This window comes from Chelon labrosus, assembly GCF_963514085.1.
Source record: "Chelon labrosus genome assembly, chromosome: 14".
NCBI classification, from domain to species: Eukaryota; Metazoa; Chordata; class Actinopteri; order Mugiliformes; family Mugilidae; genus Chelon; species Chelon labrosus.
Genome location: NC_140347.1, coordinates 12,909,334 through 13,033,665, shown reverse-complemented (window position 1 = coordinate 13,033,665; position 124,332 = coordinate 12,909,334). Strand labels below are relative to the sequence as shown.

Genomic DNA, 124,332 nt, shown 5'->3' with positions numbered 1-124,332 from the left:
CCCGGGTTCTTAGCATTGATTATTGCTATCTTAGATAACAGGACAGGAGACCTCTCTCTCTATCTCTCTCTCTCTCTCTGCTTCACACACAGACACACATTCCTTTGTGCCTAATTTTTCTTGTAATTAACAAGATACGTCCAGGTCCTTGTCCAGTCTAATAGCAGTAAAATGATGGCAGCCTTTCGTTGACAGTATTGACTTTCCTCCTGACTCCTTCAAAGGAAGGAAGGAAGGAAGAGTAGTAGCGGTCTCGACTCACTGACTCAGTGACACTGGACTGAGTACAAAGCGCTATCCAACCCTCCCGTCTTTTCAGCCTCCAGATGACAGGTTCAAGTAAACGTGATTTTGGCTGTGCCCCAACTGCGGCTTATTTCTAAGAATCTGTCGTCCCAGAGCTCCTACGACGCCGCAATGGCAACATGAACAGCGCCCTTTCTTTTAACAGCGGCCTCCATCTGCTCCAGTGTGTGCTTATGTATTTGTGTATGCGTGTCTGGATGGTCAGCTTATCGCCTTCCCTGATTATTAGGATTGATACCAGCTGTGCTGCCCCGAGTGGAGGCGAGCTGATGTGTGACATTCACCCCCCCCCCCCCCCCCCCCCCCCCCAGGCACAAACAAGCCCGCGTACGCACATACGCAAGACACACACACTGCAATTTCAGACATTTGTGGCTTGTTAAGGACACGTAACCTTATGACCTTGACAAACATAATAGAAAAATACACATGTAGCTGTTTGCCAGGGGGGCACAAATCTCTTCTCTTCTCTTCTCTTCTCTTCTCTTCTCTTCTCTTCTCAAGCGTTTTGATTAGGAGCGCTGAGGACGTGATGAAGGCTTTATGGGCTTTTTCTATTTCTCCACCCCCCAACTCCTCATCTCTTTTATCCTCCCATCAATATTTATAAGCCCCTCTGTAACCATAAGGGTTGGTAGTGGGTGGAAGGTTTGTGTGTGTGTGTGTGTGTGTGTGTGTGTGTGGGTTGTCTGAGGAAGAGAGGAGGGACATCTGCAGATGTGTCCCGAAGCTTTGTTGGCTTTCGCATGAAACAGATCTACACGTGTGTTTGCAGGGGGAGAGCGTTTGACATTGAAAACATCCTCCCATTTGGGCAGACGGAGACAATCAGGTGTTCCCTCAAGGACATTGGCTCATTAACTTCGATCCCTTCGGGACAGCTGTGTGTGTGTGTGCAGTTGGTATGCGTGTTATGTTTTTGTTAGCTCAGTTTTGTGAATGTGACTAAGAACTTGTGTGAGCATCCTCCCCTTGTTCCTTTTAATCACAGCTATGTATACTGAACGTACTCGTATGAGGACACAGCGGTTGAGCGCCGCAGGGAGGCTCGGGGTCGCGGGTGTTAAACTCAGGTGTGCTATGATTCGCTTGATTAACTGCAGCTGTCAGTGAAGGTGGAAGGTCCCGTCCCTCCAGTCCTTCTACATGACAGGCAGAAGCACTGACTCTCTGAGACCTGACGTCCGCTGCATCCCCTTGGGTTTTTTTTACTTTCTCCAGACAGCACAGGGACTCTGTTGCTCTAGGGGTCAAAGAGGGCTTCCTGTGATGCCGAGTGGTGATGCAGACGGATCTCTCTGGGATGTGTGAGAGTGTGACAAGGTCCCGTCCCTGTCGGGTCACCTGTAAGATTTTAAGGGGCTAAAATCCACTAGAGGTATTCTTTGTGGAACTACTCTTATTATCACTTCATATGTGCATTGTTTGAGCAGTGAGATGAGACTGTAAGTCATTTTTAGAAGAAATTAAAATGTGAATGTGCGCAGATCAGCCACAACATTAAAACCACTGTAAATAACACTGACCATCTTGCGACAATTCAGTGTTCTACTGGGAAACTTTTGGACTTGACATTAGTGTGGATGTTACTTGGACATGTAGCACCCACCTAGACCAGACCAGACACCCCCACCCCATAGCAATGACACTCCTTGATGGCAGCAGCCATCCCCAGCAGGATGCAGCCTGACACACACACACACACACACACAAAAACACTTTAGGAACAACTCAAAAAAACATGAAGAACAGCACAAGGTGTTGACCTGGCCTACAAATTCACTAGATCCCTGATCAAGTATCTGTGGGATGATCCACAGAGGCCCCTCCCCTCAACCCATAGGACCCAAAGGGCCCCCACTAACAACATTCTGTTCCCAGACCCCACAGGACACCCTCAGAAGGACCATGTCCACAACAGTTTTGGAGGCACAAGGGAGACCTACACAATATTTTTAATGTTGTTATATTGTATTATAATGCAATTAATCTAAAATGTCATAAAATGAGAGGGCTCTAGTGTAAGATCAGAGTAATACGATGCATGTGTGTTGAATGTGTAATGACTTATGTAGATGCATAATCTTTATGCAAACATCTGCGTAATACATGCAAATGTGCATGTGTGGGTGGGCGTTTGCGCGTCACTCTGTAGTTGGCTGTCCGACACGACCATTCAGACTGAGTTGCCTAAAGCAGTTATGTCGCCTGGTTTTGCACACACTGGCAAGCGATTGAGGGTTTTTAATGCCGTAGATGTTTCTGGCTCATCCTGACTGTGACCTTCGACCCGGGATTATAGCACTGGATTAGCCCTTTGTCCGTGTTCATGACAGCTCAGTTTGTATGTTTCCCGGGCCTGTTGTGTTGAATGATTACAAACATACAGTATAATGGAGGAGCTGCAGAGGCAGGGTGTTGTTGCGCTGATGTAGCTGGTTCACATACAGCTGTGAATGGATGCACCCTTTAGAACGAGGGCTTTTCGAGCTGTAGAATATATTCAAACGTGCAAAACATTCATCTTATTTTGTAAATTTAAGGGATTCATTTATAATTTTTCAAGTCTTTCTGGTAGTAATAGTATATAGGTGCTAAAATGGACGCTGAAATAGTTTTTGCTTTCAGTATACATTAAAATATTCTTTCCCCTTTTAATGGAAGTCAATAGGGACCATATCCAAAGCTTTCCATCTGTGCAGACTTTCAGTGCATTAACATGCTCATCTGGTCGTCTTACATCCCGAGAGGGGAAGTAGTTTTTTCCAAGGTTGGCATGGTCATGTACATTTAAGAATTTTGAGACAACACGGATTCAACAGACGAGAGGTTTTTTGATTCCTGTATTTGCATGACTACGAAGGAAACGGATCAGCATATGACATACGCATGTCAGTCGTAAATATTTTTGTATTTGCTCAAAAGCATGGTGTTAGACGCTCGTGAGGGATGGACATGCAGGTTGCAAGTGACAAAACTCTAACATGTGAGGAGTTTGTAATTAGGGTTGCTCATGTCGGACACGTTTCTGCATATATGACACAACCTGTTCCAAACTGGGAAGGCGTTTATGTGAATTTTCAGATTTTTCCGACTACACATGAATGCACAATTTGGAACTGTTTCAGGAAGAGATCTCTGGCAAGTATAAACAGGACACATGATTGCAACAACCTGAGCACAATGACAAAATATAACCCCGTTCACTTGACTTTAAATTGGATTTTCCTTTTTGCTTGCGACTATTAAACTTCTGTCTCTTTTCTTTCTGTCCTGCTCTCTCTCTTGACATTTTGGCTTTTGACAAACAAACAAACGAAAAAAACAAAACAAAGTCAAGCAAACAAACAAAAAACACCAACAGTGCTGCCAGGGTGGAAAACCTTATCAAAGAGCACAAACACAGCAGTCCGACTCTACATACAACGCGCACAAACACACACACACGACGCAGCCAGATGAATGGCCTGGCGGCAACACAATGGCACTAAATTAAATCACTGATGTCAGTGTGGCCCCATAAGCCCTCCCCTCCCACAACACGCACACACACACACACGCAAGGATGGACTAATAAGGGCCTCTTTGTTTGCTCCGCGTAATGTATTCTGGATCAGGTGATATCAGTCAGGGTTGGAAGGTGTGTATGGTCAATTTCAGTTCATTATGCTAATCATTATGGCAACAATTGTTCTCAAGCCACGCTGGTATGATTACTGAATTCATAATTTGTTCCCTGCTCCTCTTCATATCTTTTTGTGCCTTTTGCATCAGCTCTGACCAAACATGGAAACGCAAACGCTCACAATATCAGCACTGGCTGTTTTACGATATGCCGTTGCAACGGTCGCGACGGACGCCGAAGTTCCCCTTTTTCGGACGTCCTCCAGTTCAAAACATCATCGACATCAGGTGTTGCTAGCGAGAGCACAAACACAGCTATTACTTCCGCCGCTGCACCCCTGTCCCTGCCGCCCGGCGGGCACCTGTCGAAGGCGAGCGTGTTAGCAAACGGCCCCAAACAGGTGGCTACGTCAGTGCCAGTCAAGCATGAGCGGCCTCGGTTGAGCTTGTCAAGGCTGATACGTTCGTGTGTGACCTTACAAACACACACGCAGCTGTCCCGCCGTTCTGGGGAGACGTAACTGTTGCTAATGTTGTCTGGGTGCTAGATCTTTGAGGGCAGCTGCTCCTGATAGACCGCGGGAAGGAATGAGTATGATAATCACGACCGCTGAGGTGATTGTATTTATTTTGGGAGACATGCACTGTAGATTTCTTTACTCTTTAAGGGGCCTCACGACAAGAGCCTGGCGTTTTGGCAAGTGGGGCTTTAAGACGAGGTCTGCATTGGGAGAGAAAGGGTGTGAAGGAGTCTGGAGCAGCTCACACTGAACAGGGAGTAACCAGCCTATCTGAAGGCAGATAGATTAGCATGCAGACATTTAAGATGATAATCACATGCATGGCGGTTTACTATCACTGAATCCATGTGTTTGTTTTGAATAGTGGAAGGAATCCTGCTTACAGATGTGGAGGCAGCCGAATCAGCCGAAGGGCATCTGCAAGGTGAATCGATCATTTTTAATTTACACGATTAATGTCTCAATAATCGAGGAGATTTTCCTGTAGCACCTCGGTAAAAGGAAGTACCCCCCCCTCCTCCTCCCATTATATGGATCCTTGTAGCATTCTCCATATTAAGAGGGATGGTGCAAGTAACAGGTTAAGGGTTGGACTTCACCATAAGCTGGAAACAATCATTGCCATGGTTACTGATAGACCCCGTTGCTTGCTCAGCTGTTGCTTCTTCCCTGCACAGAAGTATTCTTAAATAACAAGTCAACACGTACAGTGCGCATGCAAAACAAGAGATTCTTGGACATGTAAGTCAAAATTATTTTACCTTTGACCAAAAAAAAAACAAAAAAAAAAAAAACACCATGAAATATAGAGTAGAAAGAAAATGCAGGCCTATTCATACGGCCTGCATTTTATCCCACTGTCCGTCACATGAAGATTTTATGATTTACTTCCGCATCCATCGAATGCTGTTGTTTAGTGTGGCCTTTATTTAATATGGCGAAGCATCCAGAGCGCACGGGGGAGAGGACGGACGGGGCGAGGGTGCAGTGGAAAGAAGTGAGTGGGAGAGTGGGAGCGATCGAGCCCCGGTTTGTTTGCTCGTCTGTCTCCACGCAGACACTCAGAACGCCGCAGCATCCCAACATCACCAGCATCACCAGGTGCAGTGGAGCAAAACCTACTATGTGTGCGTGAGAGAGAGAGAAAGAAAGAAAGAGAGAGAGGGAGCGAGAGAGGAGGGAGGAAGGGAGGGGGCGTTGTCGCTGGGGGCAGATGAAACGAGAAGAGAGAGAGGGAGAGAGAGGACTGGCAAGGTGGCGGGATTTGCGTTGAAGCCTCTGTTCTGTCAGACATGCGCAAGAGCGTCAGCAGCAGCAGCAGCACCACCACCACCATCACCACCGCCGCCGCCGCGCTGCGTTTCCGCCTTGGCTGAGCGGCGCACACAGCCGAGAGGGGAGGGGAGGGAAGCCGAGAGAGGAAGAGCGGAGCCAGCCGAGACGCAGTGGGGAAACAACACGGACTCCGAGCAAAATTGCACCGACGCGCCAACATCCCCCGGCCGCCCGACTCCGCGAATTTCCACCACGTCAAGAAGCGACCTGCGCGGCGCGCGCCACAGCTTTCCGGCCATGGAGACTGCGCTAGAAAAATAAGCACTAAAAAAATGTGAGATTCACAAGGGGGAATCAGAAGAGAGGGAGAGAGAGAGAGAAACAGAGAGAGAGCGTGTGTGTGTGTGTGTGTGAGAAAGAGAGAGAGAGAGAGAGAGAGAGAGGGAAAAGGGAAAAGAAAGTGGCTATCCCCGTTTATCTTTTGCGGGTGCTTTCAATTCTGTGTTCTGCAGTCTGAAAATGAAGAAGTTCAACATCAGGAAGGTGCTGGACGGTTTGAAAGAGGCATCCTCCTCCACACCGTCTGTCCAAGTGGGGCCACAGGAGAACCATCTGATCCAGGAGACCCTCCAGTCCGAGCATTTTCAGCTCTGCAAGGTGGGCGAGACTGATGATTTCATGGCACAGATTTGTGTTCTGTACAGTAAGCCCCTCTGGTGTCATTGTTATTATTATTATTATTATTATTATTGTTATTATCAAAGGCAGGGTGGGCTGCACTTGTCCCATTTCAGGACAGAGGAGGTGGATGTGAGATCTGTGCTATTGTTCAATTATAGGCAGAACATTTTAAACCATAATCTTCTTCTGATCGTTTAAAAAGCAAGCAAACATTAATATTTGAAAGAATGCATTTTAAAGAGAGACTCAGTACCAAGTCATGGTAACATAACATCCTACAATGCGCATACTGAATGGCACCTGCGCTCTGGCGACAGGACAGTGAGCATGAATAAGTTCCTGCTCGGCTGCATCTTTTTTTTTTTTTTTTTTTGCGGTGTAATAATATTCTCGACAAATATTTAAAATCATCTAGTTACATTTGGGGTAATACTACACTCCAGAAAATACCGGAGTTTAGTGTGTATTTTTTTGCTGTATGTGCGCATGGCATGAAATGTCATATCGAGGGGCTGGGCTGAACTGATCCCTTCTTGCATAATCTGCTGGGTTTGGATTAGCAGAACGGTGGTTTGTGGCTGATGTGTGTGTGTGTGTGTGTGCAGCCTGTGTGAGTGTGTGTCTTCCTCCTTTTTTTTTTTTTTTTTTCTTTGCAGTGTCTTTCCATTCTCTTCTTCCCCCACACCTTATTTTCTCTCTCTCTCTCACACACACTCCTGTGCTCTGTCTCCCTCAACGCACACACACCACTTTATCCCCAGATCATTGGTCCAGTGGGGACTGATGGCGCCTGAAGTGAATGGGAGCCTGTTTTGGAAAAAAAAAAAAAAGCAGCCCTGCCCTCCTCTGCCTGAATTGGCCACAGGAATGGATGGGGATAATTAAACACTCATGCAATTTACATGCTGTGTGTGCTACATTTTAACCTGCCGTTCCCAGTTGTGCGCTAATGGTTCGGTGGGGCCTTTTTTTTATGGACCCCGCTGTGTGCTCTGCTATTGATTTCCACACATGTTTGACCTATTAGGCTTGTTTGTGGACTCATTTTCTGGTTTTAATGTGTTTTTAACTGTATAATTGTTCCTAGATCTGTCAGGTAATTCAGGTTTAATTGCTTAAGCTTATGCAGTTGTTTTTTTCAATGCAGCATGGCGTTGAAAACACATTTTTTTTTACAGCTGATGATGGTGTCTCCGTTTGCTGCAAGAAGTCATATGAAAGTGAATTTTATAAAGCGACAGTAACCAGACCACAACACGAGCTGCAAATCTAGGGCAGACGAACATTTGTAAGTAATAAGTTCGTGCCAGAAGGAATAACTATTAACCTAGAATCAAGTCAACACACCTGAATGCTTCAGGGACACTGTGGTTTAGCGGCTGAAAATACCCACTCAGAGACTGCAGGTTTCATAGCCACAGCAGCCCAAATCTGTCTGTCAACAGCCAGACATCTGATTGAGGTGTCTTTGACGAAGACGTCAGCCTCCCTCCTGCACCTCTACTGTCTGTCTGGGCTGGAGCTTGTTGTAACGTCGCTCTGCAAGGAAGGCAGGTGTCTCTGCTGCACTGAGTGCATCTTATGTAACGTGCTTTAGCCTTCTGCCACTAAGCAAACAAATCCAACAGCCCACCACCAGCTGACTGATGCCATAAAACGACACTCACACAGATACGCAGAGAGTGGAACACCTTATGATGTCTTCGATTGGAAGGCCGAGGAGCGAAATCAAAACAAAATGCTCCTTATTGAAGTCTTTTTTTATTTATTTTTTTTAACAGACTTTAGTGTAATCACGACTTCACGTGGGAGGTAGTGAGAGAAGGAAAACGACATAAAAAAGAGGGGAATAAGGGAGAAGAAATCTCAAAATAGGTCCATGATTTTTAAAAGGATTCTAAATAGCAAGGCCAAATATCAGCCCATCCTGAAGAACAGGGTGCCCATGCACGGAAAGAAAGAACATTTGTTCCTGTCCTTCATTTTCCTCTTGTCGATGCAATTTCAGTGTTTTATGCTTCTGTTTTATAACACGTTCCACATCCATCTGGGCCATTTGTTTAGCAAAATCAGGTGTGTGACATCCTCTGACAAAACAACACCCCTGCTGTGAAATGCAAATTGATTTCTCTTTAACACATTCTCTCTCTTTTTTTTTTTTTTTTTTTTTTTTTTTTGGTCTTTCTGTTTGTCAAACCAGACTGTCCGCCATGGCTTCCCCTATCAGCCGTCGTCCATGGCTTTCGACCCTGTGCAGAAGATACTGGCCGTTGGGACCCAGAGTGGAGCTCTCAGATTGTATCCTTTCAGTTGCCGTTGAGCTGTTGTCGGTTGCCGTGGCTTGTGGCAGCTCCTTCGGGAAGCTGCGTTCATGGGAGGCAGCAGCAGGTAAGTGAACAGATGTCTGAGCTGCCATCGTGAGATAGTTTTGGTGTATTTTTAGCGTGCGCTGAGTTTTTGATAGCGCGGCGTTACGCTCCCCTGGAGCTCTGTGCGAGCTTCGGCACCAAGAATAAAAGCTTTGATTTGTCTTTGGCTTAAATTACAAGTTCCAGGTGTTACCACGCAGCGCGACACGCTTAAACCCTAGACCAACAATTAGATTAACTTGAGCTGCTTTTGCATTCCTGCACACTCGCTCCCATGTCTTAAATGACAAGACACATGTTGATGTTAAGTGCCGCAGTTCAGCTTGTGTCGGCTTTCCTTGCAACGCGAGGACATTTACACAAACGGGGCCAACAGCTTGCGCTGAAATGGCACCGCAGGGAGCCGTATAGCTTCAGAGAACGCCCTCGAGCTCGCCTGCGTGAGGCTGCTTTTACAGGTCCTCCATGTGTTCTCCTGCCTGTCCGACAACCTTTGCCAGCTCATTACGGTGTGATGAAGAGCTGTCCGCCCGGCTGTCCCTCATTCCCAGCTGCTGGCAGCCGGGGCTGTGACTCAGTCTCGTTCACCTGCGCTGGGAAGGGAAGGGAAGGATAAAAACAGAAGGTCTAACGGGCAGATGATGATGTGCATGAGATGTCTACGGAAACGTGTTTGTTGTGCTTACAGCGGACTCGACAATGCACCACATTTTCCAGAGGAGATTGAATGTTCCTAAAGATTTATGGAGCCAACATAAACCACAACCCGAGATTCTGCAGTGGTACACATGCATTAGCAGATACGAGATGAAATCCCTCCTCTGGTAGAAGTACTGCGTTGAGGCTTTTGCAGGAACTGGTAAATAAGCTTAATGGGGCTTATGTCTTGCTTGCTGGTACATTACGCCTATGAGCTGCAAACAGGGTGAGCTCAGAATATGGAAAAAAAGAAAGCTGTAACCCAGAGGTGTATTACCAATCAGCTAAGAGATCAAAAATGCATTCTCCCTCGGACTGTCAAGAGTTAGCTTCCTGCAGGCTGGTCACTTTGAAATTGCACGGGCAGAGGAATGTCTCTTATGTTGGAGAGATCACATCAGATAGTCTTATCAGAGGCAGGGGAAGGTGAATTGGGAGTCATCTATCTGTTCTTTGTTGCTGGATCCCCTCCCCTGTTATTCTGCTGTTTAGTCAGCCCCGTCTCTTTATCCGATGACAGCGATACCAGCGTGGCACAGATTGAGAGGGCATAATGGAGGTTTCATGATTCATCATTTTTGCATCGCTGTGCCGCTGCATATGGGGTTTGAATATATTTTAAAGATTCATATTCTGCAGGTTGCAGGTTTTCGGAAAGAGGCGTTCGGGGACTGCCGCGCTGACACACATCTGTGTCCCGGAGTTCATTATTATTGCAGTTAGTGGCTTCTGGAGGATATCGATGTCCACCCATGTTCGTGTGTGTGTGTGTGTGTGTGTGTTTGTTTGGGCTGCCAGGATGTTTGGCTGCACCCTTTTTCCATGGAGGATTACAGGAAGTGGCAGATCAAGGGCCTCGGCCTGGCAGTGTGGCAGACGACTGAGAATTACTGCAGATACCGGAGGTGTGTGTGTGTGTGTGTGAATATCTGCGCGAGTGTGTAGATGTGTGTGTGTGTGTGTGTAGCCTCTGAGGAGATGCCTCATCCCTCCAGCCACGAAGCCAAAAAGCCAATCACTTCTGTGATCCCACCCAAAACTGTCCCATGTTTGATGCCTGCCACCGACTCTGCCTCTGCCGTCCCTGTCCAGCTGGGACAATGACAGCGTCCCTTTGGTGTTGAGGGGGAATAGAGAAAGAGTCTGGCAGGAGAGCCTGTGGAGAGGACAGGCCAAGAGAGAGAATAGATAGGAAAGAGAGTAAGAGAGGCAAGGCTATCCCTTTTTCAACATCTAATGGCCAAGAATAGAATCCTTATTGATCTGTGTGTGGTAATGCACTGAGACAGATATGCCCAAGTGCGCGCGCACACACTCGCACTCAATTGTTTTCCTGCAGAATATCTCGGCAGCAAAAAGAAGTCGTGGACGTTTAAAAAAACAGGTTTTGCTTTGCGAGCAGTCGCCTCGCATTAGCGGTGCTTTGGACTGGCTGTGTAATTTCACAAATAAGCAGGAATACTGTGTTTTGAAATGCTGAATTAGTGATGAGACGGTGTTTCTAATAAAACGCATGAAGAAGTCAAAGGAACCTTCCAGTTTTCTTGTTCTAAGTGTCCTTTTATGTCTTGAACAGACAGAACAAAAAGGAGAAATACTCTCGGCCTTGACTTTAACTAGAGTATTATCCAGAAATAATCACCTGGAGGACTGAGAACCTTCACAGACACAGAGTATTAGTTCATAATAAAACAACAATACATTATGACCACCTGTCTAATATTGTGTAGGTCTCCCTTGTGTCTCCAAAACAGTTGTGACTCATCAGAGAATGGACATGGGCCTTCTGAGGGTGTCCTGTGGTGTCTGGCAACAGAATGTTGTTAGTGGGGGGTCTTTGAGGGGAGGGGCCTCTGTGGATCATCCCACAGATACTTGATCAGTTTGGGATCTAGTGAATTTGGAGGCCAGGTCAACACCTTGTGCTCTTCTTCTTGTTTTTTTGAGTTGTTCCTAAAGCGTTTTTGTGTCTGTGTCAGGCTGCATCCTATTGGGGATGGCTGCTGCCATCAAGGAGTGTCATTACTATGGGGTGGGGGTGCCTGGTCTGGTCTAGGTGGGTGCTACATGTCTATGTAACATCCACACGAATGAATGCCAGGTCCAAATGTTTCCTACTTACCATCAGTTACCTGTAGGGTGGGAAGTCAAACCATAGCACCGTTGCAACTGTGAAAATCTCTTGTTTACTTTAGGCTGGCTATTTCTTATTTCATAGCAGGATCATTGCTAATTCTGTACCACAGTTTAAGATCTTGGCCCACCACATTGGTCACCAGGTTGAATGGGCACCGCATAAACTACATTGTTCCGTATCTTGTGCCCTTTGCTGCAAAAACTGTTTAGGGACCACACTTAACCTTGACCCAAGTCCGTGGTCATCACTGCGGGACAGAAAACACGGGACGTGTTGGAGATTCATCACCCTAAATTTAGGGTGCGTTATCTCGGTGTTATGCAGCTATGTGTGTGTAACAATGTGGCAGCTCGCCCCTCTGGAGAGATGACTCTTTACTGGTGGTGGCCAGGAGAAATGGCAGCGCTATAACTCAGAGACTCCCCGTGAGCCAGCGAGACGCAGATCAATAGATCAAATTGTCAGTCCGCGCTCTGCCAGATTAACTCATCGACAGATGCGGGACATCATAGGTCTCAAATGGTGGCACACGCGCACTCACAGAGTTATTATTTTCGGATGCAGGCGGCAGAGGTGGCGCACATTTGTGCATTCACGCACAAAATTGCATACAGGAATTTGAATGGGTGTGCACGCAAAGGGTAAACATTCGCACATGCAAGCAGACGCCGGTGCGCACATGTTTGCGCACGACTTGCAGGAGCCCTGTGCAGCTTCAGGTTGCACAGGGCTCAGCTCAGATTGACTTTGACATATCTTCATCATTAATCTTCCTTCCGATTCACTCAGTTCACTGTGCTACCCTTCAAGCTTTGTCTGCAGTCACAGGAAAGCCTCCCTGAGCCATTAGTCCTCTGAGTGGACCACTGAACGGGAACAGTTTTAAGTGAAACAGAACAGAAACGGTTGCTCAGCAGTAGATGCTGGAATTTCATCGGTATAGTACGCAAAGAAGAAAGTGTTCAGCTGTCGCCCGCGCTCTCCAGAGAGCTTCAACATGTGTGTGCGTGCGTTTCACTTTCTTCCTCCGGAAAAAACTTTGATTGGATTTCAAAACGTGCAAGGATTTCTTGAAGGGTTTTAATGCGGCGTAAGTTCTTGTTTCACAGAGTGGTTCACACCGAGGCCTTAACAGTACACTGACTCAAGATACCATGCTGTTTACATCCAATTTCTTGTCATTATTTCTGTGATTATGTTAATAGGTGAGTGATAACCAGTGTTTGGAATAACGCCGTTTAAAGTAACGGCGTTAGGTAACGCCGTCATTTTTTCAGTAACGGGGTAATCTAACTAATTACTTTTCTCGTCGTTACAACGCCGTTAACGTTACTGGACGTTAAATGCGGTGCGTTACTATACATCGATTGAATAAACTGTGTAATCCGAACGCACCCCTGGCTCACCGCTAGTGAGGAGGTGGGTTAATAACGAGGTAAGCGATTATGATTGGCTAAGGCAGAGTCATGTTTCATGGTAGCCAATCAGAGCCAGTGGTTTTACACACATGACAGCACACGCGCCACACACACACACAACAGCTCAACAGAGATTCGATGAAGCAGCAGAGATGGCGAGTCAGGAGCAATCCGATGAAAAGTTGGCATTTTCAAGGTGGAGATATAAGCACTACTTCAATAAATAAAAAAATTCATTGTGGTCAAAGGGAGGAACGTGCATGTAATGTGTACATTATGTCCAGGAGCAAAGACTTTCTCGACATCCGCTGTAAGCAACTCTAATTTAATGAAGCATCTCACAACGACACACGCATCTACAAAGCTAGTGGCCAAAAACACCGATACCTCCACCACAGACGATAGCTCGCCGTCTAAACCCTACCGAAATATAAATATTATAAAAATAAATTTAATATAAATATAATTATAAAATATATATATAAATATCAAAAGTTATGTACAAACACCTGTCTGTTCTACTCATTTCAACTGACTTGTGAAAACTGCTCAAAAAAATCCAAATTCTTTGACATATAGCAACTTTTTTTTTTTAACAGTAACGCAAATAGTTACTTTCCCTGGTAATGAGTTACTTTTATTATAGAGTAATTCAGTTACTAACTCAGTTACTTTTTGGAACAAGTAGTGAGTAACTATAACTAATTACTTTTTTAAAGTAACGTTCCCAACACTGGTGATAACTGACACTCTGGCTTCGTCCCTTTGCTCAGCTGCCGTATCTTCAGAGACAGCGGGATAGTTAAAGCTTCTTTCCAGGTCACAGATCATTTGTTCATTCATTTATTCTCCTTTTTTGTTGCAAGTTTCTTAATTTTATTTATTTATTTTTCTTGCTCTCCCCTCATTTGAATTCTCAGTCGCGAGCTAACTCTTCTAGATGACTGTCCATAGTGTTGACCAGACCATACCATACCAGGATTGTCTGTCTGTGTTCAGTTATGTAATGTGCCAGAGCACGGCGCAGCAAAGACGAGTCTGACTGAGACGGCATCAGTCTCACTGAAGGAGTTAAGTCACTGTGTTGTGTTGAGGGAGTAAGCCGGGTGACTTAAGCACATGGGTGATCAACACGTACATCCGTCTTCCTTATAGCAACATACTTCTCTCTGGTGTAAAGGTCCACAGAGATTGATTAGTGTGTCACTCCTGTGTCAGTGGTTAGCGGGTTAGCTCGCGGTAGCATGTAGGGGATGAGAGATTGTAAAAGAGGGATTAGAATCTCATCCCGGTTGACCTCATTTTACTTTTCAGGATTGGGGAAGAGAAACAAGAGAGAATAGAGAGTTTAATGGTGTGTGTGTGTGTGAAGAGCTGCTGTTTGGGTTGGAGGAGCCGACTTGTATCTGCCAGATGGTATCTTAAAACAAATGTTTAAAAGTAAAGTGCGGCGAGCGAGCTTCCAAGACACGGCTTTATTGTCACGTCACCGCGCACCAACTTTACACCATTACTGGAACAAAGGTTTGTGTTTGTGTGCCGTAGCGAAGCGCTCTTAATCAAAGAGTGTACCAGGTTTCATCTTTCATGCTCTCCAAAAGCACTCAGCGACCTCCGTTCTATCGGTTCTTAGAAATGGAAAAACAAATTTTGCTGCATCAGTGGCACAACAATGCAGCCGCTGCTCCTCGCCCTCCAATACCCTGACAGTGGGTTCTGCTTAAGTCCTTTAGCCTTGACAAGCGCCAAATGGGATCTGGGTTTAGGGTGATTAAAGTTGTGCTGTCATGTTGCTTCTCCTCAATAATTTAGAGTACATTTAACTCCGGCTTTTACTCCTCCCGCTCCCTGTCCCTTATCTCTGTCGGCTCCTGCCTTTCAAGGAGTGACAGTTGTGTTTGTGTGTGCGTGTGTGTCTGCATGTCCATGTGAGACGGACGACTTCGAAGGTTAGTTATGTGACCATGTAACTAATGGAAAAGTGCACAGACACAAAAAGTCATCCATGCACAGACACATAGCCTTCCTCGATCTAGTGACTCATCACAATCCGGGAAGCCATGTGATATTTCCGCTCACTTGAAAGCAAAGTTTTTGGAGCGCAGGAAATCTTGAAGTTAATACCAAGGGCTACTATTAGAGGAATCCTAAATAAATGTGTTTTCTTTTGACCTACTATTCTTTTATTTCTTTAAAACCGATTTAACATTTATTGATACTTGATGCATTCAGTGGGAGCATTATTTTCCTTCGTTCTCCTCAGTCTCCACAATGAAAAAATGGAAACCAAGCTGTAAGAAGGGCATTAGCATGGACGTGCATGTGTCACTGATACAGAGTAGCACTGCCTGAGAGGTCACCAACCTGTGAACTAATTATTCCCAACAGACGGGAGGCGACGCTTGAGTGGCTCATCGTAAATACGCGGTATCATGTGGGCTGGAGAGGATAAATGGGTCCTTATTTGTACACCGAGAGGGCGTATCCGCTGCACTCGACGATCATTGGCTCTATTCTGGCTGCGCGTGGACGGGTGAAGCTGCGGTATTTGATCAGGCTAATGAGAGTCGCTTGTCATAACCCCTGGAAGTAGGAAAGCATTAGTTGAAACTAAGTATGAAATGAATAATTGATTTGGTCTGAGACCGCAATGACGTGGTCAAATAAGGTCAGAAGGCAAAGGAACACAAGCAGTCAGGGAGTTACCTTACTCTTAGGCAGGCCAAATATACATGAATGATCCTTCCTCTATTAAAATATAGTCAAGGAACACCATTATTATTACTGTTAGCATCTGCTCATACAATCATCTTTTATAATACTTCAACTACATTCATGAGTTCCTCCTCCCCCAGCTTTCCATATCCCAAAAACTTCCTGTTTACATTTTAATATTCCCATGATAATGCAGAAACCCCTAAAGCATCATCCTTTGCCTGATAGGAAAGCCAGGTTGTGTTGTGACAGGATAAAATCCCAGTATGACTTTATTACAATCCTAAACACGATAATAAAAATCCCTTTCCCTGCCCACACTTAATACACCAGACTTACTTATTAAAATCTCTTTAGCTTTACTGGTGTTACATATGTCCTCGTCAATTAGTGGTGTTTCAGTAGCCTAAGCCGAGTGTTGGCCGTTTGTGTTAGTGCATTAGTGCATGCTTTACCGCAGTCCTCTGAGGACGTAGGTTTCTACATATTTTCTCTCCAAGCACTAAGTTTACATTCTGAGGACTTACACACGGGAGTTTTGTCTTTGGTTTGCGACCTCTGCTACGTCTAGTCTTGCTATTAGAGCCATTCCTATTTAGGCCTACACCTATAGCTTCTGATGAGACAGTGCTCAAGTTTGTTGTGGTCCAAACCAGTTGGAAGAAACACACATGATTTGTGCGTGGTTGCATGCATGTTGCGTGGTTCAGTCCGTGGTTCAGTCGGCTGTTGTCTGTTGTCTAATATTAATGGTGAGAAATGGTGAGGAGAACAGGGTTTTGCTGTGGCAGTGTGGAGGGGGGTGACTCCAGGACGCTGGAAGTCACTGTTAAGGCTTCTCGAGGTGTCGTGGGCCTAACTTAACCGAAACATCGGTGAAGGGAGGTGCCCACTTGAAAACCCCAATGACATGCTGCATACTGCTGTTGTTTAGGCCAGGTTCCTGATGTCTTCATGTTGCTTGGTAGCTATGGTTAGCTGCTGAGCGGGCAATACAAGCCAGCAGCGTTAGGTTAGCTCATATTTCACAAGGTTCAAATTATCCTCTGCTGCTCTGTGGGCCTACAAGCCAGCAGCATTTACTTAGTTTATTTAGGCTGTAGGTTAAGCTAGCCAGCAGCATTTGGTTAGCTTATATTTCACAAGGTTTGAGTTAGTGTCAGCTGCTGAGCGGGCCATACAAGCCAGCAACATTTACTTAGTTCATTTAGATTGTAGGTTAAGCTTCATATCACATGACTATAGGTTTGTTAGGGTTTCTCAGTTGAACAGGGCCTCTAAATGTGTTTTGCCTTGGATTTTGGCACAAGGGATTGTAACATCTAATCCTGTGCATTAATGAATGATAACATTTTGTTTGCCTCCCATTGGGTTAGGTTTGGGGACAAAGAAGTAATCTTACTCATAAAGAGAAAGGTTACTCTGCCAGGCACAGGTTGTATCTTCTGTGCCCAACCCTAACCCTAGCCCTAACCCTAGGGTTAGGCATACGTTTCAAATGTGTCACATCAGAGTAGCCCGACAATTATATGGAAATTCAACTGATGTTGCATTGACCCAAGACCGAAGCGATATATTTACTGAGCACACTACGTTCCTCGCAATGGCAAAAGCTACGAATATATAAGCCACTGACATGATCTGATCTGCATTTCAGCCACGTTGTCTGGGCAATCCTATCAAACCAAACCGACTTGACGTAACCGTTGTAGACAGCGACCGTCGGGGACACACAGGCCTGTCGGTGTGTTGTGATTTATGACGAGGTTTATTTCACGCAACTGCATTTATTTAGTATTCCTGGGGCCCACTTGGGAGGACTGCGTTCCTACTGTATTGATTTGCGCTCATATTAGTGCTGGTCAATATGCTTCTCTAATGTACCGCGCCTCTCGTGACCAAAGCGTTTGACCGCTGTCGGGTCCGCATACCACAGAGGTCCCTCATCGTCTGGAGTCAAGGATAGCCCGTGCATCCTGATGGATTCATTTTGGTGCACAGCTTCGTATTCATGGAGTAAGGTAACACAATCCCTCCTGTTGATTTTAATTTGTAAATCCGAGGCTTTTATTATCACTGACACTTCCCAAGGGTTAAATACTATCAAAACTAAATAATTCATGTTGCCCTTTCTCTATAAATAACGTAGCGTTGGCTCGGTTGAAGTACAAGTTGTTGTTTGCAACTCGCCCCGGAGCAGATTATGGTATGTGCTGATAGCTTTAGCCTGTCCACTCATATAAATATCACTACATCATGCACACTGTAAATCACACATGAAGTCATTTAACGAATCATACATGAAGTCGACAGAGGGAGCGGCGCATGAGATCAATTTTAAATGCATTTTTGAGGTTGAATGAGGATGTAACGTCTTTCAGATACCTTCAGTATACGAGAAATGCTTTACGCTCACGCACAAGTCTACAATGGAAGACTTGTATATGTCTTGCTGTCGAGGGAAAGAAAGGCAAGATTCGGTTTTGTGTGCATCTGTTGTGTTTGTTTATTCTCAAGGTGACCCGATGGGATCGCGAGGCTTCTCCTTGACTGAGATGAAAACACCGCGAGCTAAAGATAAGCTAAAAAAAATGAAAGAATGTCTGCTCGAGTGCTTGTTTTAATATAACAGCAGTGTCTGTGTTTTTTTGTTTTTTTTTTCCTCGTCGAGGTGTTGAAGTGTGGCGGGGTTGAGTCAAACGTATGCTGTCAGGTTGCCGTAGTCCCTGTGGTGCTTGTAAGGGGACCGGCTTACCGAATGCTGTGAAGCACAAAGATTTTGTCGTCTTGCTTTTCTCCTTTGCCTTTCAGTCGACCTCCGTCTCCGCAGGGGGAAATAATTTGGAAGTATTTCTCCCTCTTTTACTTCATATTATTTCTTTTTACCACATTGTGCATTTTAAAATTTCCTGTAATTCATACGATTGTGTAGTCCCTCTTTCTTTTTCTTTTTTTAACGTGATTTACAGATCTCTCTTTTGTGCTCCTGGTCCCTGTGCTCATTCTCTGCAATGTCATTATTTTTGTTTAACTACTGGAGATAATATACCGCTCTGTCTCAGGTCTCAGGGGCCTCTGTGCCCCCCCCCTAAATGTTTCATATATTTTCATCTGATTTGCCTTTTAAACATTCTCATGCAGAGGCTTATGCAGCGAGAGGTTGCGTGTGTTCTTTTAATGTTCGCCGCACGCAATTTGTTTCCCGTCAACCCCACCGTGACAAATTAGGTGTAATTAATTAGCAATTATTTCTCTCTTACCCATCATGCAATGCACAGGTGGCATTAATGTGAAACATTAGAGAACTCCTTTTATTATTAACGCACATATATTTATGCAGTGAGGTTTGCCAGTATTTAATGAGATCACATATTGAAGTTACTATTAGCGTGTGCCTGCGGCTGTTACAGCGATGTCACCAAAGGTGGAAGGTTTGAGGACGCTTAAGCACCACCGATTATGCTTAATACTGTGTCGTCCAGGTGTGCACTTGTTTTTTCTGCTCTACGTCCATGGTGTAACAGATTTGTTAAGAGGCAGAAGTGGTTGTGATTTGATGGTGTGCAGGTGACAAAGCGTGAGCTCCTAATGGCCATGGATTGTGTAAATGGTCGGCTGTGACCTTACTAGAATCTAGATGCTCTGTCTCTGTCTGCAAGGTCCTCTCGACATGAATAGACACACGCACACACGCGCATGCACGCACGCACAATGTGCACAATCACACACACAGAGTAGGAAAGACAGAGCGGTTCCCAAGGTACCAGACCTTGAGGAATTACCTGTTACCGCGGATGTGAGTGCTGAGATGTGGGTGTGTGTGTGCGATGGAGGCTCTCGTCGACGGAGACTGAGCCGTATGTAATTGCAGCTGCATACATGGAGTAGGTGTGTGTCCTGAGTGGTGTCCGCATTTGTGTGTAGTTAACCTCAGCAAGGCCGAGACGTCCAGCCAGACATGCATCCTCGTGATCCATCTGTTACGGCATTGTTGTCTGCGTTTATTGTCTTCAATGCTCACGTCCCGGGCATAGTATTTAACAATTGGAGTAAGTCTATTCTATTTCATGCTTTGTACCTTTTTTGCTAAAGGCTAATTTCTACATACTCAACTAAACCAACTCCAGCTGGAAAATATTAGCGTGTCTGTCAGCTGCAGCTAACAAGCCTAGACGGCCATGTGGGTTTGGTTGCTCATGGGCAAATTATGGAATACGTACTACAACTGGATAATTCATCTAATACTTTGTAAGTGTAGTGAATCCTCTGAAGCTGAGACAAGGACCGCCCTATCTGGAGTACATGCACAATAAACCTTAGCTAGTGTTTGCACGCGCCCAACAAAGAACTTATGACATTTACCTTAAGATAATATTTGGCACAGTCGCTTGGTCTGCTCACAGCTATGTTCTCCCAACACAAATATTTCTCACCAAGGTGGAAAGACTGCTGAAATGGTGTTTTAAGAGAACACCGTACACCCCAATGACTTTACAGAGGAGCGCCACTTTCTACTAGTTGCCCATCTGGCAATGTGTCCAAAGTTTGTGTACACCGAATCTTGGTGTGCTGCCTCTGGTAACAATGTTAGTCTTGTATAGAGTGACAAAGAAGACCTGATTTCTGGTAGCTGGAGATAGCAAATTGTCAGCAATTTGACAATAATCTAAACTTTAAAAATATGGTACTGCATTAGAGCATTCAACTGACATACTTTCCAATACCTGAGCCCACATTTTAGGCAGTATCTGAGACATGTCCAGCACCTGTACTGGTACCAGACCAGCTCTACAAATGGTCACTTTTATCACACATGGAGGGAGGTTGCCACTACATTCATGAGACATATTTCTTGCAGAAATACATATCTAACATATCATATTAACCATGGCCGTGCACATAAGCTGTAGTTCTCTACTCGTTCTTTCCCAGCCTTCACACTGCTAACCTCAGAGCTATGATGCTCATGCTGTTGTTGCTGACAACAACTCAAACACCTCAGCCCCTCGCAAGCATCTGCGTGCAAGTCCTGAGTCAAGCTTTCCCTTTGGTCTTGTCGTTCACCATGACCTGCTGAGTTGAGATCAGTGCTTTCTCGTGGGGAGTGATGAGGACAGCCTAGATACCATCTTTCATCTATTCCATGTGAGTTGGCTGAACTTAGGTTGAACGTAGGTTTGTCTCCCTTGACTGCCATCCCAATCATGGACCTGCAGAGTTTATGTACTCCCTCCTCTTGCTGACAGCGGAATGGCAAGCAAATGTTTGAAATTTTCCTCAGCTCCAGCGCGAGAGGGCTCTAAATATCCGCTCAGCGAGTTAAGCCTTACCGCTGCCAGCCTAAATAGATGGCATTTTGTAATGGACCTTGCTTGAGCAAAGCCAATGTCCTAAACGTTAGCCGAACGAGGCGGAAGTTCTGCCCCCGACTCGTCTCCGTCTTTGTCTGTCAATAAGAGCCGTGCAAACCTTGACGTCTTGCCTTCCTCTGCTGGTAGCTGCGATGATATTTATCCCCCTGTCGCTCCTCTGTACGCTGCCCTTTAGTATGCCCTCATGCTGCGTGCCTGCAGGGAAGACGCACACATGTGTCGCATGGCTTGATGACTCAGGCCTTAATGCCCTGCCACATGGCTGTCATGCACACAGCTCTCCCGACTCCTTAGTTTCTCAGCCTGTTACTGTGTGAGATGCAGGCCTATATTTTTAAGTGCATATACGTCTGTTAATGTCCTGCATGTGTGTGAATCGTGGCTGGCCATGGGGCTTTTCTGTCCAATTGAAGCACACTGTGGATTATGATGTAAAATAGTGGAATGGCGGGGGAGGGGCAAGGAGGTTTAGACAGACATTTCAGGACTAGAGGCGACGTGTGAAGAGGAGGGAGGATGGCAGGGGGGTGTAAGGAGGGGATTGCACAGTTGGGTTTGTCCAGATACAAAGCGCTATGAATCATTTAGTCTGTTTGCTCGAGCATCGTCCATATTGGCAGTTAGTAGATTCTATAAGAGGGATATGCGCTGTATATATATATATTTTTTTCCAGCAGTGGAGACTTACTAGGATACCAACAACATGGTGCAAAGCAGTAAAGATACAAACACCTAAAAGCTGCAGATGTGTCCTTGGATTGTCATTCATTGCAGCACTGCCAGGCCTCAATCCCTGCAGCCAAAGGAGACAGGATGACGAGCAACAGGAAGAGTGAAGGGATGAAATCACTGCAGACTGACGAAGTTGCATCTAAGTTTAGAAAAATGAAGAGGAGGAAGAGAAATTAGAGGGAAATAAAGTGCACTGTAGGAGTGTCTGCATATGGAGTGGAGCCATAGTGGTCGCAGCCATTCTGCTCCGTGACTCAGAGCCCTGGTGTTGCGTGGGTGGGAGGGGTTCGTGGAGATTGGAGGGGCAACAATTGGCTTACTGACCCAGCTGTAATCAGCCCAAGCAGAAGACACCACATGTTGGTTGTTTGTCTGCTGAAAGAGCTGTGGATTCCTCCGTCTCCTCTAAACACAGCGTCCTTTCCTTTACGCGTCTTTGATTCATAACAAGGACAGCCTGCGAAGGAAAGGACACCCTTGTGGATCACATCTTTCATTCCGGTGATGAAGCGGCTAATTTGTTTGATAAGCCAGAAGCCCTTGCCATGCAGGCAAAAAGCGGGAATGAATGATGAACAGGCATTGCGAGAGGTCTCCGCTAGCCATGTCACCAGGCCCCCATTAAGCCTCGATTGGGGTCTATTGGCCTGATTTCTCATCCTGTCTGGTGCTTGGCAACGCTTTTGCTTTCGCATTAGAAGCGGGCGTCGATGATTGCTGATAACACGATGAGGGAGCACAGCGTTGAGCGCATTAAAGGTTGCTGGCATTGCCACGGACCTGACAGTATTAGCATCCAGAGAGATAGCGCACGCTTTAAACAATTGCACTGACAGTTAAATAGTATTAGAAGGACTGGTTTAGACGTCCTCTATGCTTTCCAGAAAGAAAGGGTAGGCAGTTCTCAGCGCCGATCAGCAGCTGGCCCTGCTGCTCATTTTTAGAAACTGTTGCTGCAGTGCCATGCATTTTTAATGGCTAAGGCCATTGTAGCAGGCTGTGTTTTAGAGGGTGTGTGCGTTTACTGTGTGTGTGTGTGTGGTTTGTCCTTTGTAAATGGTCATGTGTACATTCGTTACGTATGTATGAGGTTGCTTCACTGCTCTTGCTGTATGGGTAGAAGAGCCAGTTGTGTGAAATGTGCGTGTGTGTAACCCTCTGTCAGCATATGTGTACACTTGTGTTTGTACACCGTTTTGTTTGCTAACAGGGATTTGGACGCAAATGTGATGCGACAGCTTTGGGCTTCAGACACACTCCCTGAATCATTTTGAATGAGACCTGTGGCGCTCGGATTCCCCGAGGTCTTTCTATTAGTGCCTCCATGGCTCCAATTGCATCTCTGCAAAATTAATTTGGGGCTTGGTAAAGTTCAAAAAGATTGGGAATTGTCTGGAATAGAAGAAAAAACCAAAGCACATTCAGCCAAAAAATATATTTAATCATCAGACTCCTTAATAATATACTGTACATACAGCTGAATAAGATGTCATTCTTCACAGTACAAGTGACATAAGACTTCAGCCTTGATCTAGTTGACTCAGTTCTCTCTCCATACAGGTAACGAAGGCTTTAAAGACATCAAACGAGATGTTCCATCATGTTTATTTTATAGATTCTGCAGGAAAACACATTGATTGCAGCTTTAGAAAATCCAGGTTACTGCAAGCTTAAGTATGATCTTTTAATGCTAATCCAATTTAGCTCTTTGAGCGCAGAGGGCAAACAGATTAGCTAAACTTGAAAGTAATAATCTTAGATACCTGCGCGCTGGTGTGTATGACAAGAGTTATCGTGAATGGATGGCTGGATCGACTGGAATGCAAAACCAGATGGGTAGCAGAAGTCTTGTGCATGAGCAGAAAAAAATCATTAGCAGAGTGAATAAAACCTCTTAATGACTGCACCGCAAGTCATGAGCGCTCGGCAGGATGTAGGCGTACGAGTTTCCTTATCGAGAGAAAAACACAATCTCAGAGGATTCGCCTCAACATGCAGGCCCCTGGTAGAGCTCAAACGGAGAGGCAAGGTTAGAGGTTCGCAAAACAACAGAGTTGCTGAATTCATTTACATGGATTAATGAAAGCAAAATGAACCTCTGTTATATTGATGGAAAACGGGAAGAAACAAAGTGTGAGGGGAAAAAAAAAAGGCCATGACCCAACGCTTACCCCAACATCTATCAAACGTGAAGGTGTTACTGCTAGGGCTGCTGCACGTATGGCTGCTAATGAAACTCACACACACACTGGCATTTATTGATGATTTCAATGGCAAAGACAGCTCAATATAATATAACTGAAAACTGTAAATGCATTTAACATTGTGACTCCACCTTCCTGCTCACTCTTGTTACAGAGATATGAGAATAAAATTGCTTTGATAGAAATCTCTACCTCCCTAGTGGGGAAGAGGGGGATTCAGGGATAGATAATGTCAGGAAAGAAATGACAAGACCGATATGTGCTTTGAATAAATCCGTACACACATCCATCTATTGTCCCGGTATCAAAGAACAGCCTCAGTGAGGTGCCGACACATGGAGGTCACACTCTGGGTGCGTTGACTGTCTGGGTGTAAAGCTTGCATGTCAGAGCTGAATATCAGCACGAATGCATGTCACAGTCGGGCCACCTTAGTAGGCGGAAGGAATAAGAGAGAGGAGGACATAAGAAAAGAAACCGATCAGACGGAGGGGCGGCAGAGATAAAAATGAGAGCGATGGTACGAGCAAGAGATGCAGAGAGGCGACAGAGGGGATTAGCAGCAGAGCGAGGAAGACAGGCTTTCAGTCCTGTGCTCTTCCACACACTATAGACACTTTTCCACAGCAGTGAAAACGAATGCATCTTGGCCCGTGTGCCCTCCGCACACATGTCTACAAATACACGCATTCAAAACAGGGGCAATCCTCTTGACTTATGTAACTGGCTTTGTTGCTCTACGCGCTCACTTTTGACCCCTCCCCCCTCAAAGCCTCTACTGTATATAGAGTGTTATGATTATATGTCTTCCCCATCCTCTCACTTCTTAGTCAACGTGTCTGTTATAATTGCCTAGCGCTAGGGGAAGAAGGTAACACACAGAGACGTACTGAAGTGCGCATTTTAAGCATTGTACTGGAAGAAAATATCCCTATTTGGTGGCTTCGAAGTATTTAATCCATTCGAATGCATCCCCTGAGTTAATCCACAGCTGCTCTGTTTATCTGCTTGCAGGTATTAAAAGGACTCATACACTTATAGTCATCCACCCATCAATGCATTCTCTTATTGCTGTAATAGTTCAAAATTTCAATTCCAACTCTCGCTCTTTGCCGCATGTCACACTCTCTCCCTCATGCCATTGCACTGATCTCTCTATAATATAATATATATCAACAAAAGCCATTTTTTATTTTATTTTTTTAAAAATGACAAAATAGCCACCAACCTATAATAGCACAGGACCAAAGAATAAAAGTGGTAATACCTGAGAGACACTGTGATTAATCAATAATCCAAATATAGACACGAAAGGAAAGCAGATGGTTACCAACATGGGTTTGGACCATTGTCCCCCAGTTGAAGGACACCTTCCCTACTGATTGTACCACCCTGCTGCTGCAGAGGGAAAATGCTTAACAAAGTATGACGCCGCGGCTCTTTTGTTTCTGTGCATGCATGCTAGGTCGCTCTCAGTCTCCTGTTAAGTGCAGGGAATACTTGGCCTTCTGTCTCGCATTAATCAAAGAGCAAAGGACAGCACTCGGATTAATATTTTATATGCTGCATGACACTTGGCAGGGTGCCCTTCTCCGCCGTGCGGTTGGCAAACTGACAAGCGTACAATGTACCAACAGTGTCTAATTAGTCCTAAAGCAGACACAACAGAATTCATGCCAGCAGGGAGTGCTGTATAGATAACTCAACACAACGACTCTCTGGAATCCATAAGATTCCAGAGAGTCGTCGTGCCAAGGTTGAGGTGTCTTTTCATCCTTAATTTCCCTATTAACATTCAATTTTTACTTTTTTTATTTTTTTTAATGAAAGGCCCGACATCAAAGAAATACTGGCCACGAAAGCAGACTTTCACTTTTATCTGGACCAAAACGTTGCACTTGAACACAACACAAAGACACTAGCCAACAACGAGCTGGCACGCACGTACTGTTACCTGAAAGAAAAACAAATAACTCTTTACACCAGCAGGTGGCAGTATTTTGTTTGCGTCAATCAAAAGGGAAAACAGGAGGAGCTACTATTAGCTTAGGGGCATTGAAGCTAGGAAGAACTACAGCATGTTGTAGAGAGCTGGCCTCTCCTGAATCATGCTGATCTATTCGTCTATACATTCTAAGTGATCATGTTGTTGCGAATATTTGTGTACTGGAATGATCAAATGAGACTGAAAAGTTGAAATCGCCCTTCGAACCTCATTGTGTTGTTTACTGGCATTTTTTCTGTTTCTCTTGGTTCGCTTAACTGAACAACGAATCAGAGATATCTCTCTGACCGACTTGATCCGCCACCGATCGTCTGAAAAGCCACAGGCACGAGTCCGACCAGTGGCAATGGTGCGGGACACATTGCAAAAACTAGTAACACTAACACGCACATGGAGGCATTACACCGGCAAATGGCCAACTGATGCTTGTTGTGTCACGGCCGATGAACATTCAGTAAATCTGACAAATTCATCTTCGACCTGTTTTAGAAATACTCACTCTGTCCCTTTTGTATGCCATTTCTCACACACACACACTAGTTTTGGAGGTCTGTGTACGTAGTCGGTCATGCTGTATGGCTGGTAATTTGCACATTTCTGCTTTGCTGGCAACTCGCAGGTACCTGACCTTGAAAGCAAGGTCTGGCCCTGCATTTGTTGGCACATTGACACATATTAGAGACCAGCAGTGGCTAATCTCCCCGTGGTCCCACCTTTGAAAAGATTTGTTTGATATCCGTGCCAGAGGGTGCATATGTGTGTGTCTGTGTCCAGAGAGAGGAGGGAGGAGGGGGAGGGGAACGCACACACATATGTGTTTGTATTGCTGTCGTTGTGAGGACATTGAATCCAGTGCATCCCCTAGTCCCTTATCCTAACTCTAACCATCTCAACTAAGTAACTTACCCTAATCCTCACTATAGCCTTATTGTAACCTTTAGTCTTAACCCTCAAACAGCCTTGTAAAGAAGTGAAGATGATGTCCTCACTTTGCACAAGTGTCCTCACTTCGATGGTGATCCTCAGAAAGACAGCTATACGAGAACACATACACACACACACTCGTTCAGTGCAGATGGGTTTGGAATAGTTTTGGGAATATGGTGAGGATGGCTCCAGGAACAGGCTTAATGGATGTGCTGGCTGGTTGGAAAAACATTTTTATCTTTGTAAACGATTTTAATGTAACAACATCAGCACAGAATAGCGTAGTACCTCGCACTGGTCGAATTAGATTAACCGCAGTGTCTGGATGCATTTAATTGCCGTTGGAACTTATTAAAACAAACACTCGTGATATTGCAGGTTGAATGTGTTAAAGGTTAATATGGCATTAAGTTCCGTTCTAATAAAACATTTCCCTCCCCTACCACACCGAAAAGGATAATACACGGAGCCATCTAAATGCATATGCTGGCTCCGGTTTGCCACATCCATTATTCATAGACAGGAGGAAAACCAGTCACAGACTTTTAGTTCTGCAGTTGCTTGTGTCTTCTTCCTCACCCCTCTGCCTTTCTCTTGCCTCTTTCTTTTCTCTCTGTATCTAACCGAGCCGTGTTTTTACTCTAAATGATTCCCCTCCTTGTCTTTGTAAATGTCCACTTGGGTTTTGTCTTTGAAACGGTTTCACTTGTTCTTTTTTTTCTTTCCTCCCCTCGGATTTTCGATGTCTTTTCTAACAATCCTTAAATCTCTCAGTTGTGTGGGGGAGACGTTGATAGTAATTGGGTGAAAAATGGAGGCCTTGCGGGAAAATGATTACATTTTTATTGCGTGTGCATACTACCAGCGTTTCATCTTGATCTGTCCTTTAAATGCCCTCTGCGAGGTCTCGTTGTAAAACTGTACGCTCACATGGAACAGCTGATCAGATGCTAAGGGGATATTTGGACGCCTGCCTCTCTCTTGTCCTTACCCCATTGTTTGGGTTGTCTGACGCTGAGTTTATGGACTGAACTCTCTGACTTCATAGAAACCATGTTCAATATTTGCAGTCCAATGACAACAGTGCACTGAATGTGTGAACAGGGAAGGAGCTCTGTGTGCAGAAGCGTTACAAGCATCCCGTATGTGCTGGATGTGTAATAAGACACTGTGACCAATCAGTTGTCTCAGGTTTAATATTAAATCGATAAACACAGGACATATCTCATTGTCAATACCACAGCAGCTTTGTTTAACACCACAGTTAAGCATCAGTCGCGGTTGTACCACAACTTGCTTTCTCTGAGTTCTTGTTCATGATGGATGAGGAACAATCATAAAGTAGAGGAAAAACTGAAAGCAGAGGATCCAAAAAGGCAAGAACTGTGAGGTGAGATTTAATCTGGGTGAACATGTGGTTTCAGACACGACAGATTAGCCCAACTGCCGGTCCTTTGCTGCCTGATAGATGATGTCTGTTATAATTTCAAGCCCAGTACCACTGTGTCTGTTACTCGCTTTAGCTTTGTTGACGAAGCTGAACCTTTCCTTCCTTCACATTCAGTGGCATAGCTTGGCTCAAGGTCATATCCTAAAGTGACATTCTGCAAAAATTCTCCCTCAAAGTCAAAGTAATCACTAGTTAGATTTAGGGAAAGATCGCAGTTTTGGTTTTGATACGATTACTTGGTGCTACTGCTACATATCTCCTCTCTACAAGCTAACTGTTGTCTAATATTAGCTAGCTAATATTATATCCTCTCTACAAGCTAACTGTTGTCTAATATTAGCTAGCCAATATTATATCCTCTCTACAAGCTAACTATCGTCTAATATTAGCTAGCTAATATTATATCCTCTCTACAAGCTAACTATTGTCTAATATTAGCTAGCTGCCCTTATTGCATAGGATATATTCAATAGTTTGAAACACCGCTAGCAAGTTGGGTTCACACAAACTTTATCTTAGCTGCTTTTCCTCTCGTGGTCTGATTTGACTTTTTCCATAGATCAGTGACAATATCCCGCCCTGCTCCCTGTTGTGTTTAGCTCCCCCGCCTGTTGGAACATAATCCTTTAACTGGCTTTGCATTGCTATCACAACAGCCAAACTTATGATTTCTGTTAAGCCGCTGACTGTCACACTCATGTAAATGAGACTATTAAACTATTTGGCACTTGCGGTAGGATGCCAGAAAAAATAAATAAAGAAATAAATGCCCGTCCTGTCCGTCATGTATAGAAATGTCCGGTTTCGTGCGTACGTTTCTCTTTTGCTTTCATACCGCGTCTCCTCTCTTCTCTGCTGAGTTTGTTCGCTTTCCTCCCTTTCTTCTGCCGCACTTTTTTCCCCCCTCTCCTGTCTCTTTCAATTTCCTCTCTTCCCCCCCTTTTTTTTTTGCACGCCTCTCATTTGCTCCCGTACGCTTTTTGCACGGGAAATCGGCCACAAACTGTTCTGCCGACTCAACATTTATTCCCTCGTAGTTCAGCCTTTTACTCGCTCCCGCCGCCTTTCTGTCCCACCCTCCCTCACTCTATCCCAACTTTCGATCTCCACAGCCAATGAATTTCCAAACCCCCTTTTTTCTATGCTTTTATTCTCTTCCCTCTGCATCCTATCTCTTTTTAGACATTTCCCCGCGAGTGGATGTGCGCTATCTCGGCGCTGAGTTGCCCTGCTGAAATTAGATGATGTCCTGGGTTATTAACACCCTAGTACTGGCTACAACTGGCCTTGCTCCAACAAGCAGCAATTCACATTATCCCTACAGCATGGAAGGGGAGGGGGGTTACAGTTTTTACTGTATATCACCACTGTGGCTGCTTTGCCTGCTGGCTCAGACCCAAACTAATATTTCTTAACAGAGCAGGGATTCTGGTACAACTGGCCACAAACGCTTTAGCCTCAGCATTGTGTTTCACTGTAATCATCTCAGATCAGTGAGGGAGACCATAGACCCCTCGAGGGGATGGAGCCTAATTTAGTTCTGAGTGATGTTTTTTTTTTTTCTGCAGTACACGAGTTTTGTTAAAAGTGAAAACTTTTTGGATATTTCTATTCCTTCCCTGCACACCGTCTCACACAATGTCGGTAAGCTTTGGTTCTCGATAGACATGCATGTGTAGCCCTCGTTTTGCAGCGTCCTTGTCCTCGTAATCATCCTGCAGACCGGGAGCAGGCCTCGTGTTTTTGTTTTCTGAATGGTGATTACCGCAATCTTGAACTGTGCACCTTTGCAAATGGCCATTGTCAAGAATGTTGTCTAGATGAATCAGGGTCCATAGCAGACGTAGGGTCTGTCGTGTGTGTGCTTGTTTGTGTGTGTGTGTGTGCGCATCCCAGCTCCTTCCAAAGTGAGTGCGGGAGCTGAGGCGGCGACAAATACTCAGTGGCCCCAACAGAGTTTAATTGTTTGCCTGCATAATAAATCAAATGTGTCAGGGAGGATTATTTATACAAGGACTGTGTTAAACAAATGAATCACCAGTTTGCTCTACGCTACGTTTTTCTTGATGTGTGTATCTGTGTCGGCGCCTGAGGAACACGTTTGTGTGTTTTTTGCCCGCGTTTCACTGTAATTGCATGACGAGGCTTGTGTTTTTTTTTGGGAAATTCAAGAGGGACTGCAAATCTTGCAGCTTTGTCGCGCTCTCTTCTGTCGTCGACGTATCAGGTGCTGCCTGAATGCTCCGCTACAGGAAACGGGGGGAAGGAAAACAAATGAACACAAATAAAGTCAGAGGGCCCCTTAAGCGCTACGATGTGTAAATCTCCCAGGCTCAAAGGGGCGAAGACCTGCGTCCAGGGAGCTGCTTTAGCTTGCAGTCTGCACCAGCACCTTGGTGGGATGCTTGTCATTGTTCCCACTGTTGCTAAGCGACAATTGGAAACCTGTTTAAAGTGCATTTGTGCTCAAGTTGAGACGTTTTCAAGCTGGACTGACCAGTGTGCTGCTAAGCAAAAATCGAACCAAAAAAACCCCCCTGCCCTCTTTGTCAAGACTCCGTTTTTTTTTTTTTCACCTAAGAAAACAATGTCAGCGGTGTAAAGCAAGGTCCCTGGTGGACACACAGGATACTCTACAAGGTTGTAAAACAAAAGGTAATGAGTAGGTCTTCCTTGTGCCTTCGAAACAGTTGTGACTCATCAGAGAATGGACATGGACCTTCTGAGGGTGGATCATCCCACAGATACTTGATCAGTTTGGGATCTAGTGAATTTGGAGGCCAGGTCAACACCTTGTTCTGTTCTTCATGTTTTTTGAGTTGGTCCTAAAGTGTTTTTGTGTGTGTGTGTCTGTGTCAGGCTGCATCCTGCTGGGGATGTCTGCTGCCATCAAGGAGTGTCATTGCTATGGGGTGGGGTTGCCTGGTCTGGTCTAGGTGGGTGCTACATGTCTAAGTAACATCCACACGAAGGTCCCAACGTTTCCTAGCAGAACACTGAATTGTCACAAGATGGTCAATGTTATTTACTTCCCCTGTCGGTGGTTTTAATGTTGTGGCGGATCTGTGTATGCTGTTTAGACGTGTGTGCATATAGTGATTATTATGTCGGCAGAATAACGGATTAATTGTTACATTGCAGCGCTTTCCATTTTAAATGGTGCAGAGCAATTAAGAAAAAAGGGCTGACTTATGAAAGGTCGACCTTACTGCTCGGTGACAGCGGCTACGGTGCAGGGTCGGATCGTGGCCTGGAGGAAGAGAGACACGGCTCCCTCAGCAGCCTTTAAATTTGATGTAAACAGCCGCAGGCAGCCAGGGGGAGTGCAAGCGATAGGTGACATGGGATCGTTCAGGCAGGCTGAGGTCAAGGTCTGCTGCGGCAGCATTACGGATGATTTGTAGGGTATTGCCTCCAAATGGGAGCTGAGTAATGTGAGGACAAGCTGCTGAGCCCGGTCCTTTGTGGGTGTGGTTGGGGTCTTTGCAACATCGTTTCTTTCCTTATTACGGTGTTGTTTCCTCGGTTTATTGCTCCCCCCTCGAGCTCCCGTGCTTCTTTTCTTTCGCCGCTGTTTCTGCAATGATTTCCCTCCGTTCCTTCTGTTTTCCGCCTCCTAACTTCCATCGCCTCACCTCTGTCTCTGGGTCCAGTGCCTTGCAGGCTGTGCCTCGTGGCACCGCCCCCCCTCCCTGCCTGGCAGGGTGATGTATGAGCGGCTAGCTTTGACGTCACTCCAGGCCCAACGTCATAGCAACTCAGTGCTCCCGGGCGTGCTCTTCCCTCGCTGCCTCTCCCTTATTCCTTCTCCTCTGTATCCTTCATTAGTCGCCTCTGTCTTCCCTCTGTGATATCTTACCCCTGTATCCCTGTCTCTATCATGTCTTTCCATCATTTTTCATCACTCTGGCTCGCGCTAAAAGATAATCTTGGCTCTCTCTTTGCCCACCGTCTGTCTTGTTCTCACCCTTTCTATTCTCGTTGAATGCCTCATCCACCCCTTCATTTCACTATTTATTCCTCTCCTCTCGCAGACGTACAAATATAGACAGGCATGACATGTTTGAGGTAAGCAGCCCCTCTCTCCTGCGACGCACAGCCTCATCCCTGTTTAGTTACACTTATCAAGATCAGCCCTATTCCTGGATGGCTTCATAAAACCTGCAGTCTGTCTGATTCCCATAGCCAGCTCCCTCTGTGACAGCTTTGCTTTGCCAGATGCCCAGTGACTCACCTTTATCCGTCGGGAATGCTGCCCGTGGCTTTGATAAAAATAAATATAAGAGGAGCAGCGCACAAGTGAATTATCGGTCAACTTTGACTTCCAGAACGGCTCGGGAAAATTTCATCGGACTTGACAAGACTCGGAGCTGACCCACTTTTCCGCTTTCGCTCTTCCGTCTTCCTGTCTTTCTTGTCTCGCTGCTTATCGCCGCCCGCGGTCAGTCTGTCCACTTTTAGAGTTGGTGCAGTGTGGGGAGAGGAGGGCATGCAGGGCTGCGATAGAGACCTTCGCTCGGCTAAATACGAATGAGGAATGCTCCTGTCAGCAACTGTGACACGTCTTCTGCCGAGCCCCGTCCCATGTGGACCGAGCCGGGGCGTTTCGGAGTAACTTGTTTGTTAAAATGCCAGGAAAAAAATGCCCATGTGAGAACGCCGAGGACCTTGCAAAGAGATGCAGGTCTTTTTAAGATCCAGACACAGATTTAGATGAAAGATGAATTTTGCTGGCAGTAGAAATAAGATCAATATAAGAAAAAGATCATGTTTATTTTAGGATTAGCTCTACTGTCCTTTTTTCTTCATTTAATCCAGTAAAATATATTTTTTTTAATGTTGCATGTCAAAAGCAAAATGATGTGAAAACACCCCACAGGAACTGAAATTGTGTTATTTCCCAGCCTGCCGTGAAATCGAGGCGAAAAGCACTCTGCTAGAGGAAACGTGTATTTTTATAGGAAACACATTCTGACACAGCATAAGTAAACCTAAGCAACCCAGTGCCGGGGGTTTTAGGAAAACAAATGCAAAAGCCTCCATGTACTGGAAAAAATGATTGAATTACCATCGGATAATGAGAGCAGCAGAAAGGGCATTCAAATAAATAACACGGTGTTGCTTTTAGGAAGGAGCGGTCGTTCGTCTGGTAACGACAGAATTTAAAGCACTTATTGATGAACTAATCTCACGACCTTTACGGAACATTTATGTACAGTTGCAGATGATTAATAAAAGATTTGCTGGCCTCACTTTTTGGTGATTAATTCAACTGTTGTTTTCTTGATTAATTGTTGGTGGTGTTTTGTTATTTTTGCATTGAAAAGTCCTCTCAGTCGGATGCATGTGCACGTAAAGAGAAGAAAACAAAGCGGTCAGTGGAATTCAGTCCTGCATCCGCTGAAGCTTAGCTTTTAGCGTTTTTATGGGAATTGCCCGCGCCGACTTGAAAAGCGCGAAAAACAAAAGCGGGGCGTTTTTTTCATCCTCGATGAACGGGAGTTTTTTCGTGACGGCGTCTAACGTGCGCACGTGGGAGGGCTGCCTCCCTTCAGAGAGAGAAGGCAGCGTGAGCAGTTTAAAAAGCACAACCTTAAATCCCTTCCTCTCCCTTTCCTCTTTCTTTGGCCCTGGGAGATATGGTTGCCAGGCAACGTTAGGACGGAGTTTTCAATTAAGTCACTTTGAGTTAGAAGGTCTCCGCCGTCGCTGGGTCCAAACCATCCCGACTAACACCTGACTGCCGCCGCCGCGTGCGCTTCTCTCCGTGCCGAGGCGAAAGGCAAATTGTGCGAAGAGGCCGCCTCCCTCGATGCCCGTCCGCGGACGAACCGAGCTTAGATTAGGAAAACAAGAGGAGTGCGTGAGTTGATGCAATCCTGTAGCACCCATGAAGGAATCAGAAATAACAATTAACATGATTGCTGTTCCCACTCAGCTTGGCCTAGTTTGCTCTTTCCTCAATTTAGGGAACATTAATTAATTTACCAGGGAACAATATCTCAACTGATGTTCTCGCTTGATTGCCTCCATGTACAGTCAGTGATTCAAGAGACAGCATTGTTCTAGCCCTCATACTTGCGCGTTTGGCTTACATAGATGTCAGTCAGCATCCTTCTCTGAGTCTAAGCCTCACCCTAACCCTAGGTCAGCAAAGAGAGAGAGCATTGAGGTTCTCTGTCCTCATTCACTGAGTATTTTTGCCTCTCTTGTTTAGTCTGAGTCTTAATTTCTTCCAATGTGAGAACCTCCAAACCTTGAATCTTCAGTGCAGGCGTCACCTCCTGTCACTCTACATATTTCATTTTCATTTGCCACTGTTGAGACATCCGAGCAGTTCCCTGAGGTCTCCGTTTGACAGCTGGTGAAGTTTTACTTCGTCTGAATGTGGAATTTATTCATTCAATAAGTCGTTAAACACGCACGTGTCCAAAGATTTCAGCTTCACGACTGTCTGTCAGGCCTTTATTGTCAAGCGATCGGACTGAGTTTGTGTCTTCGGACGTCAGCGACCCATGCGTTGGTCACTGTGGTTGCATGTAAGCATACAGTCCATAGCTGTGTGTGTGTGTTTGTGTGCTGCGTTGAGCTGTGAGCTTTTTTCTGTACGGAACCAAAGCCTCAGGATTGATGAATGCACTTTCTCACTCTGTAGGTATTTTCTAGTTGCAGTTCACCTCTTCAATCACACCACTGGAGCTGAATTCTCTGCCAAAAGGCATTTAGGATTGAGCTGCATTTGGATTCCAGTTTTGGAAGTGGCTGTAAAATAAAAGCCCGATTGTAGAATTTGAGATTTGACAGCGAGAGGCTCGGTGAAGCCCGGTAAAGCCGTTTGTTGAGTGTGTAACACCTCCGTCAGCACCCAGGGTGTCTTAAGTTGACTGATCCTAAGCTCTCAAGAGTTTCCTGAAGGTCAGAGAGGTGCCTAGGGGCCATAAGAAGTTTCAATCTTTTCAGGCTAAGCCGTTGTCATGGTTGTGGCTACTGGCTCGGAAGGAGATATGAACTTCACTGACTTGGTGGCGCCCTCCAGGTGTCATAGTTCAAGTCTGCTCAATCCCCCTAGGGCTTATTGGCTGAAATCCAATAGAGCTGGTGTATTTTTATTTTTTTTTTATGGTCAGATCACCACTGGAAGAGATATAGTCCTTTAATTACGTGCTTAAGGGGGGGAGGGCAAAGCTAAGTTCACCAAAGGGTTGAAGGGTAGGTTTCAGGCAGCATAAAGGCTGCTGGGGCTGTAAGCTCTCTCATGGGTCGAGGACCATGAGAATATACTGAAAGTTGTCCAACAAACGGTTGCGTATTTACACATCCAGCAGCTACAGTGCAGTATTTGGATTTGTGATTCGTTTGGGTTTGTGTTTGAGGTCATCTGAATGAATCTCCTACTCCGATCAGGCATAACATTAATCCTAATATTGTGTAGGTCTCCCTTGTGCCTCCAAAACAGTTGTGACTTTTGTTAGTGGGGGCCTTTGGGTCCTATGGGTTGAGGGGAGGGGCCTCCCCTTCCCAACTGATCAAGTATCCCACAGATACTTGATCAGTTTGGGATCTAGTGAATTTGGAGGCCAGGTCAACACCTTGTTCTGTTTTTGATGTTTTTTTGAGGTGTGTGTTCCTGTGTCAGGCTTGGTGGGGATGGCTGCTGCCATCAAGGAGTGTCATTGCTATGGGGTGGGGGTATCTGGTCTGATCTGGTCTAGGTGGGTGCTACATGTCTAAGTAACATCCACACCAATGAATCCCAGGTCCAGATGTTTCTCCAGCAGAACAACACAAGATGGTCAATGTTATTTACCTGCCAGCGGTCATAATGTTATGCCTGAACGGCAGTCTTAAACTAACCCAGCTCCCGATACAGCGTCTAGTCAAGCTGTGTAGACAGAAAACCTAAACCATTGTGGATTTATAACTTAAAGCTGACCCTTGTAATTTGCACGCAGCCATTTCATTCATTGTTAATATGGAAATATTGATTGTAGCAGCTTTAAGCACAGCCCTGTCCGTGCTTTCACCTTATTGTATCTACAGTATCAGTGAAATACAAGCCACTAAAGGCTTGTAGTGAGTATACTGTGTGTTTACAGTATTCCGTCTATTTAATGGTAAATCCATCAGCATCTTTCTCATCTCGTTCTCTCTGGTTTTTGTTTCTACGTGTAATCAGATGGAGAAAATGCTCCTTTTTTATAATAATTGGTAAATCTGTATTATAAGTAGCTGCATGGGTCCAAATGCGCTACAGCTGGATAGCTCTGCAGGCAATTTACAGTAGACGACCACACGCGGGAGCGCATCATCCCCCCCCCCCCCACACACATTAATGATGAGCAATAGTGTCGTCCCTTGGGTGTTAACACCTCTATGTGCCCCCGTATGAAAAATTGGCACCCCCCACCTTTTTCTTGATGCTCATGGGAAGAATGAATGGACATAATCAGTAAGCTCACCTATTCACTCTCCTCAGGAAGGGAAGCTCATTATTCTCTGTCAGTGCCCTCCTCTTTCCCCCGCTTCCTTCTCTCTCTTTTTATTTTTTATTTTTCCAGCTTCCATCCTCATTTCTTTTCTCGCTCTCTCTCTCTCCCCCCTCTGCAGAGTTGTCAACGTCTGTATCCTCTCACTCCTTTTCACTTTGTGAAAATCTGCTCACACAGGACGCGCCTCTTCTCATCTGATTCATTTTATATACGTTTGAATATCTGAGCCTCCCTTTATATGCTCCCCCGCTCAATCCTGTGACATTTCTATTGTTTCACTCTGCCTCTGCAGGTATCATCCTCTTTTTTTGCACATGCCTGTATATTTTATTCCTTGTAAGCACACTCTGCTAACAGAACAGTTTTTGCAGTCGTCTACAGTATGCGGTTCACCTTAGTGTTTGGCATCTGAGTGCATGTATTCTGAGAACATGTTGTCCTTTTAAAATAAAGCTACCGTATAGGGGATATAATGAGGTAAGGGATGCGACACAAAGGCATTCGGACGGGTCTAAAATAGTACGGTTTTGCAATCTGAAGATCTTTCCTTGTTCTAGGGGTTGATAATGTTCAAGTTACACGTGTCATGACCTTTGAGTCAGGTGTAGTGACCTTCAAACCCCACAAATGCTGAGGCACTTGTTCCTGGCAGCACTTGTTCCTGGCTAGGATGAGGAAGTATTTGGTCCGTTGATAAGCCACAGCATTTGTTCCTTGACCGAGAACCCCTTCAGGTTTGGACGTCCTGGTGTGGAGTGCTACTGCCAGCACGAGACTGGAGCGGCCGTCATCCAGCTGCAGTTTCTTATCAATGAGGTAGGTCACGAAAAAAAAAAAGTTATCGACAGGTAACTGAGGGAAATGCTTTGATGGGAAAAAAAATATATACACACTTGTGAGTAAAAAAAATTGAGTGAAACAGAAAAAACAAAAATTTTATGGCTACAAATTTTGTTTCAGCTGTAAAAATGTTTAAGTATAAAACCAATAGTACATGAAGTGCTTATTATTTTTGGGTAAATAATATAGCACACATGACCTGGACACTACTCAGCGTAGCTACACTATATTACCAAAAGTATTCGCTCACCCATTCAAATGATCAGAATCAGGTGTTCTAATCACTTGGCCTGGCCCCAGGTGTATAAATTCAAGCACTCAGGCATGCAGACTGTGAAACAAGACATTTGTGAAAGAATGGGCCGCTCTCAGGAGCTCAGTGAATTCCAGCGTGGAACTGTCATAGGATGCCACTTGTGCAACAAATCCAGTCGTGAAATTTCCTCGCTCCTAAATATTCCACAGTCAACTGTCAGCTCTATTATAACAAAATGGAAGCGTTTGGGAAAAACAGCAACTCAGCCACGAAGTGGTAGGCCACGTAAAGTGACGGAGAGGGGTCAGCGGATGCTGAAGCGCATAGTGCAAAGAGGTCGCCGACTTTCTGCACAGTCAATTGCTACAGAGCTACAAACTTCATGTGACCTTCAGATTAGCCCAAGTACAGTACGCAGAGAGCTTCATGGAATGGGTTTCCATGGCCGAGCAGCTGCAGCCAAGCCACACATCACCAAGTGCAATGCAAGGCGTCGGATGCAATGGTGTAAAGCACGCCGCCACTGGCCTCTAGAGCAGTGGAGACGCGTTCTCTGGAGTGATGAATCACGCTTTTCCATCTGGCAATCTGATGGACGAGTCTGGGTTTGGAGGTTGCCAGGAGAACGGTACATTTCAGATTGCATTGTGCCAACTGTGAAATTTGGTGGAGGAGGAATTATGGTATGGGGTTGTTTTTCAGGAGCTGGGCTTGGCCCCTTAGTTCCAGTGAAAGGAACATTGAATGCTTCAGGATACCAAAACATTTTGGACAATTCCATGCTCCCAACCTTGTGGGAACAGTTTGGAGCGGGCCCCTTCCTCTTCCAACATGACTGTGCACCAGTGCACAAAGCAAGGTCCATAAAGACGTGGATGACAGAGTCTGGTGTGGATGAACTTGACTGGCCTGCACAGAGTCCTGACCTGAACCCGATAGAACACCTTTGGGATGAATTAGAGCGGAGACTGAGAGCCAGGCCTTCTCGACCAACATCAGTGTGTGACCTCACCAATGCGCTTTTGGAAGAATGGTCAAAAATTCCTATAAACACTCTCCTCAACCTTGTGGACAGTCTTCCCAGAAGAGTTGAAGCTGTAATAGCTGCAAAAGGTGGACCGACATCATATTGAATTCTATGAGTTAGGAATGGGATGGCACTTCAGTTCATAGAATGAGTAAAGGCAGGTGAGCGAATACTTTTGGTAATATAGTGTATCTCACAATGCAATGCGGTAGACATTAGGTTTGCAGATTACCACGGTTACAAACAACAGAAGACATATTGAACATGTAGCAATGCTATCAGTATCCGTATCAGTGAATGTTTGCTAGTTTTAGTCATGGGTGCTTGTGTTTTAACCATAGACGGTATAAAGATGGACGGCAGAACAGCTCCTCAAAAGTGAAGCCAAAGCAAGTAGAGCTCCCCCTGGTGACTGGCTGCAGTATAGGTTATAAGCTCCACCTCCTCTATGTTAGTGGATGGTGCAAACTAAAACACTAAAATACATGTCAAATCAATTTTTTTTCAAGGACGGTTTCAGTCATTTTAGGTAGTTAATATAATGTTGATGCATGTTCAGTATTGTTTGGATAAGTTTAAGGTTATTTGGCGCTATAGAAACAGGATGTGACATAACAGCTCTATAAAGCGGTCCCGTGAGAGTTGTAAAAACGCGAGTGAGTCTGGACGAAGTGTGGTCAGGTCATCGATATCACAACTCCGCCTGGCCCCACTCTCGGACCATACTGCGCAGACTCTGTCCCCAAAGTCGCAAGATACCGCTGCCTGTATCCCCCGGAAAATAGCGTCAGTTTGGTCAATGCAAGGAAGTGGGGAGACGGCGTCCATATTTATATACAGTCTATACTTTAAACACAACATTGGCAACATATTGAGTGTGTTGATTATAGTTATCAAATGAAAACAACCGCCTCTCATGAAAGACAGCCCGTGCCCAACAGCTGTTTGCATCTGTCCTTTTAAAATCAGTCAAATCCCAAGCCTTAAGAAGTTGCCCAGATAAAATAGGCGGTTCTGTCATTCTAAAGCTTTTTTGACAAGCTGAAACATGCTGCCTGGAATACCTACAGACGTTTCTGATTCATTTTATATAATTTGTATGAAAAATGCAGCAATTCATGCTTAGCTGTGTGCGTTCGCTCGTCAGCGTCTGTGTGACTGTGACTCAGCAGCTGAAAACAAACCCTTGGGGAGATGGAGATGATTTTTAGTGCCTCCCACACACACACACACACACTCATGTATATACGTCTTATGAATCATTATTGTTACCTGGGAGAAGGCTGCCTGATTTAAAATCAGTTTCCAGGGGATGCATTGTGACTAATGCCTGTCACGCACACAGATAAAATGTGCAGTCTGTAGATACGTGTATTGGAATTTCTGTAGTTATAACTGACAGTATGCAAATTAAGTTTTGTTAACATAAAATGAAATGCATTTGCCTCTGTTCTGACAGGGAGCGCTGGTGAGTGCTTTGGCTGACGACAGCGTCCACCTGTGGAACCTGAGGCAGAAGAGACCAGCCATCCTCCACTCCCTCAAGTTCAACAGAGAGAGGTGAGCGGTTCACACAAAGCTGCATCTCATTGGTCGGCGAGGATGCCGCTGCCCTTTTCTCTCATTTTTTCGCAGTTGTTTCTCTCCATGCTCAGTTAGACCTCCACACTTGGTCTGGTGCGACACGAACTGTGGCTTTCCGTGGCAGGAGGGGGCGAGGGAGGGGGCATCACAGTTTGCGGTCTGTGTCAAGTGTTACTTTTTGCTGTCAAGCTGTATGCAAACAGACAGACTTTCATTTGGCGAATGTGTCCGCTTGCCTGCAAAAACTGTGCACAGGGCAAAGGAGGTGACAGAGAGGCTGATGCTCTCTCTCTCTCTCTCTCTTCTCTCTCTCTCTCTCTCTGTTTCTGCCTCTGTTGGTCTCGAACTAAACGCTCTTTATCTGGGTCACTTACTCTGCCTTTGAGGATTTCCCATCGCTGGGGCACAGGTGTGAAGCTATCCCAACACCTGAATGTTTACACCAGCAGGTTGTTCCACACACATGCACACACACACACACACACACACACACACACGCACACACGCACACACTCACAGACAGACCATAAATACACAAGCAAGAAAATATCATAGTAGGTTTTTTAGGAAGTATTTTGCAGTTTTTAGCTTATTAAGTACAAGGTATGTGTATTTTATGTTATTACTAATCATGTACAAATGTGCTGGGATTAAAATAATAAAAAAAAATATTAAACTATTTAAATCATTCTGTATTTGACAGATCAGATATGGATTCATAAAATCCTTGGATTGATAGACGCCATTTCCCCTCATTAAAAATTACAATTTCGGATGACTACTACTAGCTACTACAACTCTGTCAGCTGATGTATTTCAGCATTTTGGATATAAAAAGTATGACAACAGAGGAGACCTGGAGAAAAGCAAAGCTATGTGACAACTTGCAGCATTAGTTTTGTGAAAATCTCTTTTGTACCTTTTGTTTTGAAACCGGAGATTCTGCAATTGATTCGACATTGAATTGGATTTGAATCAAAACAGGAAACCTGTAACGTTATCCTAGTGCATTATAGTGATGTAATATAGCTGCCACCATCTTTTATCTCAGTGATTCTTGTATCTAAGAAACTTAAGTCCAACCAGCTCACGCGCACACACACACACACATCTGTATTCCATTGTGTGGACAAAAACGTCAAGAGTGTCTTTGCACTACACAATTTTTGAATGATGTTTGAACATTTATTGTAGACGCATGAGCATGCCAAGTATTTTGGCTAGCTGCTAGCTAGCTTCTCGTCGACCGTATGAAACTGACGGAGAGTCGCGTCGCAGAGGTTCACTGAGGTTTGGCCCACTAAGTAGCCTACATGTTTTTAGTGAGAACAATAGATGTAGACACAGTTGATTATCCATTAAGCCTGTCATTAGGATTTTCTTTAACATGTGCATATCAAATTTTGGCAACCTGACTGTTGAGAACACCTTTGATCTGTTCTTAGGTGGGCTTTGACCTCAGGTTGAGAACCATGGTTCTAGGTGACCATTCATGTGTTCAGTCTTCAGATACCGTGGATTACATGAGTAAGCTTACAGTTTAATTTTGAACTATATTCACTCTCCAGACCCTTAGCTCACTTTTATATTTTCTTTTTTTTTTTTCAAATCTTTTGTTCTGTTTTTGTTCATTGTTTTTTCTGTGGAACCTCTGCTTCCATTCATCTCCAACTCCCAGTCAGAGCCTCTTCCCAAACCTAATGAATGACTGTATTCTACTATAGAGATTACTTTTAAAAGCCAAACTCTTGACCTTACCCATTGTTAACGATTTCGTGTGATCATTCCCTCTCTGATATCTCCAAAGACTGGTGGGATGCTTCCACTCGGTGCTGACATTTTGTCTTATTTTTATTTTTTTTAAACCAACTCCAAAAATATTCAATTTACAACTTATTTTACAATGCAGGAAACTACAGTCAAATTTAGATGAGAAAAAAAAAACACACTGCAGTTGACTAAGGTCTGAGGTACAAGTGCAGAGTCACTTTACCTTAAGGAAGTTGATGTGCACTGTCTCCTCCAATCACAAACGCAGTGATTACCCATCAGAGCCAATCATATCTTTAGCCAGTGATCTGTCACTGTGAAAAATGGTGAACGGGTTAAACGTCAGGACCGATGATTTGAGACAACGCTGATGTGATGGACAGGTGGCCAGCAGCGGCTTTTAGGGCGGCTCGTGTTCTTACAGAGGCGCTTGACCGCCTCTGACATTTAGTAAGCAGCGTCGTCCAACGCAATGACCTGGAGACACAGCGTCGGAGGAGCCTAGTCGCGGCATCTTAAGAGATGTCAGGACAAGAAAGAGAAGTTGCAAAGTCACTTGACACATTTGGAATGGGGAGAGAAGAAAATTAAGCTAAAGAAATTGGAACAAGCGAAAATGGCAAAGAAAGACTGTCGTTTGGAAGTCGGCTGCAATGTCTTACCAGCTGATATCAGCGTTGGAATCAGACTGGCTGTTCTGCCCCTCACCATGATTTCACTTTAGGGCTTTTTCTGTCTCACAGAATACTATTTGATTTGCTCTGTTTGTGCAAATGACCGTTTGAAATAATGAAAACATGTTTGCATCTTTTCTTGGATGTCTCTTTTTATGAGTCTTAAGACGTACAGCTCAGGTTAAAACTTAACTGCCTGTGACTGTCCATGTTGCCTACAATATGTGTTAAGTACAACACATACCAGCTGCAACACCAAATCTTTGCAGTATTTGACATCAGACACGGCGAATATATTAATCGGATTCAGGAAGTGAATCAGATCCAGGAAATGAATGACGTCAAAAATTGTTGCTTGTACATAAATGAGTGTTTTCAGTGTGATGGCTGGAAACCACTGACTGTATATAAAGGTGCATAAACTGCCAGTGATGGCACCAAAAGAGCGTCTTTGAAGAGTCACGACCCAAACAAACAAATCTACCGTGGTTCGCCCCGCTGATGTGGACTGAACCACGAACCAGTCGACCAAATCCATCATGATTTGCAAACACTAAAGTTGCGTAGCCATCCTTACCTTCAGCGAGCTCCCCAGCTAGCATGCTTCCTACGTGCCCACAGCCACTCGCTTGCTCTCTCTGCTGCCCGGGACATGTTGCATACAGCAGTCCTCTGTTTTTTTCAGCGTATGCCCACCTCGCTCAGAAGAGCAATCACCGATTTTGCCACAAATCCACGGCAGCCCACCTCTACCGGGCGGACATGAGACCTTGAAATGATGCATATCTTTAAGCCTTATTTTAAAAGTGGGAATCGTGTAAAGCTTCACCCTTCTTTTCAAACCTGTTTTTCATGACAAGCCCTAAGCATGTTTAGACATAGAGGTCCATGGGGATTGAATTACAGTCCTTGCACTGTATCGGCTTTAATTGTAGCCTTAGAGATTGGTGCTTGGTGCCAACCTTTGTTGGTGTGCTTGAACCTGCATATAAAACCAGTGTTAGGCATGGGCTCATTGATAGATGTCATACATTGTCTTTTGGGACTCCTCTGTTGAGCTGCTGGCCGTCTTGGGACAAGTGAGCAGGCGTAGCTATGTAAGGCTATGTATTATCTTAACTGTGCGTGACCGTGCACAACTCTTGACACGCATGCAATAGGCGTATACGAGCTCAGAACAAGTAATTTGTCTTGCTTTTATAATGCCATTATTTGAACTATAACAATTTGTTTTTCAGTGTAGTCCTTCCTTTGCAACAAATCTTTCGATCTTCACAGTTCAAGTAGAAATTAAATGCTTTAGGTGAAATGTAATTGTATCTTACGTCGGTATCAAATTATGTTCAAGTGTTTGTAGATCAGCACTCCATTTGCCTTCTCTGTGTACTTACATACACCTCTTCAGTCCTCCGTTGCCATTATTACAATAGCCATACCCCAAGGAGAAGACTCCAGAGTTAATGGGACCTGGATGAGTTCTGTTAGACTTGTTTTGCTACAACTTTCCTATCACTCAGTTTAGCCAATTGCACTCCACTTGTAAGACGCAAACACCTTTTGTCTCTGCTTTGTTTAGTGTATGAAGCTTTTGTTGCGTGGATCACACCTTTTTAACGTAGCCGTGAAACAAAATACCGTGAGGGTACGCATCTCCAAAATCAAGATCACACAGAAGTGTCATTTGAAGTTAGGAGTGACCGTTGAAGTGAAGAAACAGTGTCGACCGTTTTCAAGGCTGACGTGTCGCAGGATTGAATCAGACAGATCCGTAGAAACTGTAAAAAGTCTCGGTCACTCGCCGCCTCTCTGTCCCATCCCTTTACCTTCGCTTTCTTTATTTCTTCTCCCCTTCTCTGACTGTTTTTGTTTTTTCAAAGCTTGACTTTAACTCGTCAGCATTTCCTCCACCTACAAAAGGACAGTCACGCATCCAGAACTGCCAAGACAACCCCCTAACAGGATGCAACTGAATAAAAAAAAATAAAAAAACACAGTCACAAGCCAAATGAAACACTAAGCCAGTCCTTCCAAGGTTTATCAGTAACTCTAGATCTCAAGATCGGGGGTTAACAGTGTTATCGTTAGACGACAGATCTTATTTTTTCATGATATAGAGTTAATTATTCGTTAGCTTTCACGACAAAACAAAAGGCCACTTTCTCTTTTTACTTAAACAGATAGGTGACAGCTGGTCTATTATTGACTACTAGAAATGAATATCGTCTGCTGTAATGATGTAACTGTTGCAAACAAAACTGGGACTGACGCCTCGACTCCCTGTTCTCCCTGCAGAGTGGCCTCCTCTACAGCAATGACAGCAGTGTTGAACGCTGCAGTCGAATGTGATCAAACGGACCAGGCGCTCGTTGTTTTTTTTTTTTTTTTTCAGTTCTAGAAAGCGGAACTTGTTTTCTCGTGATAAATGATCCTGTTATCCCAGAGAAATCGAGACCTTTTCCGTCCTCGAGATAACGACACGAATTAACCTGTTATCGTGAGATAACGGTATTGGAAAAATAATTTAAATCCCGGCTGTCATTGGCTTCCGTACGTCTGAGCTCTTTAACAAATACTCAGAAATGTGTGAACCTCGTTTAAAGTGCTCTCCAGTTATCGCATAAAAATAAATGAATGCACATGTGTTTTTGGCTGGACAGTACATCTGTGTATCTTGAGTGTAGCGCTATAGATCAACTTACACAGGACACCCTCAGAAGGCCCATGTCCATTCTCTCATGAATCACAACTGTTTTGGAGGCACATGGGAGACCTACACAAGGTGGTCATAATGTTATGCCTGATCGGTGTGCGTTTTAGAGGCTGAAAAGTAGAGACGGCTAGCAGGCATTTCACTCCACTGTGCAGAGAGCCTAGCCTGGGCTAGGTGTTCCCAATCACCTACTTAATGCACAGACCTGAGTGTTATTGATTTAGCTATCTACAGTATCTCTTAGCAAGAGAGCAATTCATTTTAACACCCAAAATGTTAAACTGTTCCTTTAATAGACGGCGGTGACATCCACTGGGTTCAGCTCTCTTGCTAATGTCTATCTGTAGCTGCCCTCAAATTGAATTCATGGGCTCGTGGTTACAACACGGGAAGCTCAAATGGTTGCATCAGTCGTAAGTCGTGAGCGCACCACTGCTAGGCAACTGCTGCCGTTTAGAAGCCACCGAGGCACTTTAGCAAACTAAAGACCAGGCAACTTAATGTGGAAAATGTAAAAGCAATGAGAGATGAGACTGTGAAAACGTCCTTTTTACGAGCTTATGAATACAACAGGAGGATGCCGTTCATAAAGATCCTTCTCTCCCACCTTCCCCCGCGGCTTTAAATTCACCTTTATGAATCTATATGGTGCTTTTCATCTCAGGGCCCATTCCAATACTCTCAACCAGACCTTCCCTTCTTCTCCCCCCCTCTTCGCCCTGATCAGAATTTAAGTTGATGGGTGAAAGCAGTGTTGCAGAAAGCCCCCCCCGAGCGTCGGCATCCATTCACATCAGATCACAGGCACTAGGAGAGAGGAGAGAAGGGAGGAGAGGAGGAGTTGAGACAGACTGGGCCCCAGCCAGAGAGCAGTGAGTCAGTCTGTGGGAAGGAGTGTGGGGATGGAGGGAGTGCAAAAAGAAATCCTGCCGAGTCATTCTGGCGTAGGATGCGCTCGTCACCTCCTGGCCTCGCAGGAATGCACTGCAGATGTGGATGCTTTCCTCAAAACGGGGGGGAGGCGATGTGATGGGGGGGGGATTTTAGCGGGGGTGGGGAGTGTACGCATGAAACATCTCAGCATTTTTCCTCGTTTGCTGCATATCTGGTTAAAGCTGCTCGAATCTCTGAAAGCTGATCAGGCTGACTTGATATTGGTACTTAAGGAACCTGAATCTCAGGTTTGATACCAGCAGGAGCCTGTCTTGAAGTATTTAAATTAGATGCTTTAAAAATATCAATTACTCAGTTGAGCAGCGGGATCAGAGATATTTGACTGACTGAGTTTGCTGCAGGCCTGTTGATTTAGGCTTAACCTTGTATCTGTGCAAGTGCACATGCTTTAAAACGACGATCTAACTCCTGCTTGGTTTCAGTTGCGATGAAGGTACTGATTTGGATTGCGGCCGAGGGTGTAAAAGTACTCAGGGGACGTGTTCAAGGGATGTGTGTGCGTGCGGATTCAGTCTGGTATCAGATTTCATTCTTTTTAATTGCCACCCTGTGGTACGTTGGATGCAGATTAGAACTCCTCCATCCAGCCTGGAGCTTTGCCAAATAGTATATCATTTACCTCTGTTTGATTTGTGCTCTCTTATATTCATGGACAATTTGTCGCATGTCCAAAAGGTATTTTACAATTAATATTAAATGATAATTATTTTTTTTTGCTTCTTTTGTTGCTGCGTAATCTTCCCGTCTTTTTCTGAATCTCCGTTCCAAACTATGCCAGAAGGGATATTAGCAGTCTCAATTACTCCTAAAAATCTCAGTCGTTTTAGAAGTTTATAGCAGCCGTATAATAATTTCATGACGACGTGATATAATATTTTGATCAGTACTACCATTCTCTCTCTGTGCACACTAGCATAATTCTTAGTCCTAATGTGTAATAATACAATACTTTTAATGAACATAAAGACTATGGAATTATAGTCTGCAGGAGTCATACTTGTTTTGTGCAATATTATTGTGTAGTTGTTCAGCTGTTAAGGGTCGGTGGTCAAGTTGCTCAGCAAAAGAAAAGGTGTCTCTAGATCAAGGTTGGGGCATAGACTCTATATAAATATGGACAATGCGTCCCCACTTCCTTGCATTGGCCAAACTTGTGCTATTTTCCCTGGAATACGGGCAGCGCCATCTTGCGACTTTAGAGCCATACTACTCTCACAGTGGCATAGTGGCGAGGTGGTTAGCACTGATGCCTCACAGCAAGAAGGTCCCGGGTTCGAACCCATGGGCCTTTCTGTGTGGAGTTTGCATGTTCTCCCTGTGTCTGCGTGGGTTCTCTCCGGGTACTCCGGCTTCGTCCCACCGTCCAAAGACATGCTGGTTAGGTTCATTGGTGATTCTCAATTGGCCGTAGGTGTGAGACCTGGAGACCTGTCCAGGGTGTACCCCACCTCTCGCCCAGTGGCAGCTGGGATAGGCTCCAGCAGACCCCGCGACCCTTCACAGGAACAAGCGGTTACAGAAGATGAATGAATGAATAAACTCTCATTGTCCTACCAGACTGCTTTACGGTGTAGTTGGCATGGCAACTGGTAGTGGCCATTGTGTCATATATACTGCAGCCAGCCACCAGGGGGAGCTCTACTTGCTTTGGCTTCACTTTTGAGGAGCAGTTCTGTCGTCCATCTTCATACAGTCCATGGGCATGGCAGGCAGAAGCACATTACTCCATCTGTAAGAATCATCCTGGTTGAGAAGAACTTCACATAAAACCATGCATTGGAAAAGATGATTTTTCTGAAGTATCCCCTCACTCCAATTCACCGGCAGTGAACCGTGACTTCATACGTCTAGCCCACAGTGCAGTTAGTCTTGGAGTCGGGCAGTGTGGCAGGCGTCTGTCATTTCGCCTGGCCCCGAGCCTGGAAGCTGGCAGCCGCCTTTAGTGTGTCGTGACCACTTGAAGCTGGAGGTTTCACCAGAAGACGCCGCGCACACGCGGCAAGTGTGAACACAATGACGCTCGCGTATTGCCCAAACAATTGGGCACATGTTTGCACAAACACACGGACACGGACATGTGCTAACAAACTGCGAGCAAATTTGTATAATTATTCTCGTGACGCTACCTCTCATTTGTCCCTCTCAGAACAAATACTCAGTCAGCCTGTATGTGTGATCATAAGCACATCAGACATATTTATACACAACATACATTTACATACAGCACATGTGTAATTACATTAAATCAGACGAACTGCTGTGAAGCAAGTAATGCAGACTAGCATGTATAGAGATATAAATACAGACAAATAAAAAAAAAATAAAAACATCTCTTTGGAAACCAACACAAACACCAGCCCTCATATTCATAGACGAGGCACATCTGTTTGTGCAGATGGAAAAGGACGTTAGACTCAGTAAACAGACTGCTTGTACTGTGTACGAGGAAGCCACATTTCTCTTGAAACCTCATGTTGCTAATGCATCTTCCACGGTTAAGTGAGTCTGTACAAACATGCGCATCTCGTTTTTGGCTAATTTAGCTCCTGCGACCTTGCCTTCTAAAAAAAATATTATCATTTCATATCCAACCAGTAACATATTTGAGTGTCCTACAAGTTATTCCACTAATGTTTTAGTGGCAACTTGATACTAACTTCTCAGAAACATATTTGGCAAAACAAGTTTGCTGTCTCTATCCAGTTTTCATTTGTCACACGCTTAATGCGCAGGTACAGCAGTAGTGAAATGAAATTACAACATCTCCCCCTGAAATAGCAAGTCATTCAAAGTTAAATAAATAAATATAAGAAAATAAAAAATAACTTTGAGTAGTATAAACAAGGGATTGTGTAGAAGACAAAATGTCTGATTATAAGGAGCAAAAAAATATACTGTTACAGGTTTCCTATATTACAAAACTGTTAAATAACATTAAAATGTTATAGAAGACAGGCTTGACCTTTGTTTAAAGATTAAATAAAATCAGTTTGTCTGTTTAGGATTTGGCCATGTGATCATATTAAATGTGATTATTTTGTTTAGTGTCAGGTGCACCTGTCCAATTATTTTTGAACTTCTAATCTCTGGATTCATTTAAAGCACAGGTGTCAAACATACGGCCTGCAGGCCAAAAGCAGCCTGCCAGAGGGTCAAATCTGGCCCGCAGCATGAATTTGTGCGAAAATAACCGCTATGCCTAATTTGTTGCTGTTTTAGTAAGCGACGTGGACGGAACACAACACTGAGACACAGGACTAAACAGCAGACACCAACATGCCAGAATTGCACCTATTTTTCTTAAGAAATTTCTTTTTTTTTTTTTTTTTTTTTGAAGGATAGTTTATTAAATGTAAACATTCTCCTAATTTACTGGTTCTTCTTTGCACCAAAACAAATGATAAAAAAAAATAATCTGAAGTCGTCATTACTTATAGTTTATTATGCTCTTATGGTACTGGTCCGCTTGAGATCAAATTGGGCTGTATGTGGCCCTTGAATTAAAATCATATAAAGGGTATACAATATATTTTCTGCTCATATTAAACTTAACCCCTTGTGTCGCAAATTCGCGACGCACTGTTTCCGCTCAGACTGCAGCCGAAATAACGCATGTAATCCTCCAATGCCGGTTTGTGCATATTCAAAAAATACCTAGGAACCTTTTGCAAGCACTAGTTTCTCATAGGACCGGCCGGAGTGGTAAGCAAAAACACAAATAATTCATTTCTTTACATAACTGAAAAATCAATTCAGGCGTCAAGGGGTTAAAACATCTGTTTGTTTTATTTCAGACTGCATGAGTTGAAGCACAGAGCCCGTTACAAATACATCTACACTTGGACATTTTTTTTTTTTGCCTGGTGTGGATCAGACCTTAGTCAAATAGCCGATGCCTCTCCAAAAAATATGAATATATTCATGTGTTAAAGCGGAGCGTGTTTTATAGTATGAGCTGCTCATCTCAATACAGCCCTGGAGCAACAGTGTGTGATCGACTAGAGAGAGAGAGAGAGAGAGAGAGAGGAACCGTCTGAGCATTTAAATATACAGGAGAGAGGCTGAAAGTCACTGCAAGGACAGAGATTTGTGTTGTGTTGCATGCTGAGCGTATGTAATCCCAAGTAAAAAAAAACAAAAAAAAACCTTTATGTTTTCATGTTCTTCTTCATAAGCTACTAAACTGATTCACCAAATACGTTTAGGAGGAGATGCAGTTATTTTAATGCAGGCAACGTAGAGATCCCACATGTTTGTGTCCCTGTGCTCCGACTCTCTGTTCATTTATTTGTTTTTTTTAGTATTAGTATTTAACCAAGGTCACAGTCTTCTACCTTGTCCCTTAACAAATCTTTCAATTTACCCCACATTTCCATAATTATTCCATAAAATATTCGATGATGGATAGTTTTGCTCAGTAAACTGAAATTTGGACGCACACGGTATACAGTAGAGCCTGATTGTAAACTCAATGCCAGTTTCATTCATTCATATTTAAGATACTACCTTAACTGAATGCAGTATTCTCTCACTGTGTCTGAATACTCCGACAGCAGATATTGCACTCAGGTTTTAAACTTGTTATGCCGAGCGACTCTGCGCCTGAGCATGATGTAATCTGTCGGGATTGCAGAGGAAATACTTCAATGTGACCTTCGCTGTGAAACGCCGGGCACGAAGAAACCACAATAAATAGACACAGCTTTATTTCTCTCCCCGCGCGGGTGGGCCGTCCCACGTGACGAAACCTGCGGGCTTTATCTTGTAGAGATAGCGGGCCCGGCGGAGTCCACAGGTGTGGACTCGAACCCCGCCGAGCAGAATCGAAAGGATCGCCGGAGGAGCCGAGCGACCTTGAAATATTGGGAAGCGCGTTATTATTATTCCACAGACGGGGTTGGAGGTTGAGTCGGAGGATGGATGAAAGAACAAAAAGATGAAAAAAAAAAAAGGATGGGAAGATGAATGGATAGCCACAGTTAAGGAGGGAAGGGTTTACAACCTCTCATTAAATGTACGCCTGATGGATGGATGGAAGGAGGAGATGAGGGGGGTGGGTTGGGGGGGGGGTGATAATGAAAACAGGAGAATTATGGGTGACTCTTTGCCCTCGTGTATCCTGTGTAGCGAAAAAAGGGGAGAGCTGATTGAATGACTCAGAAATCTCTTTCTTGCCACTCTCATCTCGACTGCTTCGGCCTGGTGGAGTGGTAAATAATCTTCTCAAAGTTTTCCATAATTCGTCTGCGGGTGTAATGGGACTTTAAGTGATTTTCAAGAAGCTCCTGTGTCTTTTGAGCGTCCCTGTCTTTCTCCACGGTCTCCTTTAAGCAATTTTCCACTGTCCTACTCTTCTAACGCTTATTACCCTCCCTTCTCTCCACAGAATAACTTTCTGCCACCTGCCCTTCCAGAGTAAATGGTTGTACATCGGCACAGAACGAGGGAACATCCACATCGTCAACGTGGAGTCCTTTACGCTCTCAGGCTACGTCATCATGTGGAACAAAGCCATTGAACTGTGAGTGGTCCCGTCGGCTTTTTTTTTTTTACCCTCTGATGCGCCCATTCTCCGGCTTTGCTCTCCGCACAAAAGGTTAGCCGCTGTGAGAGTTTTGCGTCACATGGAGGGGTTTCTTGTCCGAAGTGAATCACTGATAAGTGCATGAGTATTCATAATATCGCCAGCGCTGCAACACAGATCTCGCGGTCTATTGACTCACCTTGCAAACACTTTAATGAGGGGAGGAATGCCGCGTGATCAGCATTTTGTCTTCTAATAGTTTAAATGTAATGAGATAAGAAGGAATCATTAGTCAGTCTATCGTTTCCAGGCGCAGTATCGGATTCCAGGTAGCGGGCAACCTGTCTCTTTGCTGTTTCAATGGATCTGTCAGCTTGACAGGCTCCATTTTGGCTCCCTGCTGTCGAGACTTAAATTATTCACTGGAGCATTTTGCTTCACGCTTTCCCCACATCCCCTTCTGTGCACGCATGTGTGTTTGCATATGTGTGCGAAGGAAAAGTGGAGAAGGGAGGGGAGGGGAGGGGGGGTGGAACAGGTGTCTGCCGAGATCAGTGTATGGTACACACAGACGTCTCGTCTCGTCGACAGGGCTGCGGGGAAGAAAAGCTCGAGAGCGAGTGGCGGGAGGGAGGCGAGGGGAGCGAGAGCGCATGACGGAGGGGAGAGGGAGTGGAACGGATGAGACGGGGCTTTTGCCTTGGGGGGAAAGGACACGCGGAGGCTGGGGGAGTGATGGAGGAGGGGAGCGGGAGTGGTCACAGAGGGATAAATGCAGGTAACAGAGGGCAGAGCGGAAGATAGACGGGAAAAGGTTTCCAATTAAAGATGAAAGGGCAAAAGAGGAAGGCAAGGTGTGATAAAGGTGAGATAGAGAGTAGATGTAGGTGATAGAGAGGTAGATATCCTGGCTACAGGTCAAGCAATAACGCCTTCTCCTCTTTTTCCTCCTTCACCTCGCTTCAGATATCACTGCATTTTTCCATCCACACATTGTTTTAACAAATCACCTCCGCGTGTGGGAATGAAAAACTGCTGCGCCTGAAAAAATATCTTGGGCAATGTCAGAAGTAGTTGCTTGATTGAGGAGGGGGAAAAAAAAATCTTTGCTGCATGTAAAGCAAGTGTGACTAACAATTCAATCAATATACACATTCTGGAAATAATGGACTGAGTTAGGCGTTTATCCAAAGCATTTTCCTCTTACTTACGTTCATATGCAGACTCACACACATACTGCAGTCAAGTAAACTGCCAGTGGGCTGGCCCTCGCTATTAGGTGCGGCAGGGGTTCAGTGGTTTGCTCAAGGACATTCGGACGTGTAGGCAAAAGGGTGGGGGCGCAGATCGAACCCCGTGCCAGCCCTGTTATTATTAGGATATAACCTGCTGGACAAGACACAGCCACTTGAAAATGTGTGTTGTAAGAAATTGGCATCAATTTCTTTGTGAGCTGAAGTGAAGGGCACACCTCAGGGGGAACTGTTACTCCTTTTAGCTGTATACAAATATGTACTCCCAGACTCTTGCTGTTTTTACCCCCCCAGATGGGTAGCTTTTGGCATATTTTGTAATGACAACCATAAACCCTTTTTAAACATATGAAACCCCTACGGTGCATCACAAATACTCCACAACTCCTCCTAGGGCCCCCCTTCTATGACAGGTTTTGATAGTTTGGACTGCCTGTGCTCAGTAAATTCGGTCTGAATACTTGTTAAGGCAATGAGCATATGTCTTCGTCTGGGACTCCCCCAGAGCCTAGGATCGCCACTGACCTCAGGCATATTTGGATGTTGCTTTAAGGTACATCATTCCTTTCTAAAACTTTGAAGAAACTTATGGAAATAAAATAAAAGGTTTGTACTTTAAACTGACTTAAAGGGGAACTACTGTTTTTTACAACCTGGACCTTATTTCTAGCATAAAATACGGTTGTTTACTCACCCATATAACTTTGGTGTTATTTGGAGTCGTTCGTCAAGATATTTAGATCTGCGCATATCCATATAGTGGGAGCGACTGGGGCACCGAAACGCAGCCTCTAAATAACGCATTATCTGCCGCAAAACTCGTTCATTTCACCAATATTTTGTTATGATACGCTAGTGCTATTCCCCGTTGAGTCCGGAGTTACCTGTTATCTATTTGCGGACGTGCAGCGGTTTGTTGTTCTTTGACCAGCTGTTCCTCTCTCTGCCTCCACATCCTCCTTTCAACGGGCTCCCTATCCATATACTCTGGCTCAAAACGTTAAGGACGTACATCATAAACAAAGTCGTCGTCCACAATCTCAGAATCGGAAAAATATTGAGCCATGTTGCACAAAACTAGCAGTAGCAAATTACAGGTGAACAAGCCACACGGGGTGCGCACGGCGCTCAGAGATGACATCATCCAGGTCAGAGGTTAGTAGGTCCATCTACAGACCCCGGATGATGATAACAGGTAACTCTGGACTCAACTAATAGCACTAGTGTATCATAACAAAATATTGGCAAAATGAACGAGTTTCGCGGCAGATAATGCGTTATTTAGAGGCTGCGTTTCGGTGCCCCAGTCACTCCCACTATATGGATATACACGGATGTAAATATCTGACGAACGACTCCAATAACAAAGTTATATGGGTGAGTAAACGACCGTATTTTATGCTAGAAATAAGGTCCAGGTTGTAAAAAACAGTAATTCCCCTTTAGTACCCCCTTCATGACGTCACAGTGACAAGAGCATTAAACAATAAAGCAAATACACCATGCTGCTGCACCATGGATGCTCATTTTAAATGCTTTAAAAAAGATTTTTGAATCATATTTACCTGCATGATCTGCAAACCTTCCCCGTCTCTAGTTTCTACTTTTCCTGATATCTGATTTCCTTATATCTTTGCTCTCATCCTCCATTTCCGCACGTGTTCTCCGTCGTACATCCTCTAACGCGACACTATTTTTCTGCCAGCCCTAACAGACATGTTGCCGTTTTCAAGCTGCGATTCTGTACGATTACTTTGAGGAAATCTGGTTTCTTCATCCCACAGCCGTTCTGTGTGATGTCTTGGGAGGTGGCAGCGGTGCCGGGAATCAGTTCTCGGGTTTCGCTGCACTCAGTTTGCATATCTGTTTGATTGTACGAGTGTGTCTCTGTGGTTTGCTTTGATGCAGATCAGAGAGGTGTGAGGTGATTCTCTTGTTCTCTCTCCCTCTTTCTCCTTGTGTCTCTCTGCCAGCTGCGGGGTTAGTGGGGTTTCCGTCCAGAAACAGAAGCTTTTGTGCCTCTCCTATTGTCCCCATGTGATGCTGCCATCAGACGAAGATGGCGTCTGAGCTTAATGATCTTGGTCTTAGTTACTGTAACTCCAGTTTCAGTCGTAACGACCGGTTGAGCGATAGATTTCTAATCAGCAAAACTTTTTGGAGCTAATTAATAGTTTTAGTCACTCAGTCAATCTAAAAAGAGAAAAAAATCTCTCATTTAACCAAAATAAAATAATTTGGAAGACGTCACCTCGGGTTCTGGGAATTTGTAATTATAATTTTTCACTGTTTTCTGACTAAACAGATGCTTGGTGGACCTAAAAACACAGAGTTATTGAAAGAATTACTTAAACATTTAGTTTAAAGTCCTACCCTGTACACCTCCGTTGCTCTGCTGTAATGAGGCTAGAATGTAGCGTGCACCGGGGTCACCATCCCTCGGGCCCTTCTATTTGGAGACAAGCTGCAGTTGCTGTGCCAGTGGCCCCGGGCCCTGCCTGGCCCACTGCTCCATGTATTTGTATGACTCACACCTCTCTTCCCAAGCCACTGTACTGGAAGCTGCGCCGGACTATTAGACAAACACCTCTCCTGCACTAACTGCACGGCACCATAGTTCAGTCGGCGCTAAAGGCGCTTGCATTAAGGCCACATGTTGGATCTGTGTTTACTCACACGATGCACCGTTTTCCAGCATACGTGTGCTCTCGGTGTACGCAAAAAAATGTTTAAAAGCATTTGTCTGGCCTGGCCGTGTGTTCATGCGTGTTTCTGTGTGTGTGTGTGTGTGTGTTTGATTTGTTTCGGCTAAATGGTCGCCGGGCACGGGGAGCCCAGGAGAAGTAGGACAGAGGTGGCAAATGTTTACAGCTTGCTATGACACATAGTTCACGTGCACATGTCGACCCGAGGCGTCTCCTGTTCCATCCGCTTTTATTTTCTCCCGCTCCTCCACTCAGGAGCCTGAAGCTGTTGCAAATACTAGGTTGAATTTTTAGTGCTTCTCCTTCCTGAACGTTGTCTTTTTGTGCATATGTAACGTCCTCAGCTGGTACGACAGAACGCTAGGGAAGCATCACAGCCTCCAGTGTCCTCTGAGCCATTCACACGGGGTCCCTGAACTCCAGGCTCCTGGTGTAAGCCTGATGTAGTGACCTTTTACTGCGGGACGTAGTAGTAATGCAATACCCTGGATGGAGTATTTGGAGGCCTCATTTATGCATTACTCACAATTTTCTGGTCCAGTTTAGTTTGTTAAGTTGATTGCAAATACTTGTAGTCTGTCGGTGTACAATTAAGCCTACATAGCTTAGCTTACATTTAAAGGAATGGTTTGACATTTTTAGAAATAATCTTATTTGATGAGGGGATAAGTAATAGTCTCATTTCTGTCCATTAAGTAAAAAAAAAAATCAGTCTTCCTTTACATTGTTTTACATAAATGCTGCTGATAACAACAACAACATTTTCCACTTTTATGAAGTGTTGGACGCCTTTGGACAAAATGCTCTTTCTGCAAAGGCCAGTAAGATCTGGAACAGTCTTCCACTCTCCATAGGGGAGTGTCCCACATTACAAACCTTCAAAACTCACCTCAAGCAGTGGTTGAAAGCAAACCAGTCTTGTAACCATTGACTTTTATCTTCTTAGTAATGTACTCTCTTGCGATGTGCTCTTATTGTGATCTATGTTTTTGTGTTACCTGCCTAGGGACTGCGGATGCAAATTAGCATTGTTGCTATAATCCGGCATATTCTCGTCTGTTGCTGTCTGAATAGATGTTCGTTAATGTGCACTGTCCCTATCAAATAAATAAATAAATATATTCTGAGATAATTTGTGAGTCATATGACTGAGCGAGGCAAGGCTAGCCGGTTTCAGCAAGATTGAAGCTTGAAGAGGGCCTCTGCGAGGTCGTAGAGTATTGTCAGTGCACTGTGGGGCCTTCATTGGTTTGGGAGTTATGGTTTTCATTGCACAATATGGCAAAAGGCAGCCATCCGGGGGAGCATATTTTACAGTTTTTTGTTTTGTTTTGGTTTTTTTTTGTTAAGGGACTCCAAACAATTGCTTGGTTTGCCCGTCCTAACAGTGCCATTCATGAACATGAGTGCATCTAAAGCAAAAAGCTACTGATTCATTTGAGGACTTGGAATTATAACCACTGACAGGAGAAGTAAATAACATTGACCATCTTGTGACAACTCAGTGTTCTGCTGGGAAACTTTTGGACCTGGCATTCATTCATATGGACATGTAGCACCCACCTAGACCAGACCAGGCACCCCCACCCCATAGCAATGACACTCCTTGATGGCAGCACAAGGTGTTGACCTGGCCTCCAAATTCCCTAACTGATCAAGTATCTGTGGGATGATCCACAGAGGCACCTCCCCTCAACCCATAGGACCCCACCAACAACATTGTGTTGCCAGACACCACAGGACACCCTCAGAAGGCCCATGTCCATTCTCTGATGAGTCACAACTGTTTTGGAGGCACAAGGGAGACCTACACAATATTAGGAAGGTGGTCATAATGTTATGCCTGATCGCTGTATGTACTTGCAGAGGTGGGAGGATCAGTATGGTTACGTCATGCTGTGAATTTCATACATAACAGTCATGTGTGATTGCACTGGAGAATCATACATAACGATAATTATGACATTCGCGTACACGCAGCCTGCCAAAGGTGACATGAGGCCACATACAGCACGGGCGGGCAGCAAACGGGCTGTTCCAGCAACCACGTTGCCGCGGAAACACTGTCATGGCGACGCCGCCTCTGCCGCCTCAGAGATTGTCACCCGGTGATGACACCAGATGTTCAGGACCTTCACCGTGTGCACGCGCGTGTGTTCTTGTCAGAGTCTGCCCTCTTAACAGGTATCCCAAATGCTTCTTTTATTCACACACAGATTCACGCAGTTTTTTGACGGTTAGTTTTATGTTTGTGTGTAAAAGGGAAATGCGGGTTTCTGTATAGAGGCAACGTTTTTAAATTCAATGAGGCCTGCTGATATTACTTAAACATCCCCCATGTGTCGTACGCACACCCAAAGACAGTCGCTTTATGGCGCATTTGTGCACTCGTGTTTGATACACATACATACAGTAATAGCTCATTTCCCTTAATGCACAAGTCTTTGCTGTGTAGGGGGAATACTTGATATAGGATTTGGTGCAGTTAAATTTTATTTTATTACAGAGAACTGGTTGTACTGAAGGTACAGAGAGGTGAAGAATTCCCATATTCTATGGCCGTTATATTTGTCATGGGGCATTTAGTTTAACTTAAGCAGTTACTGTGTCTGTGTGTGTGTGCGTGTGTGAGACGTGAAAGACCTTGATTCAGTAGCTGAAAGACAGACATGTGATAACTGTGCAAGATCCTATGAGAATAAAGGCGTGCTCACACCCAAACAAGCGAGCATGGAAACAAATACACTGGCGTGCATTCACAGGAAAACATCCCTCCATTGTGTGTGTGTGTGTGTGTGTTAGTGGGGGGTGTGTGGGTTTGTGTGTTTGTGGCAGAGCAACGGATGATTTTTGGGAGCCTGTCTGCGCTCTGCCCATCCTTCCTCTGTTGCCATGGTGATTCCTTTATCTCCAAACCTGAATGTGCGTATATCTGGACTTTGTGAATATGTTTCGCGTCAGATTTGTTTACTGTAGAACAACCGACTTTCGCAGAGCGGGTTCCTCGCGGACGTCTCGCGCGGGGGTTGGGGGGGCGCCGCCGAGAGAATGCCGCGTGTGAAACCGCGCAAACGAGATAAATCAAACCATTTGGGAGCGATAAACCCCGCGAGGAATTTGCATTTTGTAATTTAGCAAGGGCGCTAGTTGTGTTATTGTTCATAAATGTGTTAAGTTCTGCCTTAATTGTGCTGACATGCAAATGTGTGTGTGTGTGTGCTGGTGCGGACGGCCGTTAGCTGAGAGACAGCCAGTGAAGGGGGATTAGATAAATCAACAGCTCTGGCTGCAGCAGAGCTTAGGTAATAAGGCTCCAGCACTAACAGGCTAAATATAGAGACAACTGACTGACTGCCTGCCTGCCCACTAACTGCTACCTTCTAACAGACACACAAACACATTGTTGTGTAGTTCTTTTGCCCTTTTATTTATCCTTTTCACTGCTAGGGCGTGGGTCAAAGCAAGGACTTTGCCTTATCTCATTTTTGCATTACTTACATCTGGTTGCACCTCCTTCCTCTTCCTCCGCTCGTCAGGCATCCCTGCCCTTGCTCGGCGGCGCTGGGGTTACGTTTCAGGCTCCAGCAGTCACTCTTTTTTCCCAGCAGTGACCTTCCCTGGCATTCCTCTGCCCACATCATCTCTGTAAGGCAGGGCAGGTTAGATAAATTCTGCTGCCACGTGGCGCGCAGAGAAAGGAGATTTGACATAAGGCTGTCTGGAGGGTAAAGCACAGACAGGACAGGGGGAGCGGCGGGGCGGGAGGGAGGAGGGAGGGGAGCGGCGGGGTTGGCCGAGCGTTTTGCTCTGTCTTCACCGCTGGCATGCAAATGGGCACACGCACGTATCCACCGGGGACTGCCGGCCCCGACGGAGCCATCCATCACAACCTTCAGTGAGCTTATGTCTTTGAGCAGCCTTTTAGAGCCTCGGCGTGATTGGCAGCTCCAGCCTCCCAGCAGTCCTCTTCCACAGGTTCAAAGACACTTGCTCCCCACCCTAACCCGCTCCATACATCAATGCGATTGCGATGTTAGTGAACAATACTGTGATCTTGTAGGATGTCTGACTACTGCGTGATGGCTGAAAGGGGATAACACTCTCTCTTTGTCTTTCTCTCAAGGTCCTCCAAGGCTCACCCTGGACCAGTTGTCCACATAAGTGATAACCCTATGGATGAGGGAAAGGTAAAGAAACATAATTTTTCTTCAAATGCATATAACCGCACACAAAAGCCACTATAATGCTGCTAAGAAGACCCCTCATTGCTCATTCACCAAACAACCAAAACATAGCTGGCATAATGAGCTCCGAAATCAGAGACGTGACGTGTAGCACAGCGGCGTCGGCGTCTACTGCGGCATGTCCCATCACGTCAGCTCTCCCCTTCACACAGACGTCAATTCAGCTCCAGGACTACCTTGGACTTTAGCGGAGGTTAAGCTGCATACGTCAGCACTAATACATTTCCATTTTACTGCCATCCGGAATAGTGCTTCATTACCATTTCAGAAGCAAAACGAAAATAGATGTCCATGAAGAAGAACAGCAGTGGCCAAAAAAAGACCAGACAGTTGTTTCCGCAGACTGACGGCAAACTGGGATTGTTACTGAAAGCAGCACATGCTTTCGCGCTAAGTTGCTGGTGATGTAATCCGTTTCAGAGTGAACTTTTGACATGTTGACGCATCCTTGAAGCCAGCTCGACTTTGATATGTAGCGCATCGTGCCTGTCACGTGTCGGTTGGACGCTTCTTATCAGCGGCTTTCACTGAAAATCAACCGGAGCTTGATGTTGCTCTGTCGCCGGCAGAAAACATAGATTAAAAGCCGTCATTTTACTCAAGCATGATATCTTTGTTTTCGTTCAGAAAAGGGGCATTATTAAACAGGGAAGTAGTGGGTAAGACCCAACTACTAAGTGAATGTGACTCTCTGCATTCTAGTTTCCAAAAGTCTCCAAAACATAATTCCACAGTTTTCAAACTATAATGGGTTCAGCAGTCTCCAAAAGACACGTCAAACGATGGGTTGCTGTTGACTCTAGGCATAAATGTTGCAAAATTTATGCATTTGAAAAAGAAAGAAAACGTATTAATGTGGTCATACCCTAAAAAGGACATATTTTGTTTTTTTAGGGTATTGATGATTTGATGTTTCTGTCAGTGAGCGTGAACACAGAGACTCTTGCACACACTCCCCTTAAAGGGGAACTACTGTTTTATACAACCTGGACCTTATTTCTGGCATAAAATACGACCGTTTAGTCACCCATATAACTTTGTTGTCATTTGTCATTTGTCAGATATTTACATTAGCGTATATCCATATAGTGGGAGTGATTGGGGCACCGAAACTCAAAAGCAGCCTCTAAATAATGCATTATCTGACGCGAAATTTGTTCATTTCACCAATATTTTTATAACTCTGGACTCAACAGGGAATAGCACTAGCGTGTCATAACAAAATATTGGTCAAATGAACGAGTTTCGCGGCAGATAATGTGTTTTTTAGAGGCTGCTTTTCGGTGCCCCAGTCACTCCCACTATATGGATATACGCTAATGTAAATATCTGATGAACGACTCCAAATAACAACAAAGTTATATGGGTGAGTAAACGATCATATTTTATGCCAGAAATAAGGTCCAGGTTGTAAAAAATAGTAGTTCCCCTTCAACATTACATTTTTACCCAGCATATATTGTGTATAATAAAAAAATAGGACTTCCTCGTATACATCCTCATCCTCCCGGGCTGCATGCTATAAAGATTTGTGTTTTTTCAGCATACATACAGTGTACGTGACACGTATTTGAACTTAAAAGCGTTGACAGCGAGAGAACGAGATGCTGTTTCTATAAATAAGTTGCCAGACTCTAAAAAGGCTTACGTTCTTTTTGCATCTTCTGTTATCATCTCCTGTGAACCGGGGGGTGGGCAGGTTTCTTCCTAAGCCACTGTAGTCTACTTACACCTGGCTTCCTTTCATGCTGTGTGTGAATGTCAAATGTATTACTTCTTTTTCTGCCCATCATGGGGTCTACTCTATCCCCTGTCTGTCATCTCTCCTACCCATCTCACTGACTGCCTGTCGCTCTTCCTCTCCAGCTTATAATTGGATTTGAGTCTGGGATCGTGGTCCTGTGGGATCTGAAATCAAAGAAGGCAGACTATCGCTACACTTATGATGAGGTAGGCAAATCTCCCCGATTTCCTTTCTTCTCCAACAGCTTTCAGACATTTCTCCGACTTCTGATCTACGGAGTATCTTTTAATGCGGAGACTGGGAATTAAATCACACTTTCATGAACTGTGTACAGTAGTGCGTGCGGTATCTTTGCTGCAGATGGCAAAGATTGTGAGATGCGCACGTAGATTACGTGCACACACCTTTTCTGAAACCGAGTCTCTGTTCTCGTTTTTAAACCTGACAATGGTGCAAAAAGAGAGCGCTGACAGGGAAGAAATACGACTCTCTACTTCCTTCTCCATCTCAGTCAGCTGGAAAGCAGTATTGTAGTTCTAATAATGAGCTGAAAGAAAATAATGATTTAATGAGGCCAAAGTTTGCTTTATAGCAACCACTCCAAACTGAATGCAAAATGACTTTCAGACAGCTCAGACGCCTCTCTGATGGTACATGATGATTAATCTAAGCATCTAAAACACCAAAAAACATCTTTGCAAGATGAGCCGCAAAGCAGCTGAGTGCTGAGTAAAGAAAATATGTTTCTGACACGAGTTGTGACACTCACAAAGCAGAACAGTTTGTGAAATGCATCTTTTACCGGTGCCATGATTAAAACAGTAGAGTGCCACGTGTTCGTGTCCCCAGAGTGAGTTTTGCGAGCTTGCGCCGTGATTCTGCTCGCCTATCGCACTTGTACCGCCGTTTGTGAAAGGGCGGTTTGTAAAAGGTCCACCTTTCATAAAGCCGTGAGTCATGTGGCTTTATTGGCTTCCCTAGAGGCAATAGTGTGTGTCTATAAATAACAAACGGCAAAACAATGAAATACAGACACTGTGTCAGAGCTGCTTTGATTCTCTGTGGGCCTGGCGTGTGTCAGACGTAGACTGCGTGTTAGCTAATCTAGCAACGCTGCGGTGTACATATGACATCTGTATTTAGATAAAGGTTTCCTCTCACGACGCACTTTTGAGCTAGCGTTGTCCTTAGCTGTGCGTTTCTAGCTTCTTTTTAACCTGAATTTGTTTTTTTTACTTATGTAACTGCTGTATCTGGTTTGTTTTATTACAAATGTCGTCGCAAAGTGTACGAGATTTTGCTCAATCTGATTATAGTCTGACCTCGCACAGCCCTTCATCATTCAGAGTGACTGAACATGTCTATGAATAGAAGCTCATTCATAAACTTGCGACTGAGGCTTAGGCCGACTGAATGGCGGTGGACACGCGTGTAGTCAGCATGTACGTGGCCATGCAGCGGCACATGTGGAGTTTGGACACAGAGCTAAACCCGCCTGTTTAAGATAATGAGATTATCCTAACGCTCATACTGGTTCTCACCTTGTTGGCAGCGCTGTAAGTACTCTGAGATACCCAGAGTCACTGACACACAGAAGATAGTGGATTTTGTATGTTCAGTATGTAGGGAGCTCTCTCTCTCTCTCTCTCTCCCTCCCCCTCCCTCCCTCCCTCTCTCTCACTCTTTCTGTCTCTCTACTCAATCTCCCTCTCTCAGATAAGCTAATATCCTCCCACTGCTCCTGGGCATTACAGTCTCTAGTAGTGAATCTCCCAAAGGAGCTCATCTCCGCTCTCCCTACGCTCACAGATACACCTCTCCAGAGACTAGGGGATGATTGGGTGGGAATTGAGGGAGGGAGGGGGGAGGGAGGCGTAACCGCTTTCTCGTTTTGCTCATCGTGATATGCGCCGAAGGAAAGCGAGAGACACGTAACAAAGAAAGGGGCCCGCAATGCCCTTCTCTCCTCTCTTTTGGAATATTCTCCCAGCTAATAAATCCAAATGTCTTTCAGAGAGCGATATCTTTAATGTTTTATTGGACCTCAGACCAGTGATCAGGGCGCTGCGGTGCTGCATCAATGAAGGCTGCACTGTGACTTTTCTAAACAGGGCTGTCGTGAACTCAGATCTAGAAACGAGTGACATAGGACATAACCAGGTTAGATCAGAAGGCCCATGTCCGTTCTCTAATGATTCACAACTGTTTTGGAGGCACAATGGAGACCTACACAATATTAGGAAGGTGGTCGTAATGTTATGCCTTGTTATGACCTTTTCTTGCAAAAATAAAGAGACATATGATGTGCTTATCAAAAAGCTTAGTGTCTAAAATGATATGGATACATGGGTCTTATTTGATGTGAAGATGTAGATTAGATGTCAGCTAGTTTTTGAAAATTACGAGCCTCTGATCGGTTAGCGGCGAGAATTATGGTCGTCATTAACTTGCCTAATGAACATCTGCAAACTCTGCCTCTGTACGTCTTCTTCCAACAAGACTGGAGGGTGAAATAACTTTTTACAACCATGAAATCCTTTCCAGGCTATATTCTTCCTGTTGTGCGCTCAACCTCTTTTTTTTTCCCTGCCGTGCGCTTTCGTTCAAACTCCGTTTGCCTAGAAGCTTGCCTCCAAGTATCAAAGATGTCGACTGAAATGAACAAGGAAGCCTTTCCTCATCTTCTTTTCAACCGCAGATGAGCCAGCAGACCGTGCAGTGATTGATACAGACTCTGGTGTAATATTTTAGTTTGTCGCTGTTCAAACAAGGCGTTCTATGGTGTGGGATTTCTGAGAAGTGAGATAAATGGGGGTAGTGTTGGCTCCTGTTTGCCGGGCACATTTTTAACGATTCTTGCAAACGTTCTCGCACAACATCAGCAGGTAGAGGGAAGTAATGACTCTCGGATAGCAACAAAGTTTGTAGCGGAGTTCAGACGAACAGCAGAGGCAATAAAACTTTGGATTTTACAAGCTCTCGGAGAGCTGAGAGAGCACGCTCTCCACTATGTGTCTTTCAATGGATTGTCTATTATTAGCGGTGGATCAGCAATATGGGTTTCCAGTGAGTGCTAGCCGGAGAGCATCCGTCACCCTGACCCTGCTTCACTCTGCTCTGTCTGACTCAACACCTTAGACTCAGTCCAGCCCTGATAAATGGTAAATGATACAGCCAGACCAGACTCATTCTATGTTGGTTTCTTTGTGGTTATTGCTTTATGGTTACCTCTAATAGAGTCTTACTCACTGGATGTAAACACCTAGGATAAAGGGCGCCACTGGGCACCTATTTTACGTTATTCACCTGTTTCGCTATCAGCGTGTTGCCGTTTTTCCATATTTCCTTTGCTACATGCAACAACGAGAACATCCTCTGATCTAGAAACCTATGCAGTGTTTCCCATGCAATGGTAACACTATGGAGGCCCGCCAGGGTGTAATTTTTCCTATTGCCCTCTCCTCTCCAAAGCTTCCTCCCTACAAACCGGTCGCTCACGTGCTCAGTTTTGAATTTAACCTGACCGAGAGAATGGCTCGGACAACTTACAGAACTCAAGTAGCATGTGAAGCTATTTGGTTGTTCACTAATAAAGATTTACATTACCGCCACCGTTTGAAATCCAGTGTTTGTGCTCTTGGTTTTTTAGATCATGGAGGTTTAAAATGATTTTAAGAGAGCTGGTCAAAACCCGGAGGAAATCACTCCAGACGTAACGTGAACTAGCTAAACTTTATAAGAGCTAGCTAGCAAAGTTAGGTTGAAAGTCAGCGGCTTCCTATGAATTCGTTTTGTTTGCTGATGCTTTATTTAATCTTACATACAATTGTCCATAGAATGCCGTGTCTCCACAGCCTTTTGTTTAGTATACATGTGGATGAACTGCACAGGCTGCTGCTGTGCGTCGCTAAGTCCAACATACACGTCATTACGGTAATTTGAAGACGGACTGATACAAAACGCATGATCTTGTTGTTTGTGCAGACATTTCATATACTGCATTAATTGTTTTTAGTAGGTGGGATAGCATCATAATTAGGTATCACAAAAATATTGTGAGAAACACTGCCATGTGCTGAAAATGTCTGGTTTTGACACAGATTTGAGTGTGCAATGAAGTTATTTAGGGCCTGTAAAGATCTACAAGGAATGATGTTACATTGTTTTCTGGCTTACAGAGACGTTCTTCATCAGCTGTAGCTTATTTGCTACATATTTGTACTCTAGCAAATGCATGCGCCTGTGACATTGACTCGAGAGTTGTAATGATCCCCTACACTTCTACTTTAATGAGTCCAGTGAGCTCCTCCAGGGTTGAAGTACAGGCAGGCTTCACCTCTAGGGCGAGATTACCAAATTATCTTTATCAGTAAAATTTGTATCACACAGTAGACACTCTTTCACCGTCTGACTGGCGTTTACTTTTGGTGGAAATAAGCCATTTTAATGACAACAATCAGGCACCTCCTTATGTTCAGATTCCACTTAAAACAAGTTCTTAGTATTACCAACATTGCTGCATCCCGGGCTTAGCGCTGCCCAAGACGATTGTGAGTAAAGAAATACACATAAGCCTGAGTGTTTTTTCCCCGTGTCCCAGAATGATAATGAGTGCAGAAAGCATGTCTTCCGGCTCCGACACAGAACTGTGGAGATAGGTCTGCCTGTGCGCTAGACTGCACTGCAATACCTCTAGTGTGACTGTGATAACCAAGAATGTTTGTGCACACGTAACTGCATGAACACATACAACCCACGCCATGGTTCGTCGAGATTTGCACCAATACGTAAAAAAAAACCAAAAAACAAACAAACAGAGGGGTTGAATGTTTACTTTAATTTGCCCAGGAGCAAGCTGTAATTCTCACAGCTATTAATGAAGGGTCGTAATAACACAGTAAAAGTATGCAAAATTATTCCCACTAAGCTTTAATTACTTCATTTCCTAGAAATACCACGATTGCCTGCATCGGCTGTGATGAAATTTACAACATTAACATATTTCATACCAGAATTAATGCCGCAAAACAACCTGGCACTCTTTACAACGCTGGATGCAGGTTGAGTCAGATGTAAAACGGTAACAACCTAGGCTCCGGCAAGATTCTCTACAAGAGACAGTACACTTATTACTAGAAAGACAAGACTACTACAAATTTCCCGTGGCAAGTTCTGCTGTCTTCAGTTAATGCGTCCTCTTGCAGTAAATCCCTTCCATCTGGTTGTCTAAGAGGTTTAAAAGCAAGTGCTACAAATTATTTGCAAACTCTATCTGACATGAGTCTGGCTTCATTTGAAAGTGTTTTTTTCCCCCCAAGACCTGTTGAGAATTCAAATAGATAACTGTTCATAGCTGATGGGTCATTTGGCAAGTCTTGTGATATCCATTAGTTGATAGGCTATCATTCTTAATACGATGGTCAGTCTCTGTGGGGCACTATCCATCAGGATGAATTTGATGTTATTCATAATGCTAACATTGTCGCAAGACTTCTTATTAAAACAAGACACAAAAACGGCGACCCTCCACACTGCTAATGTGTGTTCTTAACAAAAAGATGTTGAAAAGGTCATTATGGGATAATTTTGCTCAGTCAGTCAAGCGCTGTGGTCCAGGGTGATAACTTTCGATGCATGTTACACAACTTGACATGTATAGTGCACAGTAGTGTTTATAAATAAAACCTCTGAAATATAAAGGTATTTTCTTTTACTATCAGTGCAGTAAGACAAAATGTTGACAGTCTTGCTAATAGCTCTACAAAGCTATAATGCAAGGTTAGCATGCTAACCCACTTACCCTAACAATATCCACGTGCTGATGTTAAGCAGGTGCAAAGTTTACTTAAAACAGAATGAATCAGTAGTTTAGCACACTACCAAGCTAATATTTTGATGCAGGTGCTGTATTTAAAATCAATATAATAAATTTATCGTTTAGCTTGTTAGCAAGCTTACAGTTTATTGTCAATGTTTACCATACATATGTTTTGATGTTAGGGAGGTGCAGTGTTTACCATAAATACAATAAATTCATAGTTTAGCACATTAGCAAGCTAACAGTTTGTTGTTAAAGGGGAATTACCATTTTATCACCTGGACCTTATTTCTGGCATAAAATACGATCGTTTACTCACCCATATAACTTTGGTGTCATTTGGAGTCGTTTGTAAGATATTTAGATCAGCGTATATCCATGTAGTGGGAGTGACTGGGACACCGAAACGCAGCCTCTAAATAACGTATTATCTGCTGCGAAACTCGTTCATTTGACCAATATTTTGTTATGATACGCTAGTGCTAATCCCTGTTGAGTTATATGGGTGAGTTAATGATTGTATAAACGTAATAAATTAATAGCTTAGCATATTAGCAAGCTAACAGCTCGTTGTCCAGTAGATGCAATGTTTACCATTAACACAATAAATGACCAGTCTTTAAATAGTCATTAAACAAATTGCACTATGAATGTTGGGAATGCTTGACATCCTTTTGCAAGCCTTTAATGTTGAACTGTTGAACTGTTTTGTTTGTCTGATAAAGAAAGTCAGAAGATCATAGAAGTTTTTCTAAAACCACATCGGGGGTAAAACTCTCCACTCCCATGTACCTCTAAAACTCAAAAACATTTCAGGTTTACTTTGACATAATAAACTAAAATAGCTCATATCATGAACAATGATCATTTCTTTAATGCAGAAACGGTCTTAATTGGTAAATAGAAGCCCACTGGCGCTTGTTTGTTTCGGGGCTTATATAACAGTGGCGACACAAAAACAAGATAGTTTTCACTGAAACAAAAAATAGATGGTTTTCTGGGAATGACTGTTGACATTTTGCCCTCAAGTGGTTATTTTTTGAGATTAAGCCATTTTTGTTTTTTTGTTTGGATGTTTTGCTGTAGATTTTGTTCTTACTTGAGCCAAATTACCATTATGAGAACCCCTTTGTGGAAAAGTTCACGTACAATACACACACATACACACACACACACACACACACACAATTACGATATGTTGTGGAGACATAAATTTGGGTACACAATCATATTCTGAGGACTCAAGTTTGGGAACAAAAAGCTCAAGTCTGGATATTGTGATTAACAGCATTGTGCAAATATTAGCTATGGATATAGTTATAGTGAGTCTCTTGGAAATTAATGTACTTTATGTCAAGATAGATAGATAGATAGACAGATAGACAGATAGACAGACAGATAGATAGATAGATAGATAGAGCGATAGATAGATAGATAGATATCTTTGTGTGTGTCTTTGGTACTTCAGGGTTGTCTTGGGTCCCATTGTGACACTATACTAATAAAAGCTATTCCAACTAAGCCTGTTTCATATCCATGATTATAATCACGTCTGTATTCCTTCACCAGTGTCAGTTAATTTGCTTATTATTGCCTTTGCTGAGAATGTGTGTGTGTCTCTCGGCCTGTGTGTGTGAGGAGCTTTTGTGTGATTGTAATAAGTGTTGACTGAATTCTCTCATCCCCGCCAAAGACCAATCTGTGAAGACTGACCCAATGTAATAAATCATGAAATTAGTCTTTTTAATTGGTATTGTTTGATTTGATGCGTACCATGTGTTTCAATTACCCCGCTCATTTGCCAATTATGCCCAGTGCATTGTTGCCTATTGGGACTGTCACAGCGCACAATGCACTGACGGATTCCTAGAACTTTGTCTAAAAATCCGTTGCTGTTGAGTTTCCGTTAAAAGTCTGATGAGTTTTGGCATTTTCCTGAATATCAGCATATCAGCATATCTAATTGTAACCGAGATCATTAATGTCTATCCTTTATCCATAAGTGTAACGGTAACAACACTGGCAGTCAGTCACATCCTGGTGCCAACTGTGGGGATTTACATCCCCAAGAATACATTGTCTATATAATTGATAGTACAGCTTACTTAGTCTTGGATAATTCATTTCCTGAGCGTGGGATGGGAAACATTTTACAGAACCAGAAATTTGTTCACACTGCATTCAGGACACCTGTGATAACTACATCCACGCCACCTGGCACTGCGCACCAGTGAATCACTTCTGGCAAAACATCACTGACAAAGTATCTCTCCTCCTGAGCTGCTGCATCCCACCATCCCCACCACGTTCCCTTCACCACTGCCATCGGCTGAAACAGAAAGACACCTAAGCCATTAGTCATCATGCTTAATGATCTTTAAGCAAGCAGTCCTCGTGACAGAAAATAAGACCCCATAACCAAAGAACACTTATTACTAGCCAAACAATAGACAATTTTCCAACTAAGGTGTTTATGTGGATGACGAACATGAATATTCCACTAATATTCATGTTTTCATGCAGCATTGCCAAATATGCGCGTATCCTAAAAGATTCAGATATCCAAGTCTTTCATAATGTTTAAAGTAAGTGTGTTTCTCCTTCTGGCCATAACTGTGAGCTTTTTTCTAGGACACACATTTGTACCCCATTAACAGGCAAATGCTGCAAACTGGCAAGGCAAGGCACGTGGACCAGAGTTGAATCTTCTGAATGTCCAAAGAATACCCCTGAAACCTGACTAATATTGGTATAATCCACATGTCTTAATCAGAAAATCAATTGAACGGAAAGAACTGCGCATTTTAATTGATCAGAGGTCTTCAACAGGGGGATCCGTGTCTTAAATTAAGACGTTTTAAAATACACATTAACATGAATTCACCGTATTGTAGTGAATGGATAAATGGAGGAAGAAGATGTTATCTTTCGATCAGAGATGCACATGTCTAGAGCTCTCACAAGCCGGGCACCGGTTCACTCATATCACAAGACTAGCCTGGACCCGTCCCTCCAAGCCTCCTGCACACAAAGAGGAGGACCCACCCGTATTGCTACTGTACCAATTGGAACGCCACATGTTACATGTTGGCTCTGTCAGGTTCCCCTTGATTGACCGAGAGCTTATAGGCCGCTGCTAAAGGCACACTATTTTCCTATTGGTTCCAAGGTGGAAAATATGTTGGATCATTTGGTGGTTTGACCTAAATAAAAGATAATGGCGTTAAATTTGTTTGGTTACTTTAATTAATGGATACTGACAAATACCTTGTTTAAAAATATGAAGTAGCCACGGAGTGAGAAAACTAGAAATCCTGAATGGGGAAAAAAAGATGCATCTAAAATCGCGATAATTGTAATAATCGCGATAATCGTAATAATTGCGATAATCGCTGAATAATCGAATCGTAGCACCCTGAGTCGTAATCGAATCGAATCGTGAGGTACCTTAGATGGCACACCCCCATTATTCAGTCCTCAGTTGACTAAGATGAGTTGACAGTTGACACAAAGACGCACATTGCAGTATTATTTGAAAATAAGACACCTTTGTAAACAACAACATTTTCTTCACCTACGAATCCTTGTGCAATCATTTTTGAGATATTTCTGCCTAAAACACTGCAGCTCTTATCCACAACAGCCAGCTACTGTGGCCAGTATATTATTATGCCAAGTGAATGGACATCGTTACGAGCCAAAATGAATCATTTTGTAACTCGACCAAAAACCAAGGTATTTTTATAAATGGCAGCAGTACGGCCTCCCTACTCACAGTACCTTGCACATGTCTAAAATAAAACCGTGAACATATGAACCTGTGTATTATTTGAATAGCTTAGTATTGAATGCACAATAACAAGGTACGTTTATACATGACAGTCTCAGTTTAATATTTTATACACTATATATAGTAGGGGGGGTCAGTTTGGGGGTCCTTGACCTGAAAAACGTTGAAGACCCCTAGTATAAGATAACACAGTTTAAGTATGTGGTGAGTGAATCACCGGTTGCACATAAGCACAATCTTCTACTACTCTCCACATCTTGCTTACTTTCTTAAAATCTCAGCAGATTTTGAGGAGCCCGACACGCAGCACAATTTATGATTAATGACACACTGAAGGCTAAATTGATATACACCTAAACAAATTGCAATTGGAAGAGATTGACTTAGCCTGAGCGTGCGCTCACATCGGCATTGACAGCGAGGCAATCAATCACTTCAAATGAGCGATGTGAGACAGGTAGAAGTATTCAAGAGACAAGGCGACCTGGACCGGTGGCAGGTTCACACTTAAACAATGAAGGGAGCTTCAGATTTAGATTTTGGAAGGCAGAAGCACTAAATCAGTCCCTAAGCATGACCAAGATGCATTTTTCAGACGAGATAACCTCATGTCAGAGGCTAATATTTATCTGAGAGAGACAGAACTTCACCCTGACGGAGCGCTAGACTTGTGGTGGGCTATATTTCAGATGCTGTAGGTGTTCTGGTAAGACACGTCCGTGAGTGAAAATGAATGTTGTAAAACTACTTCTGGAGCCGCTCCGAGCTCCGCACCGTGCGCCGTGTCATCGTGTTTCGGTAATGTCAAAATGTTTGCCGGCTTTAATTATCAGCTATGAAAAGGGCATCAATAAGCAAGGCTGACCTTTACTGGCATACTTTTGGTCATGATGTGTTTGTGTTTTCAGTGATTTCTTGTCAGTAGATAAATCATCACGAGCCACGCTTACAGCGGCAACGGGACCGCTCGGTTGATGGGAAAGACGAGGACAGAGAGGGCAGCATCTCCCTCCCTGTGCCCGTCTTTCTTTATTATTCCCTTTATCTGTTAGCTTTTCTCTGCATGAAAGATCTGTATCTCCATTTTGTACTTTAGTTGTTCACATGGCATGCCCTATTTTAGGATTTTGAAGGCCAGGCTAAAGGTCATCTCTTACTTTTCCTGTTAATACTATAGACATAAGAATTGTAATTAATCTTCCCTCCTTTCCTTTATCAAACTTGCACTTGTTTTTGAGTCCTGCGGTTTACAGCAGTGTATGTCAACATCCATACATGTGAAGAATTTAATTGAGAAGAATGTGAAATTGACCCTTCCATTTATTGGGGATATAAAATCTCATTGCTTACGCATTTATCTTATTAGATATTTGTGTCAAATTGTGCCTCACATAGATATCTTGTTGAGGCCAAAAGCATGCTTTAAAGGGCCACAGGGTCTTTGATCTTTTACCACCAAATTAAGTTTTATTTCCTTCTTGATTCCAAGTGCACATTTCTGCCTCTACGTTTTTCTAAGATAATGTGTTGACAAAATGGGTGTGGGCAGACAAAACCAAAGCTCAACATCTAATTTGTTTTTAAGCTGGCCGCATGGACTAGACCAGGGGTGTCAAACATACGGTCCGGGGGCCAAAACCAGCCCTCTTGAGACTCCAGTTTGGCCCGTGTGATGTATTTGCAAAGTGCAAAAATTACGTAGAAAGCTCTTGGCTTTCGCTATAAAAGTATTTGCTGATCCTAATGATCCTTCAGGTTGTTCGTAAAATGATTGTTGATTTTCTTAGTGTACTTTTTTATAAATTATTCTGCTATTATGCTACTGGTCCGGCCCCCTAGAGATCAGATGAGCTGTATGTGGCCCCTGAACTAAAGTGAGTTTGACATCCCTGGACTAGATTAATTATTAAATGGTTTAATTTGATCTTACATCAGTGATCTTAAATCCATATCTCCAACTGACGTAGGATGACCTATATTTTATTTTACTGCATGTTGAAGACACAGTTCTTTCCTCAACCAAAATGTGTGTAGTCCTTTTTCATGTGAACCCTTCCTCATTAGAGGAAGCAGCTGCACCTGAATCCGGGCACTCTTTTTAATCTCACTTTCACCATCTGCCCAAGAGTGCCAAGTCACTGCCTTTAAAACCGCATGCGAATATCATGTGCCGTGTGGCTGCGGCAATGCAACAAGCGCCCTCGATGTTTTCATCCCGCTGAACCGCCGTCACCCTCACCCCCCCGCCCTCCTGCCTCTTGTTTCCTAGGCTATCCACTCGGTTGCCTGGCATCACGAGGGCAAGCAGTTCATTTGCAGTCACTCAGATGGAACTCTGACCATATGGAACGTCAGAGGCCAGGGCAAGCCCATACAGACAATCACACCGCACGGTAAGGAGGTGAACACACACACACACAAATCACACTCATATGTAGGCCATGTCTGAAATCATATACAGGGCTCATACTGAATGCTTGTGGAGGGTAAAGACACAGACACGGACAGGAGCATGACTGTCTCATTGTACGATACCTGGATGAATCCCAGCTTTTTCTGTATTCTATATTTATTTTTACATGTACAAAACCTCAACTTACCAAGGTTTGGTAATAATAAGTAAGAACCCCATGCATTTTAACACTTTTCCTCAGAGAGACTGTTAGTTTCTATGTCACAGAATCATATTCTGTAATAAACTGATTTTCCGTGGACAGTGGAGAGACTTCTAAGTGTTTCCACAGAGGCCTGCCTTAGATAAATCTAAGGGCCGTGACACACCAAGCCGATGCTCGGCCGTTTTCTGGTGTTGGGCCATCTGTGACCCTGGTTTTTTCAGCATGTCCTGCAACTTTTGGCGCAAGTTGGACCCCTTGTCGCCGGCATTTCAGCCTATTCAGCCTGTTGGATCTGCGGTGGAATGAGTCGTTGAGGGACATCTCTCTGCCCGTTCGGATAAATTCAAAGGGCTTTTCACAATGGCGAGATCATCCAAAGTCCATAAACTGTAGACCGACTGATCATGAGCATGTTTCAGGAAAGACCAGCTCTGTACAGCAGTTTGTAGCTACTCCTAGCCTTCTTGGTTGGCTGTTGGCGACAGTCTTTGCAATCGGTAGTCGCAATCAGCCTTCGTTGACAGTAGTTCTTTGATGTCTGTATTTGTTAGATTATTACGTCTAAAAAAAACATGATTCTGCATGGTCCGAATACTTGAGGGTCTTATAGTATTGCCCAAGTTTTACAATGCACTGTCCCAGTGCCTTCTGCCAGCTATCAATCCGACTCTCATGTGCAGCCATCCCTCGTGACTCCCCCTACGCACGGCCCCCTCGTTGTTTCCTCATTTCAGCTGGAAGATTATTCTCAGTTCAATTATGTCCCGCCTCTGTTTGCTTTACTTTGGGTCTGCAAACTTTAGCTCTGCCGCGCTCTGTTTATTTCCTACAGGAAGCGCGTCTGCTCTTTTGAAGATGTATTTTAATCCATACTCCTCTGCCCCCCCGCCGCCGCACGCATGCACGCACACCTACTCACCTCGCAGAGCACTTTGACAATTCACCCAGATAAAGGACTGAAAAGAAATAGACGGCGTCGTCCGGACAAAGAGCAAGAGAGTCCGAAAAGGCGAACAAAGAAAGGAATTAAATCAAAGGAGGAGAAAAAACTTCCAAACCATTATTTTTTATTTTTTTCCTCAAGCTGGCTTTGTGTGTAGGGGATTGCAGAAAGGATTTCACCACACAGGCTTTTTAATTAGTTGTTTCTCCCACTGCTGCATGCATAATTAGTTTGGTATTTAATAGTCAATTATGCAAATTCCTTTGACAGGATTACATAAGGCGTATAAGTCCTCCCTCAATTGTCTTTTTTAGATATCTGTTATTTAGATGTAGTCATTAAGTTCTTTATTAGACCGACCTGCCTTCTGTAACAGGCACTGACGCTCACTCTCAAATCTTTTGTAAAAGTTGAGACATATTCGACCATTTACTGGGTGTTGCGATACAAAAATACGCTCAGGTTAGGGTTAGGGTTAGCGAGCACACTGACATCCCTAAAGGTTTGAATAGATGGTTGCTGTAAGTCATCCATGATCCTCACACCTTCTTTGCATGTCCCCGCCCCTGCATTTGCCCCCACCCTTCCTCTGACGAGTGGACTTCTGTTATTGTCCGGCTATACCATTCAGTGCAGCATTTTAAGTGCCCCTTCTGGGGGGAGAGAAAATAAATAAAAATTAGACGGCGGGGGAAACGAGAAGAGAGGAGGTGAAGGAGGAGTGAACTGGGAAACTAAAGTAACTTCTGTTTGTTCTATTTTAGGAAAACAGCCCAAGGACGGGAAGAAGCCAGAGCCTTGTAAACCAATTCTTAAAGTGGAGTACAAAACAACTAGAAATGGGTAGCGTCCCTCTTCCTCTCTCTCTCTCTCTCAAACACACACACACACAAACTTCCATCCTCTAGCACACATTCCCGGGCATGAATATGTTTAATTATACACGCCTGTGACAGGAGACACAACAAGGTTTTTTTTATTTTTTTTATAGGGGTTAAAGAGGCAGTCTGAGTTGCAAATGTGCACTTGGCTTGGATACGGAGCTACCCATAATTCAGTCCTGTGTCACCGAGCCGCCACTCTTTCTACTTAGCTATTAGACTGTTATTTATTTGCAATATGAGCGATAAATAAACCGGGGAACAAACTCATATTTTCTAGCTAGCACATTATGCTAAAGGCCTGAGGCAAGTCATAATGTGACTGCGTTTACTTGTTTGTTATATTAAACATCATTAATGTTTGATGTATGAGAATATACATTATTCAAAGATGTTTAGTGTGCAGTCTTAAATAAAATCTCTCTTTTTTTTTTTTTTATGCCTGTGTTTGTGTGTCAGGGAGCCCTTCATAATCTTGTCCGGTGGTCTGTCCTATGACACCGTGGGCCGGCGGCCTTGTCTGACGGTAATGCACGGGAAGAGTACAGCTGTGCTGGAGATGGACTACCCTATAGTAGACTTCCTCACTCTCTGTGAGACCCCATATCCTAATGGTGAGTGTATCCGGTGTGTTTACCTTTTGTTTTTGTAACATCCCCGAGATGTCTCATCCTCCTTTCAGACTCAAATACGCAGGCCCCGTTCCGCTTTTTTAATTATGTCGAATTGCTTGCGCCCGTGTTGTAGTGCATTTCTGTAATAAATATCAAATTTCCCGAGGGGATCGTACCTTTCAGTTTCATTATCTCACGCACAGAATGTTCTATTTTCACTTCATCCCTCTGTACACAATAGCCCTCTGTCTAAACGATATTAATAACCGATTTCCTGTATTGGGGAGTCAACAGCTAAAACAAGTGCATCTTATGGGATCTTGCATGTATATATAATCCAGCATGTGCAGTAATCTCTGCTTCTGTGGGAAGGATTAGTGAGGTTATGTAACAATGGTGACTTCATTATGTCACTGGCAACCTGATGTCTCTCTCCGCTGATTTCATTTGGTAATGGACATTTATTTCTGCGTCTGTGGATTACACAATGTATGTCTGCCTGATTGGGTGTTACTTGCTTAAAGGGGAACTACTGTTTTTTACAACCTGGACCTTATTTCTGGCATAAAATACAGTCGTTTACTCACCAATATAACTTTTGTGTCATTTGCAGTTGTTTAGGAAATAATTAGATCAACGTATATCCATATAGTGGGAGTGACTGGGGCACCGAGACGCAGCCTTTAAATAACATATTATCTGCCATGAAACTCTTTCATTTCGCCAATATTTTGTTATGATACGCAGGTGCTATTCCCCGTTGAGTCCGGAGTTAGTGTTCGTCCACATCCTCAGAATCGGAAAAATATTCAGGCATGTTGCAAAAAAAGCAGCAGTTGTAAATTATAGGTAAACAAGTCAACTGTTGCGGTTGCGCACAGCGCTCAGATATGACATTGTCCAGGTCAGAAGACATCATCCGGGGTCTGTAGGTCAATCTACAGACCCAGGATGATGATAACAGGTAACTCCGGACTCAACGGCGAATAGCACTAGCGTATCATAACAAAATATTGGTGAAATAACGAGTTTCGCAGCAGATAATGTGTTATTTAGAGGCTGCGTCTCGGTGCCCCATTCACTCCCACTATATGGATATACGTTGATCTAATTATTTCCTAAACAAGTGCAAATGACACAAAAGTTATATGTGTGAGTAAACGACTGGCTGCGTCTCGGTGCCCCAGTCACTCCCACTATATGGATATACGTCGATCCAATTATTTCCTAAACGAGTGCAAATTACAACAAAGTTATATGGGCGAGTAAACGATTGTATTTTATTCCAGAAATAAGGTCCAGGTTGTAAAAAACAGTAGTTCCCCTTTAAACCATCTTTGGTGTGCAGGGGAGGTTGATAATCCATGATGATGTGACTGCAGACGGTGCTGCATTCCTAAATGTAGTGTGTGCACCAGTGTGTTTGAAAGGAGAAACGAAGTATCGCGCAGTATCAGAATTTATGTAAGATCAGGCAGACAGGTACAAGATCCATTCACTAAGCTTTCAGACACATCTCATTGCATTTCTCATTATTACTAATGAAAGTAATGAACTTCATCTGAAATTGAGCACAAAAAAGGCATCATATGTTGCTAAATTCCTTGTTAGATGAAGTAATACTCACATGCTTTGTATTTTAATCTTCATTACTTAGATGCTATTTGTGTCCTATTCAGAGCCAAAACTAATTTCCTCCATTATTTTAACTTGATTAACACATCGTGCGTACAGGATGTGAGTCGCTCGTTGACCAGAACCAGGGAAGCAACAGAAGGACGACGTTTTAACCTCGGCTTACACGATCAGACTTTTTACAGACCAGCTCGCAACCACACGCCCTCAGAGTACTACTTATATGAATTGTGGTGTGTGTGTAAAATCTAATAAAAAATGAGGAAGTCTAACCGTCTAGACATAATGCAAACGCTGGTGCTTTATGACCGCACTGGGTCCGGACAAAGCCTGAAAGCAGCAAGCGATTTGAGATTAGAAAGGCAGTTTTGTATTTCTTTTCTTTCCCATAAATTTTGGCAAGCTCCTCTTTAGTGAGGCTTTTAGCTCCCAGCTGCTCCGGTTAAGTGGCTGCCAGTACAATGGCAAACACAATCGCGGGAAACTCTCCACTGGACAAGTGGTCAGTATTAAACAATCTCTCGTAGCTGCATTCACTCCAAAACTAAGCAGTACTGTATAGTGTAGAGACAATCTCTTATACGTCGTGTAAGTTATAGACAATTAATTCATTTAACAGTTTCAGTTTTAGCAGTCTATTTTTAAAGGTCCCATCTTAAGGTGGAATATGAAATTTTCAAATCAGACTGATACAAATTTCAGCCGGAGCAATATCCCCCACAGTTATAAATCACATGCATTAATAAAAGGAAAGTGTTGCGCTTTCCTATCCAATCATCTTCAGGGCATGGGTGTGATTTGTCGAATAAAGTGTGAGGAATTCTTCCCGTGAGGCTTGCAGATTTCAGGGGAGTTCTTTCTGGGGGAATTACGAGACTGATTAAAGTGCGGTATGATGAATTACTTGTCTCGGCGTGTTCCTTTTTTGTAGATTTTCAGGAACCTTACGCGGTGGTGGTCCTTCTTGAGAAGGATTTAGTGGTGATCGACCTTGCACAAAACGGGTGAGTCTGTCTTTTGTCTCTTTAACGTGAGCTAAAATATTAGTGCTTGTTATCTCCGTTATTTATTGCACTCTTCTTTATATTATGATGCATCTTACATTACATCGCCTATAATTCATGATATTTAGTCACTGCCCACTATATGTTGAACACCAACTCCAAGCAAGCTGAGCAGGAATAATGGACTCATCGTAGCCGGAGTAGCTTTAGCTTTTTCTGTGCTCTCTTTTAAACAGTTACCCCATATTCGAGAACCCCTATCCTCTGACTATCCACGAGTCTCCCGTGACCTGCTGTGAGTACTTTGCTGACTGCCCTGTGGACCTCATACCTGCACTTTACTCTGTTGGCTCACGGCAGAAACGACAGGGCTACAGCAAAAAGGTAATAAACAGGATAACTTCATGCTTCATATCGTTGGTCTTTCTCTGAATCCTTGATAGGAAATCGTTTGTAACACGTCACGGGTAAATATCAGGTTTTTTATGAAGATGCACAGAATTAACAATGACATTTTGAGCTAAGGTAGATTTCCTTGAAACAAGATACCGTTTAAGCCAGATAAATATTATTCTTGATTTAGTGTTAGTTTTAATTTATGCTTCTTATCTGAATTAAAAAAAAAAAAAACATCTCCCACATTTCCTCCATGGAGTTAACAGGGTTTTAGCTTGCTAAGCTCGTGGCACCAACAGTCTCCTGGCAGCACTGTTTTCATGGCTTACAGCTAATGTTGCCACTCAAATGCCAAGAATTTTGTGCAAACGTCTTCCTATGGTTTAACCACGGGTTCCGTTACAAGGCGGCATTAACAGTTGCATTCCATTTACCTCGAAGTTGAAGTTGAGACGGGGGGTTGACCTATAAAACAAGTTGGAAAACCGAGATGCAAGCCAGCGGGGTTAGCTCGCTAGCCAGGTTAGCCAATATTAGCAATGCCATTCGACGACGGCACATTATGACTTAGCAACATGTCCACAGATAAAACAGTACTGTGTGAAGAGCTAACAGACAGTACACTGCTACAGCTTCTTCTACTGTTGAGGTTCAGGGCAGCCATCTTGGATTTTGAAGTCAGGGTTGGTGAGGTTTATCTGACTTTCCGAGTCAGAAATCTGGGAACATTGGAGTGGAATTTTCCTACTTAGAAGTGGACCGCACCATTATTCTGCTGAAACAACAATCATTAACTCCTCCTTGGTGTGATTCAATGCAAACAAGGCATGTTTTTTTCTTGCAAAATTACTTAAAATAACTCATCACAGATTCCTTGATGTTTAACTTTGTGACACTATCCCGAGGATGCAGTGTTCCTTCATGACTATGTACAAGGTGTCATAAAAAAGCTAAATGTCTAAATTAGAAATGTAAATGTCCCTCACTGCACCCTCTAAGCATCACGCCCCCCAAGAACAATTCAAAGGGCACATTAATACATCACTCCTCATACCAACGCAACAAACCGCATCTAGCTTAGGTAAATTAGTCTTGGTGGTGCTAAAGTATATTTCTGAATGTCCATGAAGCTAAACGGACCATATAACAGCGTCATATTACCTAATGATGCTCCTCTTCTCCCTCTGCACACCTCCTCTCTCCTCTCGTTCTCTTCTCTTATCCCTGAATCATCTTAGACAGACCCCCTGCTCCGTCAGCCATTATGTATGCTTATGTTCCTCCCCCCGTCGCCTTGTTCTGGCTTTCTGTCGGAAATGTCAGCATGCACTGACCCAAACTGGCTCCTTCTTTCTTCCTTTTTTTTAAATTTTTTATTTATTTTTTTGTTAAGCAAAAGCCTGACTGAGCCGCAGGAGGGCATTCTCACATAAAGATCACCATGAGTCATCCCGTTGACCTTTGTATGTGTCAACGTGTTCAAAAGCCGAACCCCCCTCTAACACACGCACAGATGGAGACGCGCACTGACTGAGGTGCATAATGTATAATTGCAAGACACGCTGAGAGACATACTCTAAGGATTCCTGCCTGTTTTCCCGGGCGCACTCTCGCGGTTTTATCACGTCATCCGTTTCCAGAATCGATGTGTTTATTGACACTGCATTTATTGACATGCTCGTTCTTGTACTGTATCTCGTTCAAGCGGTGTAACGTTGAGCCTGTCTGTTCTCTATCCAGGAATGGCCTATTAGCGGCGGAAACTGGGGTCAAGGCACACAGAGCTACCCAGAGATCATCATCACTGGGTAAGACGACACTGATTTCATTAGCATTAGCGTTATTATACTAAATACTTTCACCTCCCCTGCACTGTCGGGTCACAGCGAAGCAGCTTGTGTTCATTTGTTTGTTTTTTTCAACTGTTAATATATTCCAATCATGTGCACTTTGCTCCATTTTGATGTTCATTATCCTACTCTGTGCCATCAACAAGGAGAGAAGGGGTGTTTTTAACAGAACACACGCACTGAAGAAGTGACATTGAGGTATGGGTTTGGCAGTAGGAGGCTGCTGGCTCCTCTCGTTTCTCTCCCTCGCTCCTCGGCCTTTCGTGCAGCATTGCTATTCAGTTCGGGTTCCTTTCTCTCTCTTAAGAGTGCCACAGCCTGCGAAATATTTATCTCCCAATCCACTTGGCAACAACAACAACAAAAAAAAAAGAAGAGAAATTAAATAGGGAGAAGCACTGAGAATGTGACACCCAAAGTACATGATCATTTTTTGTGACATTAAACAAAGAAACTGTCAACTATCAGTGCGTGAACAACACAGTTCACCTCCTTTGCAAGGCCAAAAGGAGGTGGACATCACGTCATTACTATGTAAATGTCGAAAAATGAATGGTGGCGTGAATTCAGTGGTTTTCTGCCCCGAAGCAGGAGCCCTTTAGACTTTTGTCTAAAATCTATTGATATGCTAAAGCATTAAGATTTCCATTACCTGAACTAAGGGGCTAACATGGATATCCAAATACTTTAGGCCATTTAGTGTACGGCCTCGTCATCTTCTGGCTAAACAATCTTTGAATTTATAAAACACTCATTCAGTTCTAAAAGAGGGACCTGTGGTTGGGATACAGGATTATTTGGTGAATACAAAATAAAAATATGTATTTCCTGATTTTGTCCCCAAATGAAGAGTTTATTTGACTCATATTATACACTTATGTCTACAGATCTTACAAATTGGACTGAAATGTAAAGTTAAAACCCTTTCTTTTGTTCTAAGACAACAGAGTTAGAACTCTGAAACTAATCTTTCACGTGTTCCTTCAACAGTTCTCTTTTTGTCTCTCTTGTCCAGGCATGCTGATGGAACTGTGAAGTTCTGGGATGCCTCTGCAAGTAAGTTGTGCTTTTTTTCTAATGTAAACCAAATAATTTTGATTTAGATTCCATCGTACTGTCATGTTCAAAACACTGCATTGCCTGCTTAAGCATTGGATTCAGGGAGCCTGCTATCCCTAGATTGCAAGTGATGCTTTCTCTCCCATCCTCTCTTTTTTTCTAGTAATGCTCCAGGTGCTCTATAAGCTCAAAACAGCCAAGGTGTTTGACAGAAATCGGTCCAAGGAGGACAAGGGCAGCACTGAGGTGTCGGACGAAGACCCCTTTGCCATTCAGATCATGGCCTGGTGCCCCGAGAGCAGGATGCTGTGTGTGGCCGGCGTGTCAGCCAACGTTATCATCTACCGCTTCAGCAAGCTGGAAGTAACTACTGAGGTGGTGCAGGTGGGCTTTCAATCTTGAACATTATTTCCTTTTCCAAACAACCATACAGCACACGAAGAAGAAACCCCGAAAGCCCAAACATTTTGCTCGTGTTTGCTGTGAATCGCCCTCACCGCTCACTTTCTCTGCAGCTTTAAAATGCCGAGACACGTGCGCAAACAAACACACACACACACATGTAATCGAAGATCTGCCTAGTCAAAGGCAGTATGGTTGCCATGCCAACAGACAGAGCAGTGAACAAGCAAAGCTTAGACCGTCATTATAATCTGCTTTGGTAGAGACATAAGTGCTAATGGCGCCGTGATGGGAGTCGGTGTTAATTGAAATAAAGAGAAAAGCAGTTTAATCTGTGTCACGGCTGATATGTTGCAACAGAGCGGATGCATGCGTGCAGTTTCTGCTGCTGGTCATCGTCTGTCGCAGTGGAGCGTTAAAACTGGAAACCGACTGTATTTATTCGTGAGTCTGGCAACAGTTTATTGCTCATTGCTTTGTTACGCCAGACTTCACAGATATCGCTTGTCAATCATCGCGTGTGGGCGGTGATGTGTTTTGCCGATGCTCTTTGGGGGATTTGCTGTGAATATTCAAATCCTTTCTCGCCGCAAACAAACGGTAAAAAGTATCCGCGAAGACTGTTGGAAGACAGTGGTAGCGAAGAACTTCAAACACCTCTCTACAGCCTCGCAGAAGCTTGAGGTCAGGTAGGACGACGACAGGCGGGAGAGACGATCTGAAGAAGGCCGCCGATCGCTCTTCACTCCCACATGTCACTGGGGCTAATGAGACGAGACAAAATGCAAAAAGCGAGAGAGCTTATGAGCATTGTGCGTGTATGTGTGAGTTTAGCAGTTGCGTGTGTCTCTGCGGAGGCGGAGGTTGCAAAGGGGGGTAGCTTGAAGGAGGACTTAGAAGGAATGGAATATTTCAGCATTGGAGGACCTCTTTGACTCTCAATCTGCCCACACACACATGCACACACACACGTCAAACAAATCCTTATCTTCAAAGTGACTCCGCTAACGCATGCGGTTGTCACTCACTGTCGTATATCCTCAGAGGAATTGTTGTGTATGAGAATTATATACCTTTATTGTGATTTCTGTGATCTCCTCTTCCGTAAATGTTCTTAATGTGCACCTCTGTGTGCGTGCGTGTCCTCATGCAGCTACTAGAGGTGCGAATGCAGTATGAGCTGAACGACATGGAGTCTCCAGATGGCGGGGGTGAACAGACATCAGCGCTTCCCACACCTGGCGCGTCCCCTCAGACGAGTTGCTCACCTTCACACCCTTCCACCAGCAGCAACAACTCTGACGGAGGCAACATGCCCTGCCTCAAGTATGAAACATACACACAGACACACACACACATGCACAGAAGCGCTTACGTAAATTCTCCCAAGCAGCGGGAGCGCTCGCGCAAATACTCATACACACAAGAGTCTTTCCTTTTGCCTCAAGCGCACTTGCACAGACTTAGTCAGCGCCTGAAGCATTCTCAGCCACAGCCTCCCCATCATTCCCTTGCAGCCACTCATGCCAGGCTCTCGACACACAACCGTTTCAGGGCTGCAGCTGCACCGCTTGTCATTCTCTTTATGAAACCTTTTATTATGTCTCTCGCTTTCATTTCTTTTTTTTTCTCTCTTTTTTTCCCCCCCGTCCTCTCGCTGCCTCCGTTCGACGTCTTCTCCGCAGAGTGCGCAGTACTCCTTTGAAGCAGTCTCCAGGTTACCAGGTAGATTTGGTGATCCAGTTGGTGTGGGTGAGCGGAGAGCCTCCTCAACAGATCACAAGTCTGGCGCTCAATTCCTCCTACGGCCTGTGAGTACACAGTAACATCTTAGTCAAACAGAAGCCTTTTGTGGGAAAACGGGAAGCTGGAAATGTATTTTATTTATATCAAGCAATTTCAACTGAAGTTAAAAAGTAGCCCTACTAAAATTTGTGAAGAAATCTTAAATGCAAAGTGGACAAGCTTGCAATTTTACAAAGTAACTGCCAAAAACCTACAATGACATTCACGCCTGTTGACACAGTTTTAAAAGATCTTTTTGTAGCTCTCCACATCTCTTTGTCTTTTCATCCTTGTTACTCAAACTTTTTCCCCTCCCGCCGTCTCCACTTACTCTCTGACTTTGTCATTCCTCACCCAGATTGGTGTTTGGCAACAGCAACGGTCTGGCGGTGGTGGACTACGTCCAGAAGACAGTAGTGCTCAACTTGGGAACGGTCGAGCTTTACGGTTCCAATGACCCCTACCAGAGACAGCCCCGGTCGCCAAGAAAGGCAAGACAGCCTTCTGGAGGTAATAATGAAAAGGGTATAAGAAAGACACCAGGAAGAAAAACTATTTATAAGACTTGATGATTTATGACCCTGCGCAACAGAGGCTTTTGCCCAGCGGACATAACCAACTGTTTAATGTCCACAACTGACTAATAACATGTCTAAGCTTTTATTCTGGACTTAATCTCTAGCTACTAATGTCACTAACTGTGACTGACCATGATTTTCAAATAATGCTCTTGTCTTAAAAGCAAAATGGAATGGTCCTGGAAAACTGCACAGCACATCAAATACTCTTGCTGTTGACCATACAAACACAGTGAATTTCGCAGGAGCTACAGTCAAATATAGGTTTTGCCTGTCACACGGTAGACTGCAGGTTTTCATTGTACACGATGACTTGTTTTAGCCCCCTGAGCAAACCCCAAAGGTCCACAGTCCCTAATCTAATCTGTAAACCAATCCAAATATGAGAGTGAAAGAAGCGTCAATACACGTTGCGTCTACAGTCGCGCCATCCAGCCTTCGCTCACCAGCCTGACGCATGACAGAGCACTCTGACAAATACTAACTCTCTCTTTGGGCTTTGATTGACTTTCTTTGTTTATCCGCCTCTCTGTCTGTGTGCTCATTCACTGACACACTCTCAAAGCCCATCCCTTTTACACACATCGCCAATGCAGCTTCATAGTACCACTGATAGATAACAGGATCCTTTCAATATGAACACACTGCCACCATGTGTTGGGCGATGGCAGTGCAGCTACATGGAGGATGCCGCAGTGTTATGATGATGTACTGTGCTGTTCATACATAAGGAAAAGTTTGATTGATTAACTAATTATGTGCGTGTCTGGACGCTGAGGGATTTATTTTTTTGTGTAGCACAAATATGCTAAACAACTGTGTATGCAGACGCACAAAAAGTGTTGCTAATGTATGCATAAGAGCATGCACGTATAAATACACGCAGAGCATCTGGAGTCACCGACTGGTGGGCAGTGGGCTGGCACCTGTCAGAGCTTGGTGACTGTGAGCAGTAATCAGACGACCAGCTGTGTTTCTCTGCCAACAGGGACTGCTGTCTGCTTGGCTTTCTGCCTCACAGGACAACATTTCACACAGACAAAATTGTTCCACTATCCGTAGGGGTCATGCGTTGACATAGTGCATTCCCTAGCCCCTTGCTTTAGGCTCCACTTTAACCTCATTCTAACCCTAAAGCAAAGTGTAAATTCTAAAAAAGCAGGCTTTACCCATGGGGACTTTAATTGCAGTCCCGATGGGTAGATGTGTTTTCAGGTTTAGGTCCTCAGCAGGATACAAAAACAAGCGTGGATACACACATCCTTATCTTTGTGTGGACCCTTATTAACATAATGTCTTTCTTGGGCCCTGTTCGGACCTTGCATTAACATCTGTCCTGGGGATCTCTGACCAAATTTTGAGTTGGTCTAGGTCGCATTTGTCCTCATTATTTTAATAGTATTCACACTATGTGTCCTGAGTCACATTAGAGTTTTTGTCTCATTCATTCAGAAAAAACGCACACAACCACTATTATTAAAGATCACCTGAATAGGAAGAAGTACCTGAAGTGATGTCTATTCATTAGTAATGAAAGCCTTTCAAAATGTTCTGACCTTGTAGCTGTTAACTAAATCATAAATAATTCTACACAAGAATTAACAAATAAATTCTGTCTTTGAATAACGTATTGGCATGTGGTTAATTACTGTTGCGACCGTGTTTCTGTATAAGGAGCCGTCTGGAGTGTATTTCCTCAGTAATCACCGGTGTCTTTGCTTATCTTTATTACTGGAGATTAAGGTGCGTATGGAAACTCCCAGGGTTGATGTTTTTTCGCAGTACACAAAACACCCCTATTTGTGGTTCTGAAAAACTGGTAGTGATCCATTATAAGCTGTTATAATATTCTACCTTCACCCAAAATATTGCCGGTTTTTACTTGCATGTGGAGTGCGAAGCTGAGATCAGATCTGAAGAGCTGGCTGAGGACACACGTAGAAACACATTTTATTGCAAGGAGTGGACATAAGCGCTAAAACCTGACCACTTGCGATTGGATTGCCAAGGACAGATGTTAAAGCAAGGTCTGAACAGGGCCTTATTGTAATCCTAAGCTTTACCTAAATCTGAATCGTACTTACTTTGTGGAGTCCAACATTTTGGTCCCCACTATTAGATTAGATTAGATAAGTTTAGATTCAGCTTTATTGTCATTAGACATGTACAGGTACAGAGCAACAAAATTCAGTTTAGCATCTAACCAGAAATGCAATAAGCAGTAAGTGCATGTAGAATAAATAGTACGATATATAAGCGGGAGGGCACATTCTTATACCTAAACATTTCTAAAGGGACGCTTTCAAGCTTGTCAAAGAAACATTAAAATTGCAAATCTGTTGGCCAATGAAAGTCACAGAAACCATCAATAATATGGCAAACCCAGTTCGTATGTGAGCTGCTTTTTAAGGTATAGTAATAAAAGGTGCATTATGTTTATGTAGATTAATGGTAAATTGTGTGATCTCTGCTGCAGGTTTGTGCGACATCAATGAATGCTCAGCCACATCAGAGGACCGCTGCAAGTCTCCTACTTCAGGTAACATGTCCTTCAGTGGCTTATCAAAAGAAAACAGCAAGAATATAGCCGAGGCTTTGTGCTATTTAGATGTAAAGCTCAAACGGTGAACCATTCAGAATATCCTTACAATACCACCTATATGCATGCAAGAAAAGCATCGGTTAGAGAAGAAGATCAGTGTTTCAAAAGAGCCTTCGCTTTTAATACAGTTTTTTTTTTTATTGAAATTGCTGCTCGTCAAACGTGAACTGTATGGAAAGGTTTCTTTTTGTTGAACCGTAAAATTGTCTGACTGTCAATTTCATCCTACCTCAGCCTTTAGAAATGGGCTGCTTGAGTTTAATACCGTACGTTTATGGGTTTTTGAGACTATTTACCCATTTGTGTGTTTATTATTTTTTTTTTACCGCTTTGCAGAGTTCAATAGACAGGAATAAATTTGTTTTAATCTCACTCAGTATCCCAGAAAACTGGGTTGTAGGCTGTAGATGTATCCAGTCGCTGTGATGCTAATTCAATGTGGCAGCTAAGAATTGTAAATTGAATGAAGCTGTGAAACAAAACTCTCCACTTTGGCAGAGAATCCATTCATTTAAATGAATCAGTATTAGTTAAAGTGAGTCTAATAGTTAAAAAGAAAATGTTTTCTCATTTATTTACATTTGCATAATTGCATAATTCTGAAAAATAGTCCATAACCAAATGCTGCATATTACATTCCTTGCCAGGATTACGTAATGTTATAAATTAATGCATATACTCAGCCTTTTGATGAACAAGGACAAGAAGTGCATTGTGTTTTTAAGTATTAAGATTCTCCATTGCTCTTTTACTTGCTTCAGTTTTAATCTACATCATTAGTATTTCAGCTGAAGGTGCTCGAAGAGAGAGAACAGGGGTAGCTTGGCATTAGCATGATGAAAATAAGAAGCTTTTTAAAAAGGTCAGACAGAAAACAAATCTGAAAGTCAGGAGCCCTGCTGCTGTTTCCAGGTATGAAACGAGTGTCCCAGCCCCCATGTCTGGTGCTGCCAGACCGTGGTCTGATACATCTGTCTGCTTTGCATTATTCATGGGACAGAAAGAGAGAAGGTGCATTTCTGCAAATAACTGTCTGCTTCAGCTGCCCATTTAGGCCTAAATCTGTGAAAGAAAACACATTTAGTTTTGTCTGTTTTAACTTGAAAGAAGTTGCAGTATGATTTGTATATATATTCGGATCCCCGCTGGCTTCCATCACAGCAGTTGCAAAGTAATATACAAAGCAGCAGTGATACAAACGACTTACTGATCAGACATATGCTGCCTTCAAAGAGTAGATTTGGCATTGGCAGTACACAAGATGCTAAGCATTCAATTGATGGCACTGATAGGTTGTTCTAGAAGCATCAAGAAGCCACCAAGGCTAACAGCAAACTAAGGCGCTAGTAACTGTAAAATTACAAAGAAAACCTGATATGACTAAAATATTAACTTATCATCCACCACCACCATTTCTGAAAACATCAGCTAACACATCATAAATCAGACTTTTCTAAAAAAAAAAGAAAAATCTTGCAAAGTCTTCTTACAATGAGCTGTTCACATGGACTTTTCATGTACACATAGCCACATCCGAAGGCAGCGACGTAGTAGAGCTAAGATGTTTATTTTGAAAAGGTGGCGATTCTAAGTAGTTCAATGAGTGTATGAAGTCATTTGTTCCATTTGGATGACTCAATTTTTTTTTTTTTTTTAGAAAAATACTAGGTGAGGAGTGTGAGGAGTTATTAAATTGGAGTTACTTGAGGAAGGAAGTCCACCATATTTACCATTTACTGTAAAAAATAAATAAATAAATAAATCAGAATTTCTAATGCATTGTGAGGGTATGGACTGTAAATAAAGATAGACAGCAGATCAGTTCCTCAAAAGTAAAGCCCAAGCAAGTAGAGCTCCCCCTGGTGTCTGGCTGCAGTATAAGTCATAAGCTCCACCCCTTCCATGTTAGTGGATGGAACTTGGGCCAAACTAAAACACTAAAGTACACTTCAAATAATTTTTTTCAAGGATTCATCAAGGAGTCATTTTGGGTAGATAATATGATGCTGATGCATACTCAAGTGTCCATTATTCTGACAAGTTTCGCTTTAGTTTTTTGACGCTGTAGAAGCAGGATGTGACATCAGGTTGACTGCGAGTTGTCATGGCAACCGCTCCGTAAAGCAATCCCGTAGGACAGTGAGAGTAAAGTTGGAGAGGAATGTTGGCGCCACCCGTATCCCCGGGAAAATAGTGTCAGTTTGGCCGATGCAAGGAAGTGGAGACGCATTGTCCATATTTATATACAGTCTATGGGGTATACACATGAAACAAAACCTACAAAACAACATTTAGCAAGTTAGCACCCCCCACACACACATAAACACAAAGAATAAACTTATAAATGCATATTTAATTCCTTCGTTGTCATTCGTTGTGAAAACTGGAATTTTCCTCAGAAAACAAGGTGTTTGAGTGAAACCTTGATCACGGATTTAATGAAATCAAACTGCCATTTAACTGCTCAGAAGCTATTCGTGACTATAAAGTGCGACAGCTTGTATGTAGCGAAAAGGCAAAGCGTGTTTCTAACTGCACGTTTACTTTACTTTCCCCCCACCCTCAAAAGTGTTGATGTCAAACAGCAATCTACAGCAATTCTACAATGGAGGTGGTAGAGGAGGTAAGAGTGGCCAAAAATCTCCATGAGAAGCTGCGTAGTCAGGACAAACATGGTCCAGATTTGGTGCCCCTGTTTATTTTTATTCTTTGTTGTGAAGAAACTGTCTCTGTCCTGCGTGTCCATAGTCACCACAGTAAGAAGAATTTGAGAAATTAGAGGTTCCACTCTACTTCTGGGTCAGCTTCTGTTCCACAATCTTTTGGTGTTAATTATAAACTCCCTTAGATTTTTAAAAAACAACAAGGATATTGTATTTAATATATGATCACAGAATAAAATGGAGGGAAAATTGTATTTTGAGGACTGAAAGCTCTTGGAGCAGATGCTAACCTGTAAGGAAGGCGGGGCTGCAGCTGTCTATTAACACCAAGTACATCTTAGTTGTCCAGTATATTGTACATATTGCATGCTACATGTATGTAGCACGAGTGTCAGATTGTAAACGTGCCTGCGTTTGGTATCTGTCCAATATAACTGTCCATAGTGCAGTATGATAGCACCACAGAGTGGAGAGCAACCCATCTGTCCAACTGTCTTTGTGTACTCCCAGTGTGTGTTGACGAAACAGATCACCTATTAAATACTGTATATTTAAACATGCAAATTAAATAAGCTGAAGAATTTAAAGATTCAAGTTAATAAGTGCGGTATCTAACGTGTCAGTGAAAGCAGATGATGAACTTTTCAAATGTGCTCCAGGCTTGAAAGGTTGTAGAAAGGTTGCTTCTTGGCATTACCTTGCTTGAGTAGCATGGACCCTGTTAAAAGCTGATCATCCACAACATGTGTATTCGCTAGTTAGATCTCTTCTAATTTACACTTCGCCTTAACCTTCTAGCTTTGTTGCACCTGTGAGTTTGAACCCTTGGATTATTTTTAGTAAACAAAAGGTTCCGGGAGTTCGGTGACATCGTCTCATCCCTAGCATAAACCCAAGCTACCGCAATAAGCGACACTTGCGTGGATGTCGTCGTATACGGAAGCTAAGAGTCTGTCTCTGGATCAATCAAGGACAGGAGTTACACAACAGCAAGATTTGAAAACGGGATAATCACTGTGGCGTCAGAGATTCAAATGGCAGTGCTGCCGTTTCGTTAAAGCTACCTAACTAAGCAATAATCAAGTCATACTCATCCCAGTATGATCTTGAGGGTTATGTTGCAGATTCTTTTGAAGGTAGGTTTCTTTATGTGTTACACTGGGTTTCTGTCAGTTTTCTGAAGCACAAAGAAAATAAATATTTGCTAGCTAGCCATAACTATTAGTTAGTGGATGTCACATTTCAGAGTGTGCATGATGAATGTCTCATTGTATCATCTCTGTCTTCTACTTAAGAGAAAATACACTTCTGAGACCTTCACTCTTTTAAAATGAATGATTGTTTCAACCAGTCCTAAAAAAAAAAAAAACCAGCAGTGGAATACCTCCGTATATATTTAAACGTCTTTTTCACTATCTTCTTCCATTTCGAGTTCATTACTTGCTCTTCCTTGTTACTTCCTCGTTCTTGGTGCATGCTTCTTTGGCATGAAGGTCCTGAATGGCAGTTTTGATGTGTCTTACTGTCCTTTCTTCCAGGGCATTGTCCCACCAGAGGTCACCTCTTTTGTTTCGTCTGTCTCAGCATGCCTCTGTGATATACAGGGTTGTCCCTTATGCAGTGTCTCCTCCTGTGTAAAGCATTTTGGCTCCTCTAGTCAATCAAACAATCCCCCTTGGCACTTGTTCCACAGCTCCCTTTTGTCATTTTGGTATATTTTAGCTTCTGTGCACAATCCTACAGCCCAGTGCTAGTTATCTAGCTTTGCATGGCATCGTGTCTTAGCTTAGACGTGTGTTTTGTAAAGAGGGATGTTCTCTTTTTTCCAGCAAAGATGTCACGGAAATTAAGCTTGCCTACTGAGCTAAAGCCAGACTTGGGTAAGCCTTGACTTCGTGTCTCCAAACAATTTGTATAAAATGCAGTATATTTTGCTCACTCGGGCTGGACTCCACCACATTCCATTAGTCCAGTTTCTATCTGGTTATTAGCCTCAACTTTGGCAAGCTCCTGCAGATGTTCTCCTAAGTTTGCATGCGTCAAGAGTAGCACTGATCTGATCTGACACTGAAATTTGTTGAGCTGAATCAAATTGTTCGAACTGAACTCCCGCCTTTGGACCACGGTGGGGAGTTTCACCAAAGGTCAGTGGTGCTAAGCTAAACTTTGCACAACTCATCTCACTCTGAAGCTTTCTATAACTTTTGCAGCTGTGTCTTTCTCTTGTGTTCTTCATGTCTTCCTTTTCTCCGTCTTCCTAAACGTCTCATTTCAAAGGGTCGAATTAAAATGTGAAAGTGTGTTTAAGAGTCCCAGTGCTATACAACCTATGTTCCTAAGCAGCTAGTTATTTTATACTAATAAAACTACTTATTGGTGATGGAACATTGTGAGTGATTGATTAGTGCTGGATTTGTTTCTGTTGTAAAATATAAGACGGCTGTAACGTTGTATAATCGCCATCGATTATTATGTCCTAAGATCCAAATCCATACTCTCACTCCAGTTTCCTATTTCTACATTGTCCGTAACTTTACACGTTTTGAGTTTACTTCAAACTTGAAATCCACTATGCAAAACTGCTCTGTGTCATTTTATTCCATTACAGTGCCGTGTCCCCATCTGTGTTGTCTCTCTTGCCGTGTCCCTGCTTTTGCGGGTGCTTTACCTCGCTCTGTTTTCTCCTTACTGTCCTCCTGTCTGTATGCCCGCCGCGGGGTGCCAACCCATTAGACCACCGGGACAATTCTTTCAGCCGCTCGCGCTCCTCCAGCGTCACCAGCATCGACAAGGAGGCGCGGGAGGCCATCTGCTCCTTCCACTTCTGCGAGACCTTCGCCCGCAAGGGGGACAGCACTCTGACCCCCTGCCTGTATGTGGGCACCACCCTGGGAACTGTGCTGGTTCTGGCGCTCACGTTGCCGCCTGCTGGGGAGCAGCGGCAACTGCAGCCAGTTATCCTTTCACCTACGGGTGGGTAATTCTGGTATTTGGTCTGCATCTTAAACTGTAAGCTTAAACTTAGTTAATTAAAATAATCTTTACTTCAAAAATTTTGTCTGTGCAACACTGTGAAAGTCTTTTTGTTTAAGTATCCACAAGTCTTTCTGTTCAATTCATCAGGAATGCTGGTGCGACTGAAGGGGAGCATCATGCGGATGGCTTTCCTGGACTCCACAGGTTCCCTGCTGCCTCCTGCGCACGAGCCCTGGTTCGAACCCAACATCACCGTGGACGGCGAAGAAAGAGAGAAGGTCCGTAAGCGCCGGCCCGTCTCCGTGTCCCCCTCCACCTCCCAGGACCTCAACGAGAGCCAGTACGCCGTGGTGTGTTCGGAGAAACAGGCCAAAGTAATTTCCCTCCCATCCCAAACCTGCATCTACAAACACAGCATCACAGAGACCTCCTTCATCTTGCGGGCCGATGTGGTGCAGATGAGCCAAGGCGTGTGTGTGGCTTGCTTCTGCGCCAACGGCCACATCATGACGCTCAGGTGAGAGACACGAGAGTCTGAAATATGCTGGCTTTAGTCAGGTTTCTGTTTCTCAATTTCCCATTGATTTATATTCATATGGGTTTGTTTTGTGCTGGGAAAAGCTGCTGCTGGATGAAAAATCGGAACCAGTTTAGCCAAATTTTGGGCAAAATGTGACTATTTGGAAGAGATTTTGGACTCTGCACATGTTTTGGTTGTGGAGATGAGGAATGGACTGCAGAAATGTTGGAATCCACTGCTTGTCATGGTGCAACATTTTGTATTGTTTTGCATTCACCAGCAGATTTCAGGCAGAGTACGGCACCAGGGATATGTGACAATGGACTCACCCTTCATGCAGTATTCATATATTCTCAACCCTAGCGTAGCTTTGTTATGTATTCATTCACAGTAAAGTGGTGAATACTGTCTTTGTTGAACTTCCAGCTCGGTTTAATCAGTGTAACAGATGAATTTTGGCAGGTAGCGTCTTGGCATGCGTCTTATGCAATCAATTTATCTTTTCCTTACGATCAAACCTGTATCCTTACCTGGAGCTGCCATTGGCTCTCATCCTCCTTTGTGCCCTCTTACTTAACGAAACCGAAACACTTTCATTTTGATTTAACCTGACGTGATTAGGATGGACCCACACAGACATACTCGGATGCGGATGTGCAGTGGATAGAAGGCTGTAAGTAAGCGGTGGTGTATGTATTAGCGGGTCACTTATCAGTATTAATCTAAACTTCTCAGAGGAGAAAGAGACAGACCGGCCTTCCATATCGTCGTCTGATAAAGCAACGACGTCCAGCTGTCTCCCTATCTGTGTGGGTTTGTGTTACAGTGAAGATGTGGACGTGTTTTACTGAGATTTACCTGTGATCACAGACATACTGGCTTTCTAATAATTATTTCCCCTAAGTGGCACAAGCAATGGTTTATGTGAGCTAAGCTAAGCTAAAAATAAATGTCGTCCGGTTCCACATATTTAAAATCCTTCTTTTCCGTTCCTCGTTTCCAGTGTGCCGGGACTGAGACCTCTCGTGGATGTGAACTACCTGCCTTTGACAGACATGCGGATAGCCAGGACGTTCTGCTTCACCAATCTGGGTCAGGCCATGTACCTCTGCTCCCCCACTGAGATCCAGAGGATCACTTACAGTCAGGACACTTGTGAAAACCTGCAGGCGAGTTCAAATCCCGCGTTCAGTGCATTCTGCGAACGGATTTAATGAGTCTTGTTAAAAGATTTAAACGGTCTCTCGTGCTTGGGGCCATATCGTATTTGCATATTTGTCTGCACACGCAAAATAAATAACATTAAATCTAATTAACGTTTTCATGCAGAATGATTATTTTACCTGAGGAGCTGTATACTGTGTGTTTGTGTAAGGATGTGCAATAATTTGTGCTGATGTTTCAGGAGATGCTGGGTGAACTTTTTACGCCAGTGGAGACACCAGAGGCTCCCAACAGAGGGTTCTTCAAGGGCCTCTTTGGGGGAGGAGCACAGTCTCTGGACAGGGAGGAGCTATGTATGCCAAACTCATGCTATGTACATGCACTACTAGTCTGGATCTTGATTTAGACGGTGATCATTTCCCCGGTTTCCTCTCCTTTCCTTCGTCACTTAGTCGGCGAGTTGGCATCTGGAAAGGCGTCTCGAAGTCTGGCCCAGCACATCCCCGGCCCGGGTGGCCTCGAGGGCATGAAGGGGGCGGCCTCCGGCGTGGTTGGAGATCTGGCGCGTGCCCGGATAGCGCTGGACGAGAGGGGCCAAAAGCTGGGCGAGCTGGATGAGAGGACGGCCGCCATGATGGCCAGCGCGGATTCTTTCTCCAAACACGCCCACGAGGTAGTGTCAAATCAGGAGAGCGGGATGTGTATCGCTTTAAGGGGCCGACAGCAGCTCATGCATTAACGTGCATAGCTGAAAACTAACGTGCAAATGTGTTGATCCTCTATGAAATACAGAATATTGAATGCTTTTCCTCAAATTATTTTATGAATACAATACTTAGCCACTAGAGGGCAGCATCTGGCCATGAAATGCTGACAGAACAAAGGATAAACAGCTCCAGTGTCAGACATACACAGGTCCACCATAGCATTATGACCACCTGCCTAACACTCTATAGATCCCTCTTTTTCTGCCCACATAGCCCTGATTCCTTGAGCAATGGACTTCACTTGAAAGTTGAGACGTGGGGCCTCCATGGCTCTGACTTGTTTGTCTGACACACCCCACAGATGCCCAAATGGAGTGAGATCAGGGGGACACGGAGGCCGAGTCTTCACCGTGACTCTCCCCGATGGTTCTTTAAACCATCCATGAAACATATTTGCTTCGTGGCAGGGCCCAGTTTTCCTGCTTCTAACCCATCAACTTATAGGACAAAATGCTCACTTGCTGCCTAATTACACCAATCAGCCACAACATTATGACAACTAACATAGAAGTAAATAACATTGACCATCTTGTGACAATGAAATATTCTGCTTGGACGCTTTTGGACCTGGCATTCATTCATGTGGCTGTTACTTAGACATGTAGCACCCTCCTAGACCAGACCAGACACCCCCACCCCATAGTAATGACACTCCTTGATGGGAGCAGCCATCCCCAGCAGGATGCAGCCTGACGCAGGAACACACACAAAAACGTTTTAGGAACAACTCAAAAAACATGAAGAACAGCACAAGGTGTTGACCTGCCCTCCAAATTCACTCGATCCCAGACTCATCAAGTATCTGTGGGATGATCCACAGAGACCCCTCGAATCAACCCATAGGAACCAAATGCCCCCCACTAACAACATTCTGTTACCAGACACCACAGGACACCCTCAGAAGGCCCATGTCCATTCTCTGATGAGTCAGAACTATTTTGGAGGCACAAGGGAGACCTACACAATATTAGGAAGGTGGTCATAATGTTAAGCCTGATTGATATATTTCCATTTACCATTATTTGCCACGATAACTAGATAATCGGGGTTATTCACTTCACCTCTCAGTGGTCATAATGTTATGGTTGGCTGGTTCCTTTTCAGAAATGAAGCTTCGATTCTACAATATGTGAAATGTTGTTTCTCGCCGTGTTCATGATGAATCTCACAGTTTCACATTTAAAATGTTCTCATGGCAACATTTCCTCTGTCCTCAGATGATGCTGAAGTGCAAAGACAAAAAGTGGTACCAGTTCTGATCTGGTGACGAGGCTGGAGTAGCTCCCTGATCACGACTGTCTGACCAACCACCATCCATCAGCTCACCTGGACTCACCGTGACCCCCAGACATCCTTCCATCCGTCCATCCGCCCGGCCGCGTCCGTCCATTCACCCGTCCCTCCAAGCCTTCTTCACCTGACACACTTGGGATTTGCTTCCCTAGCACAATGTTGAATACTGTACTTACCTCAGTCTTCGGGTGGAACTGAGGGGCCCGACAGGGGGGGAGAAGGACAACCTCAGAGGGAGTGAATATAAAGGTGTCTCTTCTTTTTTTTATTTTTTTTATTTTATCTTCCTCTTTACGTCCCCGTCTCTTCGTCCATTTTTCTTGTTCAGCCTCTCCTCCGAGGACGCAGATTGGCCCGTGCTCCCGGGGACTCTTCATTTGCCAAAACGTTCTTCGCTGTCGTCTCCACTCTTGCACCCCGGTGGCCACAAACCGACGAACGAACACACGGCTGAGGGGGGGAGAAAAAACTAAAGAAAAAAGAAAAAACAAAGACAAAATATCTAACGGAGAAACAAAAGACTACAAAAAATTGTTAAAGTGTAAAAAGAAAGAATCTAAATACATCGTTATATATACATAGATCTAATAAATGTGCAATGCTGTATCCACTTCCGAGTGACAAGTACAAAAAGAAAAAGGGATGACTTCGTCGAGGAGGCGGGAGGCCCAAGGAGGCGGCGGCGGCGGCGGCGGAGGGAGAGCCGTGAGAAGAGAAGCCTCCTCTATGCAGAGAGTCGCGAGGATGAAAGCAACTCGCTCCGATGTACACTGGATATTCCGTCATCTTGCTCAATCTCTAGACTCTCCTCTGTATCTGACAGACTTTCATATCGTTACCAACAGTGTGTGTGTGTGCGCGTGCGTGCGAGCGAGCGTGCGGATGCGTGCGTTACTTTTTCCTTGCCGTTCCTCTATTTGTTATCCGTTGGGTTTTTTGCTCCGTCTGTATTATTGGAAAATCTCTTATTTTTCTATCGTCGTGAAAGTGGATGATGTTTGATTTGTTGAGGAAAAAAAAAAAACAAGAAGAAGAAGAAAAAAAAAAAAAAACGTATACACCTTTTTGTGACGTTTTTGTCTAACAACTCAAGTTAATTTCTCCTTATGAAAAGGGCTGGAATCTATGAGGAGGGCAAGGATATAAAAGGCATATATCATTTAGGACTCACTGACACGGACGACCGCCGGAGGTTCTCGATTCTTAAAAGCATACGAACCACACACATTCATCGTTTACCGCTTATCGACTCCATCGGATGTGACCTTAGCCGTGACCTTAAACGTAACAGGCTTCCACATTAAGGCTCAGCGTGTGAGTCTGACTGTATAAAAACTGATGCGATCGATGTTTTATCGTCAGATTTGTCGGGTTTTCCGGAGTTTTCCAGCACGTCGGCATGGGGACTTACATCCTAACAGTATCCACGTATACACCGTCATAGAAAACCGGCTGTGTAATCTTTTCAAAGCAGTTGTCTGTATGAGAAGATTGTGTGATTTCCCTTATTTATTTGGTTATTTATTTATTTATTGAGGCACAAGAGACGGTTGTGTTTGGTGTCAGAAACCCCCACCTCCACCTTGTTTCTATTTCCACGTTTGCAGTCAGCGTGCTCTATCTATCTATCTATCTATCTTATCTATCTTATCTATCTATCTCTGTCCGCCAGGCGATGAACCTTTATTTGTATATAAGTAAATAGTTTGACAATCTTAAGACCACCTGGGGAAGCGAACGTCGGGGTTGCTCAAGCGACGAAAGAGGAGACAGGCCATATTTTTTCTGACGCCAAAGAGTTTGCTTTAGCTTTTGCCATCGCATTGTCATCCCGGAGCGTGAACGTTTATGTGTGTGTGTGTGTGTGACCCAGTGCGCACGCCAGGTCCGTTTAGAAATCACTTATCAGGGTTCGAGAAATGGGAAGTTGCAATGGAACTCAGCCATTTACAGTGCGAGGTGTCACGAACAGTTCGGACTCGTGTTAAACGTCTAAAAGTGGCCAAGGTTGATATGGCCGGAACCATTCCACTACGCCTCATACAATATTTAAGGTATTCATCTATGTGTGTGTGTTTGTATGTCTCTCTCTCTCTCTCTCTCTGTTTGTGTGTAAGGTTGTGTCCATGTAAGTGATATAATTTGTGTCCAATCGAGTGTCGGTTTGATGAGCCGAAGCCGCCAACACAGAGAGAACAATCGGACGGTTTCTGGTTTAATTTAACTGCCGCGCATGTTCAGTCCTTGCAGACATGCTTCGACTGCACCCTTCACTTTTCAGTCTTTGCCTCCTCCTCCTCCTCCTCCTCCTCTGTCCTCTGTACTCTTCTTCCTCCACCACAGCTTCAGATCTGGTCTTCTCTGTGTTTAGTAGGCATCGTAGTGTGTGGATGTTGGCAGGTAGGTCTGTCTTTTTCCCACAAGTTGAAGAGGAGAAAATAAAAATCAACTTCAGGGAAAAAAAAAAAAAAAAAAAAGAAGAAGAAGCTTATTATAGGTATAAATCTAACCCCAAAAACCTGCTTGATGTCTTTCCCTTTAACGTTTTCTTTTTTTTTTTTTTTTTCCTTCTCTCAGTGGTTTTATTCTTTCTTGTGTGTACACTACAGTATGCAGTATTCTTACCCGATACAGTCCACACACTCAAACAATAAGAGGGAGTCCTGTCTTATCTGCCATATGCCATCTTCTGTCCTGGATTCAACAGTTATCAGTGGGTTGCAGTATTTTTCTCATTGTAGCCGATTTTCTTGTACAGTTTTATGCAACTTTCACATGGATGTTTATGACTTTATCTGCTGCCACAAAAATTTAGAAATTCTGTAGATAGAGATTACTGTGCAATGGAAAATAAAAGTGGAAAATGTAATATTTTTTTTTGTCTTTTTAAATGTCTAAGAATACGATGCTTGGATGTAAAACAGTGTGCATGTGCAAATGAAGGGCCGCAGATGTCTGGATCTACACTAGGTGGCAGCAAATACATACACACGCACTTGTACCGTTGCCTAAACATGCAACTTGGACTGAACATTAGCAAAAAGAGAGTTATACACCAAAGTGATAGCAGTTTTATTTAGTGACAATGTAGGAAATTGTCCTGAAATTCAACTACAAAGCCAAAGATCTTTTCAGTGTTTTAGTTTTAGGTCTCAAATAACCCATATTCTTTAAATCCTGCATCGGTCACACTGTAGCTGTGGTATCTGGTTTCTTTAAAGTCACGCCAGGTGAGGAATTTATCAGTTTGAGTCTAGGAAGTCACTTCTTTCCTTTTGCTTTAACCTTGATTACGACTTCTGTTGTAATGTTGCATCTGTCTCATTTCTTACACTGGGAGGCTCTCTTAACTGCCTCACATTAGACCTCTACAGTTGCTTAATGTGTGGATCAATCACTGCTCAAACCAGAGAGGCTTCCAATCGTGGCCGCTAATTTCCTGCAGGAGGACAGATTTACGCGCTGTGACCCTACATTATCGCTGGATGCTTCCTGATATAATGCGTGACTCACTCCCGGTGACACATAAGCCGGACCTCGGCATGAAAAGAAGCAGCTCAGACATACAGCTGAATATAGAAGAATACAGTATAGACATGTTATTTTTCCTTTCTTTTTTATTTTTCACGGCAGCCACAGTTGTTCATGAATAGGGATAAAGCAGACTGTGATTTCTGTAATGTACTGTAAGGATCAATCTGATAAAAAGCAGATATTGAGTAAAGTTGAGATTTCCTTGCGAAGAAGCATGCATAAAACTTGCAAGTTAAATCCATAATCCAATGAAAATTATAGAACTAAGTATATAACCAAACAGTGATGTGATAGTCATGGTTGTATGGCTCCTTCCATAGCCCACTCTTTACCATGAACTGAACAGGGGTTATGGTCTGCATCCTTTCTTCATGTAAACAAACCTACCAGGTAAAGTGGTGTCATCCTTTTATTGGGTAGAGTGCACGTGTTTCTCTTCCAAGATGACCTTCTGCGGTTGCGAGAAACCGAAGGGTAAATTAAGAGTGGGAGATAGAGACAAAGGGAAGGAAATGGGGTAGGTGTGGGGAAAAAAGAAAAACACTGATTTGTTCAGTTTGGCTGAAGCCATGAAGAGAAGGTCACCGGGGAGACATGTTTGTTGATGCATACTGTTTGAGCTGCAGACTGAATGAAATGCAGGGTTCGTCAGTCCAGGCCCCGAGCACGCTGCCCAGCAAATGACACGTCAGTGTGACTGTTGCCGTGGTGACTGGAAACATGAATGACCCGAGCCGTGTCCCCGCAGCAGGAATCGGCGTGACACCAGGAGGAAGCCGACGGTGTCTGTTTCGGCTTGACTTAATGCAGCCGACTGATTAAAAATTATAATGAAGAGTATTTTTTATTTATTTATTTATTTATTTTAATCCTTCACGTAATGATTCTTAAACTGGGCCCCACACTGTGTTCTGAAATACATATTAATTTTATGAGAGGATTAAAAAAAGAATGAAAGGGATGTATGTTTCATGTTTATTCAAGCTTATTCAGGTTAGCTTCAGAGCAGAGAACATGTCTGGGGTGTTTTAGCTCACAAGATGTGGATTTCTTGTTTTAAACGTAGCCTATACGTTTGATTTTATAGGCCGTATATTCCCTATACTGCTTGTTTTACTGGTGAATATCCTCACAGCAGTTGGCGGGGTGACCCACAGTGGTTTGTTTCATGTTTACTGGTTATGCAAAGTGTTTCCCTGACAAAAGAACAGGCATGATCAGTCTTATGGCATTAAAGAAAGTAAGGAATCTCACATAAGTCGTTTTCAAGCCATAACATACCATAAATGTCTATTTTACCCTACCTACTTCGCTATATTTCTTAATTTAAGCACAAAGTAAGGAGCTTATCTTTAGATTTACAGCACATTTAACCACCTGTTTTGTCAAATAAATGGAGAAAAGCTACCTCAGGCAACTCCAGTGCTACAACAAGAGCTAAAATGCACTTTTTTTTTATTTATTTTTTTTTTTTTAATTAATGTCACAGATGTATTTAATTAATGTCATTTAATATTAAAGCCTCCACTGCCTTCTGGCCTGCTACTGCACAACTGTGCTTGCCGCTAGCCCTCATCATGCTGAGCGTATATTAGTAAGCTAGTTTCACTTCCGTCGCTTTAAAAAGGGTTTTAACTGTGGAATAAGTCAACTGACGTTTCATGGCAGAAGTTTTGACATTTGGCGGGAAACTCATAAGAGTTAAAATTTATAAATAAACAAGTAAATAAGTAAAAAAAGGTTGCTAACTAACTCGTCTTGCAGGGATTCTTGAACGTAGCCTTTGTGACGTCAGACATTTATGTAAATTACCCTTGCGGTGAGAGCGCAGGTGTGTTAATGAGGGCCCAGTTCCATTAAGTGTCCCCAGTAAGACGTGACAGTGAAGCAGCGTGCACAAAAGCGGAACCTCCACTAAGCGGAATGCGGCCTTAATCAAGACACCTGCGCTTTCCCCGTTTCAAAATATCTGCGGTGGGAGAACAAAATATGGCTGTTTCATAACTCTTTCACTTTTTTAAAAAAAAAAATTGTATTTATTGTTTATTTTTTTTTGTTTTAAAGACTCATTTTAACTCGGACGTTTACTCTCCATAGAGGTGACACCAGAGACACCAGCGGACATGATTCTTCACAACACCAAGGTAAGCGTTAGCAGAGGTTTCACCTAGCTGCTGCTGCTGCTGCTGCTTTGGCTACCTCTGTATCTGTAGGTTCTGCTGATGTTTGCTGTGGAAGCTGTTTTATTTATTGTCTGTTGGCTGCTGTCTTCTGTGTGCAGTGGCTTAATTGGTTGTTATGGCTGAACTGACCTTTGGTGCTCTCCTGGTGTTGACACAACTATAAAGTTATCCAGCAGTATTTCCTCATGGGGAAAAATGCCACATGACTTTGCCTGTCACCTTCTGCAAATGCTTCTTATTCAGGTTAGCTTCAGAGAACATGTCTGGAGGGTTTTAGCTCAGGAGATGTGGATCTTTTGTTTTAAAACGTAGCCTATGCGTTTGATTTTACAGGCCGTATATTCCCTATATTGCTTGTTTTGCTGGTGAATTTCCTCACAGCAGTTGGCGGGCTGACCCACAGTGGTGCCCACTAGATAATTTGTTGTGGTCTGAGGTACACAGCGGGGCAACGCCAAACAGTGGCTCACACACAGAGTGGAAGAATAACTAGCTCTGGGCTCTTTTTTTGGATAAACACAACAGCCAAAATAATCTCTAACACACATGACATCACATTGTGGATCAGTTCCACATCAGTAAGTCGACTAAACTGATATTTTCCACCGTTATATATGCTTTCTTTAAATGATTTTGCTTTAAGGGCTGGGTACACTGTGAATTTGATTAAATCAATCTTCAAAAATGTAAAAATGTAAGCTGTTAGATGTAGAAATAATTAATAAACACAGGTCATGTAGCGAGGAAACTAATATTTTAGTAAAAAAACTTTATATATTCGTATTATTTATTATTTATATTCAAGTCCATTCTAAATAAATCACAAATTAAATAACTTATTATGCTATAAAATGCAGTGAAAGAATATCGGGGTATTAAAATTAAATGTAGGCGTTCAGCTTTGTTTTTTAATTTACCATCGTATATCCACGTTCCCATTTAGTAGCCGCTCATTTATGTTTTATTTTAGCTCTTTCGTTCATCTGAAATCCATATAGTTCTTCTTCTGTCTCCAAGTTTGATATAAGAGAAAAATCTACACTGTGACATTTGAAAGTTGCTGCAGATTCCTTTTCAGTTTTGGTCTGATTTTAACCAGTTTTCTGCCAGAAAAAGTATTTTTTGCCCTTAATAATGAAGCACAGATTTTAAATAATGCTTAGTCAAATACATATGTCTCGATAATATTTAACATCAAGGAGAAATGTGCTAAAAGGGTAACTGGGAGTGAGTTAAAGATGATCTTTATGCTGTCTATCTTCTCTCCCTATGAGTGTTCTATATATTTACGTGCGTATGTCTAAAGGGAGAGAAGGGGTGTCTAAAACAGACATGGGTGTGGTTGAAACCCTGACCTTGTAATTTAAAAAAGGCTCCAGCTCAGTGCTTCTTTCCCTGGTGGAGAGAAGATAGCCTGAAGGGAAGGCTCCGTCATGATCTGTGGCTGTGGACCACCAGTCAGCGGTCACGTCACATGCTCCTAGAGACCCTGGTTTATACGTCTGTTGTCCACTTACCCGCACACGTGTATGATAATATCAGAAAACCAATATAAACATCGACATTATTGTTCTCGTCGACCGCCTGCAGAGAAGGATTGGGCCTGCGTGCGAAAGACGATGTCTCAGAATGCATTCCGACACGAAATGGCTACCGTCCAAACCCTCAGCTTGTACGACCAATTTCAGTTTGCTGTAATATGCGGTTTTGAAACACTGCGGCACTAATAAACACAAATTGATGAGGTCTTGTGTGCATGTGTGTAATTATAACAGGCGCTGAAGTGAGTTTAATCAGCCGGGTTCTGCGAGCCGTCGCTAAGAGATGGAAAAAAACTTGTTCCTAGAGAGAGGGAATGGTTTGAAAACTGGTCTCCTGTAAATGTTCCTGTCTTGTTACAGCATGTCTGCTTTAATACTGTTGGTTTGAGATTTAATTTGCCACATTTATTGAGAGCTTTGTTCTTTTAATTCAGGTGCTTCTTGTTGCCTTCATGTCATGGATTATGTGTATTTTCCTAAATATGTGTTGTGTTTATGCAGCTGTCTAACTGGACTGAGGTCGGGAAAAGTCTTGAGAAATGACATGGCTGCTATTTGGGGGCTTTTGTGCAAATCCTTGAACCTGTTGCTCATAACAATATTTAGTTCAGATTAGAAAAGTGTGTCTTTGCTTCTCCTGGAGTGTGATCATTTGAGTTTGTGTTTCAGCATTTAAGGGATGAAACTTGGTTCGGGATAGCTCGCAAAGTTTCCTCTTAATCACCAATGCAGTTATATTTGAACGCTTCCTTTCTGATTATTGCTTTAATGTTGAGTTATGATTTAATGTTAAAAGGAAAGCATTCTCTACACGTAGCATCCTTTTAATTCTTTACTTTCTACATCAGCTTCCTTTCAAAAACTGACAGGCGCTCAGGTGAGACACACTCGGTTACCGGACCATCTGGCAAGCACTTTCATGTGTCCTGGTTACCATAACAAATTCATTAAAGATGTACCCTGTGTGCCATAATGTATATTTGATCATACCAGGAGATCTAATCTGGTGGTTGCACCTCATCAATAATTAACAGTCCTAGCGAGGTGTCTGTTATGTTTCCTGTATGGCAACAAGAGACTGTGTCTGTTTAGTAGGCTAGCATGTGGATTAACATTCTTTGTCACTGCGCAGCGCTTTGTTTAAAGCAATAGAAGGAGAAAACCCAAGTCATTTCTCTAATATTTGTTCAGTTTTCCCAGTAGACTCATAATCCAGAGGTGCGGTCCAAGGGCTCTTGTGGGAGTAATAAATATCCATGATCCTTATCTAGGCCACACGGATCCCCCTCCTGAGCAGTAGAGAGGTTATCATTTCTCTGATTTAAACACACCACTCGTGTGTTCGGACTGGAAATGCCTGTAATTTCCCAACAGGGAACAATGGGATTTTTTTTTTTAAGTGCGTTCTCCTTGTGAAGCTGGCACGCATTGCTAATGATAATAAAATCCTGGAGCATGTACACAGCTATTTATCTTCAGATTTTTAGTGACTGAGGACCGTTTGCGTAACCTCTGCGGTGTATTTAACTTGGATTAGGAGTCCACATATGATTTAAATGTTGTATTAATAATTATCGCATAATAAGAGTTAAACTATACAATTATGTGCACTATTTGAGGTGCCCTTTTATGAAAATGCCTTAAAGCTGATCACCAACTGGGAAGGAACCCATTCATGATCCTAACTGGTCTGGCTAACCATAGGTTGTCCCAGTTCTAGATGGTAGCTTACTGTTTGGGCGTCCTGTAGTCTTTGAGGTCGGGAAGAGCTGCAATTGGTGCAGCCTGTGGTTTTCTTTTGTAAGCAATCATTTAGAGGAGCATGACTCGTTCCCTGACTGTGTCACAATAACGTACTTATTTCCCCAAGAGGTGTGGTCATGATGTAGATGTGAGATAACCAGAAAACGGTCCGTGCAGCTTACTTACCCACAGACTATTTCATCCGCTATGTTGTGTCTTTTAAACTGAAAGCAGATTGATAAACAACTTTTTTTCCCCCTATTTTCCACAAATCTTACATTTCCAAAATGATTTTGTAAAAACTGTGTTAATATTTGTATCTAGTTGCATGACTCGGGTGTGAATTATCCAGTGGAGTTAACAAAAGCCTTTAGCCTTAGAACATGTAGGAGCTTGAACAGTACTAGAGTACAGAAGGACAAACCTGTAGGTGTGAATAGCTGAAGCTGGTCAGTGTGTTTCCCACGCCAGACCTTGATAATGGAACGTGGGCTTAGAGAGGGTAAAAGCACTACAATATGGAGAGTGAAACAGCAGGCATGTTCATGGACGGTTAATCTAACTAATGCAGTAACAACATTTCAGTCAATTTGTGTACGCAGCTTTGGCTCTGATCACATTCTGCCAATTGTTCTCATCAGGACTCTTAAAACCTATGTTTGGCAATGAGACTTTTTGCTGTGTCACAATAATTACACACTATCTCACTTCAATTCATGCACTGTTTCTCTATTGGTCATTATTTTGTCAGGTCATTAAAATGAGAAACAATCTCAAAATTATATCAACAATGCTAATTTGCATCCGCAGTCCCTAGGCAGGTAACACAAAAACATGATAAGACACAGGACAGGACAATAGATCACAATAAGAGCACATCACAAGAGAGTACATTACTAAGAAAATAAAAGTCAGTGGTTACAAGACTGGTTTGCTTTCAACCACTGCTTGAGGTGAGTTTTGAAGGTTTGTAATGTGGGACACTCCCTTATGGAGAGTGGAAGACTGTTCCAGATCTTACTGGCCTTTACAGAAAGAGCATTTTGTCTCAAAATAGATATTAAAGTCACTTGTTTTTACATACCAAGTCATTCTTTTGTAAAAGGTTCTCATTATATTGGGATACTACGCCAGTATTTTGGGACACTGACACTTTTTTTTATTTTTTTCTGAGATGCAAGCTTACCGTTTTCAGATGTTAAGGGATTCTTTTGAAATGCCAAGTCATTGTTTTGAGATAGTATTTCTCATTATAATAACTTGTTTTTAATCACATTGGCAGAAACTGGCTTCCATAATTATTAGGGCCGGGACTCGATTAAAAAAATTAATCTAATTAATTAGAGGCTTTGTAATTAATTAATCGAAATTAATCGCATTTTAATCGCATATAAATATCTGACCTGAGAACAGTGAGAAGTAATTTTTTTCATATGGATTTTTAGTATACCATTGAATAATGACTAAATTTCCCATCCACGGGGCCAACCAAAGCGGTCTCATCAGCTTCTTCTTTGATGTTCACTGTGGTTTGTTGTTGTCTGAAGTAATGAACAGTGTTGCCAACTCCTCAGTAAGGAAAGTAGCTATTGGCTGTCCTAAAAGTCGCTAGAAGTCGCTAAATGACGTCATCGGCTAATTTACCTTTTGGATGTAATTGTGATGGACGCTGTATTATTAACGCGCCTCCTTTATCCGGGCTTGGTATTGGCAAAATGACTCTAAAGAGACACTCTGGCACAGTAACTTAAGTTTTTTTTTTTTTAGTTTTCTTAAGTTTGGTTTAGTTTCTAGCCTACAAGTCACAGGCACAGAAGAACATGAGCATTTTTTGCCATAACTAGAATATTTTTAACATTTTTTGTATAAACGGTTTTTACTTGACAAAATTAACAATCTAAATGGATTATTATTTTATTATTTATTTTAGTGTGACAGTGAAGAAACATTTACATCCCGCTCTGTAAACCAGGGCGCGATCAGCGGCAGCTTTGCGCATGCGTCATTCGTTTGCAGTCTGGACGCGGTGGCGTGGTTCTCCCTCTCTGCTCTGACCGCTGCTGCGCGGGGCTACTGTGAGACTGACCACCTGTGAGTGCTTTGGGACGGGAGAGGGGCTCACGGCAGCACCCGCTGCTTGTTGAGGACACTGGTAATGAACGCTAGTTGGTGCTCCAGTATAATCGGTCCGCCGAAACTCATCCAGTGAGAAACGTTCCGCGGTGCAAAAATAAGTGTGATTAAAATGCGTTAAAAAAAATTAACGCGTTATTTTTGTGTAATTAATTAATCTTAATTAACGCGTTAAAGTCCCGGCCCTAATAATTATGTAAACCTGATGTTTTACTGAAACACTTTGGTTTGCTTTTTCACATTATCATGCTTTTCAGTGAACCTGAATGCGTACAGAAATTATAAGTCTACTCAGTTTGCCATGTGTTACACCGTAGCCAGCAATGTATTTTAAATGACTCGCCAGATATATCCGTTGATGAAGATCATGTGATGTAATCAAAAGCTTTGGATGCTACTAAATGGACCCAGTGGAGGGATTGTTTTCTTTAACGGAGGCAGGCTGCTGTCTGTTAATTTGGAGTCATAGGTGTTTGCACTCAGTGAGTCACTCTCCTATCTGCTTGAATAGCACACCGGGTCTAATTAACATGTCTGGTCAGTAAATTGCCCTGTTCTCCCACAACAGCAGCAGTTTAAAAAAAAAAAAAAGATGAACAAACTCAGCTGCTCATCATTCTGCCTGCACAGACGGAGAAGATGATGTGGAGCATAACAGCACTCCGTAAAACGCAAACCACAAAGTACACGTCTCAGTCCTGCTTCCTCATTCAATTTTTCCTTTGTGTCATTTCAGATTACACAAGATAATTATTTTATGCATCATTTCACAAAATACGGTTCTACGGAAAACAAATTAACAGTGTGTGGTGATGTCTTCTCATTCTCCCTCCGTTCGACTCGTGCGTCTTTGGCCGAGGAGATATTCCCACTGCTGGAATTTTCCGATCCAGGCGTTTCATTTTGGAATTTTTAAATGGCTTGCCTTGGCAGCTGCTGGCGTTTCCTAGGCAACTGTGTGATTGGGGGGAAAGGGGATTTGAATGGTCGCTGTCAGTGAGGAAAATTGAGTGCTGCCACAGGGATATATTTTACCCTGCGAGAGTTTACGTTAAATGTGGGTCAATCATAAGCTTCTATTAAGTCTTCACCCCGGTGAGGCATATTAATTTGCATTTTGCCTGCCTTGTCTGTGTTCCATTAAGAACGCCATGCTGCTCGCTGGTTCCTTGAACTGCACTGTGTGATGAATGCGTGGCAGTATGAAGCGGCGGCTAAATAAAGGGAACTTCCAGTGCTTGCAGGCTAATGGAGGCAGATGTCATCCTGCACTTTGCTCGCTCTTTGATCACCTTTCTTTCTTTCTTTTCTTGTTTTTTGTTTTTTAAATCATTCAGCTCATTTAATGAACAATTTAATGTCATGTACATGGTATGCATTAACCCTGGAAATCCAGTCGCGATGAACGTGTGCTTATATTACACTCATATCTTCCTAAATTAAGCAGTAAAAATCATTATAATGTCACGGCAAAGAACTCGGCTTGTTAGTCCAAAATCCTGTTATCATTTAAATTTAAAATGCATGGACATAGTTGCATAGTTTCTTTAACTCGATGTTTTTTATGTTAACTATTATTTATCTGTGCTGATTTATTTAATCGCTGGGTTTAAACCAAATGAACTGAGCCTCTGATTCATTCATGCGTTCAAAGACCTGACATTACATCTTAAAAGATAAAATCTCATAGAACATAAACGGAGACGAGTGCAGGCAGTCTTCATGACACTGATCTGTTAAAAATACCACTTAGGACACATTTGCAGTGTGCCACTAGTGATATGAATATTTCATGTGTCATATCTAATGGCATGTTTCAAACCAGCGGCTAATGGATGCTTTGCAAGGGCATTATCTAGTAGGCAGAGAGCAACATCTGCACATCAGGATATAAATCTTATGATTACAGATGTTTTGTGGCTGTGGCATTATTATTATTATTCTTATTCTTATTATTATTATTAGTTTGTGTGGCGCATTATCAGATCAGAAGAGGCCACGTACAGGAAGGGCTGATATGTAATGGCAGAGGTGTTCTATTTAAGCTTCGTACTGTGGCTGTAGATTTTAAAACTATAAGGCTGATATTTGTCTTCCTTTATTTATTTCCTGTGACTGTCAGATTGCACATTATTCAAAAACCACATCAGATGAACATCAAATATATCATACAGGGTAGCTAATACTATATTATTTAGTCCATTTATCATTCTCTTCTCAACACTTGTGGCCAGAGGCTTCGTTTTCTGAAGTTGTCTCATCAGTTCATACATCTGTATGCATAATGTCTGTATGTCCATTCTCCTATAATTTTAAGCATGGGACAGAGTTTCTTCAAATTTGGCATAAACATCCACTTGGTGGTCAGAGGTCAGGGTCACTGGCCTTTACTCAATCTAGGAGAATTTTGCATTGAGGACGTACTAATTGTGATCTCACGTCCTTCTAGACTTTTTATATTTCAGACCTCACCACTGTTTTTCTCATAATGATCTCTCTGATGTTTTTTGTTTCTTCCAGGCCGTTGTAGGTTCAAAGAAACGGCAACTCCAGATCTCTTTATATGCATAACTGATGCAAAAAATAATAGGAGTACATATGAAATATTCAACTGCCCAATAATACAATTTGGCTGTAAATGAACTCAAATCAAAGCTGTGAGTCTGCACTGGAAACCCATGTTCATTGTAACTTAAAATATATTTTGATAAACGGCTAAAAGGATAATTAAAAAAACAAAACAAATGTCGGTGTCGGTATATTAGTTTGGGCAGACAAAGACTTGTTGGCGGAAGTAAATGGCCAAAAGGCAGTAATTAAACTTCTTATGTAAGTTGTTTTTATTTTAAGGACCCCATTTTCCATCCCACAATACTTATGTTTGTTACATAATCCTTTTCTGTTTTGCAGGAACAAACAGCATCCAAGTAGTTGAAGTGCAACACTGTTGATTTTACTCAGATGTGACTCAGACAGTGTAGGTGGGTAGAGCATACTTGTTCATGTCTAGTCAGAAACTAATTGCACCAGTAATGGCATCAAAGTAGTTTTGCGGCCCATCTACTGAGACGCTGAACAGACTCGAGTGCCACAGGAGAAGTTTTTCACGGAATCAGGACATGACACTTGTGCTAAGGAAGAGTGACATGCAGGGCCAGAAATGCTTTCCCAGTGCCAGCCAGAGCTTTGCCTGTAGTCGTTTTCACAAACGCACACATCCCTAAAGCATCAACACTTTTAGTCATGATTAATTATGTGTTAGCCTAAATGGTGTCTCCAGGGAAATGGTTATGAATGAGGAGTTTGTGAGCACATGTATGTGTGTGTATTTCCCTCAGCGCTAGCTCTTCACATAGACTGCAACTTCCTCTTCACTGAACATGGAGCAAAGAAAAGCCTGTCTGCTTACCTCGGCGTTAATCCAGGAAGAAACCAAGGACTAGACATACTGAGCTATGGATCCACTGCTGCTGTTCATGTAGATTTCCATCTTCACTAGGCATTTCTACATTGGGCAGAAAGGTCAAGGCCATTTCATGCACTTAACTAAACAAAAATCAAAATATGCGAGTATATAAGCAGTTAGGAGATGTTTGTTCATCCAGAAGTCGCAGGTAAAACCCTGCGTGTCAAGACGTCTGCTTTCCAAGGCACATTAAACGGGCAAATTATCTAAAAAAGATGCTTGTATTGTAGCTTGCAGCCTTGTGGTGAACAAAGAATTCCTTTCACTTGTTTGCCAAACCCATATCTCGCCGCTAAATTACTGTCTCAGTATTTAACCGCTACAAACACATCTTTCACCCCAGGCAAACCGACTCTCAGTCAAGTGTAGCCAGAAGTTAAGTAGGAGAAAGGAGGGCTAAGCTCAAGTGTAAACATGTGAAAACATCAGCACGGGTTAAAGGGTGCACTGGGGTTTGAATGTTTTCATGTTTAAATAGCTTCTTGTGGTCCATGATCTTCCTCCTCTCTGACTGTTTAACTTGCATTTGGTTTCCGCATACACAAAGGATAGTTTTCATAAATACTTAAAGGTATTTCAAAATTATTAGTGTATTACTCAAAGAGACGTGACAATTTCATTATGTTGACATGAAACCATTCTTTCAGTCTCCTGTGTAAAACATCTATTTTGCTTTTTAAAAACTTAATAGCCGAGACTGACAGCCTTTTCCCCAATGTGTGGTTCACAGCCAAGGTAATAATAAGTCTGCGCAGTGTTGTTCTGCTGTTGTATATCTAATTAAATCATGCATTTGTGAAATATACTCAACGCTTTGCCCATCGCTGCACACAGAGGTATATGAAATATGACCTCGCACCACACTTAAGAGATGGTTTCTGTTTCTCAGTGAGCTGACGCACAACAATGCTCTGTAGTACGAAGATGTAATTTTACTAATTCATTTATTCATCTTCTGTAACCGCTTGTTCCTGTGAAGGGTCGCGGGGTCGGCTGGAGCCTATCCCAGCTGTCATGGGGCGAGAGGCGGGGTACACCCTGGACAGGTCTCCAGTCTATCGCAGGGCTAACACAGAGAGACAGACAACCATTCACACTCACATTCACACCTACGGCCAATTTAGAATCAATTAACCTAACAAGCATGTCTTTGGACGGTGAGAGGAAGCTGGAGTACCCAGAGAAAACCCATGCAGACACAGGGAGAACCTGCAAACTCCACACAGGAAGGCCCAGTTGGACCATGGATTCAAACCAGGGACCTTCTCGCTGTGAGGCATCAGTGCTAATTGTGTTTTTTTTCATAAATTGAAGGTGAGACTTAAATTTAAAAATAAAATGAATTAAGAGTATTTAAGATTCATATGATCAAAATTAGCTCAGCTCTGTTAGTAACTATGGGAGTGTTGCTCCTTTTCAGGGATGAAGAGCTCTTTAGTTGAGAAAGCTTCTGCTATTGAGGAGTGGTTCTCTTACGCTGAAGAATATATGTGGCAGTTTTTTTTTTTTTGTTTGTTTTAATTGAAGCATTGTGGTCTGGATCTGAAGATGATTTTGGTGGGACTCAAGATGCCAGCAGAGGCAGATTCCATATGTTTTAAATGTATTTGTATGATTTGCTGGTGGTCTGGATAGTGACTCAATATAGCGTCCGGTCTGCCTTGAGTCCAACAAGAGGAGAAGAAGTAGTGCTGCCCAGAGAGTGTACCTTTCTTGCAATACAGTCCCTGGTTTTAACTTCTTGTCAATCATGTTGAAGGGCAGGTAATTCATGAATAAGGCCGCATGTGCATCTATGGCAGAAACTCTGAACCTTTTTAGAAAGCAGGATGGACGTCAGAGCTGAGTGGCTGTTCACTGAGGTCTGCATGTGTGTTCAGTAGCCAGTGATATTAACCAACTGTAAAACTCTGAGACACATTTCTGAATATTACAGAAACATCCAATCCAAAGCAGTACGTGTAGATATATTGATTAAATGAATTTTTTGGAAAACTTGTCTTTACAGGGTGGACTTCATCCCTAAAACTAAAGGTACTTAATTTATTGTGTATTGTGTTACATGGATAAATACATCCATCTTATCCTCTGCTTTCCCCTTGCTAGCATTGCAGGTATTCCTGGTTGAGAGTGGTGTTTATTTATATATCTTTTGTCTAATAATCAATAAATAAAAAATAATGACAATTATTATTATATACAACAAGCTCCCTATTGCTGTGTAAAAAGAGAATCGGAAACGTACCAATCACTACTCACAGCCCTGATTACTCTGCAAACCGACTGAGTGCTTTGCAGAAATCAAGGCATGGCTGGCAATAAATGTTTTGCACCTAAATGACAACAAGACTGAGGTCATGCTGTTTGGGCCGAGTGATGCATCCAAGGTCCATGCTGATCTGGGGCCTTTAAATCAACATTTGACACAGACAGCAACTAACCTTGGTGTAAGACTCGACGGCGATCTCAAATTTGATGCAAAGATTAAATCAGTGGTTAAGTCCAGTTTTGTTTTGTTTTTTTTCGTCTGAGACAACTGGCCAAAGTGGAACCATTTCTTTCTCTCCATCACTTTGAGATTTTAATCCATGCTTTTGTCACAACTTGTTTAGACTATTGCAATGCACTTTATGTTGTGTTAGCCAGGCGTTGCATTCTCGACTGCAGCTGGTTCTAAATGATGCTGCTCGACTTTTAACTGGAACCAAAAAACAAAAGAACATTACCCCAATTTTGTTGACAATTATTTAATCCAGGCTCCCGGTTCGTTTCTGGATTCATCTTAAAATTCTTTTTATTTGTTTTTAAATGTGTTCATGGCTTCACTCCACAATATCTGTCCAACCTGCTCCAGCCGTACACTCCCTCGTGCTCTCTCAGGTCGGCAGATCTGTCATTGTTGGTTGTCCCTAAGACAAAGAGGAAGTTGAGTTGAGTGGAACGACCTGCCTTTGCACATCAGGCAGGCCGACTCACTACTTCTTTTTAAATCCTCTATTAAAACACATTTTTTTTCTCTTTGGCTTTTAACTCGGTTTGAGATATTGGTTCTTATTGTTTTTATTGTTTGATTGTTTCATGATTTTAATCTTGTTTTATCTGTTGTGTAATCATGCACTTTGGCCAGCTGTGTTGTTTTTAAAGTGCTTTATAAATAAAGACTAACTGATTGATTGAACCCAGTTTGCACCGGCGCCACCGCTGTACGTTATAGGACATAATTTTGTCTGAAATTACAGTATTGGAATAGAACCTGCTTTTCTGCCAGTAACATATGAACCACTGATATTTTGTGGAGCTCTAGTCCTGTATATACATATACATATACATTCATGCATCCAGACCTCAGTACAAAATGAGCAGAGCATCGGATTGTTCAACACATGCTAACATAACACCATCTCTGCAGGGAGCGAGACTCCGAAATGGAAGGGCATGCCTCGCTTTGTGTTTGCAGCTGTGTTCAATTTGAGCCTGAAATGGGATATTGTCTCTCTCCGCTTTTCCCATTTTAATTGAATGGTTTCCTATTCCAGAGGCCGAGGTAGACACCAGACGAGATTGTAAAAGGAAAAAGGAACAAATCAATAAGATTTCTTCTGTTTGAAATTCTATTTAGAGATGGTAATGAAAATATTTGTGCTGCATTCAAAATGGCATTGTGTTCTGACACACAAGACAGCCGCTATTAATCTGTCTGAATACAGCAGCACTGTGGGATGCTGGAAATCCAGTGGGCTGCTTGATGTGGCAACAATTATTTGTTAAAAGCTTCTCATCTGGTCCCTTAATAGTGAGAAATGGTCGCGCAAATGCAGGCTGACAGAAATTGATCGCACTAATACCTCAAAATTTAATCACTCGGCCTCAGGGAATGACCTCATAATAAAGTCAGATGAGGTTTTATTTTGAAGTGTCTCGTGACAAAACATATTCCTTGTCTGAATTTTGTAACTGCCTGCGTTTTGTTTGCAATGCTGTGGTATAGCTACAGCGTGTCCAAGCGTGTCTCATCTCGTGTGCAGTTGCAGGGGTCTAAAGTGACTTTTAGACATCGCTTCATTGCAAGAACATAGATGAAAGTTTCATCTACCTACAGGTCAACTGTCAACCACTTCCTGTGAGGACAGTTTCAATTCTCATGAAACACGTAACAAGTGTAATGTGCAGGACAAAGAATTCATGAAGTGATGTTGGTTAGTAATAGGTGTAAGGAAGGAGATGGGGGCAGTATCAACTGGCAGTAGTGGAAATTGAGCATACAGCAGACTATTGTGGAAAAACCTAGCAAGTCTCAAAGAGAGGTTTCTAAAGAAACTCTGTGTTCAGATGAACGATTACTGAAAGAAAGCCTTGTTGTCCTGCACTGACCAGACGGTACTGAGGCCAAACACAGATGTTACCTTACTGCTCTCGAACAGCTTTGTATTTGAAAAATATATGGTGTAACTAAAGTTAAGTTGTGTGATTACTCTCACTGCCAAAGGGGCTTGACAAAAGGTCCACGCTGCAGATTTAACTTTCAGGGAATAGGGATATCAGTAATTATAACCAGACCATGAAAGTAGGAACAGTGTGAACCAAAATGTTAATACGCACCTCAACTTTTCTCTGAAAAATTTAACAGTATGGCATGAATAAAGGCTGCTGTCCTGCAGGCAGAATGTACTGTTCCTACAATTTGACAATTAAAGGGGAACTATTTTTTACAACCTGGACCTTATTTCTGGCATAAAATACGATTGTTTACTCACCCATATAACTTTGGTGTTATTTGGAGTCGTTCGTCAGATAATTACATTAGTGTATATCCATATAGTGGGAGTGACTGGGGCACCGAAACGCAGCCTCTAAATAAAGCATTATCTGCCGTGAACTCGTTCATTTCACCAATATTTTGTTATGACACGCATGTGCTATTCCCTATTGAGTCTGGAGTTACCTGTTATCTATTCGCAGACATGCAGCGGTTTGTTGTTCTTGGCCAGCTGTTCCTCTCTCTGCCTCTGCATCCTCCTTTAAACGAGTCAAAAACTCTGGCTCAAAACGGTAAGGACGTCCATCATAAACAAAGTTCTTGTCCACAACCTCAGAATTGGAAAAATATTCAGCCATGTTGCAAAAAACTAGCAGTAGATGACATCATCCAGGTCAGGGGTTAGTAGGTCAATCTACAGACCCCGGATGATGATAACGGGTAATTCTGGACTCAACGAGGAATAGCACTAGTGTATCATAACAAAATATTAGTGAAATGAACGAGTTTCGCGGCAGATAATGCGTTATTTAGAGGCTGCGTTTCGGTGCCCCAGTCACTCCCACTATATGGATATACGCGCATCTAAATATCTTCCAAACAACTCCAAATAACACCAAAGTTACACGACATATTCACTGTGTTCTGATAAGTGTATTTTAACTAGACTGTGATATTTTTGTTGGGTTTTGTTTTAGTTTTAAAAAAATAAAATAAAATGTCAAGAAAAATCCCCTTTCCAAATGAAAGGGGTTGTCGAAATCACTGAAGTTTGTGGTGGCGCTTGCAGCTTCGAGCATCCATGCCACAAAAAACAAAAAAACAAAACTGAGTCCCTGGTGAAAATCCTTGCCAAAGAGAAGAACCAGTATACCCGTTCTAAGGTACAGTGTTGGTTGTCATTTTGGCATTGAACGTTTTGACAGCTTGCATGTCAGATTTCTCCCCGGGGAAAAGAGCAGCCGTGGAGCAGGCAGCTACAGAAAGTACTTTAAAAGACAATCGGCCACACATGGAAAAATATTCACTGTTTGTCTGAAGTGAGCAGTCTGACACATGTCATATCTTCCTTAGATAAAGGAGCTTGGATATTTGATGTGACGCTGGCTAAATGTCTTTTTTTTTTGTGATTTCTAGATCATCAGTATGCTTGATTGTATTATTAACTACATTTATCCAACTGTTTTTATCTTCTTACTATCTTACGCTGTCTTTCTTGCTGCTTCTTCCACCCCCGTCAGGAAATACAGGGACAGATTTTTGTCACATGACTTCCTCACAATGTCACCCCTACCCCTAACATGACAAGCTTGTCGCAAAACAGATTCTCTATTTGTGAACTTTTATTTTGAGAGAGAGAGAGAGAGAGCTGCCATCTGCCATTTCCCCTCATATCTTTTCAGTTGTCTTATCACGTTGGATCTTGGTGTGCGTCCTGTGTATAAACGGAGCGTTGGCCCTTTTGTCGGCTCTTTCCTGCCGTCAGCAAATTTTACCGTTTGCCCCGGCAGCTGATGCGTGCTCGATCTGTCATTGGTGAATATAATCGAGAGCGAACGACATGGCATACCAACGCTCGTGTCCCTGGACTGACATCACACAATGGGTTAGGGCGTTGATCGCCGCCTGTCTTCGGCTAAGCACAAAAGCCGGTTTTGTGTCTCGCTGTGATAGAGGAAGCCGGCGCATGTTCCTCATTGATAACACTGTATGGTGTAATTGAATCATTCACGGTGGATCTGATGCACAAATGTTTCACCAGCTGCTATTATTGTCACATTTGCAATGTATTGTAATGATCCCATTATGTGCAAATCAGATCAGCTCTTTTTTTCCCCCCAAAATACTGTCATTGACATATGTTTACTGCTATCCAAAGGACAGGCCAAAGCCTATTTAGCTGTGGTGGTCACATTATTGACAGTCTGCAAACCAGGACATATATAGATTAGGTTGTGTGTGTGTGCTACATTTACAGTACTCCATTTAATTAGCTATGTATACCAATGTCAGCATTTTGGTATGATGTTCTGGTTCAGTGGTGCAAGATGTCCCATGCAAATGGATCTTTAATCAGTTTAGTAATAACTGAGTGGTCCCGGGACATCCCTCAGTTCAAATACCACTACTTGATATTGGCATAAAAAACGATTTTGACTGCATATCATGGATAATCTGTTAAAACCAGCATAAAATGAGGTTTAGGATTAGTTTGCATTAACCTCTGTAGAAGTCCTGCTGTGTAGGCTGGAGGTTGGGGCCAACTGGGGCAACAACTGCTCAACCTTCAGTTTTGATTTGCCAGATTGTAAACTGCTTCCTCTGGCCTCAAATGTAATCACCGTCGTACTTTACCAATCCCTCATCCTTTGATCTTCTTTCTGCTCTTCATTAGCCCGCTATGCTAGCCGGACTAGTCCAACACCCGGCGGTTTAAAATCGGCAATCCGTCAATCTGAGCCTTTAAGTACGGAGTCCCCATTCCCTTCCCTTGTGTTCCACTCACCCGGATTCACATGACTGCCTGGGTTAGTGTCTTATCAGCACTTCTTGGTGTCTACGTTCTCCAGCAAAGGAGCGAATCAATTACCCAAAGTATGCATGAATTCACACCGCACGTAAGAGAGTCATGTATTAACAACGGTTCAGATAGAGAAACCGACATAGGCCACTTGTGATATTGCTGTGTCTGCTTTTACCATGACAGATTATCCACTCTTCCAGACTGCACTGGGTTATAAGTATATACTGTATCTCTTTGTTACAGGCGGCACTTTCATGCAGAGGGGAAGGTCATTTATAAAGACCCTGACGGATCACTTTGCAGAAACTAATTTCTGTATTTTATCATGAAGTCAAGTCGTTGAAATTTTCATTTTGAGGTGTGTCAGACGGCAATATTTAACATACAAATAGAATACAACTAAAGGAACGTCTGTAAGCCAAGAAATCAGAGTCAGTATATCATTATAGGGTTTTCTTCTAATCTCTTTCTTCTAATTTTGTCTTTAATTTATTTAATTCCTTTCAAAATGAATTCAAAACCTGATTAACTGCCTAAAAACTCTAGCTAGAAACATCATTACTCATAATTGGCAAAATAATTTGATTGCAAACAGTAATGCCACAAAATGACAAATCCCCAACTCTTCCCTGATTTTGTTGATTTAGAGGTGCATTATGAATAGAAGAACACGAAGCCATTCGGCCATTTAGATTTTATATATTTTCTCTCATTATGTGTATGGAGTGTCAACATGAATGTGTTCAAATTTTTGGTAGTAAAGCTAAGGGAATCAGAATGGAAGGAAATCAGTGAAAGCTTCCCAGATTGTCTGATTTTTAAACCATTAACTGCAATATAGCTGAATCCAGCGGGCACAAATTGGCTACCATGATTAGCATCACTGCACTGCCACAGAGCTCATGCTAATCAGCACAATTAGGTAACTGCATGTGTCTTAATTTATGCGGCTGGGGCCCAACTCAAAACCTCATTTTGAAATGCAGTACAATGACAGTGATCGTCAATTACAGACGCGGTATCGGGGACACGCGATGCCACAGATGGATAACACATCATCATGATCCCTCCTGCTAATTCATAGCCTGATTTGCATGATCCATTTAGGAAGCATTTATGAGAATGGGAAATGTCTGTTGTCAGTAATGAGGGCGCAACTGGGATAGATAGTTAGAGGTTTCTTTTTTTTTTTTTTTTTTCTTGTAGCTTGTTTATACCTGCTATAATTTGTGCAAATGGATTCTTGATGTGAACCAAGGATTTAAATAATTAAGTGAAATAAGGGAAAATGAAATCTAAATCATGCTGTTTTGTAACAGTGCGTGTGGTTTCGCCAAGTGTTATACTGAGGCAAGACTGTGCATAACAGTTAATTATAAGTCCTAATTAGTTTGTTTAGTAGCCCTTTTTTGGCTAATGAGGAGCTGCTTAACCACAAACGGAAAGTAGGGCAAGTCGTGTACAACACACTCTTGAAAACAACTGTCAAGTCATGCAAAGGTTAACATGAGTGCACTGTGTGCAGTACAGAGAGATAAAAATGTATTAAACTATTTTCAAGTCAGAAAACAGGTAAGGCAGCACAGACACGTGATGGTGATTATGTCTACAGAAGGAGTTGTAATTACATGTATTGCAATTGCAGTTCAAATAGACTCTCACTGCACAGAATTGGCCATTTTTAAAATATTTGCTTTGAGCATTAATTGGATCAGTGATGCAGAAAAAGTGCATTCCTTAAGATCTGAGCAAAGTTTTCTAACTGTTTTCAAGGAGACAGCATTCAGGGAGAGACTAATGTATATTTAATAGCCATTTTACTCAGGAGGACCATACATTACAGTAGTAGTCCAAACCATTGTTTCTTCATCTAAAGTCTCGACTCTTCTTCTGTATACATCACTAACTCCTTTAATTTATTAAAGAGATCAAAGCTGATACCATGTGAAAGAATAACGTGCTGTAATTATGAGGGGAAACCTTTCATTTTTTCTCGGACTACTCTGATGATTTAATTTGTTCTTTTTGAAACACTTATTTCTCTTCCTCCTCCATCATCACTGACTCTGTGTGCGTCATTATGTTTACAGACTCTTCTCCTTTGTTGCTCCATTCAGATCCAATAATAGTTTAACTGTGCCAAGGCTCTGTGATGCTCAAGCTATTTCTGGCCTCCCCATGTTAACAACAGCGAATGAGATGTAGACTCGGAGTCTCAGTGCAACTTTATAGGCAAAGATGCGACCGCAAAACCAGCATTTCTGTTGTCAGCAGATCTCGCTCGTGCCACATTGCCAAAACCCGCCTTTGGATCGAAGACGTCTAAGAAGATCTTGTGTCTGATGCTTAAACACTAAAACTGCACACCACAAATATAGACAAGGATGTTTGGCATCCTACTCTGACCAGGCTGAATTAAACGGAGTTGAATCTTGAATGATCACTCCTGAAATCATCTCTCAGTATGAAAATCTAGTTGAAATCTGGTTTTAATTTAGTTTTGCCTGTTTGGATTCTGAGTCTGTGCTGTCTGGTTTGAAATTCATTTCTAAGCCTTGCTCCAAGATGGACACAGATAGCTGCAGACTTGCACATGGACAGCGTGCATGCTTCTATGAATGCTATATTTGGTGGCGAACACATTCCACACATGTGCATAGGCGACAGCATGGCAACCTTCTGACTTCAAGAAAACCTCAACTTGATCTCAGTAGTAGGGTTTTTGTCAGTGTAAATAGTTGCACACCACCAAACTGTATTTAACAGCTAGTCTTAATTGCGTTGAGTTTTATGTCTGGCCATGCAGTAAGAAGCAACACGTTGAGATAATCCATCCTTGACAATGGGGATAAGGAGAAAGATCCTTGCAAGATATGCCGCCATCTTAATCTGTCTAATTGCAGCCTTTGTCTATGGCTTAAAATTCATACAATGTACAATTATGCTTTCTGGATGGGTGGTCATAGTTAGTTTTTTCATGGGCTAAATTGTGCATTGTATTAAGAATGTCTTATACATGCGGAGTATGATTTTAAAACTACTTAAATGCAGATGTATGTGTGCAAGTTCCTCTGGTACTAATGTTACTTATTTTTATCGAGTAACACAGTGATTTATTACACAATGAATAAAGGAAATGCGTTTAATATGAAGCCGTCGTCACATTTAACCATGTCATTATGAGAAACACTTGGAGCACTGTGACCACGCAGCATGATGGTACTTAAGACATTCACTGACTGATAACAGCTGTGTGGAAGAAAATGCACTTGATTAAATATTAGTTTAATATTGTGCAACAGATGTAGACGTGTGAGGACAAAAGGACACATTAGGTTACATCAGAGCTGATGTGTGAAGAGGAACACCTTGTAATGTGTTGATTTTTGCACATCTAATGCTTTAACAGAGCTGTTACAGCACATCCTGTACAGTTACATAACTAGTGTTAATGCAGCTTTTTTTTTCTCCTTTGGCCTTTTTTTAGTCTGTAGGTGTTATTTCCGTGGTGCCGGTAATATGAAAGCATATTTGAGGGTTAGAAACACCATGAATTATTGTTAAAGCAATGCATTGACTTCACTTTTTAAATATATATTTTCTTTTCTCCCTGGGGATATATCCCATCTGACAGGAATTCATTATACCCATACAGATATAGTGAATTTATGGAACAGATTTTTCAGGATGGTCTGAATGTGCAAAATGAAAAGCATACCTTGCCTGCAGACATTATTGGTTTTCCTTTTTTTTTTTTTTTAATCTTGCATGTGCTGCGCAAGAACTTTTGTGCTCAGAGGGCTAGACTTCTACTCGAGAGTTCATCCAGACACCACACCTTGTAGAAACTGGATAAAGTTTCAGATGGGGTGCATTCAAAAATTTAACCACTGGATAGTTCTGATACAGATACAACCACCCAGAATGTCCAACTGGTCCGTGATGGGGTAAATCCAGATCCATGACAGGTCCCCATTGTGACTACATCTAGAATGATATGCCAAGCAGTGACGTAGTAACTTAGCAGTGACATAGTCGCCACCTGGATTTAACTAAGCAAATAGGTACGAGCCTCCTATTGGATAATTACTGCATGGGTGATTATCTTTCAGCTGGCAACAAGTTATTTAACCCCAACTGATGCAATGAGTAGCTTCTAATTTCTTAAACAACCATGTCTAAAGACACATCCTGTGGTTGTGGAAAAGATGTTGGTCTGTTTGAGAAGGGTCAAATCATTGGAATGCATCAAGCATCAAGGAGATTGAAGAAACTACTAAAAAGAACTGTCCAACGCATTATTAAAAACTGGAAGGATAGTGGGGAACCATCAGGGTAAGAAGAGAGGCAGATGAAGTGATGCACCCATCATGCCTAGTGTCTACTGTACAAGCCTGTGGGGGCAGTGCTATGATCTGGGGTTGCTGCAGTTGCTCAGGTCTAGGTTCAGCAACATTATGTTGCCCAAAGAATGAGGTCAGCTGACTACCTGAATATACTGAATGACCAGGTTATTCCATCAATGATTTTTTTTTCTTCCCTGATGTTCACGGGCATATTCCAAGATGACAATGTCAGGATTCATGGGGATCAGATTGTGAAAGAGTGGTTCAGGGAGCATGAGACATCATTTTCACACATGGATTGGCCTCCACAGAGTCCAGACCTTAACCCCACTGAGAATCTTTGGGATGCGCTGGAGAAGGCTTTGCAAAGTGGTCAGACTCTCCCATCATCAATACAAGATCTTGGTGAAAAATTAATGCAACACTGGATGGAAATACATCTTGAGACATTGCAGAAGAAACAATGCCACAGTGAATGTGTGCTGTAATCAAAGCTAAAGGCGGTCCAAAGAAATAGAAGAGCGTGTGACCTTTTTTTT

At 43.1% G+C, this 124,332-nt stretch overlaps 1 protein-coding gene across 5 annotated transcripts; it reads left to right on the top strand.

The window, feature by feature from the left end:
• Window positions 1-6,245: 6,245 nt before the first annotated feature.
• Window positions 6,246-97,816, top strand: stxbp5a (syntaxin binding protein 5a (tomosyn); the record flags this gene model as incomplete). Of its 5 annotated transcripts, none has more annotated exons than XM_084560400.1 (27): window positions 6,246-6,383; window positions 8,608-8,705; window positions 37,659-37,740; window positions 40,507-40,607; window positions 52,126-52,260; window positions 60,345-60,408; window positions 62,332-62,415; window positions 74,087-74,218; window positions 76,151-76,221; window positions 76,719-76,873; window positions 79,440-79,512; window positions 79,749-79,896; window positions 81,649-81,716; window positions 82,774-82,814; window positions 82,981-83,201; window positions 84,373-84,545; window positions 84,905-85,030; window positions 85,363-85,514; window positions 88,059-88,121; window positions 90,754-90,807; window positions 92,677-92,727; window positions 93,581-93,820; window positions 93,971-94,340; window positions 95,347-95,512; window positions 95,749-95,860; window positions 95,960-96,180; window positions 97,492-97,816. In XM_084560400.1, 27 exons carry the CDS (start codon window positions 6,246-6,248, stop codon window positions 97,531-97,533), a joined length of 3,381 nt encoding a protein of 1,126 aa, XP_084416526.1. In that variant the 3' UTR covers window positions 97,534-97,816. The 5 variants fall into 5 exon arrangements, with proteins under 5 accessions (XP_084416526.1, XP_084416525.1, XP_084416524.1 ...); XM_084560399.1 differs by having other exon boundaries at window positions 93,539-93,820; XM_084560398.1 differs by having other exon boundaries at window positions 90,754-90,813; window positions 93,539-93,820.
• Between the last annotated feature and the right edge of the window lie 26,516 nt (window positions 97,817-124,332).